This window comes from Serinus canaria, chromosome 4A (assembly GCF_022539315.1).
Source record: "Serinus canaria isolate serCan28SL12 chromosome 4A, serCan2020, whole genome shotgun sequence".
In the NCBI taxonomy this organism is placed as follows: domain Eukaryota; kingdom Metazoa; phylum Chordata; class Aves; order Passeriformes; family Fringillidae; genus Serinus; species Serinus canaria.
In genome coordinates, this window is record NC_066318.1 from 16,720,379 (window position 1) to 16,825,433 (window position 105,055).

At 47.3% G+C, this 105,055-nt stretch overlaps 2 protein-coding genes across 4 annotated transcripts; both read right to left on the minus strand.

Annotated features, from left to right (window-relative positions):
- Positions 1–26,266: 26,266 nt before the first annotated feature.
- AMOT (angiomotin) lies at positions 26,267–78,098 on the minus strand. 3 transcript variants are annotated; one of them, XM_018914270.3, is made up of 13 exons: positions 77,981–78,098; positions 61,298–61,463; positions 58,981–59,899; positions 52,013–52,466; positions 50,466–50,610; positions 49,043–49,135; positions 46,368–46,513; positions 36,736–36,885; positions 35,047–35,237; positions 33,081–33,203; positions 32,217–32,449; positions 31,218–31,442; positions 26,267–30,242 (listed from the first exon to the last, which is right to left on the minus strand). In XM_018914270.3, exons 3-13 carry the CDS (start codon positions 59,850–59,852, stop codon positions 30,142–30,144), a joined length of 2,733 nt encoding a protein of 910 aa, XP_018769815.1. In that variant the 5' UTR covers positions 59,853–59,899; positions 61,298–61,463; positions 77,981–78,098; the 3' UTR covers positions 26,267–30,141. The 3 variants fall into 3 exon arrangements, with proteins under 3 accessions (XP_018769815.1, XP_009088551.1, XP_018769816.1); XM_009090303.4 differs by lacking the exon at positions 77,981–78,098 and adding an exon at positions 74,625–75,227; XM_018914271.3 differs by lacking the exon at positions 77,981–78,098 and adding an exon at positions 66,222–66,449.
- An 11,154-nt stretch (positions 78,099–89,252) lies between these two features.
- Positions 89,253–100,697, minus strand: PGK1 (phosphoglycerate kinase 1). The gene is made up of 11 exons (XM_009090302.2): positions 100,531–100,697; positions 97,963–98,013; positions 96,947–97,102; positions 96,709–96,853; positions 94,580–94,683; positions 93,738–93,857; positions 92,999–93,113; positions 92,524–92,703; positions 91,797–91,974; positions 91,524–91,622; positions 89,253–89,727 (listed from the first exon to the last, which is right to left on the minus strand). The coding sequence occupies exons 1-11, from the start codon at positions 100,593–100,595 to the stop codon at positions 89,687–89,689; spliced, it is 1,254 nt and encodes a 417-aa protein (XP_009088550.1). The 5' UTR covers positions 100,596–100,697; the 3' UTR covers positions 89,253–89,686.
- Positions 100,698–105,055: the final 4,358 nt, after the last annotated feature.

A 105,055-nucleotide genomic window follows, 5' to 3' on the forward strand; every position in this document is an offset into this window, starting at 1 on the left:
GGGCCCAAAGGTGCTTTTCAAGATTTCCAAGCTCCTGACCTTCCTATTTCAGCAGGGTTTAGCATTGCACTCACATACACACCCATATAGAAGATTTAATCATTTTTTCCTGGTACTCAGGCAGCTGCACTATTCTGGGAATGGCTTTATTGCAGCATTCAGGGGCAAATTAGTCTTGCCAATAATTGCTGAGTGATAAGTGTGTTGTGTTTTCTCCTCCTGGATGTTTCCATCTCTCCCTCCCCTGTATTTAAGCTCAGAGCAGCACTTCTCACTTGCTGTGACTCTTGTGTGGCACTGCCAAGGGAGATGGACACCCAGGCTCTCTTCCCAAATGGGATTCTGCCAGATTAAAGGATCCCAGGACTTGGGATTTGCTTGCTCTGAGAAGAGCCTGGTGCCACCTGTCGGAGCCCAGGACATCCCTCTGGCTGCTCTGGAGGACTCCAGACCCTGGCAGGGGGCTCAGAGACCTTGGCACAGAGTGAAAACCACCTGTGCCTTTGACTTTAGCCCTTGGAAACAATTCCCAACTCTGTGTGAGGAGTTACAGACCACAAGGGTTTGAGTAGAATGACAGTGAATTTGTCACAGGGTGAAAAAGTGGAATTTTGGGGATTTAGAATGGGGGTTCAAGAGGCAAGGTGGAGAAATCTGGGTGTGTCCTGTCCTCCTTCTCCTTCTCCTTCTCCTTCTCCTTCTCCTTCTCCTTCTCCTTCTCCTTCTCCTTTCTCCTTCTCCTTCTTCTTCTTCTCCCCCATCTTCTGCTGGGATGGATGCACTTCTGGATTGGTTTAGAGCAGAGACAGACTGTCTAACAGAGGTGACTGGTATTGAAAAATTATTGTAAATAAAGCACAGATAGTTCTTGGTATAAAAAGCCAACAGCACCCCAAGGACAGGGGCTGTGCCACAACCCGACCTGCTGGACAGATCTCAGCAGGGCAGAGACAGAATGGAACAGAAAAGGGAAAATAAACAGCCTTGAAAAGCAGAACCCACGCATCTCGACCCTTCCCATCGCTCCTAACAGCCCAATAACTTCCAAAAAGGACGTCAGTGCTTCCTGGAGCAGAGCTGGAGCTGTGTTTCTGTGTCATCTTCCCTGGTAATTGTCACTTGTTCGGGCCTGTGGTGGCTTGGCAGCCAGGACGGGTAGGCAATAATGTAGCAGGTGATTAATTATGCTGCTTTATAAACTCTCCATCTTATCTACAAGCAGATCTTTCCTCTGACAAGGAGCCTGTGCACAGGCACAGGCAGCTACAAGGTGTTATTAATTGTAGCACACGGCTGTTTACAGAGATACAGCCCCGCTCCCCCCTCCAGAGGGATCAAACGAGACCTCGCCCAGAAACGGGGCTGAAAAATGGACCCAAAATGAAATTCTTCACCACGATGCTATTTTTAAGCCAGAATTGCATTTGCACTCTACAGGCACATCAGCCCCGCAGCAGGGGCGTTAGATTAAACTGCAACATTTAAATAAATGACACTTTAAAAATGCCCTGGAGCCAGGCAGCTCCCGGAGAGGTGATGTCTGCAGGGAGGGAGCAGGGCTGGGGTGGGGTGGGGGCATCTCTGCTGCTCCTGCTCTGCCCAGCCCAGCTCCCAGAGCCCCCCCAGCCTGGCCAAAGCCTCTCCTGCCCCTCTGCTGAATTTGTGGGGACTCCCATGAAGGGAGGGATGGTGAATCTGACTCCATGTTCTCAGAAGGCTGATTTATTATTTTATGGTACTATTTCCTATTAAAGAATACTACACTAAAGAATGCAGAAAGGATACTTACAGAATGCTAAAAGGATAATAATGAAAACTCGTGAGTAAAAAGATAATAATGAAAGGTAAAAAGATAAATAAATAAAAACATAATAATGAAAACTCTTTCCAGGGTCCTGACACAGCCTGGCCCTGACTGGCCAAAGAGTGAAAACAGCTCCCAGCAGAATGCAATGGAACAATCACCTGTGGGTGAACAATCTCCAAACACATTCCACATGGGCACAGCACAGGAGAAGCAAATGAGATCAGAATTGTTTTCCTTTTCTCTGAGGCCTCTCAGCTTCCCAGGAGAAAAATCCTGGGCGAAGGGATTTTCCAGAGAGTGTGACTGTGACACCCCTGAGCACTGCCCAGGTAACCCTGGCAGGTCACAGAGCACCTGGAAGGGTTGGAAATTCACTTTGAGGTGACCATGGCTCAGCCTGTGCCTCTGGTCAGAAATGGCCCAGCCCAGGAGCTGGCACAGCCCCCTCGGGGCCATTCCCAACCCACTGCCATCATTTTCCCAACATGAATCCACCTGGGGTTTGACTTCTGCTCTCTTCCACCTGCTGGGTCTTGCACAGGCTCAGAAATTTGGCTGAAATACAGGAGAGTCCTCGAGACTCAGAGAACATAACACTGATAAACTTCTTTGTTCTCATTAGCATTTTCCCAAGCCATGTTTTGTCCTCTCTGGCAGGACAAGTGTCCCCATTTCCCCAAAACACCCAGGCTGCCCTCAGCCCAGCCTCCCCTCCTCGAGCTGTTGTGACAACACAGACACCCATTTTTACAGAACAGCTCACCCTTACTGATGTCAAATGTTGTTAAAATAATCTTCTTAGAAAGCTGCTTGATTTATGGTTACTTTTTACTGCTGGGCTTTTTTTTTTTTTTCTTTTTAAGAAAATCAATCCTTTTGTACTTTCCCCTTTGAAAAATTCCTCCACTAAATTTCCTCCTCTGAACTGCTCTGACAGAAATCACTTCCCTGCCCTTCCTGCTTTTTAAGAAATGGGAAAATCAGAGGCAATAAATGACAAACCCCTGACTCTCACAGACAGAAATGGGATGGTTCTGAATAACAAACATTATTTATAGTTATCACTATTTCCTAGTTTGTTCCTGTGTTTCAGCCATGCCTCCCGAGCTGTGCTGCATCTCTGGGGTGGCATTTTTGTCCTTTTTTCTCATGTTATTGGCAGTGACACAGGATGACATCCTCATGATGGTGTGGCAGCTCAAATCCCTGTGTTTACTGGAGTGCTCCAGGGGCTGCTGAAGAATTCCCTGGCTGGGGGATCAGGCAGGTGGAGAACTGGGATCTCCAGCTGCTCCAGGGGCTGCAGGGTGGTGACTCAGTGCCTGCAGCAGGCTGTGAGAGTTCCATGACCTCTGTCCCTGCAGGAGCCAGCACTCCCAGCCCGGCTGCTGCACGTGAGGAGCAGCCCTCGATCCTTTCACGCAGAAGTTCACAGCAGGACACTTTTATTTTTGGACATGGCAATGAGTGAAAGTTTGGCAGAAGGAGGCAGGGTTTGGATGGAGGAAATCAGACAGGGCTCCACCCCACGTCTCTCCAGCTTGGGGAATTGGGGGTTTGAGCACTGTGTTTTCTTTGCACGCAGCAGAGCTTTGGGACTGGAGCCCCAAAGGACACATTGGTGAAAAGAACACTTAGGAGGCTTTTGGGAGAGCCATATTTATTCCAAATCCCCCTCTAACATGTCACTGGGAAGGGACACCAAGTGACCCCTCCTGGAGGGACACCAAGGACCCCTCTCTGTCCCTCCCAGCTCACACCAAGCATGAGGTCACCCCAAAGCCCACCAACAAAACAGCCCTGCAGGAAAAGATTGCAGAACCCCAATCATGCCAGGAGCTCTGCTGTCATCTCTGCATCCATCAGATGCACCTTGTAGGAGGGGAGAAGGCCTGAGATTAGATTGCACTGCAATCTTCAAGAAAAACTGCTTTTTGATGACAAAAGTGATGAATTGCTGTCTGTTTTGGGAAGATCACATCCATGTGTGGCACTCAGAGCTGTTCAGTGCTCTGAGGCTGAGGGTGATGAATCAGTGGAGTGGGGCCTGGAACTCATCCAAGGGAGGAAAAACATCTCTATTTTATATATTTATCTATATATACACCCACATACCTCCACACATGGGTGTCTTGGGTCTGAAACCCATTTTCTGCTGCCCAAAGAGCTGGGCTGTTTGCCATTAAACAGCCCAAGATTTCACCCACTGCTGCTCACACCTTTGACTGCACCCAGGACAGGATGTTCTGAGGATGAGGAGGGAAGTTAATGATGCCCCATATAATGAGGTTTCATTAATTAACTCTTTATCCCAGTGACACATTTTTCCCCAGTCTGGGACTGGTCCAGGCTGGACAGGGCTTGGAGCCACCTGGTCTGGTGCCATGTGCCCATGGCAGGGGCTTGGAACACCAGGGGCTTTAAGGCCCTTTGTGATTCTGTGATTCTATCACTCTGTAATTGTATGATTTCACAAAATAATACAATTGCAGAGTATAAAACAGGTATAAAACACACAACCCCTTCCCCAGGCAGCGCTGTGGTTCAGACAATAATGGAGAAGGAATTGCCAATCTATTAAAAGAAATCTGCTTTTAAAGATAAACCCAGCTCACTTTGCTATTTCCAAGGGGACTCTTTTATTCCCAAGGCACCAGCTGAAAACTGCTTGGAGGGAGGCTGGGGGGAAGCAGGGGAGATCATTCCTCCTCTGCCCCTGCCCTGGGGAGCTGCTCCCTGGCCTGGGAGGAAAAGCTGCTGCTCTGGCATCTGCCAAAGCCTGGTTTAGCAGGGTTCAGTGCTGCTCCTCATTTATGGTGGCAAGTCCAGGAGTGGCTCTGGCCACGTGGGAAGGGGTCAGGACGTGCAAAATCTCCTCCAGCATTGCTGCAAGAGGTTGTAAAATACTTGTAGCACCTGCAAGCCTGAGATCTGACACCACACCAGCTTTTCTCTTCCCCAAACAGAGGAAAACAACATTTAAAACACTCAGAGCCTGCTAAGGTCTGCTGTCAGAGCCAAATGTCAGGTTTCTAAACATCTTTGCAATGGCTTTGAGAGTTGCCTGGAAGTTTGGGGTTTTTTGGAGCCTGTCTGTGATCCCTTGGACAGAAGTGATCAGGAACATCTCCTGGGGGCACGCTGCAGCCCCACTGGTGGAGGAACCTCCTTCTCTGAACAGCATCCTACAGTGGTTTGTGCTTGGAGGGACCTTAAAGCTCATCTTGTTCCACCCCTGCCATGGCATGGTGTGGAACACTGTCCCAGGCTGCTCCAAGCCCTGTCCAGCCTGGCCTGGGACACTGCCAGGGGTGGGACAGCCATTCCCTGCCCTGCACCAGGAAATTCAGAGCCTTTGGAATGCAGTAAACCTGGGTACAGGCTGTCTGCAGAAGACAGAGGTTTGGGTGGATAATTTATAAAGGATGGTAATAAAACAGACTGCACAGTTTAGATCTTAATAAAACTGTGATGCCTTTTGTCTGATTTTATGGACAAACTTTATTAACTTAGTACCTTTGCACCAGAGAGGTCTGACTGGTTTCTTATGGCTGAGAGCTCGCCTGAGCAGCAGAAGAAAATCAGAAACCTGCAGTACCCAACAGCAGGAGATCACCAACCCACCCTCCCTGCAAATCCACCCTCCTCAGGTGGGTCAGGGCTGGGAGGGAGCTGCAGGAGAGGGAGAATCACAGAATTATGGAATGGCTTGGATTGGGATGGAGCTGTAGGAGAAGGGGAACCACAGAATTGTGGAATGGCTTGTGTTGGGATGGAGCTGCAGGAGTGGGGGAACCACAGAATTATAGAATGGTTTGGGTTGGGATGGAGCTGTAGGAGAGGGGGAGTCACAGAATTATGGAATGAGTTGGGCTGGGAGGCACCTTCAAGACCATCCTGTTCTACCCCTGCCATGGGCAGGGACACCTTCCACTGTCCCAGGCTGCTCCAAGCCCTGTCCAGCCTGGCCTTGGGCACTGCCAAGGATCCAGGGGCAGCCCCAGCTGCTCTGGAGGAGCCTCTGGCCTGGAGCCACCCCAGCTGGCAGCCAGGGTTGGCAGCACTCAGGGACAGCTGGTGCCTGGGAGCACCAGGAATTAGGAATGGTTTGCTAACAAATCTCATTCCCAGGCACAATCAGCAGTGCTCAAGCACCCATCCCCAGCCTCCCCCACAGCTCACACTGCAGAGGGGTACCAGAAATGTGGGGGTGGGTCCTGGCTGCGTGCTTGTGACAGAGGGATGTCCCTGCTGGAGGGTTCATGGGGATGGGCGTGGGATGAGACCCTGGCAGCCCTTGGGGACACCCCAAAACCAGCTCTGCTTGCCCTCCCTGTCCCAGCTCCTCCCTCCAAGGAACAAAGTCCAGTGAGAGCAACAGGTCCCAGTGCACTGCCCTTCCTCATCCCCGTTGGTTCATGGATTGTTTATCTGCTACTAATTATCCAAATGATTTCCATCTTCTCTAGGCCTGGGCCCAGCTCCCCTTGGTGAGTGACCCACCAGCCCTTTGTGCCTGCTTCATTAAGTTAATTTAGGTGGATTCCTGAGCTGCTGATTCTGACACTTGTGTGCAAGACTTTGCACCTCCACCATGGCCACGGGATGGGGGGAAATGGCCTTGGGGAGCTTCCCTACCAGAGATGGGGGGAATGGCCTTGGGATGGGGAAAATGGCCTTGGGATGGGGGAAATGGCCTTGGGATGGGGGAAATGGCCTTGGGGAGCTTCTCCTACCAGAGATGGGGGGAATGGCCTTGGGATGGGGAAAATGGCCTTGGGATGGGGAAAATGGCCTTGGGATGGGGGAAATGGCCTTGGGAAGGAGGAAATGGCCTTGGGGAGCTTCCCCACCAGGAACAGCCATGGGATTGATGGTGTTTTCCCTAGAGAGTTTCATCCCCACACATGACACAACCCTTACAGAGATCATCTGAGTGTGTTTCCTCTGCTCTTTCCTGCAGGCAGGACAATGCCAGCAGACATGGGAGGGTGGTGGGCTTTGACTGGGATCCAACCCCATCCCAAGGCATCCACACTGCTGAAGGGCACAGCCAACATCCTCCTCCCTTGTACTCCAGGGTTAAAAAAAGGGGGGGAAGAAGGGAAGAGAGAGCAGCAGCATTCTCGTTTTGTTGCCATAGCAGCCTCCTGGATTATTTAGACTGATAGCATTTGTAAAAATTCAACAAAGGGTAAAGGATCACTTGGAAATGGGAGCAGATGTAACAGTGCGTGCCATATGCCGCTGGGAAAAAAATCCCTTGGCAAAGGCAGCATCATCAGAACGAGAGCCTAACCCACATTGTGCCATGGAAAATGTCACTTTCTCTAGATTACAGGGTAGGGTACGAGGCAGAGAAAATTCTGTTCACAGGGATAATTGCTGAAAGGCGTCCCCAGCCCAGAGCCGCGGGGAGCGGGGTTCGCCTCCCCTGCAGCCCTGATCAGCCTCCATGGGACACAAAGGAAAGGTTGTTAACATTAAAAATTAATTAACCCTCGCACACAGCCTAATGGCAGTCACTCCTGAGAAAGCCTGCTGCACAAGGGGGGAATTGCCAGGGGCTCTGTGAGGAGCAGAGCCCGTGGAAAGGCGCTGCCTTTGCAGCCTGAGCTCTGCTGCAGCAGCCCTGCAACGCTGACGGAGCCTCTCGGGGCTCCAGATCAAACCCAGGAGCTGCTCAAGGCTCCAGAACACCTGGAGGTGCTCAGGGCACCTACCCTGAGCAGGGGTCAGGGCAAAAGCCCCCAGCTCCAGAGAGGGAGCTGGTGAGGAGTGGGAGGCTGTGGGTCAGGGGGAGCTGCTCCCCAGCATCAGCCTTATCCCACTGCTCCTGGAAAGCACAGCCAGAGCTCCTCATGAACCCAGCTAGCACCAGAGTCCTGCCAGAAAGGCCCTGAGGGATGAAGAGAGGCCAGCACATCCAGGATGTGGATGGATGAGGGAGGACAGGGCTCGGAGCAAGCTGGGATAGCGGAAAGTGTCCCACAGAGGGATGGAATGAGATGAGTTTCAAGGTTCTTCCCAGCCCAAACTATTCTGTGATTCTCTGGTAACACTTGGGAAGGATGAAGCCTGGCAGGGGAAAGCTCAGGTCTCACCCCCAGAACTCTTCTCTAGAGCTCCCTACAGTGGGAGGCAGATTGGCAAGAGCTCCCATTGCCACTCACCCGGGACTGCATGGGGCTTAAAAGGCTCTTATTTGTCAGATCCTCATGAGAGGGGTTATTAAATGCCCAGACCTTCCTACAGCAGCCTGGGCATCCATCCTGGCCATGCCCCCTTGCTTGCTTCTGCTGCTGCAATTTTAAAATAAATAAATAAATCAGAATGGCCACATAATTATAGGAAATGGAGACACACATTAGGCTGGAGCAGCAGGGAATAATTATTTGCTGTCCTTCAGCAGCCCAAAGCCCAAAGACAGGAGGGGAGGGGAGGCTTGCTGTGGGTAGGAGCTCCGTGTTGCCCACCCTGGCACTGGCACAGGACCAAGCTCTGGCAGCCAGGAAGGGGAAGCAGGCACCAGGGATGGTGTTGGGCACAACCAGGAGAGCCAAAAGCACGTGGAGAAGGGAGGGAAGGACACGGCCAGAGGCACAGCAGGGGTGGGGAGGGGGAATGGAGCAGAAATATTGCAAAGTGGAGCACACAGAGCCCCTGAGCCATCCCGAGCAGGGAGCCCCCAGCCCAAGGGCAGCGAGACACAGGGACCAGCCCCACAGCTCCTGGGTGCCCGTGGGGGTGGGACATCACCACAGCCAGCCTTGGGGCCAGAAAAAAATCACCTCATCTGCAATTTGCAAGGAAAAAAGTTGCTTTATTACATTACCAGCCTGTGGAAAATGTATATCCTGTTCCTCTCCAGAGGAGAGAGACACATAAAATTTGGGCTGGTTTTGACAAGATACCTTCAGTGAGTGTAAATCACTCATGGGTTGATTAACTCCTCTTCTTAGGCAATTCTGCAAGTTAAATGACAAAGCTTCCTCTCCTCCTGAAGGCTTTTACTGAACTTGTAATGAATCCAGGTACACTAATGTCTTTCTTTTTTATTATTATTACTCTTCCAGAGCCCAGGCAGCATGGCAGTGTTTCTGCCTGGGAGCTGTTTGTCATTGCACAGGACACCACTCGCTGTTTACCTTGATTTCTCCTCAAATACCAGCAAATTAAAAACAAAAAAGAAAAAAAAACAAAAAAAAAAAAAGGGAAGAGAATTTTGTCAACCATGACAAATGATGCCATTTTTTGATGCGTATGCAAAACAGCCAATGAGGCATTTGCTGATGCTCTTCCATTTACAACACAAAAGGGATGGGATGCTGGATGTGGCCTCTGGGAGCAGCACAGGAGGGAGGGGTGGATGGGGTTGTCAGAACCAAAATATGAATAGAATACTGTAAATCCCCAGAAAATTCCCTCAGAAATTCCCCAGTCTGGCCACAGACAGTTTGTATCTGTGAGAGCAGTGGCAAAGCAATCCCTCAGGGCTGGGAGCCAGGCAGCCCCTGCCCATGGGATCTTCATCTCCTGGCCCTGTCACGGCTTCTCCCTGCTGAGGTGCTGAGGCACTGAGATGAAGGGTTCAGGTTTTCAGGCTGCTCAGGAACTGTTTTAATTCAAAGCAAAATTATGTCAAAGAGCAATTTTGTGCTTGGTGAAGCTCAGAGACACCTCCCAAGTCGTGTCTGAGGGAGCACTGAGCACCCCGGGTGGCTCCTGTGGCATTGGTGACCACCCTGGTGGCTGGGGGAGTTTTGTTCCCCTCGTGACTGGAGGAGGAGGATGAACATCCCTGTTCCTGGCTCTGCACTCCTTCATCCCCACTGGAGGAGGAGGATGAACATCCCTGTTCCTGGCTCTGCACTCCTTCATCCCCACTGGAGGAGGAGGATGAACATCCCTGTTCCTGGCTCTGCACTCCTTCATCCCCACTGCTGCACCAGGGCTCTCCCCTGGGAAGCTGCCTCCAGGGTGGAGGAACTCATTTCATCTCTCGGCCTCACCTGCAGCATTCTGGCTGGGAAACCACCGCGGCACAACAAAAACCATCTTGATGTGTGAGCTCTGCTCATGTCTCAAAGTCTGCAGTGTAAAATAGAATCGTTTTTAAGCCCACTTGCAGCAACATTTCTCTCGTGCAGGGCAAAGAGCTGGGGCTGGGGCTGCTCCCCTGCTCCTCCTCCCTGCAGAAATTCAGACAAAAGAGGGAAAAACATCCTGCAGCTTCCTACACCCGGCTCAGGCAGAGCAGGGGTGTGCTGTTAACACAAAGGAGCAATCCTGTCAGCTGCTGGAATGTTTCCTTGGATTGACAAATAATAAATACTGGTTTCTCTGGGCTCTAATAAGAGCAGGGACTGCGGTGAGGAGGGATGGATGAGCACCACCCCGACAAGGGCAGCTCCTCAGCGAGGCTGCCAAAGCCTCTCACTCCGCATGCAGAAAGTCCAAGTATCTCTGTGATGAGTTTGATAAATGATGGAATACATCCTCAAAAATAAACTCTGTCAAGGAAAGCTGATAGCAATAAAGGAGTTATGAGAGGAGAGGAAATTTGCCATTCAGAGAGAGATAACCTTGCAAATACTCCGTATTCCTGCCACAGAGAGAACGGAGCCGACACGCTCCCTGCTCTCCCGCCTATCCCGAGGAATCCGAGCTTTTCCACAAGCTGTGAAAAGGATCGTGCTTTATCTGCTCCTTCCCAGGTTCAGCTGAGGTTTCAGCAGGAGCTTGCTGAACCATCAGTGCCTGCAATTAACACTTGCAACTATTTTTAAGCGGGATCTGGGCTGGGTGTTGGAGAGCCCCCGGAGAGAGGCTGAGGCTCAGGCGCTGCTGCGGGAGGAGCATCACCCTGACCCCGCAGCTGCTCCCTCCCTTCCCTCCCCACAGTGCTCGTGGAAACCTCCAACCTCAGCCCAACCCTTGGGGGACCCTGCTGGGGACCCTCCGTGTGGTCTCACTCCCTGCTGGGAGCACGGCCAAGCGCTGCTGCCCCTGAACCTCATCACCAAACACAGCTTGGGAAGTCCAGAGGGTGGGAAATTGCCCCAAATAAGCTTCCAGTGTTTTTTGGGCGGCGAGGCAGCCAGCCTGGAAGGAAGGGGCTGGAGCCTGAGGGCTGGGGTGGGAGAAGGCTCTGGGCTGTGCAGAGCCGAGCTCTCCTAGCAGGGAGTTTGTGGGCAGGATTGCTGAGGGAGGCGGGGAGAAACTGTCCCAGGGTGAGATGCTGGGTGATTTTGTAGCAGAACAAGCCCAGTGTGGCTTCAGGGAGCTCTCCAGCTTTACTCCAGGTCCCCCAGCCAGGACATGCTGCCCACTGGTCTGGCAGACCCTTTCCCTAAGCAGGAACAACAGCAGGACCTGGAAGCTGTGGATTGTTAAATCTGGAAGTGAAAACACCACCCGAGGCCATCCCTGGGACACCCCAAGGTGCCATGGGGCTGATGGTGAGCACAAAACCAGAGGTGATGTCCAGTGCTGCACCCAGGCTGAGCATGTGAAGAACATTTTATTATCCAGTTCCTGCAGTGACCCAAGTGTAGATGGCAGGTCACGGGGATCACTCACAGCCACAGCAATGACATTTTTTGCCTCTTTCTTTCTTTTTGCAGGCTCTGCAGAGCCAGCGAGCACTCACCCTGCCCCAAAGGGCACTTGCTGCAAATCCACAGGCCTAGCAGGAATAAGTAAAAAAGCTTTCAACCCAGTTTTCTTTTTGGTATAAACCCAAGAGAAGCTCCACTGTGAGTGGAAGGAGGCAGGATGGGAGGCATGGAATGGGAGGAAGGTCTCAGAGCTGCCATGGGCATCACTGTCCCACAAGAAAGCTGCAGGCACCACCTCCAACTAATTTAATTTGGGGAGGGAAGGGGCTATATTTGTATTTGTGGCAGTATTTCACACCCCTTTGGTGGCAAGAAGGGGCTCCCTCTCCTCCCTCAGCAGCCTCATTCCCTGGCAGCCTCAATCCAATGATTCTCCTTTTTAATCTGCCTGGGAGAAGGGGGATAATTAGTAACGAAGCACACGTGCTAGGAACATGCAATTATAACCATTGGGTTATAATTTATGTCTTATCCTTCTGTGCAAAGTAATTAATATAGTAAAAGATTATTTATACCTAAGTGAGTAGAAGGCAAAGTGAGCTTTGCTCAGCAGTGGACCCAGCTGAACAGCCTTGCTCAAAAGTTGCTGGGGGCTGGAAACCCAGGGAGAGGCAGAGAAGTTCCTGAAGGAAGAGGAACTTTTTGGGAAAGCCTCCTCTTCTGGGCACCTTACAGTGGAGGAGAAGAGAGACCTGGATCTGCCTTTCCTGTGCTCCCACTGCAGCTCCTCTGTGGGGTGGGTCTGACCCTGCTGAGGTTTTGGGCTTTATTTTGGGATTGAGATTTACTAAAGAACAGTTCAGAGTCTTTGTTCCCCAGCCAGTAGCCAGCTTTCCTTGTTTTCTGGCCACGAGCCTGGAGCAAGCAAGGCGAGGGCTGGCCCATCCAGCAGGGAGGGGACAGCAGGGACAGCAGGGACAGGGGGTCCCAGCCAGCCACCAGTGCCACTGGGAAAGGAAACTGGGGCCAGCTCTGAAGGCAGTCATGCCCCTGCAGCAGTCTGAGCCAGTAAGCAGGGACTGATTTGTGATTTGTTTCTGAGGATGCCCAAGCAGTCAGGGCCTTGCACTTTGATGAGCTTCTCCCCTCAGCCCTGGCTTGCAGCTGGTCCCCACCAGCATCAGTTCAACATTTTTATTAAAAACCACTGCAAACTCCTGCCAGGTCACAGCAATAGGGAACCATTCGCCCTCAGAGTCCCAGGGAAAGCTGGAACATGCCCAGGGAGCCCTGGGATGAGTTTCCCTGCCCTGTCCCTGCTGCCTCTGGAGCTCCAAGCCCCAGGGGCAGAGGGTGCAGGCAGCAGGGGTGAACAAAGCCCCTCCCCTGGCAGGAGCCCCTCTGCCCAGGCTCAGAGGCAGATTCTGTGTGCCTTGGCTCTGTTTCCATGGCAATTTGCTTGGGAGCACCACTGCAGAGGGAGCATCCCCAGGGGATGGGAGCAGAATGGGCTGCAGGGCTGGGCACAGGGCTGGGTGGTGCTGCTGGGGCACTTGGGCATGGAGAATGTGGGGAAGGAGCAGGCCCTTGGACTTCCACTTCAGTTCTTTACTTCCATTCAACTTCCAAACCGCTGCTTTTCCCCTGTGCTGGTGGGATTTACAGCCCCCTGGCCACCCCACTCCCACCCAGCTGCTCTCTCCTGTGCCCCACCTGGCCGTGGAGGAGCTGTTTCAGCCAGTAAGTCCCAAAATAAAGGAGCAAACGCTGCTCCAGCCCATGACAGGGACAAACCAGCCAGGCAGGAGAGTGAGGACATTGGCTTGGCCACCAAACCAGCTGAGGGGGTTCACCACTGTCATAACCCATGCCTGTGCAAGGCAAAACCTGGATGCCAAATCAAGGAGTGGCAGGAAGCAAAGCTCAGCAGCAGAACCAGGCTTCAGAGCCAGCAGAGCACCCAGCAGTGATGCAGTTGTGAGGACAGAGCTGAACTGCCCTCAGGTGAACTCCCTCAGCCCAGGGGTGGTGGGTGTAAGAGCCTGGATGAGGGATGTGGGACTCCAGGGGCTCCCAAAATGCAGTTTATTGTACCCAAGAGTCACAGCAGTCCAGGGCTGTGGGTGACAGAGCTGTGCCCACAGCTGTCAGCTCCAGCTGCAGGCAGGCCTGGAGACCCTGAGTTTGGGTTACAATGCATTCTATACTTTTCTTTGCTGAGCATCCTAATACAGTAGAACCAATCTATACCTTAACTTTCACCTATAGCCTGTCATAACTACTCTAATTCCCACATTCATGGCACTGCTCTCCAGTCACTCACAGTCAGTACATCACAGTTTAAGCCAGAAGTTGTTTTTCAGTTTTCTTGCAGTGGAAAATTCAGAGACCTTTTTTCCACTTGCCACATCGGCAGGCTTGTCTGCCTGTGCTCTCTTCCTGCTTGGTGAAAACATCTTCTTGTCTGGGGTGGGTTTATCCTTTGCTCTAAGCCATAAAACCCCTCTAACTAACACACCCTTTGCCTCCCTGGTTATCCAGTCAAACTGGCTCAGCAATTCTTTTCTTCTATATCAAAACTTGCTTCCAACTCTACTCATCTTCAGACTCTACATTTAAAAATCTTTCTGCCAAGCACACATATCTGTGAGACTTCCTTGTCAACCTTTCATCCTTCCCCATCTGGGGTTTAGCCGGGTTTGGGAAGGGCTGGAGGTTTGGGAGTGGCTCAGGTGCTCCTGTCCTGCCCTCCAGCAGCTCCAGCTGCTTCCTGACCCCCCAGGCCCCTCTGGCACAGGGGTTCTGCCAGCCCAGGTGGGATAAAGGAGAGAAGGGGGACCCAGGGCTGTGCTGAGGCAGCTGGATCTGCCCTGGGGCATCAGGGGAGGCTCCCATGCAGGCAGCAGGTCCCTCGTGGCCTGGCTGTGCAGGAGCCTCTCCAGCCATGGGATGCTGCTGCTGGAGCCACCCCTGGGCAGGAGTCAGAGCCTGAGCCCTGCTTTCTGCTGCTGGACCAGGGCTGAGCATTTCACCCCAGAGAAAAACCAGGTGTGAGAAAGCAAAGCATAACTCGGGCAGGAGGCTGAGGAGCAGATAGGCTTTGCTTTCTTTTTTTCTGTCCCAGCTTCCAGAGCAATTTGCAGGAACCCTTTGACAGTCATTCTCCCTGCAAGAGAAATTGGCATTTTTACAGATGATTAAAGGATTATTGCTCTTAGACAGTGCTGTAGACACACCGGTGGTGTGGGGTAGTGCAGATCAACAGCCCTGTCCATCTGGCTGTGGCTCTACCTTGGCTTGACCAGCCCTGGGGTGGGACACTGGGCTGATGATGATGAGGGTGAGCATCATCACCTCCTGGAACAGCACTTGCCCCTCAGCTTTGTCCCTCTCTGCAGCTCATCAGCACCATGGTGGCCCTCAGTTTGTGCCCTTGGCACCAAGTCCTCACACACAGAGCTCACCTGGGGCCCTCGTGCTTCTCCTGAAGGTCACTGCCATGACCCAGGGGGATTTCTTCTCCCTCCAGGCCTCCTGAAACCCACGAAGCTCATTCAGCAGGGAGAGGTGAGCATTAAGGCTGTGCCAAACACCAGCAGAGAGTATTTTGAATTCTTTCCAGCCCTGTAAAGATGGGGGGCTCAGCAGCAGGCTCTCGGGGCCCTGGCTGCTGCTGGCCTTTGCTGCTCTGGGGTGCCCTGGGATTTGCAGAGACACAGCCACCCTCAGCAAGGAAGGATGAGGCACTGAAAGCCACCCAGCTCTGGACAGTGCCTCTGCTCAGCTGCTGCCCTGGCTCCAGTGCCTCTCAGCAGTTCTGGTGGCCACGGGAGGTTCTTGTCAGCAGATGCTCCTCTCTGCTGCTTCCAGAAATGTGCTGTAAAGCACTGTAATGAAAAATGGATAGAGAGAGGCCTCCAAACACAGCTCTGCCAGCAAACACCTGCTCTGGGGTTCCTTCCTGCAGCCTCTGTTCAGAGGAGGCACGAGAGGCAGAGAGCATCAGCCCCTTGAAGGTCCCTCCAGTGCCCCAGGAGCAGACCTGGGCTGGGTTCTGCTGCTTTACAGAGCAGCCCATCTCAGACAGGGCTTGGTACCCAGCCACAGCCTCTGCTCCTGCATCCTCTGCTCTGACCAACACATCCCTGTGCCCAAACATCCAGAAAACACCAGGAAGGGAAGGATTTGGGACCACAGCCCCGGCTGGGAGCGCTGCTGGCACGGTGCCCTTGCAGCACTGCTGTTTGTCCTCCTGCCAGAGGCACCGAGAGCCTCCAGGAGGATTCTCCAAGGCCAGTGGCTGCAGATGGGAGGGCAAAAGCCAAGCAGCACTCAGAGCTGACAGCTCTGCATCTGGCTCCTGCTCTGAAGGAAGTAATTAACAGGAATAATCACCCAGGAGCAGCAGCACACCCGGGAGGGGAGCAGGGTTCGTCATGGCTGGGCAGGGGTGGTACCACCCTCTCCAGGGGCAGAGCAGCCAAAGGCAGATTAGTGCAAAACACACAGAACAGGAGAGAAAAGGAGGTTCCAGACAGAGCCTGGGGAGTTTCCCTCCATACCAGGCACCAGGCAGATTTTTCAGAAGAGATTAAATAATTCAGTGGTGGCCTGGCAGGGAAGCAGCACCATCACATTCTGAATCTTTCGTCTTGCAGAGCAGGGATCAACTGCCCCAGCTCCTGATGAGTGGGATAAGGGACACAAAAAGCTCTCCTCTGGGATTGCTGCCTGTCCCCATCACTGGGACCCCTGAGAGGGAGCAGGGCCAGACCTGGCACTGGTACCTCCTGTCCCATGGGCTCTGCAGCACGGGGGCACCTCCCACTGCACCAGCCTTGCTGTGTGGTCCCAAAACTCCTCCTCACCTGTCTGCCACCTGCAACACCCACTAGGGAGCAGAAAAATCCTAATAAAATTAAATGAAACCACTCAAAGCATTCCTGGGAGCTTGCAGGCACCCCTCTTCCTTGCACCCCCAGTAGGGTGTGCTCCCCAAATGCCACCCCGTGGGGGGACAGCATCAGGCAGGTACCAGCAGCAGGATCCAGGATCCTGAGTGGGGACGTGGAGCCTCTGGAGGCCCAGTGGGGAGTAGCAGCCACTCTGCCTCCTCAGCCTTGCCAGCAGACCTGCAGATCGATGTTAAAGGCATTTAAGGTTTAATTTTTTATGGTGTCTGACAGTTTATTTCTTAATTAAAGCTGTGCCCGTGTGGGAATAGCTGGAGCTGTTGCTCCTGTGGCTGCAGGAGCCGGCAGATGCTCGTGGTTGTGTTTCACCCACAGGTTTGGGAGAAGGAGCAGGATGGCCTCTGGGGCACAGCCCTTTCCTGGTTATTTCAATAAAAATGCTCAGGATGCCATCTGAGCTTCCTAAGAAAGAAGAACTGAAGAAACTCCTCCAGGTTCCATCACCTCCAAGATACCAGACACAAGTCACTAAAACCCATCCTTACAAATCCTTACAAATGACATTACACACACTGCAGCCCTGCAGTTGCCTTTCTAGTGCTTCTGGGGCAAAGGAGGATGAAAAATGCTGCCCATTTCTGGGAAAGAGGAACAGAAAAGCTCCTGGTTGGGGTGCCCAGCACAAGGCAGTGGGCACTGCTGGAGCAGCCACCCCTTGCTTTGCCTTTCACACCAGCCCTGCTCTCAGCCAGTCGCTAAAACCTGGCATGAAAGAGACTTAATTACGTTAGCAAATGGCTCCCAGGAAATAATTAACTCTTTTATGGGAGTGACCTCATTAGGCACCATTAAACCGGGCAGAAAAGGAGCCATCTGGTGCCTCTGACATCACTGCTCCAGCCGGGGCTGGGATGCGGCCACGTCCGCCTGCTCCTCCCGGGGTCACCCAGGGGTGATTTTCCTGTCCCCACAGCCCGATCCCAACACACGGGCCCGCATCTGTGCCGAAGGACACCCGGGTGGCAGCACAGGCACAGGACAGCCCGTGCCAGGGGAGCCCAGGAGCAGTTCCTGGTGCGGGAGATGCGAGTCCTGCACGGACCTGCAGCACAGCAGTGAAGGTGGAGGAACGCAGATCCTGAAATCCTGAAGGAGTCAAGGCTGGGAACACATCTAAATCAATAACCAGGCAGCGCAGCACAAATGGAGATAATTAATTACCTCTTACTGCATTATTTATTATTGCAGGGATTTATCATTTTCTATCATGATTCATTATTTTCTGCTTGCTCCCTTCTGCAGCTCCTCATCCCTGGTGCTGAGTCAACTCCAGCCCTGGGCAAATGTCTCAGCAGGGAAAAGCAGCCCGGCAAATCTGCTTGCTGTCCAGCATGCCTGCAGCTCCTCCTGCTCCTGAGGCAGGGAAAATGAGCAGCTCCTTTGGCTGGATGTGCTGCACCCTTGTCACTGTTAGGTCGGACGTGACGTCCACACGTGACCAGGGTGCAAGAAGAAAAATGTATTTTATTCTGTGTGTTCTCCAGCTTATATACTCTTAACAAAGCATGATCTTAAATCATCAGCTACATCACAATAACTTATTGTATTCATTGGTGCAAAGCAATTAATGCCAATATAATTGGCAGAAGTTCTACAAAAAGTTTGAAAAGCACATATACACATCTACTGAGGCACGCAGTCTGGCTTACAGACATTTTCATGTGTCTTTTCTAATCTGTCTCCATGCTGACAGCCTTGTCTTCTTCCTTGCTGTGGATACACCTAAAAATCATCAACTGTTACTTCTATTAACTCAGCTTTGCTTGCAGGCCAGCTGTCAGGGCCCTCCATGCACCCTCACTGCCCATGGCTCTGGTGGGGGTGGGAAGAGGGGCTGCACCCAGGGCAGGAAGAGCCCAGGCACCTTCCCCACAAAATCTGAATTTGTGGAAAAGTTGTTGAAACTGAAGGACAGTCGGTGCTGGTTTTCTTAGCTTTTACAGAGATGGGGTAACTGAGAGGCATTTTAAAAGATTTTATTTTAATTCTCCAAACCTAACAAAAAGCTCACACAACCTTATACATCTATGTACAAACACTAAAATAAAATGTAATAACTTTAAAAAAACCCATAAAATAAAAATAACATTTTTTTTATAAAATTAAAAGAAAACCAAATTTCAACAAATTTTGAAATAGAACATTGCAAAAAACCTAAATATTTTAAAAATTAAAACTATAAAAATACATTATAGCAAAACCACATAAAGAAAACATAAATACAATTAATATTAAAATAATAACATTATACAACAAAAAATAATGAACTAAAACATTTATAAAATATTATAACCAAAAAATAAGTTAACTTCTTATGGAATGGCATCGAGTTTTACATTTCTTGTGTCTCACTATTCATCGAGGCTCAGAATAAAATCTTTTAACACACCTCTCAGTTGCCCCATCTCTGTAAAAGCTGAGAAAAGCAAGAGGTGGGGATGGGATGGGATGGGATGGGATGGGATGGGATGGGATGGGATGGGATGGGATGGGATGGGATGGGATGGGATGGGATGGGATGGGATGGGATGGGATGGGATGGGATGAGATGGGATGGGATGGGATGGGATGGGATGGGATGGGGCAGTGGGGTGGGATGGGGCACTGGGATGAGCCAGGGCAGTGGGATGAGCCAGGGCTGGTGCTTGGCTGGAGGCAGGATGAGGGAGGAGGCAGCAGCCAGAGCAAACCCTGGGCCTTGGTGCCCCTGCCCAGCTCCCCCAGCATTCCAGGAGCCCTCAGGTGGAAATTAAGCAGTGCCTAAGTGTGAGCATGAGGAAACACAGCTGGAAAGTGACTCCTGTTTCTCCCCACGTCCCATCAGTGAGGCTGCAGTATGTGATTGTGTTTTAGCAGAGAAAGCAGCAATATTTGCCCTTTTAGCTGCCCGGCACTGCAGTGAGCAGCCCCAGGCTGGGAGCTCTCCTTTGAGCACAGTAAATTCCATTTACTGCACCCATCGCCGGGGATGGGTGAGATCTGCAGTTTCCCGCTGGAAGCTGCTCCAGTCTCAGGTTCCACAGGACCCCGCTGGTCCCTGTCCCCCACGGCCCCACAGGTGGGGTTGGCCAAATCTGGGGTGCCCTGTGCTCAGCCCTCTTTGGCACCCACGGCAGCAAGGCAGCCTGCAAAGTCCGCCTTGCCTGCCAGTCTCTCTGCACTTAAAAATACACTTTATAGTTTGGTTACAATGCGAAAATCCTTTCTAGCCAGCTGGGAATAAACTGGGTGACTCGATTGTTTTTTTCCAGGTGTGTTGGTCCCCCGTGAGACGAAGGAGCTGATGTCAGGGCTGGTGGCTCGTCCTGCTTGTTGCTCCCAAAGCCCCGTGTCGGGAGCAGGGACAGAGCCCCGGGGAGCCAGCAGGGAGCAGGACACGAAGGATGCTGACAAATGACAAGGGGCTCAGAGCATCGGTCCTGCAGGCGGCAGGAGCCGGGTTGGCTCCGCGCTCCCTGCGAGCTGCGGGAGGAGGCTCGGCAGGGCTGAGAGCGATTGCCATCTAGAGGTTTTGGGGAAAGCGGTGCCCTGACCCTACAGACACAGCCCGAGCCGTCAGCACCGGCCCGGGTGACACGGGGGTGCTCCACCCGGAGGGTGACACGGGGATGCTCCGGGACCGGGGGTGGCCGTGATGTCCCCGGAGCCCCCCGGCCCTGCCCGGCGGCGCTGGGATGGCTGCGCCCGGCCAGAGCACGGAGGAAAAGCTGATGGTGATTGGGATAGAGACATGGCATGGTAAAGGGTGGAAGGGGACCTTGAAGATCATCTAGTACGAAGCCCCCCTGCCATGGCAGGGACATCTTCCACCATGCCAGGGTGCTCCAAGCCCTGTCCAGCCTGGCCTTGGACACGTCAGGGATCCAGGGGCAGCCACAGCTGCTCTGGGCACCTGTGCCAGGGCCTGCCCACCCTCACTGGATGATTTTCTTCCTAACATCTAAGCTAAATTTCTCCTCTTTAATTTTTACCCATGCCTCGTTGTCCTGTCACTGCAGGACGATGGGGCCCCAGAGGCTGCCTGGAGAAAGGACAAGCTGTCATGGGCCAGGAGATGTGGGCACAGCCTGGGGCACCCACAGGGCTGTTCTGTGCCCATTCCCAGGCCGTGGGCACCTGCCTACTTCTGACCTCTCTGCCCAGGGATGGCTGTGGGCTCTGCCTCGTGAGATGGTGAAGTGCAGAGCTACTCCCAAAAGGATCAGCTGACAAAGATGGGGCCCCCAGATCCATATAACTCAGTATTGCATTGCTCATAAAGGGTTTTTTGTGGCACAGTGGCAAAACTCATCTGTCCTCTCGCAGTGTGTGCAGCCTCCCTCCTCAGGTTCTGATGTGCTCAGCAAGAGCCGGGTGCAGGGTGGGTTTGATTTGATTTTATTTTTTTGTAAGTTAATGACATTTGAGGCTTCCCTGCTCCTCGGTGTCCCCACAGAGCCTTTCCCGCCTCCTCCAGAGCAGCGTTTTTCAGCTGTGGAACCAAGGGGGCACCGGCTGCTTTCAGGAGCACGGATGAATTTAATAAAGGTCTGGGCCACTCTGTGAAACCGCGGGGCTGGTTCCCTTATCGCTCCCTTATCGCTCCCTTATCGCTCCCTCATCTCTCCATCATCACTCCCTTATCGCTCCCCCATCGCTCCCTCATCGTTCCCTTATCGCTCCCTCATGGCTCCCTCATCGCTCCCTCATCGATCTGTTTGTCTGCGGGGCCGGGGCTGTCCAAGAGCCGCTGTTTGGGTGAGAAATGGGATTTGCCTCTCTCCTCCTGCTCTCTGAAGCATGAAATGCTCATTTTTTAAAAAAGCACGGATGTCTGGGAGAGTCAGTTCCTTTATGTTCCATGCTGTGCTGAGCTGCGCGTGGAAATGTTCCCAAAAACCCAAATCCTGCTGTTAAACTTCTGTGTTTTGCTTGAAACTCTCGAGGAAAATTGCTGCTTCCCAAAATCCCGCTCTTGCCTCCCTTCGTGTTCAAAAACGAAAGTGAGAAAGGTGCATTTGGCACAGGCTGCAGCCCTGCCCCGTGGCTGGGGGCTCAGGGTGACCCGTCCTGGCTCACTCGGGTCTCCCTGAAGGGCTGCACTCTGGAAAATGGGATTTTGTTTTAGCCAGTCCAGTGCCTGAGGGCTGGGTGGTGCCCTAACTACCCTAACTCAACTGAGAAATTTAGGCTTTTAGAGAATAATTAAAATCTCTTAGCAATACATGTGTTTTTAGAATCCATTAGCAAAGGGAGGATTTTATGCACGTTTCTATCAAAGTAAACCATGGTTGAAATGTGCTGTTCCTCTTTTCTGTGTCCTGCTGGGTACTGAGTTCTCTTTGGTAGCACATCCTTACCTGTCAGTCCCTTGCCCAGGCAGAGCTGAGTCAGACCTCAGCTCACAAGTGTTTAGAGTTGTCCCCAGTGTCCCTGCCCTGCCGAGGAGGACCAGGAGCACATTTTGTGTGGCTGCAGTGGGGGCTGCAGGGAGCATCACTCTGCTGGTGATGCCTCGTGGCACCAGCACCCCAAGCCCCTGGTTTAGAATTATCACAATTAAATACATATGTTAGCACCAAAATATAAATCTAGTTTGCTCAGCCACTCCATAAAGGCTTTGTTTTCCCATCCAGCCATGGAGTATCTTTTTTTTTTTTTTTTCTGAGACTCAGCAGCAGGATTTGAGTGTTAAACCACCAAAACACCACCGTGAGGGGAGCTGGCACAGCTGCTTATCCTCACTTGAAATGGAACAGAAATCTAGGTTTCATTATCACCACGGGCTGTGGGAAGGGTTAAATTTGGATTTTTGTGATGTGGGGTGTCACTCATCAGCCTTGGTTGGGCTGTGAGAGGGGGAGAGCAGCCCCTGCCCACTGTGTCTGTGCAGGCAAAACTGTTTCACTCTTTGAGCAGGTCAAACTGAGTTTGATTTGCAGCACATGGCTGTGCCAGCTGGGCATCTCCAACTCCTGGTGTTTATTTTCTCAGCTTTAACCTCCATTTTCTCCTCACAAGTTGTTCACAGTTGCCACTAATGCAATTACTTGAATTTCAATTGATATGAGGAAGAAATTCTCCCCTGTGAGGGTGGGCAGGCCCTGGCACAGGGTGCCCAGAGCAGCTGGGGCTGCCCCTGGATCCCTGGCAGTGCCCAAGGCCAGGCTGGACAGGGCTGGGAGCTGCCTGGGGCAGTGGGAGGTGTCCCTGCCATGGCAGGGGGATTTGGAACATTGATTCCTTCTAACCCAAACCATTCTGTGAGTTTATGATTTGGGCACCAGTAGAAGTTTCAGGTTCTCCTTCCAAGGACTTTTCCCATCAGAAATTGTTTAGAGAGTGCAGGATTCTGGCTTGTCCAGACTTTGGGGTTTTAAGTGCTGAAGAGTTCCAGGAATGTCACTTCCTGGCAGCAGGGACAGCAATTTCTGCCCCACTACACATCCCATCTCTGAGCCAGGCAAGCCCCACACTGGGATGGCTGAGAGGGCACCAGAGGCTGAGAAAAGAGGGAAAACAGAAGGATTGGGAATTAATTAGAAACAGTTTTCTCCTTTAATGTTCTGCAATTACTTTGAGGTCAGGAGAATTATTAGTAATATTAATGGCTGTATTTCCAGAGAACTAAAGTTAATAGTACCCTAATTGGGCTGTACCGTCCAGCACTAATTGCTGAGGGCCACCAGGCAGCTCATTAAGTCTTCCAGCCCTTCTCCCTTGGCAAACCTCATTTCTCCTGAGCCCACATCCCAGGTAATGTGGCTGCAGAGGGTTAAAGTGTGGGGATAAGCACACCAGACCAAGGAGGCAGAGGCTCTCAAGGACTCTGCCTCTGCTTTCAGCCTTCCAGCCATGCCAGTGACATCTCAGGCCTCCTGCCTTTGGTTTGTGTCCTCAGCTGGGCAGGGAGAGCTGTTTGCTGCTGGAGGTGGGCCCAAGTGCAGATGGTTTGGCTCTGAACAGGCTGGGATCTTGTTCCAAGCCCCTCTGCCCTGGGCAGGGACACCTCCCACCATCCCACTGCTCCAAGCCCCATCCAACCCAGCCCTGGGCACTGCCAGGGACCCAGGGGCAGCCACAGCTGCTCTGGGCACCCTGTGCCAGGGCCTGCCCACCCTCACAGGGGAGAATTTCTTCCCAATATCCAATCTAAACCTACCCTCTGTCACTTTGAAGCCATTTCCCTGGGTTCTATCACCACATTCCCTGCTCCAAAGTCTCTCTCCAGCTCTTTTGGTCTCTTTTAGGTACTGGAGGGCTGGGTGCTGCAGCAGGGAAGTGCTGGTGGTTCCCACAGGAGGACAGGACAAGGATTTTCCTCCTGCCAAAGGGGATGGATATGCAGACAGGGATATTGTGGCTGTGAATGAGCATGACCCTGGCCTCATCCTGTCCTTTGGGGTGACCAGCAAAGGAAGAGCCACCAAATTACACTCAAAATACTGAAATAAAGAACTGAAAAGCTGCAGACAGGAGGGGTTCTTTCTTATTTTTGAGTTCTGAAATACAGCAACAGGAAACACAAGGGTAGAGACACAAGGAAGTTCCCAACCCGCCCATTTATGTTTGAAAAAAAATGGCAAGGGAGGAAAAGAAAATTTCATCAGGTACAATTAGGTTCTCAAAATTACCAGTTTTTATAAATTGCATGTATTTGTGTGTGTGTGTGTGTGTGTGTGTATATAAAAGCCTTATATTTAAAAGATTATTGCTCCTCCTGGCAAGGCATCCATGACAATTTTCCTCTCCCGTTTACCTCCAGAGTACAAAGTGAAGATTATCTCATTCCAACGTCACTCTATATAAATAGCACTGTAAAAGCACCTTTACAGGGCCAGTGTTTTGCTGCCATTTTATATTATTCTTCCTTAGAGAATTCAGATAAATGCTCCAAAATACATAAAACGCTCCAATTTTGCCTTGGGGAGCAGGAAGGGGAGGCACAGAGCTGTCGCTGGGAAAGGTCCTGTGGCATTATGGAATTTTGCTTTTCTCTGGAGGTGTTTAACAGCAATAACAGGCAAGGCTTTACAATAAATAGAATAATGCAGCCCTTGGGAATGTGCTGTACTCACTGTGCACTGTTTCAGCTTCTAACTACCTCCTCCCACCCATGGGGCTGGCGTGGAATCAGCCACTACACTTAGTGAGGATTTGGAGCAAAGGAGCTTTTTCACCTAAAGGCTGGAGCCAACTGAGGTGGGGGGGGGAAACCCCAACCAACCAAACCAAAACCACCCAGCCTTTTCATTTTTATTCCCTTTTAAGCCCCAGCTCTTGGCAGGCTGAGTAGCAGATAATGGGATGGAAGGAGGTGCCTTTCCCTTGCAGGTGTTCAGCAGATGCAGCAGCAGAACAGGGATGGCCTCTGGGAGGTGTTTAAGTCCAAGTGGGCTGGTCAGCAGCAAAGGTGAGGGCACGTGGAATCCCAGTGAAATCCCAAATCCTCCCTGCATGGCTCCTGGCTGCTCCCCACAGAGCAGGGGTTGGATCTTTGCTGTGAAATGCCCAACTCCTCCTCTCACACCCCTGTGCAGATGGGCCACACTTGTGTTATTGAATAAAGCAGCTATTAGCCAGCTCCTGGAGCTGGGGGGGTTTGTCTGGCCAGGTTGGGGTTTTTTTGGTGGTTGTTGTTGGCTGGTGTTTTTTTGTTTTCTTTGGTTTGGGTTTTTTGTGGTTTTTTTTTTCAGTTTGATTTGGTTTTTGTTTGTTTGTTTTTCGTTTTTGTTTTGAGGGTTTTTTTGGGGGGGTTTTATGTCTTCTTGTTTCTGCTCTGGCACACCAGAGAGATTTATAGAAACAACATCAAAAGGCCTGAGAGTGGAGGGGATGGATGTGCTGAGCTGACCACTGGCCCCAGGATTTGTCAGGCTGGTATTTATTACAGCAGGGGAGGTGACAGCTATGTTAAGATCAAACTCAAAAGTCAACAGTGAAATTGCATCAAGGCTGGCCACTTTCAAGCAGCTTCCCAGTAATCCCTGCTCCCTCCCTCCGACAGCACCAGAGAGGGGAGAGATAAATGAGGAGGGAGCAAAATGCACCAAGAATACAAGAACAAAAAGCACAAGGGTCTAGTGCAGGCTGTGATGTGGAAAAGACTCCCAGGGCTGAAGGCTGCTCGTGTGCTGATGCCCTCAGATGTCTGGGAAAGGGACCAGGCATCAAAGGAGAGGTGGCTGTCACCGCAGCTCAAAGTGCTGCTAATCTGCTGTTAAAAGGTGGGAGCTGGGGCAGCTGCAGGGCCGGCCGGAGGGAAAAATAAACCGGGATGCTTAAGGGAAGAGACTGGAATGACAATTAGATTATCCTGTAAAATCTCCGATTAGGAGCTGAAAACCCAAAGACAGAGGCCAAGCAGTAGTGAGGAGGAGGGAAGGTGAGGATTGGTTTTGATTTGTATTCCATAAGCTTCTCATACCAAACAAATTTACTGCAAAACAAGAAAATCAGTGGAAAAAAGCGGAAAACACAGGGTCCATTCTTTAAAAGTACACAGATACACAACATTTACAAGACTTCTTAGTGCATATTTACACTGACCATTTTGTTTTCTTTCTAGAATTAAAGCTGCCATAAACCTTCAAAGACTTAAGGGCTGTTTCAACAGCTGAATTACAAAACAGCCCAGTCACAAATTACAAAATAAACTTGGATGGTTTAAATAAAGGGGAAAAAAAAATAAACCACGTGACTCACTTCAATATAGATTTGTATAGGAAAGGTCATTCTCTTGACACACTGTCTATGGTTGTGAAATGGTAAGCTTTAGTATTTTAATTCATGCTTTGATATTTTGGGTCCCAAAGAGAAGCAGCTGAGTGGGCCCCTGTTGGACCACAACCCTGCTGGGAGGGAAACTGCTCAAAGCCGTTTGCTCCCCAAAACCCTGCAAGATGATGGTGGTGGAAACCAAACTCTGAAACCAACTTAGAAGAAGATCTTTTTGAAAAGAAATGTATTTTCTTCATAAATACAGTACAATTACATTTTACAATGTCTTTTTACTTCCTAGACATAAAACCACTAACTTTTACAAAAGAGTTCCTATACAAATACATGAAAAGAGACCCTCCCCCCTCCCCAGCCCCTGGCAGGGAGCACAGCCAGGGCAGCAGGTGAATCCAGGACAAGCTGGGCCAGCCCTGGCGAGGGGAAGCTCAGCTACCCCGGGCTGCTCCTGCCCTGGGCACTCCGAGTTTGGGTTTGTCTGGGGTGAATTTGGGTTTGTCTGGGGTGCAGAGCCTGGGTCCAGGGGTGTCACACGTGTCCCACACACTGCTGGCCCCTGGAGCAGGAGCTGGCCTTGGAAATGGGCCTGGCATAAAACTCTGTGAGCCACCCCCCAGCTCAGGCAGCCCCAAAAACCAAAGCAAAGGCCATGCTCAGCTTCCAGCACAGCCCACACGGGCAGAACTTCAGCCCCAGCACACGTGGTGACCTCAGTGTCCCCCTGCAGACCCCTGACACATCCCCTTGAGTCCCCAGACACTAAATCCCTGCTCTAACCCCCCAGGAGCTGCCAGGTAGGAGCTGTTTAATTTAATAACCACATTGGGCCAGGTGGAACAAAAGTCTCTGGATCTCAGGCAGTTCCCCAGCAGTGAAACCACAAAGGAACTGCCCAAGGGAAGGACTTGGGAGTTTGGCCTTTCTGTAAGCAGTGAAAGGAAAGAGGAAAAATAACTAAACTTCATTTGCTTGTTTTGCTCTACAAAGAATATGTGGCTTTCTTTATAAAAGCTACAATTCTGCATCTAATACCCGAGTTTAAGAAAAACTCTTAGTCTAAAATTTTGGTTTGCAAAGGTCGTTGCAGTCATTGTTAAAACCAGTTTCTACTAGAAATCAGCTCTACAGAAGGCAAAGGAACTAGGTGTGCAGTTTGTCTCCTTAAAGAAGCTTCCATTTTAAAAACAAAATAAAAATCTGTACAGAGACTGAAGATTATAGTACACATCTTCCTCAAAGCAAGCAGCTCGTTTACATTCACATCAGGATGGCTCTGAGGAAGCTCCAGGGGAGAATACATTCCTGATGGCTCCCAGTTTGTCAGCACAGGAAAACAACCTCCAGCTTCCAAAGCAAAGTTTTGGGGTTCTGCTTTTTTGGAAGAAACTGAAATTACAAAATAGGGCAAAGAGCCCGACCTAAGCAGTGTGAAACTGCATCATCTTCCAAAATTACTCCAATGGGTAAGGAACTGCCAAGGCTCCTGCAATCCTGATGGTTCAGGCTGTCAGAGACAGCCTGGCTTCCATTTCTGAAAGAGACAGTTGCTGTATTTTATTCACAAAAAGCTACTGTGTCCTTTTTGATTTGTAAAAACAAAATGCAGTGGCCCTCCATTTGAAAACAGTGAGCTGCAGGGAGGATAAACCAATTATTTTCACCTGAACAGCCAATACTGATTGGGGAAAATCAGTTTTCTGAAAGAGGTTTTATCTGTAAAAGATCCAAATTTTCCCAGACATTTTAGAATTTATGTGAATCAAGTGAGTTGTAACTGTTTATTTAGAGCCCTACAGTCATAAAACTTCTTTCCAGATGCTGAAATGTATTTGTAAGGATGGAATATTACTTTTCCTGACTCTAAAGGAAAAGCATTCAAACAGTTCTCCCCCCCACCCTCACCCTCAATGGCATTTGATTTCCCTTGCTCATTTTCAGCCAAACTCACAAAATATAATATAGATACTTATACTGGAATGGCAAAAGGTGAACACCTCGAGCTAATGAGAAAAGCTGCTTTTTCAACAACTGTGGAGGAGGAAGAGAAATCAAATCATCCAGGGTGGGCATTACTTCATAAAGTGGGATGGAATTAAACCAAGAAAAATAAAAGCAAGACATTCTCAGGGATGAGAATGAAGTGGTGGTGGAGAGAGTGCCTGGAGAAGAGTGGGGAATGGCTCAGAGGGAAGGGAAGTCTGCAACTGTCTGGACAGACATTGTGCCACAGGACAGGCAGAGCCTGGCAGTGCCTGGCTGATGGAAGGGCTTTGTGCCTGGCCACAGCATCTCCAGCCCACCCTTGGCCACCTCTGCCTTCTGCAGGACTGGGAATATGGCCTGAAGGTCCCTAACCAGCAGCAAAGCTGCCAGAGATGGTGGGAAGTGCTTTCCTTGGATTTGAAGTGATTATTGTCAGAAGGAAAGCTCAGGGCTGAGCTTTAGGCACAGCTGTGCAGAGAGAGGCACCTCCTCTCCCCTCCCACTGTGGAACTCCTGGGATCCCTGGTGGTCTGGTGAGGCCATTTCATTTAAACACCACAGCAGTAGGGTCAAACAGGAATGAAAGACATTCACTAACTCTGTGATAATGAATTGCTGGATTTCCTTATTTCTGGGGTGAAATGATCTGTAATGAAAATTTTGCTACTCTAATGCTGCACAGAAAGCTGAAACTAGCCAGGTTCCCAGTGTGTGACCACTGGCTAATGAAATATTTTAATTTTCAAGTACAAAAAAAGAGTAGGTTTTAACAGAAATTAATATTGAAGTGTTTTAATAAAATGCAAAGACAGTAACAAAAAAATACTCATGTATTTCTATTGGTCTTAATACCTCCTTAGAGTTTCTGTATCCAAAGCACTGCTGCATCTGTGCTATTTCCCAAAAATCTGGAAGTGAACCTCATGACTTAAATATGTAACTTTTTTCTGTAATGCCTCTGGGACTTTCTTTAAACTGCTCTCTCCACTCAGATGAATTAAAGAAGTATTATGAAAGGAGAGAATCTGCCATCTGAACCTTTGCACGGAGCTTCTCTTTAAAGCTCTACCTCTGAGGCTTTGCTGTGTGAAAAAGAATCCAGTCTCTCCAGAAAGGAGGATATACAAAGTTGAAGGGTATTTGAAAAGTCTGCTACAGAGAAAGATCTCCACAGATGCAGTGGATTAAGTTGTTACATCTATAACAGGGCTTCCCACTTGAGCTATGGTAAATTTGAAGTAGTTTCACTAAAGCCAATGGAATTATGATGTCAGAAATCTGATCTAACAGATCAAGGCTGGGCCTGTAAATTCTCCTTATTAATTTATGTCAAACATCAATGCAATATATTATTTACTATCCACTGTAAAAATTATTGAAAAAGTACTTAAGTATAAAAGTGTGGCAAATCTCATAAAAGGAACTACAAATATGAAATGTGACATTAATCACCAGAGTAGTTTTTTTTAATAACAAAATAATTAAAAAAGGAAATTTGGGAAGTAAAAAAAAATGTTACCACACTGAAAATGAACATCTTTTCAGCCTATGAACATGAAACACCAACTCTGAGTTCTTACACTGAGAGGAAAGAGGAAGTGAAAGGGAAATGTCCCTTGATCACAGCTCAGATTTGTCAAAGCTCCCCAGAACACCTGTGTTCCAACACCATTAAGTGATGCTCACAACCATGTTCCTGGTTCTGACCATTTTAAGGCCATTAAGCTCACCTCACTACATTCAAGCTAGACATGTATCAGCACCTGGGAGAGCAGGTACTTCTGCTTAAGAGACTTTAAAAACACTGAAATGAAATATCAGATGTAGTGCACCTAAGGTCTTGGTTTTTTCTCCAGATGTTACCAGGTCCAGTATTTAAAAAATAAAGGGGGAAACTTTCAAAGAACAAGTGTTACGGGTTTTTTATAATTTAGAACAAATTATAAATTAACCTGTCCAAACTTTTGAGACATAATATACAAGAGCAAACAGCTGAGTGTTCTTTTATTACTCAGGTACTACATTTTTTTTTTTCCCAATAAAAACGTCTTTTAAAATTTTCTTGCTACTGTTATCCCAGCTCAGATCCTGGTACAGCCTTTCAGATGAGGTATTCTACCATCTCTCCATCTGGGAGGTCCTGCCCCACAGTCTGAACAGGGGCTTTTCTTTCAAGAGTGCTGGAGTGGAAGAGTGGCCCATCTATGTGATGAGGAAAAACAAGAGACAATTAAAGGTGTAACTTCAATGAGGTTAGAAATATGACATTAACATTTTAAGTCATCTTGTATCATTGGCCAAAGACAGCCAATAACTTATTTAGTTTTAAAAAATTCAATTCCCACGTATGCAGCCAGACAAATAAAGCTATTTTATCAAATTCCCTTTGGGTACCTCCCACTGATACACAAATCCACACAAAACTGGAGTGACTGCATGTAAACCAATGCAGTCAGGGTGGATTTTCATCACCAGACCTGTTCTCCCTCAATACCCATTAAACAGCACAGCATGGGCAGGAGGCAGAGCCCAGCCAAACACTCTCTGCCATGAAGAACAACAGCATTGTAATGTGTCTGTAAGGAGAAGAGGCAAGGTTGTGTAATCTGCATTGATTTGGCAGAGTGGGCTGGAAAATGAGCAGCTCCTGCCAGCTGGGAGCTCTGTGGGAAGCAAATTCAGCTCCTGGGACAGTCACTGTCAACTGGATCTCCAAGGCTGAAGTTGCTCCTGTGACTGGGATGGTACCAAGACAGCTTTATTGTGATAGCTCTCTCTCCTCCTTCTCCCTCCCCCTCTCTGAGTCCACCTGGCTTTCGATGCCCCCTCAATGCAACAGCCAGTTTGAACAGCCCATTTTCATGTGTTTAAACCCCACATCCTACTCACACCTGACTTCAGAGCAGACACTGACTCAGAGACTGCCCAGGGATTTGCATCTCCCTGTTCTCAAGTCTCAAATCTTGCTGCACCTCCCTGCCCAGCGTGCCCACGCTTATGCTGCCACTCCTCAAGCTTTTCTTTTGTTCCTTCAGAGTGTTTGAGACCACTCAATCACACTTGTCCTCACAAAAACTAACCCCAGTTTGCCTGGAGGGAGGAAGGGACATCAGGCTGCCCCAGAGATGGTGAGTGGGTGGCAGGGTGCCCCCTGGCACTGGGACTGAGCTCTGTTACCTGTTTTCTCTGCACTGTAGCTCAGGTTGGTGCTGGGGAGTCGTGCTGGGGTGGGAGCTGCAGGGGCAGGAGCAGCTTTGCCCTGCTCACTGCCCCTGTCTGTCTGGGTGCTGCAGTCTCTGCTGCCTGTCTTGGAGTGGGCTGACAGCAGTGGTGTGGAGGGCAGGACAGGAGAGGGGGTGGAGGGGATGGATTCAGAGCGATATTCTGTTCCCAGCAGAACACCTGTGTGGGAAAAAGGAAGGAAATGTCACAGTCGCAGAAAACTAACTGGTATCAGCTCTGCACTGATTGCTCCAGGAGCTGCAAAGTGCTCCCTCTCTCAAGAGGCAGCACTGGTTTGCCTTTGCACAGCACCTTCCTCCCCTGGGTGCTGAAGTACCTGAGCAATAGCAGTGTCCCTGTTGCTGCTTGCAACATGGTGGGCACTAATCTGCACTCTCTGAAATCACCTGCAACAGGTCCTCATTTACATTTCAGGAGTTTTTACTCTCAGTTCTGGGCCTAACTTCTCCCAGGGTAAAAAAAAAAAAATCACCTGGGATTTGCTTTGTTACAACTCCATTTGTCAGAACAATGCTGTTGAGCCATTCCAGATGGGAGTCATGTTGGTGAAGGCACAACACTACAGGACAGAAATCCTGACTAAAATCTCTGCTCCAATTCAAGGAGACTTTACACCATCATCTAGCTGTAACACCCAGCTGAAAGCAAGTGCTTGGGAACCCTGGAATCTGTATCCCAGACATCCCTAAAGTCAGATGGCAAGTTGGGAATAAAGGCTTACATATTTAATGGCAGAGCCTGAGTATCAGAAGGCACTAATTCCCAGAAGTGATTAAAATAAGCAGCTATTTCAAATGTCTCCCATCTTACAGCCAGCTTTACTGCAGGCCAGGCCAGCTGCTCTCTCTGTCCAACACACCCTCCTCTGCTGTTCCTGCCTCCCCTCCAAGCACTGGCTCTGAATCAGAACTGCCACTGGTATCTGGAAATTACCCAGGCTGCCCTTCCAGCTCTTGTCCTCTCTCTTCTCCTCCAGGATGGGGGTGCTGCTCAGGGTTGAGGAGTGGGACAGCAAGCCTGAGCCAGCGTTGGAGATGGACATGAGGGACTTGGCAGGTCTCATGGAGGAGAGCTGCTCTGTCTTGCCAGGCTCCTTGCGGGAGCGCTGCTGCAGCACTTTGATCATGGCATCCTTCTCGATGATCTGGGCGTGCAGGGTCTTGATCCTTTGGGGCAGAGAAAAAGAACAGCTTGAGTGTCTCCATCTCCCTGGACTAAGGCCTCAGTGTCCCCATGGCTGTGATTAGGGCTCCCTAGGCACTTGGAGAGGTGAAGTGAGGATGCCAGGAGACTGTCCTGGGCACTGGCTGCTCTCTGGCCCACAGAGCACATCATGTGAGAGAGTGGGACACACCCAATCCCTTCTGGCTACTGCAAACTGCTCTAAACAGCCACGGAAGGAGCTCTGAAACAAACCTGAGAATAATGGGCAGGACATGAGACCAACAGAAAGAATGAACACACTTTGAGGAGTCTGCACTGGGGGCCTAACCCCAGGGAAAACAGCTCTGTGAGCCTGTTAAAGGGTGGCTGGAGCCTGGGGTCTGATGAAGATGCCCTGAAGAGAGAAGAGGAACAACGATGCAAAAAATCTAAGACTTTTTTGCATTAGCCCTCAGTATCAAGACAGGTTTTGGATTGCTGTGTTTATACTTCCTTGGCCAAATGAGTGTCTGGCATTTGACATGGCTGCTGCTGGTGACGACACAAGAATTTCTGGTTCTGAGGCGTCTACCCAGGCAGTTCATCTCAAATCCCTGTCCCAAGGAAGCCAGACAGGACCAAAGTGCACTTCACCTTCCCTCCATGTCGAGACATCTCCTGTTGGCCAGCAGGATCTCCTCCTCCTCCTTCTGGATGCGAGCTTCCAGGGAGGTGTCGTAGCTGGGGTTGGGCGAGTGGCTGATCACCGTGGTGTCCCTGGAACAAGGGACACAGCACATGAAGGACCTGCTAAGTTTGCTGCTTTCCCCCCAGCAGCACAAAAGTACTGCTCAAATGGAACAAACAAGGATATCCACTTTTTTGTTTTGGGTTTGAGCTGGCTCAGTGTCTTTCAAAAATCCAACTCCTAATTTCATTTGTGACCTAGTGAAAAGGGATTACAAAAACATGGAGATCATTACAACAACAACCTCCTGTCCATTTTGGGACAGTGACTCACCTAAACTGAGTCACTGCACTACTCTAAAGTGATCAAGGAGGCAATCCAAGGACACAAGGAGGGGAAAGGAACACCAGGCACTTTTCTTCAACTTGAGATTAAAAGCCTTTTCCCTTCCCCTTCCAACTGGGGATGTGAATACCAAAGGGAACAAGGCATGGAAGTTTCTTAAGCAATCCTAAGCAGCTTGGTCCAAAAAATCTGGAGTAAGGTGAAAAGAGTTTCAGACTGATTCCATAGAAGGCCTAATGTTAACACTGTGATAGTTGGTCAGTCCACTAACCAAATAATGAGTATTTCATACTACTTGTGAATGTGGCAGGGCATGAGAAGATCAGTCACCAAAGAAACCCAACCTGACCCAGTTCCTGCCTGGGCTCTAAAGCATCCTTCCTGCAACCTCAGCTTCCCAGGGGATGCCAGCTTCCACTGTTAAAGGAAAGGGAAAGAAATCTGGACAGTGTCGATGAGGCTGCCACTGGAATTAGTGGAATCTAGATGGAAATGGAAAAGCAGAGGCTCTTTCCTGACTGGACAACATCCTTGTTCATTTAGTGAAACCTGAGCAGGCCTAACACAGCCCCTCCCAGTCCATGATAAACAATAGACCAGGCCCCAACTTATCAGCCCACGCTGAAAATATAACATGGCCTGTAAGCACAAGCAGCAGCTGGAGCCTTTAGGGAATCTCTGGGGAGGTGGAAAACAGTGCACAAGAAGCATCAATACCCTAAAATAACAGCTTCCTTCTGGAGCAAGATAAGATAAGTCTTTAAACACTAACACAGCAGATCTGCAGCTTCACCCCTGTAATTCCAGTGTGATCTTAGAAGCTGGGAAGCCAGTTGTGATAACATCCCTATCTGGACTTGGCTCATGAAACAATCTACAATAAAATCTGCTGTCCAGAACCATGAACTAGTGAGCACTGAAATTACATGCAAGCAAGGCCTAATGCTAAGGAGTTGCACTCCAGTAACATTTCTTGTTTACCAACCAGCTGAGGCACTTGGGCCTATTCACAGCCATAATAAGTGTTTCTGTACAGTTGTCTTGGAATGGGAGCTTGTTACCAAATTTCAGACACCCTTCCCACCCCCACAAGCAGTGCTTTCCATAGACAGCAGAATGTTTTGAGCAGAATTTCCTAGTAGATGCTTCTGGTTAGTAACCAGACAATACCACAAAGTAATTTGCAAAAACATTCTGGAGAACAAGGAAGCCATTCAGGGTGAATGATGTGAATCACCAAGCTCACCCCATCTCACATGACTTCAGCAAGGACTGATTCCTGTTTTAAAAATAAAAAAACCCCAAGCCTCTTTCTCCTTTGAATCAACAGCATCTAGGAATGGCTCAGAACAATTCTGAGTCTGGAAAATGGATCCTGCATGTGGAGGAATCTTCCCCTGGAAAAGCATTTCTAATTGCTGGCAATTGCACAGCTCCCAGGAAGAGCAGCCAAGCTCCACTTGCTTGCAGAGTTCTGAGGAGCTGTTCAGACCACAGGAGGATGGCATGACAACATTCCTGGGTGGGAAATATGACATTCAACTGGAAAAAGAAAATAATCCCAACCCTGTGAAAAGTCCCATTTACCTTTGAGCAGCCACAGTCGCAGCTGCATCCAAAGCAAACTGTCTCATCACACTTTCCTCCAGGTATTTCTGTTCCCACTTGGTCATGTCAGCTTCCAGAGCAAGGATCCTCTCCTCCTTCTCACGCAGGAGCTCCATCAGTGCTGTGGCATTGTACTCAGAGACATTGGCAGCCTGAGATGTGCCCTGACGCTGATCCCCAGGAGCAAAGAACAAACCAAACAAAAACAGCAGTCTCAGATGCAGCTGTAAGGCTCAGGGTTGGCTGCTTTGCTTTTTGTCACTGGTTTGACACAAGAACCCCCCAGAGGGAAATGCAGTGGCTTTATGCTGTGTTGGGCAGGCTAACAAGAAAATACCTGAGATGCAAAATGCTCCTCCCAAGGCCTTTTTTCCCCAAAGTATCTTTTTTTCCAAAGATTTATATTTGGGCCTTCCCAAAGTCTCAAATATGCATCTCAGAGCTGGACTGTGCTATAGAGGTGTGATGTGCACAGCCCTTCCATAAAGTCTGGTGTAACACAGACTGACTCCCAAGTGTTCAACAAGGCACTGACTGGTATCATCCCTTCAAAAAAATACATCCAAAATATTTTAAAGCATTTGATTACTAAATTAATATGATCAGTGCACAGCTGGGGACTGAAATAATTCAGTTCTAAAGCAAGATTTGGAAGGCAGGCAGTGTTCCCTTTTAAAGTAAGGAAGCATGGAATTTGCTCAGATAATAGTTCAATTAATAAAACCTGCAGTTTTATATGGAAGTCTCATGTGGGATTAGCAAGACATTTGACTTTAAAAATAAAATAAATAGTTTAAAGGAATAGGAATAGGGCAGACTAACTATTATATGCTGAGCTCAGAATTTTTAACCATGAGAGGAAAGCAATTCTTTGTGTTGACTAGGGCTCGATGTAAAAAGTTGTGGGGTTTTGAGTACTTGGTCTTCCAAAAATGTAACAGAAAAGTTTAGCAAATTACTGTAACTCCTACTAAAACCTATGCAAACCCCCAATATTTAAATATCTATGCAGAGATGGAAGTTAGGGGATAAAAGTAAGATGAAAATAAATGTGATTTAGAACACAGGCCTGCATCCTATTTCCAGTAAAATTCAGACACCTGACAATTCATCTGTATTTAAGATAAGCTGAAGTTAATGCAGTTCTTAACACATCTGCACAATCTACTTCTCATTCATTCTTTTCACTGAAAAAGACTAATAATAATATTGCAATACAGTCTATGTGAAACTCCCATCTATTTCCACCAACTGCATTTATAGAATTGGCTTTGCTAGTTTAGTCTTGTGTGCTTTTTTAAATTCAAAAGGTTTTTGAAGGGCCTCTTTCCAGGTCAGTTGTTAATGAATTTTATGTAAAATCACAAACTGTGAACAAGAATTTTTAAATAATTTCAAATAACATAACCATGGTATTTAAAGGTACAGCAGCATGTAGCCATGAGGCTGTTTCTGATCTTGCCACAGGATGGATCCCCTATTGCTCCTTATCTAAATTCTCTGGTTGAAACAGAATTAAATCAGGTAAAAGCAATACAATAGCCAGGAAATCCATGAATCTAACTAGTGAAAAAGAAGGTTTTTAAGAACACAAGATAAAAGATGCAGTCCCTTTCTGCTGGGTGTGGGGCAGGGTGCAATCCAGGAGCCCAGCAGGGCCAGGGGTACCTGCTGCATGCGCAGAGATTCCAGCTCCCTCTCCAGCCGGGTGCGCAGCCGGTGCTCCAGCTGCTCCCTCTTCTCACACGCTGCCTGCAGCTGAACCAAGGCCTGCTGCATCTTCTCCACCTTCTCAACATAGACCTGCTTCTTTTTCAGCTGAAACAAAGCAAGAAAAGGCAGCATAAACAATGGGAATGAGCGAGTGAACTTCGGGCTTTGCCAGCAGCCGGGAAGAAAATGTCCCGGTGACTTCCAGCACCTGAAGGGAGCCCACAGGAAAGATGGAGAGAGACAGGACAAGGGGGGATGGCTTCACATGGCCAGAGCACAGGCTCAGGGGGGATATTGGGAGGAATTCTCCCCTCTGAGGGTTTGAGGTCCTGGCACAGGGTGCCCAGAGCAGCTGGGGCTGCCCCTGGATCCCTGAAGTGTCCAAGGCCAGGCTGGAGATGACTTGGAGCATGTTGGGACGGTGGAAGGTGCCCCTGTGGCAGAGGGTTGGAATTGGATGATCCTGAAGGTCCCTTCCAGCCCAAACCATACCATGAGTCATGACAGATACCATGCTGTCAGTGGGCCCTGGCCTCCTGCCCTGGCCTGGCCACTCAGGACGTCACAGCTCTGTCCCAGCTCTGCTTTCCTGCTGGGTGGTTTTGTCCTTCCTGTCCTCAGTGACCCCATGGTAACGATGGGGAAACAGAAGAAATTATCTGTGGCAAATGTCTGAGAGCAGCAATGGACTAGAAAGGGCACCAGGGACTGAAACAGAGTTTGAGTGACTTGACACACGTTTCCAAGGTAACTGCAGCAGTGTTTAGAGCTGATCCCCAAGTTGGGAACACTCTCAGTGTATTGAAAATTGCTGGCAGCATTTTTACAAGATTAAGCAGAAACTGAATCAAAATTTCTAGCATCCTATTGCTTTCCAATCCCAATAAAATAATAGGATCAAAGCACACAGCAGCCATGGCCCAGGCTCTCCCCATGCCAGGTTTATCCAGATTTATCCCAGCAGTCTGGACATTCTTCTTGGCCTGAGAGGTCCTGCTCTGTTCCTGCCACTGCCCTTCCATCCTCCTCCACTGTTCATCCTGCAAACCAAGCTGCCACCCTGCCTCACAAGAAGCAAGAAAAAATACCACACTGAGCCCCCCAGTAACTGTCTTAGCAAGGTTAATCCACAGTTCAAGCAGAATAAAAATGAACTAAAATATGACTTAAAAATAAAATAAAATAAAACATATCCAGGGCCCAGCTCTATTCAAATATAAGAAACTGCACACCTGTGGGCATTATTTTCTGTTTAGGAAAAGATTAACAATTGCAATTAGCTGGCTCTGTACAGCAAATCTGGGGCAGTGCTTTTGTAGCTCTGATTGTCATAAACCCTGAAATACAAAAATAGCAGGAAGAAGGCAACTTTTCCCAACAGTCAGAGCCAAAGCTCTAGACAAGAACCACAATGCAAAACACAGACGCCCTTATGTGAGTTCAAAGAGCTGCTCTACAGCCTGATGGAAGAAAAGTCCACTGAGGGATATTAAAGACAAAAGACACCACTTTTGGCTCAGGAAGTCCTTCTTGGAAGCGGAAAGTATTCTGGGAAAGCATCAGGGCTGGCTGGCCCCATGCTGACAGTGCTCCCTAGGAATCTGCTCTCAGCTTCAGCACACACAGGATACTTTGATCTAACAACATGAGCTGTTCTTACATCACACCTTTGCTCCAAAAAGGTCTTATCGTGTGTTTCTTAAAAAATTTCCCCTTTTCTCACTCCTGTTCCTTCAGGCAATGCAAAGAGCAGAGACAGAAAAATCTCCCAACAATATTAAATTCAGACATAGTATCCTTTTCTTCTCTCCATAAAGTCAGCAGGCATCTAATCTCACAGCATGAATGTTGCTGCCTTAGAGGATTTTCCCCAAACGAGAATTTTATAATAAAAGTTACAATAAACAGTGAGCAATCCAGCCAAAGGACTTGCCACCAGTGCATGTACAGTAGAAAGGTATTTTTATTCTTTGATTGCTCAAGATTTCAAGCTTGTTTGGAATGGGAGGGATGAGAACATTTAAATGTAACTTAATAGTCCACTGCTGCTCTGCAGAAAATCAATAAATGTCTTATTCTTAATAAAGCTTTTTATTCCAGATCATAGTACTTGATAACACCAATTGAAAGTTTGTCAGACTCCACTGAAGTGTGGATTAATGCACCAGTTTTAAACTTAGATTAACAGCAGCTCAAAGTAGCCAAAAGTGAAAAATATAGGGTCAGCAGCAGAACCCAGAAATGGAGAGCACTCAGTATCTTGGGTTTTGACCTGGACAAGGGTGAGGAACAACTTGATAAACTCACTAGCAGTGAAATACCATACATTGAGCTGAAAAATAATCTCTTCAAAACCCGCTCTCCTCCCTCTCTCTTCTTTATAAAAGAAGCTAAGGATGAGGTGATGGACATTGGGTCTCATTACCTCCTCCAAAGCATTTCAATTCCTGAGCAGTTTTTTAACACACAGGTACAATCCTGCATGAGCAGCCACCGACAAGGTTTTACAGTTTCGCAATTAACAAACCTGAGTATGCACATGTGTGGATTAACACTCTGGCCTGCATTCAAAGAATACCAAGAGCCCAGCCAAAAAGCAGAATTAGGACACAGAAATTCCACTGAAACATCCACTTTGAACGTTCTCCCATCAGCCAAACCTGCAGGTGAAAAGTTGCAACACAAGCTGTTGCCCAAGCTCCCAGCACTGCCTGCACACGCCTGACTCGGGCACCAGCCCCAGTGTACAGGCACAGCTTGTTCAGTGGCTTTGCAGAAAGACAACATTTGTCTTTTTTTTTTCCTCCCTTCACAAGATGCACTTCATCTTCCAGCATCAGGAAGAATTAGGAATGTTGGAAGATTTAGGGCTGTTGTGTGTGTTCTTTTCGACAGCTTAAAACTGGAATTAATTCACAAATTCTTCAAATAATTTTCAGGGGTTTGGAACCCAGGTGTTAAGTAAGCTTTAAAGGCATGGGATGTGCTCCAGACAACTCAACTTTCCTAATGTCTTTTGTCAGAATTATCATTTCTCTATAAAATAATCTCATTTCATGCACTTGCTGCCCTCAGTTAAGTCACTGCATATTCTGGCACTCTTGTTCATTTCCAGCTCTCCCATTCTGCTACTGCAAGTATTTGTGAGAAAAATTTTCTTTTCTGTGAACCAGGATTCTCCAGAAGTGCTAGAAGGGAAATCTAAATTTATACATTTTTGGTTTTCACCTCTCTGACCAGATCTAAGTCTCACTGTAAAGAGGATCAGGAATGATTCTTCTAAGCACAGAGTGATTTCATTACCAGAAATCAAGAGTATGATCTTGTTTTCCTAAGACAGGAATTGGAAACAATTTCCTGAGTATTGCCAAGGTGCTGAAGACATAACTAAGATGGGAAGAAGGAAAAAAGGCAGCGAGCTGAGGCTTGTTCTTGGTCATTTGCCACGGATTCCCCACCCTCCCTCTCCCAGCAAAGAACCAAAATTGGCTGCTCAGTGCCAAGGGCCACAGCAGCATCTACCAGGGCAGGGATGGCATCAAAGGACACAGGAATTCTCTCCTCTGCATCAGGCCTTGCAGAGAACACGTGCTCTAGATAAGAGTTCATTCCTGAAGCTTTACAAGGATGCAGTCACACCCTTTGGGATGTAATTTTAAATAAATTTGACAAGATAGTAATTTTCCTTTTGATGGTACAGCATTTAACTAAGAAGCAAGCTCATGTTCTCTTAATGTATCGTAACTGCTTTGCCTCCAAGGGTGCTCTGAAAATGCAGAGCATTTTGCTAATGAGAATATTTTAACACCTATTTATGATGTCAGATCTCAAATAACCTCAGTGCATGTCTGGAAGCACAGCAGGATGACTGTATCCACTCCCAGCATTTCCTACAGCACAATTTCAATAATGTCCTTATCATCTCCAGGTCAATCTCTGACTGCTTTGGAAAATGTCCTAACCAAGCATCAGAGGTCAGGCTGTAATTCTAACTAAACCAGTGTAAACAGGAGCAGCCACTCTCCAGCTGCCATTTACTACAAAGTTTATGTAAATTTTGCAACAGGACTCAGGACAAGAAAAATAAAGATGGCCATAACTGACCTGGGTTCTGCAGAAATCCAGGGCACAAAGAGCAAAGCAATGCAGGGAATATCACTGAAAGAGTCCCTGGCTGCCTGGTCAAGTATTTCCAGCTTCATTTAACTTCCCCTCTCCCTTGGCATGTCCTTGCATGGTCTAAAATCAAGGGCCAAAGACAAGTTTTCCTCTGAGAAACAGGGGATATGTGATTATTACTACAATTGCCCAGCAGAAAGGGAATTAACAACATTCTAAAAGCCAAACAAATCCTGTTCCTCTTTATTTAGGCTTTGACAAACCATGCAATGCCTTTCAGGGATCCCAGGTCCTTGCAGAAGGAAGGCTCTGAGGAGGGCACAGAGGTTCATGGAAAGGGAGCAGGGGCACACAGGAATGAGGAATTTTTAGTCAAGGCACAAGGCACAAAGGAGGCTGTAACATCCTCCAACTGGAGCTGCCTGTGCAGGACAAACACAGCCCTGGACACAGCAGGTGAGGGGGAAGGATCTTCTCTGAGGAAAGAGATTCATTGCTTCCAGATGAGTTACTCAGCAAAGAATTTTTTTTTTTTTTCTGGGGAAGAAGAGAAGACTTCCTGCACTGATTCAGAATTCTCCCAGGCATTTTGTCAAACCCAGCCATTACCCTCTTCATCTTGGACAGCTCCTATTTCAGCAAATTGGTAACACTCATCAGCATCTGCCTGTCTCCCACCCACTATTTCTGATGTCTTCAAAGTCCTTTGTTTAATATATTCAGGGTGTTTTCATAACATTCTGGGTTTATCCTAAAGCTGAATCCATTCAGATGCAGCTGAAAATGTGTTTCCCCACAAGAATTTGCCTGCTATGGCAGAAATGTAGTTAAAAAAAAAAAAAAAAGCCAGCAAGCACGTTTACATCACCTCACCCTCTTGCAGTTGGAATATATTCCTCTAGGATGCCTTTGAACCCTCAGTTTGTTTGAATTCAGGCCCAACAAGGCGCCAGTGGCCTCAGACAGAATTCCTGCTGAAACAATCTGGTAACACTATCCCGTGCTAGGGAGCAGCGCTTGTGGCATGGCAGTGTCACAATGTCGTCGCCCCGCTTGTTTGTGTTAAAATAAAGTTCTGACTCTCAAAGCCACCACTGGAAAATCACTAACAGGCAGAACATGTGAGACAGTGACATGCAATAAAAAGGCAGTTCTGTCACAAGAATGCAGCTCATTAGAGGGAAGCAGTTACAGGGAAAACAGGGAGGTTTCTCTCCTTGGCACCCAATCCATCCAGGAGTGACAAGCCATCCAAAACTTGTCCCTTTTAGAAGCAACTCTTTCCTGAAAGGAGTATTAGGTAGCTCTCAGTCTATGTGAAACAAATCTGTAGAGACCAGGAATATCTTTTTATAGACCCAGGGAAGTGACTGGAAAAAAACTAGAGCAGGCATCAAGCAGACAGTTCTCCTTTGGGTCTCCTCCCTACAAGCCAAGGCTCTGCTCTGAAAGTATCTCAGGCACAGCATAAAGAGTAGATGTCACTGGGAAATGTATTTTTGCATTTCCCCCCAGAGAGAACCCTCAGTGTTATCAGAAATAGAGCATTTGTTCTCTCCACAACAGCACAGTGAGAGATGAACACATTATCTCAGCTGGTCTCTGCTACATTTGGAATTGTGATGGCTGAAGGATCTTAGAACGCCTAAGCACAAGCAATTTTAGAAAAGATATTCCATTCAAACTTGTCCCCTGCCTTATCCCCCAGTTTCTACCCATTAGAGAGATGGTCTGACTCCTCTTCTCACTGCAAGGTGTGTGTGCGTGTGTGTGGATGGCAAAGAGCAGATGTTTTTATCTTCCTGGTGCTTGTCATTATTCTTCAAAGCTGTCTCCTTGAGGCACTTGGTAAAAAAGTGATTTGTAAAGCAGTGGAGCAAAGGAGTACAAGTTAATCTTGTAAAAACCCACACTTAAAAAACCCACAAACTTTTCTTAAGTTGAAGTGTGGTCTTCCATGGTATCAATTAAATAGGATAAGCAGAAATGACCAAGTTTGAGGGGAAAAAAAAAAGTAAAACCAGTAGCACTTGTAGCCTCTGCACTCAGCAGTTGTGGTTAGATAAAGTATTTGGCACCAAACTCCCTCCTGCAACATTCCAAGTCTGGTAAGGACTGGCAGCAAGTCAGCATTTACTCAGAGTCAGGTGGGTCAGGATGGTCCTTTCTGCAAAGCCAGCAGTTCTGGCCCTGGCCCAAAGCAAAGCCCAGCTCAACTGCTCCATCTGCTCCAGGCTGTCAAGGTGGATGTGAGCAGATGGGGTTAAATCCTGTGGGAGCAGCCACAACCCTACTGCCATCCCACCTGAGACCCTGACAGCAACCCATGCTCCAAAATGAGAATTTTTCATTGCTTTAGCTCTAAATATTATCACTGTTTCTGACTGTGATGTACATTTTTAAGCCAAAATTCATTTTACCTCAAATATGTTCAAATTATTTCAAATGTATTACATGTAATGAAAATAATCTGAAGTTTTGATTTCAGAAACCACAGACCAATACTTCACTGGAAACCATTTTAATAAGCTGCTGATTTATGCAAAACTGTGGAACATTTACTAAAGGCAAGAACAAAAAAGGGCAGTGAAAATAGGGGTTAATAACTGTGTATCTTTAGGGAGAGTAGAGAAGCAGTAAAGTTTAAATACTGTATATAAAACATATATACATACTTAACAATTCTGTTCGTAGACACATTTAAGTTTGCTTTAAATATTTATGATCACTCACCCTATTTTGCACTTTGCAGAAACAAACCCCACACTATCAAAAACTTAAATGGCAGCTTGTTCTAAATTTGAAGAGCCATTTCACCCCTGCTAACAGGAGAAGCATTCTGTCACTGTCTACTTTTGCATCCAACTGCTTCACACTGTACTTCAGTATCTCCAAGATCATTCCTTTCTCCATCACATTTAACATCCCATGATCTATTTCACTCTAACTTGGATGTTAAAATCCAGCATATATAAAAACCCTCAAAGCTCCACAGGTGTAGACAAGTGTCTACATTTCACAGATTTTGTCCAGACTGGCAATTCAAGCCAAGGGTTCTGAAAAGAACCTAAAGCTCCAATTCCAATGCAACATTTAAAATCAGTTGCAGTCATATATGGCTTATAGCTCTCCCTAGAATGGAAATATTAATTTATAAAGGATCTGGTGCACACAAGGCAAGGTTACTTTGCTTAATAGGAAGTCAAAATGGAAAGGGTAAAAAGAAAAGCTGAAAACTTACATTACAGGAGGCAACAACTGAAACATGCATCCCCCCCCTCAGGCCCTGAGCCAGAGTAGCTGCCAAACCTGAGCCTAAGAAACTCCACCCTCTGCTGCAGGACCAGTTTGGAAATTCCTGACACTTACAGGGACTAGTACTCAGATTAACCTGGCCAGAATAAAGAAATAATCCACTAATTGTTCATATTTCTTGGCCACTGAATGCCACTAACTCAGAATGGTGTTCCCAGCCCCTTCTAAAGGTGCCCTGAGCTCTGAGCAGCTCCTTGGCTGCCTTTGGGAATTACCAAACAGCCTGGGGATTGGAGAACTTTCCACAGTTCAACACTAATGAGGCCACAAATACTGTAATCCTAAGTATTTCATTAAAAAGTGATTCGGGAAACCTGCAGAAGTGACTCTTTCCCATTTGTTTCCCCTTATTCTCTCTCACCTCTAGGAAAAAGCAGAGTTAATTCCTGCTCCCTCACTGAGACGCTTCCATATTTATCTACAGCAGGAAGGGTGGCACTTCCTGCACACCCTGGGATTCGAGCAAAGGTTGGATGCATGTGACCAAGCCCTCATGCAGATCATTTCACCCTGGATCAGCCTGTGTGTGCTTTTTAAGCTATCATGCAATTTAGCCCAGAGTGACTTACCTATTTCACTATTCTAGCCAAGCAGAAATGCTTTGCCACAGCACTGAACTCAATTCTTCTAGTGGAACAAGAGCAGTCTTTAGTCTTTTGAAAATAAAACACACAATTATTATTACGCCTCAAGGCTTCAACTTTAGTGGGAAGGAGCCAAAAAGAGTGCCTACACAGAGGTTCAACCCAGCCAAGTGCTGTGTGTGCTGGCCCAGCTGATCAGAGCACCTCACCCACATTGACTCCAAGCATCTTTCAGGGAAACCACAAAGATGTTCCATGTCCTTGGAGTTAGTGACCCACCAGACTTTTAAATAAGGAGCTGAAATTTGAATGAAAGCCAGAGAGCTCCAGTACATTGCAGAATCCATGAGAGAATAGTTTGAGAGAGCCATGTCAGATTTAAATTACCCTATAACCTAATGCTCCCTGTCCCCTGAGTGAGTGCAAACCAGCCATGGCAGGCTAGAAGAGGTTATGACAGCAGGTAAACCCACAAGAACATCCTGAATGAGCAGAGCAGGTCCAGGGGAGATCCAGAGGGACTGAGGAAAGGCTTCCATGAAGAGATTAAAAGAAGGGCAAAAAATAAGGAAAACAGGGAGAGACATAGGAAGATTCAGGGGAGGGCTATTGAGGCAAATTCAGAGCTCAGAGAAGAGCAGGCTAAAACTCAGAAATGAGCTTCACCTATACCTGGGAGAGGAGGATATTCACTTAGTATTTGATCATTTCTCCTCTGTTGGCACAATGGGATCCTGAAGGGAGAGAGAACTAAAAGCAGACAAGGGGGAGGGTTTGAGGAATGTCTCTGAAAGCAGCAAAATTCAGGTGGACATAGGCACAGTGCCCAGCTGAGGGTGACGCTGAGCGCTGGTAGCCAGGGAGATGGCAGGGTTGGAGAACAAATCTGCAGTGAGGAAGTGTGCTTGGTCAGGAGATTTCCTCCTGAGACTCTCCATGGAGGAAGAGTAGGAGTAAAGGAAGCAGAGGCTGGAGTGGGAAATGGGGCCTTTGAGAGGAGAGCAGAAGGCAGGAGGAAAGGACGGACACTCTGACGCAGAAGGGACAAAGGTGAGAGCCATGAGTGGCAGGGACAAGGCTACAAAAGAAACTGCTTGAAAGCTGCCCAGCTAAGCAGCTCAAATGTATTATTCCTTCTTGGGAGGAAAGGGAGAGAAAACAACTAAGGTCATGCCCAGCTTATTACAAATGCTGGGCACTCACAGTGATCTGCACTATCCCCACACCTGACAAAGGGACAAGCCACATTCATCTGATATTACTTTAAAGTCCATCCAGATCTGAATTTCTGCCAAGTTTAGCAGGTTTCCAGGGCTGAGATTCCACTTCCAGCCCACTTTTACCAGTTGAAACAAAAAGAAAACAAAATATGGCTGCTTAGACAAAAGCATTTCCAAGGAAATAGAGATTTGTGGCTTATCTGTTTAGCTAGTCAACACACAGCTAAGCCGATAGAAACAGCTTTGAAGAAAGCAGATTTCCTTCTAACTTCCACAAGACAAACTCATTCCCACAGCCACTTTTGCTGGAACACAAGCTACCCTGACTCCTCTTTCTCAGCATGCTTACCTCCTCCTCCAGTTTCACCACCTTGGCCTGAGCGTTGTTCAGGGCCTGGTCTCGGATCTCGATGTGTCTCCGCTGGTCCTCGTTGGTGGAGCGGGCAGCAGCCAGCTCTATTTCCAGTTTCTCCTTTTCCCTCTGTGTTTCCTTGTCTGTGGATAAAAAAGTGATAGCTATCAATGCACAGCACTTGTCTCTACCCAGTTTTCAGGAGCCTTTCATTCCAGAGGTGAAGGGAACATTGCACTGGGACTTCTCAGAAGAAAGAGAATGCAAATCTAGTGCTAAGAGGGAAAAGAAAAGGATATGGCTTTCAAGGAAGAGAAGGACCTGTAATCCTGTAAAACAAGTATGGTACCTTCAAGCAGCAATGTGCCACAAAGATAGTGAGAAGGAACAGAAGGTGCATCGCTCAGTACAGTTACTCAGGTAATTTGCTGTGATTATGCAGATGGTTAGTGAAACTTGGCACCTCCTCACCTCTGAGCTTTCAGCAGTGGAAAACAAACTGAGTAATTTTAATATATCAGGCTGGGGAGAGAGATAGCAGACTAGTGTCTGCTGAAAAACTGTTTCCTGAAAAACTTGTGTTCCTTTTTTCCACACTGACCCCCCAAACTGGTAGGGGATTCTGTCCTGTCTCAGAGGACCGCCCCCCCCCCCCCCGCCCAGCATTATCTTCAGAGGAGTCAGCAAACAAATCAGCAGTGAGAACTCCTCAGTCTTCTTCTATGGCCTGTAAAATTGACCCCCTGGGCCAGAAGTGAGGCACATACATCTGTTCTGTCCCTTCCCAGAGCAGACCTGCCACTCCAAACACAGCAGCTCATCCTTTTCTGCTGCTCTCCAGGAAGAGCTGGAGCAGCAATGCTGAGTGTTGCAGGAACAGGGCACTGCCTTCATAAAAACACAGATAGGATAAAAATAATTGGAGACTGGAGAAATTATCGCAAAGGGTGTAAGGCAAAGCCACAACACAGAGCTGATGTCCTCTGTGTATGTTGCCATTCCCAGCTCAAGCCAACCAGCTCCAAAGATAACATTAACCCACTTGCTGCATACACAACCACAGAATACTCCCCGGAGTGATCTACACCCAGCACTGATGACACCAGAGAAACTGCATTCCAGAAACCAATATCCCACGACAAAGGAATGAGGACAAGGAGTGGAAGGCTTGAAAAACAGGAACGAGGTGCTGGGTGTTAGGACAGACTGCATATGGAGCACACAGGCCCATTTGTGCAAGCATGTGCATAACTATATTTACAGGACCACAATTACTCCCTTTCTTCTGCCAGCAAAGAGCCAGGAGCAAAGCTTTAGCAACACAGAGTAGCTAAAGATTCCCTTCTGCCAGGGAATCAACACAGCCCACACACAGGTTGCAAAACAAACCTGTCCACCAACAGCACCCAGAGCTCTGCAGAGCAAACCCAGAGCCAGCCCAGGACATAAGGACAAATGTCATCACATGATTTTTTTTTTTTTTTTTTCTCCCATCTTTTCCCAGCATTTCTCCTCCACCCAGGAATGAGCTGCTGCCAGTGTGAGCACATTACACTGAGCTGCATTGAGACAGGGTGGCATTGTGCCAGCAGGTATCAGTCAGTGCTACCAGGCTGTTTGTTAATCTGGAAATGCTTGCAGAGAGGCTTTTGGAGTTTTTGTTGCACACTTTTTTTTCCAAATGAGAACTGCTTCACTTGACAAGTGCCTGCAGCACCCCTAGAAATGCTGGGACTGATTAAATGCAGGACTGTGGCTTCCATGTTCATCCAAAAGGAGAGGTCCCACAGCTTATTTCTGGGTGCACCTATGAACCTCAATGTCTACCCAGCAGGAGAGACTGAACTCCCAGACTTCCCAGTACCACCAGGAGTTTGGAATTCACTCCCTGACAGCCATTTGCTTGTGAGGCAAACCACAAGAAATAAGCTAAAGATGACACAAGAGAGGGACAGCAGAATCTGTCAGGGTAGTTGCAACGTCTATTACACCACAGAGAAAAACTCTGTTTTGCAATTTTATTGCACTACCTTTTTATATAACAATTGGAGAAAAGTGAGCATTGTCAGAAGGGTGGAGCATGCTGTGGGATGAGAGAAAAGTTGGCCCGACGCCGTCAGCCTCAAGACATTTCAGAGCAAAGGAAAAGCAGCATTTCACACCCGTCATTTTGGTTTGCCTTGTGATAAATCCACTGCTGTGGACAGAATTCCTGACCCTCACCCAGCCCAGCAGACTGCAGGAGTGTTCATCCCCTTTATTTTTGCTCAACAGGATAGGGCAGTGGTAAATTAAAGAGGAAGGAGATAGGAGACCTAGCAGGCTCCTCTCCTACTGGCTGTAACTCATGCCAGGACTCCTGTTGGCCTGGGGAAGGCTTCATTTCAAAGCTTTCAAGGAATAAAATAGATGGATAAAATATGTAAATTATGGGGTAAACACTAATTTTACGGTTTAACTGAAAATACCTTTGCTCCAATATTTCTAATAAATCCCATCAGATGGACTTTAGATACTGACAGAAAAGGGATTCTTGGATCCCTCCTCCTTTCTCCACTGCCTGCTTTGGCTGCCACTGCCCTGGTTTCTGTGCTGCTCATTAACCTGCTACACTGTCCTCCCTCCCAGGTGACTGGAGCTTTCCACTGACCCACAAAGGCTGTGAAACTCACTTTGTGCAAAGAGCTGGGAGATGGTTTTCCGATTGTCTTCAGACCCCTCAAACTCCTTCTCTGCCAGCTGCTTGTTGGCTGTCTCCATGCGTTCTGCAAAACAATTCAATAAAAGCAAAAGAAAGAATTAACAACTTTCAAGCGTTAAGTTACATCTGCTCAGGACATTCCTGATGCTGGGGGAATGGATCTGCTGATTCTACAGCTAATTTCTATCAGAAACTGGCACTCGCCCTTGAAATGTTTTTAATTATGTCCTTAAGGAAATACACTCAATGAGACAAAACACGTTAAAGGTCCAAAGAAATTATTTTAAACATCTATAACACAGAAGTTTATTTTTTCAATTTATACTTTTATTTTTTCCACACAAATCCCACCATGCAATTAAAAGATCTCTTATAACTCTCCACTAAATCTTAACAGGAGATTAAATTACTGTTGTCCAATTACCTGACTTGAGGGAATAGTGTAAAACCCTAAAAACAGCTTAACAGCTCTACTGCTCCAAGCTGCTAAAAACTTGTATCAGTCTGTGAAAATTAGAATGAAATGTTTATGCTGTGTTTTATTATGAATAAGATTATTTCATGCAGGTCTTTGTGGACAGTACTGGGAAATGTATGGCTTTACTCCCTGGATGCAAAACAACTTCTGGGAATCTTAGTAATAGACATGAGGCAGTGAGAGCATGCAGGACAATCAGAAAGCTCTCTTAAAAATATTAAACTTACAGTTTAAACAACTGTTTGTGCACCTTCAAAAGTGTCAAATTGCAGATGATTTCCACCTTCCAAATTAATGCTTAAACTTTTCCCCCCAGTAAGGTCAAATACCACTCAACAGCACTCTGCTGCCAGCCATGGGGCTGCCTCAGCCTCTTAGCAAGAACCAGACACCAATAACATCTCACTCTGGAAAAGGAAGGGAGATCCAAAAAACCAGATGCCTACACTGATAAGGAATGACAAGACCTTCAGGAAGAACAGACACTCTGCAGTTTGTATGTCAGTGCAAAAAGGGTCACTGGACAGGAAATAAAGTGAACGTGCCTGGTGTGGGATTAGGCAGTCAGCAAAACCTCTTTCCATTTGTGTAAACTGAACAAATTGTACAAATTGTCTCTAGGATATAAGACATGAGAGAATTCCAGGCCTGCATCTGGTTTATGGTATTTGGCTTATCACATGTTTCTTGTCAATGAGAAACAGGCTGGAAATGAAAGACTGCAGCCCTCTCCTTAACCTGTCTCTTCCATTCCTCCAGCAAGTGCTTAAAATCTCTGACTACTGACTGCACCTGAGTATCCTGTCATATTCCAGTCGTGTCAGACACTGAATTCTGCAGCAAAACCCTGTCCTGCCAAGTAAGCATAACAATAAAAACCCCCAGCACTGAAGAACAGAAGCTTTATTTCATTTACCTCTTAGATCCCTGTTGAAATCATGAAGCCTACGAATTTCTCCTTCCAGTTTGTTTCTCATGGCTTTTTCCAGGGCATCCCGCTTAGAGGATGATTTCTCCAGGTTTTTGTAGGCCTCTGAAACTTGCTGAATTTCTGTTTCCAGCTGCAGTGGAAGTGAAAACAAGCACTTACTATTTTCCACTAACAAATTTCATTGTCTCAGACAGGAGATTACTTTGTCTCAAGTGTTCTTTATTGAGGAAAACCTACACTCATACACTAAGTAAAAGAAACTCTCAGCTCCATGATGAATCCCTCTATAGAAAGAATACCAGTGGCTGAATAATTTTGCAATGAAATATGCTTTTTCCTTCTTTTTGGGATATGCTTTATCCTTCAGTGTAAAGCTTCTCTGATCATCCAGAGCAGGAGATTCTCTCCTAACTCTCCTTGCTATGGAAGTGTGGATCCAGACCACAGCAAACCACATCAGCACTGTCTACAGCAACTGATCAACAGGGAGGTGGAGGGAAGTGCATTTATATCCTTCTGTCATTATCAGGAAGCTGTCAAACAATTCTCTCAAGTATTTCCTGGCCAGAAACATTCCAAAAAAATACAACCAAACGAACATATGTTCCTGGTAAGAGGTAACATGGGGAATAATGAGTGTGGAAAGCCACACTGGTCACCTGAACTCAAGGACAAGCAGCCACACATTTTTCTGGCCCCAAACACAGCCCAGTGCAAAGAGCACAGCAAGGCCCACAAAGTCCTAAATTGCTAAGTAGCATCAGCCTTTCCACAGCTGCAAGGAAAAAGCAAAGCTGACCTGCTGCCCAGCTTTAAACCATTGATGATCAAGAAGTTATTTCTGTGAGGCAGCATGAAAATACCTCCACACATGCACATTAATGATGGGTCTCACTGGGATATTTCCTTTTAAATGTCTTAGCATCATTTATTCTGTTTGTTCCATAAAGCCAAATGCAGCAAATAGCTGGGTCCAAATCAAGACATTAAGTTTTCATGGAAATTGTGTGGTGTTGAGAGAGGGACAAAAGGAGTGTTAGTCCTAGTCCTGCAGTCCAAATGTCTTTAGTGTAGCCATAGCAGCACTACTTGCCCTGCACACTGTGGTGCCAACCAGTTTTGTAGCAATGTCCCCTGTGCCTCCTTCAGTGGCTGTGGTCCCATGCCACTCCAAGCAGGCCCTTCCTGCAGCTCTGAAGTCTTTTTGGGAAAATGAAATTGCTGCTATCCTGGACAAGCCTTAACTTAGCCAAGCAAGCCAAACAGTCAGCCTCTTCAGCAGCTGAGGAGGATGTGCTTTTGAGCATGGTCAATGAACAGTTAGCAGAAAACCGAAGGCTTTGATTCCATCTTCTGCCAAAGTTAAGCTGATGTCCAAAGGCACAGGACACAGACTAATCAATCTGCACACAAAAGACTCTAAAGCACATCATCAATCCCTTCAGCAGAGGAATCCAACACTTGCAGGTTAAATGATTCAATTAGGGACTAGACCAGAGACAGGAGAATGCCTGAATTGCACAAGCACCCACCTTCTGCAGCCGGGCCACTTTCTCATAGCACCCATCCAGCTCCTGCCGTAGGGACCGGTTCTCCTCGGACAGGATTTCCACCATTTGCTGGGCCCTGGACACGATGGCAAAAGGATCCACTTGCACCTGCTGGTAGGGGGAAGGGATCTGCTGGGCCCGGGGCATCACGGAGTAGGAGTCGCCTTGCTGCTGCTGCGGGCCCAGGAAGGGCTGGCATAGTCGGTACAGATCCCCCTGCTGGACTGGGTTGGACAAGAAAGGCTGCTGGGGCCGTGGCAGAACGCCAGGATCTGCCTGGCTGGGAGTCAGAGGTTGCTGGTGCTGGGAAGGGGACAGCCTAGAGGGTGGTGGAGACTGGAGCAAAGTCAAAGATCCCAGGGATGTCAAGGAAGAAGTTGGGCTGTGGTGGTGAGGTGGTCTCTGTTGTAACTGCAGCTGCACATCTGGGTTCTGCCTGGAAAACACAGAGCACAGGCTCCATCATAGTCATGCAGAGGAAGGTGCACAAACCAGGGACAAGGTGTGTAGCCCCTGTAGCACAGGTCTTCCCATACAAAAGACTCAAGTGAGGCTTTCTTCCATTTTAGAAGTCTATTTTTTAAAAGCATTTCAAAATCAAATCTTTAGCAGAAAATTTATTCTAAGGGCACTAAGATGTTTTCTAGAAACTAATTCTTTACAGAAGTACTAAGAGAAAGTGCATCAACAACTACTGGCCAAAATTATTTTTGCAACTTTTCTCCACACTTTGTGGATAAAACTGTTGAACTAAGGACTGCTAGGAAGAGGCTCTTTTGGTCTGGCCTTAAATGTGCCATCTGTCATCGAGAAAACAATTTTCTTCTGCAAGCCAGGACAGAGAGTTGAAAGCATTGGCTAAGCTTGATGCTACTATTCCAGCATCACTGATCTGAGCTTTCTGAAATATCAATCAATAAGCTGCAGCCTGGTTAAATGAGACAATTAAAGGATTTGAAAACCAGCCTAAGAATCAGAAGCAGCATTTCATTCCAATCTGCCCTGTCCTATGCAGTAGATGTGTTTCCTGCTCCTAACAGTAACCTCTGCAGGCTATCAGAGACACATCTAACAATCTATAACATGCCTGAGTCCACCACAGAACTAAATCCAAGCTATACCCTCTCACATTTCCCAGGCTCTGGAGATCCCCAGCTCAACTCCTGCTGCATTAGCCAAGTAAGAAATCTCCCTGAGAAGACTGTGTGGATTTATCATGCTTGGATGACCTCAGGAGGCAGGATTTGCTTTCTCCTCCAAAAACATTCAACCTTTCACTTCTCTGGATGTTCTTTATTCTAACAGTTGAAGTCCCTCCCTCTTCATGCTGCAGCCAGTCTCTTCTTGAGCATGGAGCTCAGGCCAGAGCAGACCCAGCCTGGAAGCTCAGCATGTCCTGCTGCTCTGACAAAATTCCCACCCTTTGGGATGCACTTCAGCCCTGCAGCTGGAAAAGCACACACTGTTGTTCCACCTGGCCAGAGCTGCTACAGAATACCCCTGTGCTCCCAGGAGGGACTCCTGCCCTGCAGAGGATGGACAAGGCAGCTCACAGCATTCCCACAGCTCCAGGAGCCTTGGAGGAACTGACAGCAGTGAGCAGGAAGCTGAGCTGGGAGCTCAAGGGTTACACACAACACCTCTGAGCCCAAGTGCAAACACTCAGCACCATCCTTCCTGCTCTCCAAGAAAGAAGGAATCACTCCTTGCACCCACCGCTCACATCTGGCAGCAGCACAGGGGAGTTCAGCAGCTCTCAGCCCAGCACAGGGTTCACTATTTCAGCATCATGCCCCTCATGTCTCATTGCCCTGCTTTCCTGCAGAGAAACCTCCAAGCTCCCGCTCAAATTCCTTAATGGGGAAACAAATCTAGCCTTTGTTAACTAAGAAAAAACAAAGAATCACTGCTCCAGCTACTGTTTTTCTCCTTCTCACATTCAGGTGACTGTGGTCCCTGCCAGCAGCATCATTTCAGGAGCTGTATTTCCTCAGAAATGATCATTTGCAGCATGAGGATTTCAGGGGTCATGCAGAAGAGTGATGTGCAATTAATTTCCTCAAGAATGTTCAGTTTAGTAGCAGCAATTTGGTTCTTCTCCTCCCAGGGGGGCAGCTCTACTTATTGTTGCACTGATTTCATTAACTTCATTTGCCAGTCCTCATAATGAAGGATGAGGCAAAACCACCACAGGCCATGCTCAAGGTCACCTGGTTTGTCTCAGGTGGTTTCCAGCTGCTTTCTTAGCCCAGTTGTGTGCAGTTAAAACTTTGCATCCTCACAAACCACTCATCTCCCTGAGTTTATTCTTTACCTATCACCACAGCTCTGCTTTGATGTTGTAATCAATTAGGGAATAACCTTGCTGTGACATTTCATCTGTGATGACCCACAGAGTTAGATCAAAAAGAAATACATTGCCAGTCTGCCTCATGGGTGCAAAAAAAAACCAATTTTCAACCTACAAAACACTCTTTTCCAGTCTGAAAACAACCTGGAGCAGTTACTCAGGGAGACTGGTGTCAGTGAGTTAATCTTAAAAACCTCCTGAGGATGATTTAGATGCCAATGTTAACATTTTGAGCTATTTGACTAAAAACATCTTGTTATTCTGTCACCAGAGGCCCAGTGGCAGAACCTTGCCATCCTAAGCACCAATGAGATGAACAAAATGATGGCCAAAGAAAAACAACAGCAGCACTTTGATTCTGAAGGGCCAGTGGCACTGACATGCCTTGTAATGATCCTTTCTTTTTAAACCTATTGTAAAGAACAACTCTAGGAAATCGTGGCTGAGTATTTCTAAACAGGATACATTTCCAAGAATTCCAGCATCTTGGCACTCACATCCAAAGCCTCTCATAGTCTTGAAATTATACCAATCTTGTGGGCTCAAGCTAGAACATGAGAGCTTGGAGCCTCTAGTTCTGTGGCATTACCAACAGCATTAGGGCTTCCAAAATGTCACAAATGCATTTATATTCCCAGCAGAATGAGACACCACAGCTGGGTTAATACATCCTAAAAATTATATTTTAAAAATATCATCTTTAAAAAAATTGTATTTAAAAATCCTAGTAACTTCACAGTGACACCAGACTTTTTAAGATTTGGTATGCAAACTTTTACACACACATTCAAAGAACTTTTTGGCATTCCCACTGCTTACAATTTTGTCTTATAAAATACTTACATATATTTTGTGGGTAAAAAATACCTGGCTGTGGGATTTCTTCATATTAACAAGAGAAATGAAGAATTTATTTCTCTGGTAAAGCAATTTTGGGTAGAGTGAGTCAGAAAGGTAAACAAACACAATTTGGATTTTTCAATATTTTTTATGCTACACTGCAAAATGTAAAGGTAAAAATGACTATTGGTGTCACTTAACAGTATTGCTGATAAAATGGTAGCAGAAAATTCCCTCCATGAGAGAATGAGTCCTCAGGTAACCCTGCAATAGCAATCACAATTTTATCTGAACCAACCACTTCAGAAAAAATGCAGACTCTCAAAACACGTACACAACAAAATTACACAACCTCCTTCCATTTGCCTCAGTGTCACAGAGACCTGAATAAACCAAATGCAGGGGGAAAACAAAACTCAGAGCAATTACCCCCACAAGTGTTTGGGTTTGAAAGCATAACTTTGAGGGCCACTTCTCTGTGCACCACGCAGGAATTTCTGCTCTCTGGCACGGAGCAGAGCAACTCCACAGGGGCCAAGTACAAACGTGGATTTATGGCTCTGCAACCACCAGGGTGAGCTGAGCTCTTGGGGCAGGAAGGCAGAGCCAGGGAGCGAGGGCAGCTCTGCAGCCATGGGGTGCTCAGGCTGCCAGGACACAGGGTCACACACAAGGTTTGTGACCCCGCACAGCAGCACGGTGGGGAGGCCCAGGAACGAAGGGACCAGGAAAGGTCTCTGGCTCGTTAGGGTTTTTCCTAATGCTTTCCCAGCTTCTCCTGCCTGTTTCATGTTCAAGAAGCTCCAGTTCCCCTCCTGCACAAACCAGGAAATGCTGCCCGGGGGAGGGAGCAGGCTCCACTCCATTACACAGCCGAAATCAAACCCAGGAATTTTAGTTCTGCTGCCCAGTCACACCTGATTAGCCCCCACTTTGATGCTGCTCAGGGGAACGCAGTGCACACAGTGATTTACTAATTATGGGACAAATTCTGCAGACCTCCCTCTCAAAAACTTTCTGTGAAGTTCGATGGGATTAATCACCCCAGCAGGAGCTCAGTCACTTGGGCTCCAGACAGAGGATGGCGCTTGAATCAGAGAGACAAGGAACTTCCTCTGCACCCAAACCTGCACCAGACAGGGGCTTTTTCTGCACCCAAACCTGCACCAGACAGGGACTTTTTCTGCACCCAAATAGGCATCAGACAGGGGCTTTTTCTGCACCCAAATAGGCATCAGACAGGGGCTTTTTCTGCACCCAAACCTGCACCAGACAGGAGCTTCCTCTGCACCCAAAAAGGCATCAGACAGTAGCTTCCTCTGGACCTAGAAATGCACCAGACAGGGCCTTCCTCTGCACTTAAAAATGCATCAGACAGGGCCTTCCTCTGCACCCAAAGCTGCTCCAGCTCTCACTGTGCTGCCACAGGAGCCCTTGCAGCCCCAGGACACAGAGGCCAAGGCATCCATGCTCTGCTCTTATACTGGAGGGTTTTCACTACCAATGCTCAAGTGCAGCTGAAGTATTAGGGAGAGAACCCAACTCTGGAGCTTCACATGTGGCCAGCCCTCTTCTAAACTTTCTGTAAAATTTCCAAACAACAGCAGAGATGCCTCCGGCATGCCCGGTATTTACATTAAACCAACATCATTACCAACATACACTGTTCCCAAACTTACACCGCCCAGGAGCAGGTGAGGCAAACTGTTTGCAGACTGGTTTAAACTTACCACACAGCCCATTCCTTTCCCAGACTGGGGAGGGTGAAGCATGAGAATGCTGTGAATTCCCCAATGTTTATCTTGCTCAACGAGTTTTATTTAACTGCATCATTAGGTCACCCTCAAATTCCCCCGAACAATGAGGGGAAAAACCCGCAGAAAAGGGTGTGGCTTCGGGAGCAGAGAGAAGGGGCTTTGTTTCCCTGACGCACAGTTCAAAAAATGCACACATTTACCAATCCAAATGAATCCCGAGAAAGGCCGAGCCTCGGTGCAGGAAAACTGGAGACTGCAAGGACGCTCCTGGTGAGAGGCAAAAGCTCTCCCCGGAGCCGTTTGCCTTTAAAATCCCCACACCATCACCCAGCTGCACCTTTAGCAACACAGAAGGTTTCTTGTCTAAATGACAGTTTCTCTTACAGCATGTGGGAGAGGGAGGGGAATAGAGGACTCCCTGCCTTCCTTTGCTACACTGCTCTATAATTTATGGATTAGTCTTGCAATTGTTCTACTGGTCCAGCATTTGCCTGCAAAGGAAACCTCTCCTCTGTGCAGCTATTTAGGTTAAAAAGTAACCTCATTAGATTCCCAGTGCTTTGAAGACAAATTTCAGTTGCTTCCCCTACTGGAAACCTTGCCAGCTGAACCTTTCTCCTCCCCCTCCTTCCCCCCACCATGTTCTTTCAAAGCAGCCAGGATCCATCCAATACAGACAAAAATCACCCTGTCTAGAGGAGCTGACTGTTGGCGTGTTTTCAAATACCTCTCCCTTGAACAGCAAGCAGGCTACATCTCACTGCATATAACGTAAGGAGTATTTCTGATGCAGCAGAACCACTGAGGAGCTGTTTCCCTGTCCCGTGTGCACAGAGGTTCGAGGCCTTTGAATTTGCAAAAACATTTGCAACGAGCTTCTACAATCATTACCCCCCCTAAACCCTTTACTTCCCCTTTTCCTGGCCTCTTTATTATTTATTTAGCCAGATCAAAGGGCCTTTTCATCAGGCTTGTATGCTGCTGAAGTCATTTCAGATCACAAACAATGGTGGACAAACTCTGAAAATAGCTCCTCATAGGGCTAGGAAGGTTCTGAGCAGATTCAAATTCCCTAAAGCTCAGACTCTGCTCCCAAATACCGCCTGGTTTCTTCATGCTCCCCTCAAAATGTGCAAACACAAATTCACAGAGACCTCTCAATTTACATCCTCCCGTTGCTCCTTTGAATTACCCTTTTAGCTTCAAAATGAGGCCAAAAATCGTTACACCAGATCCCACCTGGTGTCAGGCTGAGATGAGATGGTATGGGAACAGGTAAAGTGAAGCTGGGGTTTTAGCCCACCTTAATAAAACTTCATCTTCCCACACGGACATCAGTGTTTGGCTCAAGCCAAATCCAGCTCCTTATCTAGAGGGAACCAGAACAGGCTGAGATTTCAAATGATGGAAGAAAAATGAGCTAAAGCTGAACAACCAAGCCTGGGATGAGGCACAAAGCATATTCCATTTTCCTCTCCTACACTTCAGGCCACTGAAAATAAAATTCTAAAAACTCTACAGGACGCTCATAGGTGATTTTTGCTACCTGCACCATAATTGCTTTCATTCACTTTCACCTTTCCTACATGATACAGTTTGAAGAAAAACCTTTTTCTGGAGGATGTAATTAAAGAACAACTTAAGTCTTGCAATAAATAACTGCAAGTTTCTACAATGAATCACACCATAACTTTGGCTTTTGTAGCAAAGCTTTTGTGAGATTCTGGAGCCTCAGCATTGAACTTCCCCATACCATAAAAACAAGTTGGCTTGTTTTGGATCTTTTTGTTTTGTTTTTTTGTAAAAAAGCTTGGTGCCTCTCTAGTCAGCTACTGAAGCAGGTAACAGTCCTACTAGACAGTCTGCAGCTGAACACAACATGTCATCTCACATGGGGTCTTTGCTGAAGGAAAACCTGCCTCAGGAGTGAGGGTGATGGACTGAGTTTTATGTTGTCATTCTCTACGTGGCTGTCACAGGACTTGTTTTAAGGTCTCTCTTACCTGACTGAGCCATACTCAGGAGGATGCTGATACCTCATCATAGGCCCATCAGATCTTCCCTGCTGGCTCATGCGATGGTCACTATAGAAATGCCCCGAGTCCTGAGGCTTGCAGTTCATAGACGGGGTGGACACGTTTTTGTAAGGGTACTCTGGGGGAGGCCCCCGCTGCTCCATTCCTTTGATGCTGGGCTGGGAAGGGGGCTGCACCGAGTTCTTGTAGAACTCATTGGAGCCAGAATTTTTGTAAGGGTCGCTGGACTGCTGGGGAGAGAGCGGGGACAGCGGGGAGAGCGGCGCGCTGGTGACGGGCGCGTGGGCCTTGACCCCGCTGGTGGCCAGGGACAGCTGCATCAGCCGCTCGCTCAGGGAGCGCACGTGGCCCTGCTTGAGGTCCTTCAGTCCCTCGTCCTGGTGCACCTTCCCCGGGCTCACCCGCTGCACCGTGGGCCGCCCCTCAGTCCTCATCTTCTGGTTGGTGACACCCGTGACGTAGAAGGCGGCCCCGACGCTGGCGTGCGGCTGGCCCCGGAAATACTGCGACTGCACCTTGGCCTCCTCGTAGGTCGGGAGGTCCTCGCTGTTCTGGAGCCGCGGCGAGAGCTGCTTCTCCATGATGCTGTTGTCCACCTGTATCTCCTGGCCCTGGGGCTCCTGGCGGGCAGCATGAGTCACGAGCTGGTGGTCCTGGGAGCTCAGCCCTTCGTTCTGAGAGGCCGGGCTGCCGGTGCTGCTGAAAGGGGGGGCATTGCCTGTGGCTTGCTGGTGTAAGGCCAGAAGGTTGCGGTTGTCATTTGGGTTCCCGTATCGGAGCTGCTCCTGCAGCAGGCGCTGTAAAACTGTCGTAGCTGCTTGCTCTTCTGAATTCCTCATCTCAAAGTGTGGTGCCTTTTGGGTGGAATGTAAAAGCTGCCCTTGACCTAAGGAAAGGAGACACGGTTATTAGCGCCTGAGTGGATAGACGGAGAGACATTCAGAAGCGATGGCTTGAAATACAGAAAAAAGCAGGTTAGATTACCAAAGGTTCCCATAACAATGGGGGTCATCAAGGCCCGTGGAGACCTAAGAAGGACGTGCATGCCCGGGGGGCAAAGCCTCAGAAAGGTGATGAAAGGTGACTTGAAAGTTTATAGGCAAATCAATCCACTGCAAGCTGTAGGGATGCGTGCCAAATACCTCAGACAGCATCTCGGGCGAAAAGGAGACGTGGAATTCGCAGGATGATGGTTAAAATGCCTGAAACCTGTTTGCTTTATACTTGGAGTTACCAACAGTGAAATACACTTCCCATATTTGTAGGCAGACAAGGATAGAAGTGTGAAAACAGCAACTTGTCACTTTTAAGGGAAAGAGAAAAAAAAACAAAAAAGAGGCCCATTGAGATAGCATACGGTTCAAAAGAAGTAAAGAAATCTCTCGGCTTGGATAAAGCAATTAATGAATACCTAGTTAGCCAGCAGGTTTTCAGAGTTATGAAATGCCCAGAGTGAGATCAGCACCTCTTCTCCCCGCTGCAGAAAACCCCAGGCACGGTGCAAGTGAGGACTCGGGAACTTCCTGCTGTACAAAGGCAACCAAATCCTCACACATCTAAATACCCTCAGCGGAATGCATGCAAATGCAAGGGGAGGAAAAAGAGTTGTCTGATCTAAGGAACAGAAAAAGACCTCTGAGTGGCAGGAAAAAACACTGCGTCCCAATGAGAGAAACACAAAGCCAATGTCAGGCACATCCTAAGTACAGATTAAACCAGTGACCAACAGCAATTCCATTTTGCTCGGTCTCCCAGTGGAGTCAGGAGTGTGTCATGGAAACTCAGGCCCATTGGCCTTGCCTGAGTTGAAATATCAAAAATTAATGATACCTTTGAGACATGTAACTGAAAGCAGAGCTACTTTTGAGCTAGAACAGCTCAGAACAGAGAGTAAGCCTCACTCACTGGCCAAGCTGCAGCTCTGCCCTGACAGCAGAACACGTGTTGGTGTTTTAGCATTTTCTTTTGTGACCTTTTTTCTGTATTACACTGTCCCTTAGGAGAAGGTAACTCGTTCCCAACAGTTTGTTCTGTGGCAGAACCGGGATGCCTGAAGGGTTTGCTTTGTGCTGCATCTCCACAACCGCCTCGTTTGCTCCCTCAGACCGGCCAACCCCTGCAAGACAAGGACTCCCACTGGGCACACAAAAGCCTTCTGCAAATCTTAATGAAGAGAAAGTTAAAATCCACCTCATTCCAGGCTGCCCACCACAGCAGGAATTCAGGCCCTGTTAGCTGACCTGGAATGTGAGTCCTTTGAAATGCTGTTTGAAGTGGCACATACCTTTGTCCTTCACTTGGAGTTCCCTGGTGAGGAGGAGCAGTTCTGCCACATGGGGGGACACACTCAGCCTTCCTCCTGCAAACCCAAGATCTCCACTCAGAGATGGCTTCAGGCTCCTCTTCAGCAGGCCGGATCACTTGATACTCTCCTCACTCCCAAAATAATTCTGAGGAAAGCATTGAAAACATCATTTTAATCAGCAGATGAGACCCTCAAATTAATAAACCTTGGCCCATATTTCAGATTTTCCTTTTGTAGCTTCTTGTTTTCTCCCAGAGCCCAACAATTTTGATCCCTTTAGGATGAATGAACCCCCGTGTCCCCAGCAATCTACTCCAGCTGCTGCTTTAATCATGGCCATTTCTGCTCCAAGATTAAATGTTGCCAAGTAATGCTTTGTCCCATCTGTGCCTCCAAGTGAAACAGTGATTAAAACCCGCTAATTCTTTAACTCCATTGTTTTATTTTTTGCTCAGAATGAAAGCTGCAGCACAGATGAGGATGCCCTGTGCTTATGGATCCTTTGCCAGTGGTGCTGAGTATTTCAAACTGTGTCAGCAGAAATCCTCTGCTGGACGGTGACACTGTGAAATGCTTGATAAACTTCAACACACTGTGCCTCAGAAAGGACTGTGAGAATGATCAGTTTGTGAATATTAGCTTCATTTTACAGACTGGGAAAGTCAGGGGAAAAAAAGGACACTGACAAGAGCTAATGCCAGAAATACATTGCAGAGCACAGCTCTAATTCCCAAAACACTCTTTAATTACGTTACTTTTTTCCTTCAGAATATGAAGGAGTAAAGAAACTTTAACCATTGAGAGGAGAAGCAGGAGAATACAGAACAATGTGTATTTAGGCATGTTACAAGAAGCAGTTACTGAAGGTGTCCTAAAGAAAAAGACAAGCAATGCAAAAGATGTGGAATATATTTGTGCACTCAGTGTGTTCATACTTTAAGGAAAGGCAATGAAAACAGAACCAGCAAAACTAAAAATATTCATTGATATGTATAGTTTAGCTTAATTTCCTGGAATGTTGCAAAAAATAAAGTGAACAGATGTAGTGAAGGAATGCAGACGTGGATACTTCTGTCTCTGACTTATTACAGCACAAATCCACACCCAACAAAAACTATCTCAGATCTGCAAGTTAAATACTTGAGGTGTCAACAGCAATTTCAAGGCACATGAACAATATCTAAGGAGAGAACAAGGCAGTGTTGTGTGGTGTGGTACTTCAAGATGGTGGTTGAAAAAAGCAGCTAATGTCAAATTCTTAACTGGTGACTTAGCTCGAGAGGGATATATTGAAAACAGCTGCCAGCAAATATGCAGTAAGAACCTTTAAACCAGGCATTAAAGATAGCAGATAACTAGAGCAATTTCTAGCCTCTTTTCCCAGTGTTGCACAACAGAAGTTAAGGATTCCTCATCCCCCTCACACCAGAATCATCACTGACTCTTTCTTTTTATAATTTTTTTTAAACCAAGCTGCCCTGAGCAACCCTTTTTATTAGAGTATAAAAAGGCTTTTATTATGCAATATGATGCTGCCTTTCCACCCAAAGATTTCTTTTGTCTCAACTGGAAAAATCTAAGGAGGTGAGGGGGGGGGGATTGTTTATTTTTTTAATACAAAGATACAATCCAGCTTGAGATTCTGCCTCTCTGCCTTAAAGAATTTTTTTCAACAGACAAATCCAATCTGTGCATGTTTAACTCCTTCAAATGGCTCCAGGAACCATTTCACACGCAGAGCTTCACTCCTCAGCACTACCAGCTCATTCTGCTGAGCTGATGGAGGGAGGGCACAGTTCACACTGAAAACATTTGCTGGAACTGAATACTACTAATTTTAGTGTGGGTGTAAACTAGAAATCAACCTGGAAACCCAAAGCAAAAGGTGGGCTGAGATACAATATGAAGATATTCTGGCCAACAAATCCACTTTCTTTAAATACCAACTGGTAGCCTATTTTTTTCCAGTTTTATCCCATTATTTTTAATTAACAAAGAAAATCTTGTGCAACTAACTTGGGTGGCAGCATTCCTGGAATCTGCTTTCTGAGCAGGCTGGAAACTCCTGGCAGAGCCAGTGAGTTAACTTTTCTATTAACAAAACACAAAAATGAACAGTACAATTGGTGCTGAAGCCCATGTGTTATTTATTTGGAAGCCAAACTCTATTTTTTTGTCAGGCTCTTCCAGCAATTTCGGTTTTCTCTGTGCCAGAGGAGCAAATCAGTGAGATGCACTGGAAAAGTTATGATAGAGCTGGAAGGAAATTGGGAAGAATCTGTAGATACTTTAAAGAGACGTATTTGGGGGTTTAGCCTACATCTATTATGACTGATAGGGCTGAAATCAGACTGCCAACAACTCTGCCAAACTGTATGGATGGGATGGTGCACTCTCCATAGCCACAAAGCCTAGAAACACCTTTTCCAGGGGAAAAATCAGGTTTAGATCAAATCTCATCCAAGCAACCATGGTGAGATTTCCCAGGCTGAATCAATTTTGCAATTTGCTCCCAAGCATTGCAGCTTTATCATCCTACACCTCATTTTAAACTCTGGTCTGAAATTACTGCAGGTAATTTGAGGGAAAAGCTCTGGAGGAAACATCACAACCTAGAACTGGTAGAACTAAAGAATTGCAAATAATGCTTCACTATGCTGAGATCAAGAATGGACAGAAAATGGAGGTAATGTAGGTACTATTTAAGGAAGAAAAGCCTCATGTTTGCAGGGCATTGTGTAAAAACCCAGTAGCTGAGGCTTCTGACTTAAACATCATGTAATTATGCACAGGAACCTTGCCAGTCCCTCGTGAGGAAGGAAGATTAATGAAGAATTTAAAATGATAATACTGCCAGGCTGTAGGGAACCAAAGCAGCACATTTCTGTACAGCATGCAAATATTTTCCAGCATTATAAAAATAAACAAGCTTAGACAAGTGAGCGACTCACCACTGTTTGATGAGTGGCTCTAATGCTATAGCTCAATTAACCTGCATGGAGCAATAATAACCTCACAAGCAAAGAGAAGCATCTTTCTGTAGCTTGTGAAACGAAGAGGAATGCAAGAGTCCCTGTGAGGACAGCCTGTGCATACTTGCCCAGAATTACTGCTTAGCCAAGGAGCTAATTAGCTTACACATCAGGTGGGATGGGAACAGGTTCACCACCTCGTCAGGGCTGCACTACAGTTAGGCACTTTCAGTTTTACTCCTAAGTTTTGTGTCAGTCACACCTGAAACAATCCAGTGTCAGACTTCAATCTCCAGCAGCAAATTCTGTAAAGCAATTCTGTGGTTTCTTAAAGGATGTGCTCGTGATACTGCCCATCCTGGCTGGCAGCAGGGGATGGGGAGCTACCAGGCAGATGAAGTTTTCGGCTGGTTTTTAGGTGCTGGGCTTTCTTCAGACAGACCTGCACTCTGTAATAGAGGAGGGGACAGGAAACAGGGTGGAAAGGGCCAGCTGTGAGGTCCCTGGGCAATACTCCCATGCTGAGTCACCCCTGGGTAATGGAAACCCTCTGCTGCTCCATGGCCCATGCAAAGCCCAGCAGGCTGATCCCTGATCCTGCAGAAATCACTCAACCTGTGTCGTTGGAAGGGTGGCTGTTCTGCACAAAGGCTCACTGTGGAGTGGCTGGGAGCATCAGGGACTCAGAGGCAAGGTCCCAAATTATTTAATGAACACTGGAGGTTATCACTGAATGCTCTTTGCTTCCTTCCAGTCCTACCCAAAAGTAGGAGGAGGAGAAGGGAGAGAATACACACCAGGCTGGTCCTGGAGAATAAAGATTCCCAGCGTCTGGCGCCAACACCCAGACCTGCAAGGCAGCACTCAACAAGTCCCAGCGTTGTGAGATCATTTTAGCACCTGCTCCTAACCAGAAGGAGGTTCCAGACTCCAACCATAAACACCTCCCCAGCTCCCATTCAACCCTCCTGGCCCTGCCTGCCTCCATCTGCTGCCCCTGGCTCAGGTGATCCCGGAGGGTGGCACCCAGCAGGTGCATGGAGTGCTGCCAGCATTACTCATCTTCATTCCAGAAGGGCAGAGTCACCGGGCAAACAAGAAAAACTTCCTTCTTTTAACGAAAAACAAGAACAATGTCACCCGCAGGGGGGCAAATAAGATGCATACCCATTGTATTAGATCATCCTGCTACAGCAAGGGAAGGCCAGGAGGACAACCAAAGACTGGTCCCGGTTTTAACAACTCTCCCAGCCAAACTGAGTCCACCTGAGCAAGGATTAGACTGTCCCTAATCCTGACCCTCAAACACTCACTGGCACCAGGCACAGGGAAGCCTGGCAGGCCTAAACAAAAGGCAGCAAGTTGCTTGGCCTGGCTGGAGATAAATAAGTCAAGACATCACCATGGGAAGATCCCCACTAAATTACATCTCAAAGGAAAAAACTGACAAGACCTTACTTGACCTTTGAATTACTGCTCCCCTCACTAAAAAGTATCAATTTCTTCACAGGGAAGTTCCTATAATCTTCACCAACATAATTTAGGCTTTATATTACAAAGGAAAAAAAGAATAAAGACTTACAAAGCCCAGTATAAATAGGAATGTGTAGTGGCTTTTAAGCACTTTGAAAAGAATGCTTTAGGATTTCAAGTTCCTCCCTAAAATTTTAAAAGTGACAGGAGCAGGACAATTTATTCTGCATATACCAGTCTGATAGGAAAACCAGCTGTTTTTATTGAGACTATTTCTACATGAAGACACCACACCACTCAATTAAACAGTTATGCAGCACTACCTAACTGCTCACACATCTGCAGAGTCACAACCCTTTAGGGGCAGGTACTGCCATTTCTGCATAATTAATGAAACACATACTCCAGCACAGGCAACGGAAACTCTGCTACCAACTCCAAAAAGACCAAGATCTCACCTTTTAGATGTCTTTTTGCTAAAACCAGCTCAAGCTCACGCAGCTTCAGCCACACCAGGTCTCATTTCAGAGGGCTGCCTCCCAGCACAGAGCAAGCAAGATTCATCTGCCTCAAACTTCAGCGATTTCCAGTTATTATTCCTGCAGAACTGGGGAATTGCTGCAAGCCCAAGCTGCAGTTTGAATTCAACATCAAGCTTTGTTTTGTGTTTTGAGAATGCTCCACTTCTGGCTGCTGCTGGCACTCAGGCAGCGCCCTGCTTCTGTCGTCAGCAGCCCCTGTCCCACAACTATCCCAACTATGCCTCAGCACCAGTTTCATTGCATTGTGTGGTTTCTCCATTCCTTCCCTGATTTAGTCCAGGCCTCTCCTCGGGGCTCTCAGATAATGAAAACCATGTGAGAGTAAAATGTAATCTTCAAACACGCAAACCAGTTTCATGTGCATTATCAGAAGGGAGCAAAATGTTGACAGTGCATCATTTGTCCCTACAGATAGGATCAGACTCTTTTAATTGCTGCTGAGATTAAAAAAAAAAAAAAAAGATTGGAATCAGCATCTACGTTAAAAATAAAGTCAAAATTCAAAGCTAAAAGCTTAAGCAGCCCTGAGAACAATGGAAAAATGATCCTCAAAGAGATATATCCATTTTGTGCCACCTTAAGGTAGTTTTTCCTCATATGTCAGTTGTGACATCCTGAAAATTTATATCATAAGTTGACACAAATTAAAAAAAAGGTAGGTGGAGGAGGATGCAGAGAAGAAAACAACCACTATGGCCTAACTTTAGCATGGAATTTTCTGGCTTTTTCTAGCAATACCACAATTTAAACTATTTTAAGCCTCCATATGGAGGAGCTCTTCTTATTCCAGAATGCTGTTTCATAGAATCCAGAAAGCAGGCAGGAATGCCCCTCCTTTGGTCTCAGGTCTCTACTTTTTGTTTCCTTTAGAAAAAGAAACAGCTAAAATAAAGGTAAATTGCCAGTTATCAGCCAGAGATGCTGTGGCCCAAGGAAGGGCACAAACCCAGTGCAGTACTGGGACAGCCCAACACCACTGAGAGATCTCAGTGGGTGCCATGGGTTAAAAATATGAATTAAAACTAAAACCCTTCAGAAGATCCAGCCCACTGCATTTTTAGACAGCAAGGATGTTATAAAAGTGGTTTTGGTGTTGTTCTTTTATCATAACCACGTGGGCTTTTCATGTGCACCTTGTAAAAAAACCTTTAATTACCTATAAGATGATTAATTGAGCCTCACCACCACACTGGGAGGAAGATATTACTCCATTCATTTTAGCACAGCGGTGACTGGCTAAGTCTTGGCCTATACTGATGGGTTTTGTTGCCACAAATATGTCACTCAGGGAATTGATTTCTTTCAATGTGAGTGTTCCAGCAACCACTCTAAAACAGATGCAGTTACAGTAGGAAATAATTGGGTTTAGGTGTATTGCTTAGGAAACCTCGTGTAAACCACACCAGCATGACTTCTGCCTTGCTAACAGAAACTTCTTCACTGCTAGGAAGATTTTCTGCAGTAACAGCAAGCACAGATCCTGCCTAAATGGATCAGGGATGTTGGCACCCCAGGACTTGTGCAAGCAGAAGGCAGAGGAACCCTCTGAGTGTTTTCTACAGCTGGAGAAGATAGTTCTGCAAAGGATCCTCAGCAGCTGCAGAAAAACAGTTAAAGATTCAGAGCCCTAATGAACAAAATGAACTTTACTGAGTGAACAGAAAGCAGAGGTAACACACAGCTCCTGCAGCACAAATCCAAGGAGATTAACCTTCCCTGCTGCCCCTGAGAGCTCAGTCAATGCCAGCAGGGCTTGTGCAGGAAACACACTCAGCGCTCCCCTGCCTGAGGAATGCAGTGCCAGAGCCTCTCCAGGCAGGAAAAGCTGCTGTCCTGGGCTCCCAAGGGAACACATCCTGCAGTTTGCCTCCCCCTGCACCACCCTGGGCCCTGACCTCCATCCCAGCCTTTTGAGACTGCTCCATGGAAGCTCCTTTCAACCCCCCTGAGCAGCAGGGCATGGGGCCAGCAGTGTCCCACACACAGTTCCTATTGCCATCCCTGCTCCCCCAAATCAGAAATCCACTGGGCTTTCAGCACATGCTAAATCCACTCTATCCCCAGCAGTGCTAAGCTTTTTTCATAACTTTTTCTTTTCTAAAGAAGATCCAAGTGCTCCACACCCAATCCCAACTCGATGAGAGCAAAAGCTGCTCTTTCTCATGTAACTTTGGAGTGTTCTTTTGTGCCTGCTCTCCCCAGATCCCTGATCTTACCCAAAGGAAGGGTGGAACAGGCTATGTAACGGCTGTTGGTCTCTTCAACCTTACTCATTTACAGTAAAAAGTGTTCCAAATTTGTTTTTACCCAACACAAAAATCAGCACTCAGCTGTGATGACTCCAGAAAATTCCAGATTACCACCTCCTTGTGCACCTCCACAGGCTATCCCAGGATCCCAGACTGGTCTGGGTTGGAAGGAACATTAAAACCCATCTCATTCCAACCCCCCCAGCACAGGCAGGGATGCCATCTCACACTGGTTTTAAGTTCTGACCCTCCAAAAATACAGAGGAGGTTTCAGCTTTGTTTCTTTTCCAAAAGACAATGGGAAAACAAGGAAGATATATTTTCCCAAGCCCCACAACAAAACAGGCTAGCCCCAGTATGAAGCAATCAAATTTGTTTCAGCTGAACACAGAACCACCCAAATTAGAACAGCAGGAAAAGTCCACCAAACCCTGATGGGAACAAAGTCACTGAAATGTGGAATTACTTTCCTTGAGGGTTACAGTAAATAATCCTAATATATTAAGTAATTCTTTCAAAAAACAAGTTGTGTAGAGACACAAAACATTTTAAAGAAAATATTACCGTGACACAACTCTTAGACAAGGTCTTACAAATACTAATTAACTCATTAAACAAAATCTTAAACTGCCTTAATTCATAAACATCCATATAAGAGAACTGTTCAACAACATCTTGGTCTACAATTGGACACTGTAAGTGCTTTGCTAATACAAATAAGCCTTTAAAAACCAATTTTATTGGATCAGCAAACTTCTTTGTCATTTACACAAAGTCTGGTTCTATACTGTGACCAATACTGATGAGCCTTAGCCCAACAGTGGTTACCAAGGAAAATGACCAAAGACCTCTCCAAACTCCCAAAGAATTTCAAATATTTAGTATTAAAAAAAAAAAAAAAGTTATTTTAAGCTGAGACACAACCAAACTAGACAAGAGTCATTCTCAGAGAGGACGAGAAAGTAAAAAAGCAGCAAGTCTGAATGGCAGCATTTATCTCTGAAGCCCTTCTGCAGGACCAAGAATGCAGAGTGCCTGCCAGGACCAGAGGAGACACTCAGCTCTTGGGAACAGGAGGGAGCCCTCACTTCTCCAGGGCCAGCCAAGCCCTGTGGGAGCTGCCCAGGACAAGCAGGACACATCCAACAACCACCAGCAGGGACCCACAGCTCCATCCCAGGGAGACTCCACCACACGTTCCTCCTGCACCTAGGCTGAGCTTCTCACACAAACCTCTCCACTCTACTAAGACAGGATTTTAAAGCTTTGAGGCGTTTGTTTCCACAGGTCTTTGAATTCGGCTCTCAGGGGGGTTTTTTAATTCATATTTCATTTTCTATTCCTATTCACTTCTCATGCACCGAGCTCCTGCTGACATCAAATGCCTGGTTTGCCCTGAATGGCCATTTATACACAGGTATGTTTTAAATCTATTCTTACTTTTAAAATTACATCCAAGTGTCCACGTAAACACAAATTCCATCAACCACAAAAAATTCCTTTCACTTACAGGCATAGTAGGCAAGTAAGAAAAGACTATATTGCATGTTTAAAAAATTATTGCTCCTAGGAACAACTTCACACTACTTTCCCCCAAAGCTGTTGGATCTTTTTCCTGTCCTCAAGACAACATTTCAAGGCTACTCTGGAGAGCCAGGTAATATGCAAGATTTGGATATTTGCTGACCTTAGAGTTCTCCATACAGCCCATTACTTTCACATGGACACAGTTGCAGTATCAGATCTGTCCAAAGCATGGACCAAATGCTTTTGGAAAGGCTGGAGGTATGGCCATGGAGGCTGCAGCATGAAGTTCTTCCTGTGGCCAGCACTGCATTCCAGAGCTGCTTGGGAATACACTCTGTCTTGTATAAAAGGGTTTAACAACTCCTGCAGCCAGACTGGATTCACAGGTAGGTGCCTGCTCTTTCATAAAAGACAGTGATTTAAGTCTGCAATTTGATGCTGCTGCCACATATGGGGCACATGAAGAGAGAAGATCAGGTACCAGGGAAGTGGAAGCCTAACCTAGAAAGAACCTACTCATCAGAAAGTAAGAAAAGCAAAGAATTCCTGAAAGGAATGAGCTTAGAGAAATGGGTTGTGGCCCAGATTCAACACAGTGGACTAAATCACTTTGACAAATCCACTAGTGCTTCCAGCAAGTGTATAACCCCAGCAACAGGCAGCTTGGAACACTTCTATGAGGAACCAAGTCCTCTCTTGTATTTCAGTGGACAGAAGAGGAGAAAGAGAGCCTGGACCTTATTGCCAATCCCCAAGAATGGCTGTTCTCACACTTTTATAAACACTTGGTCTCCATGGAAGGGGGATACCTAGCAGCAAACACTGGCAACCAAGGACATTCCACTCCCACTATATCGTCCACAATAGCAAGAAGAAGAAAAAAATCCATAAGGCTGCTTTGAACCCTTTGAGAGGACTTCTTCAAAAGTGAGTGTCTGAAAATACCTTGAAATGTGGGAATGTGCAACAACAGCCAGATAGAAGGAAACAGGCATCTTACTTTATTCTGAAAGCATTTACACTTCAGCCCAAAGTGGGAACATCCATTAATCCAAGAATTTTTTGCCAAGAACAAGGTCATCATTTTCCTTTTAATTCACAACAGAGCCCAGCACACAACATATTCTGCACCAAACAGAGAATCTCATCATTTACAGGTGTTTGGAGCCAGGCTTTAGTTTAATGCATACTCTGAACTTGTAAGAACTTTATTATACTGTGTTTTGTCTTCCCTGCAGGTCAGAGCTCTGCAGCTCTTTAAAAGCTGCTAGCAAGAATGAAACAAAAAGTGCACAAGGAGTTCTGCCCCACAAGGGGGGTATAAACAGACAAATTCTTTCACTTCCAGAAGTATTTGTACATTAACACACTCTTGGACTGTTGATAATTCTAAAATTGAAGACCTATTCCTGTGTATACATTACTACAACAATCTAAACCAAGCTCATATTTTACTCCACATTAAGAAAATTAAGCTTTAATGAGCTCAAATTTTCCCTGAGCTGTTTGCTCATTGCAGTGACAGTAAGCCCCAGCCATGGAGCAAGGCATCATTGTGCTGAGCCCTAGGAAGAATTAAATGGTGCAAGTTGTTCTATCAAAATAATCACCAAAAAAAAAAAAAATTAAATCACACTCAACTGGAAACAAAAGGAAGGGCTAAAAGTGGGAGAAGCATTTATGCTCTGAGAACTTGGGGGTTGCAAATTCTCAATTTCACTGTCATGATTAGGAAAATGTGGCAGCAAAGCAATGCAACCTTATTTCTAAATAAACAAAAAGATTGGTCAGTCTGCTGATGCAAGACAGACTAAAGAGAACAAGAGAACTATTAAATTATCTCCACTTCTGGGATTCTGGCTATTCTTTTGCAAAGTGAATGGCTTATGCTAATCAGGATGCATCTGAAATGCATCATTCAAGCCTTCTTGTGCAAATACAGTTCTTATTTATCCCAAAAGATCCCCACCAGCTGGCAATGTTTGCATACAATGTTAAACCCAACCTCAAGAGCCCATGCATTATGAGTCATTTTACACTTAAAAACATTAGTTCCCTTCAGAGTTCTCCAAGACCGTGTATCCCACGAGAAGAATTTTAGTGGAATTCAGCAATAATACACTATGTTACCATCCAACTTCCTCCAGCACAAAGAAGTTACAAGTTTTCTGTTGTTCGGTGGGTTTGTTTTTTTTCCCCCTCCTAACAGTGCTTTTCCTCCAGAACATCTTTGGGGAAGGAACAAAAGGATTTGCACCAATCCCTTCTACATGAATCAAATATTTATGCTATACCCTCTTGAAGCACTTTCATCTAGTAACCTATGGAATGTGATCTCCTGACCTCAACACTCAGGCACGTCTAAATCAGCTGCCCTTTGAGCTGTATTAGAGGCCACTGAGAATTTTTATACATTTGTATCAGGCATATGAAAACCCTGTGGCCCAGCTGTGGCATTCTCTGCCACAAAGCATTAGTCCAAAGTGTGCTCTGGGAAAGGGGAATGCTTTGCTTGTCCCACATTTATGGCACAATCTCATGTTGTGTGTCACAGGAGCAGGCAGGATGATGAGCCACACCATCAGCACATTAACCAGCCAGCACAATTTAAATTCAAGTGTCATGGCAAACTCCAAGATCACATCCCACCACATGGCCACTCTGCCTCCAGCCCCCTCCCCAGGGCAGTCAGCACTGCCTGCAAAATACCTGCAGAATCCAGAAGGCAAAGCACTTGTGGGATGAGCAGGCACCCATTCCCTCCATCTGGAAATCCAACCCTTTCCTCAAGAAAAATAAATCATTCTACATTGTCTTTCTGGCTCCCAGGAATCTTTGAAGGATGGGGTTATATTGCAAATAAGTGTCCTGGAAATAAAAGAGAGGGAGACCAGGTGTCCCAGATGAACCTGCAACTTCAACTACGGCACAAATTTTTCCAGGGTCAGCTCGTGACCCTGCTCCCTCGAGGAGCAGTCACTGAGGTAACCCTGGTGAAAGTCTGACCCAGAGATTTAACAGGGTCATGGGCCTGATGGGAGGGTTCATGTTTTCACAGCAGCCCTGAAAAGCCGAGGTGATGCTGCCCATGGCTCACACGGGAGCAGCACGAGGGTGTAGGGAAAGCTCGAGAACACAGCTCCTGTGTTCCTAACCTGACGTGGTAGAAAAGGCTCAGTGCCCTGAAACAGTCAAGCAGAAAAACGTGAGACAGCAAGCCAAAACCAAGACCCTGTCCTCTGCCCCAGGAGGGATCCTGGCCAGTCACTTGCCCCAGTCCCCTTGCAAGGTGCCCCAGTGGCTGCTACACCTCAGCAGAGACTGAGGCACCCCCAGGTCTCCGAGGGTCCAGCAGCTCAGAGCACGCTGCCTTGCTGCCCCACCTATTCCACCTTCTTTTCCCACACAAATCCCTCCAGGGAAGAGGAAGGAAAAAAAAAAAAACCTTAAAAAAGAAAGAGGAACAGGGAGCAGGACAGACCAATATGTAGCATTTCCTGTATCATCCACAGGAAAAACCCATGCAGCAGGGAAGAGCTCAATGTCAAGGTTGGTTTCACCACATGAACAGGCAGTTCCTCCTGCTGGGGGATGCTGTGTGATTCCACAGGGAACAATACAATCTTCCCTGACACAAGGAGTCCCACTAGCAGCCACACAAAATTCCGCAGGTCCTTCCCTTGCAGAAATGCCTGCTAGCAAAGAAGGAAGGAGGAATGTGGGTACAGAGTTGGGGGAGAAGGAAAATGAGACATTCAGTGTGTTATTATCACTTGTAAACCAGGACACACTCAGCACTTGGCCCCTACAGAAAGGAGTATTCTGCAAAATATGTTTCCCTGCACAGAGACTGGGCCTCCATCCAGTTATTATGTGCACATGTCCCTGCTGCGTTTTCAGTCTTACTTCGGGAAGAAAAAAATCTCAAAACAAAGAAAACATCCCCTCATATTCACTGTGCACAGTGCCAAGCGTGCTCCTGACCATGTTCAATAATCTGTTAAGGAGTGCTAATTATGGGTGCAACACTTTTGCACCTTGTGACACAGCAGTAAAGCACTTAATGTAAAACAAATTCCAGTGTGAAACAAGAAATCAGCCGATGGTGGCAGCCCTGTTTGCACGTGTGATACAGAAATGCATGTAGATGCTCCTCTGCACAGCACGACCAGCAAAGACAATCTCAACACGTGGATTACAAGCACAATGACTGCAATTATTTTCTCAAAAGAAAAGAGCACCACAAGAAACGGCTGCTTTCAAACACAGCCTGACACAAACCCACTTCAGCGACTTCCACCGAGTTTTACTCAATCCAATTACACACAAGTACATCACTATTCGTTTTGGCAATTTACTACCAATGGTGAAATAGGTGGATGAGCATATTTTGTTCTTTTATGCCTTTTGCAAGATAAAAAGCAAACTTTACAGGAGAGAGAAGAGATGGACAAAAGCTGACAGAGAAGAGAGCTAGTCTAACTCCCAGGTTAAGGCCGGAGAAAGAATGCAGAGTCTCTTGCAGCATGAGCACATCTCTTACCTACTGATCTGCTGAAGACAAAAGGGTTTTCTTCTTTTCAGAAACTGGACACTTGTAGCTCGTTGGGTCAGTCACACAAAGCTTCCCTGCTGCCAAAGGTATTCTTTTTCCCCTCGGGTTTTTGTTGTTGTTGTTTGGTTTTTTTACCCCAGAGAGTAAAGGGCAGAACAGTGGATTCAGCAGGGGCAAAGGGTGGAATTCGAGATTTAACGGGCTGGAGAACTGCAGAGCTCTCTCCAAAAGATGCTGTATTTCAAGGCGCTTTCATTTGCAAATCCTTCTTCATCCTCAGTGTCAATAAAACCGGAGGATGGGGAGCAAACTTTTTTTAACCGCAGAAGTAAACCGGACTCCACAGTACGGGGAATGTGATACGAACTGGATTTATAGCTCGACTTTTTCTTTTATTAAAAATAAATATACTTTCAGAACAGGCAATCGAGCTGGAAGCGGGGGTAAAAAAAAAAATCCCAGAGTCAGCCAGGACCTGCCCGCGGTCGCTGGGAGGAGGATAGCGGTACCTCGAGAGAGGCAGAATAAACACAAAGAGGGGAAAGTCCGCGTCCCGGCGGTGGCAGCTCGGCTGTCAGTGGCAGCGCCGCCCGGGGCAGTGGCAGCGCCCGCGGCCCCGGCAGCGAAGGGCGGCCCGCGGCATCGCGCCCGGGCGGGCTCGGCTGCGCTCGCTGCTTCTCCGGTTACCTGTGCGCGGCGGCGGAGCGGCGGCGGAGCGGCACCGGGCGGGCTGGGCGGCACGGAGCGCGGCGGAGCGGCGGCACGGGCGGCTGGGCTCCCTCCTCCGCCTCCTTCCGCTGCTGTGGGCGCGGGCGGCCCGCGGGAGCGCTGGGCCGGGGCGGGCAGGAAGCGCCACCGCCCCCGGGCCCGCCCCGCCCGCGGCACCGCCCCCGCTCCGCTCCGCTCCGCCTGCCCGCCGCTATTGTGTGCGGACACACGGACACACGGACCGGCCCCAGCCGCGGGGAGCAGCGCTGCGGATCCTGGCCCCGCGCACGCACCCCAACAACCCCACCTGTGCCCGGAGCGGTGTCCAAACGCTCCTGGAGCTCTGGCAGTCTTGGGGCTGTGCCCTTTCTCTGGGGAGCCTGGGCAGTGCCAGCACCCACCGGGGCAAGAACCTTTCCCGAATACCCAACCTAAGCCTCCCTGACGCAGCTCCAGCCGCTCCCTTGGCTCCTGCCCATGCTCACAGAGATCGGAGCTGCCCCTCCACTGCGCCTCGGGAGGATGTTGAAGACACAACGAGGTGTCCTCCAGGCTGAACTCACCAAGTGACCTCAGCCACTCCTCATAAGAGTTTCCATCTAGACCTTTCCCCATCCTCATAGCCTCCTTTGTACACTCTTCTAAAAGCTTAATTTCTTTTTTAGACTATGGTGCCTAAAACGGCTCAAAACATTCGAGGTGAGAAGACTCCAGTGCAGAGCACAGCACAGCAGGACAATCCCCTCCCTGGCCTGGCTGGTGGTGCTGTGCCCAGTGTCCCCCAGGACAGCCCTGGTCCCTCTGCAGGAGGTGCCACCTGGGCAACTGTGGAAGGACCGACAGGAGTCAGCCCCACCAAACCAACCTGCCAAGCCCCTGGACTGAAATGGGTTTATTGCAATGTACACCAGCCCAGGACTCACCCCCATTTTTGCTGGCCAAATGCTGAAAATAAATGAAAACGAGGCAAGGACTGATCATGCCTAACTGCATATAGACAGGGTGTTAAAGAAGATCCCTGTATATAGTGTTCTACTTAAAACCAAAATGTACATCATGTGATCTTCCAAAGCTTAGGCTATCCTTATAGGCAATATCCACAGACCTCTACTACTCTGCCACAGCTGGAAATAATGGTCACTGTGGAAAGATGAGACTGAAGGCACTTCAGTTCTTACCAAACACAATTCTGATTTTGCTGTGTTTCAGCATTTTATCACAAGATAAAAGATGGTGGCCACTCAGAGGTGGCATTTGCTGAAGGCTTTAGTGCCTGGAATCAGAGTGTGGAATTTCAACTCCTAAAACAGTTTATCTTTAAACATTCCACAACCTTTATAGCAAAGCATGGACTCACCACCTTTGTGCATGTGACCCCATTCAAAAGCCTGTAAAAGGATCCCAAAATGCTGCTAAAAAGAAATACTTAGGACAGTTTTGTTTTGGAAGATCTAACAGAGGATTAGTAATGGCAGTAACACAGTCAGCTCTGCAGTCTTTGCAGGAGAGAGGCAAAGTTCTTGTTCTGAAAAGGGCTAAGCAACACTAACTTCTCCTCAGCCCATCCCTGTAATCAGGGCAAAGCCCCAGTCTAAAAAAGGCTGAGAGATAACAAACTGGTCCTTCTGTAGGGACTTATTTGTGTACAAACAATCTACCCTGCCTTTCTCACAATCCACCTCCTCCTCCAGCTTTTGCATAGGGAGCATTGGAATCCTCCCCCAGCGAGGCCATTCCTGTCCTGAACTCCAGAGGAGGACAATCTCCCAGGGACAGCTTCCACTTGGCTCCTGGTCCTTACCTTGTAATTTCAAAAAAAAGAGCGAAACAGAAAACTGAATGCAGCTGTCACGGTGTGTCCACAGCTGATTTAATGCATAAAGGCCTGATCATGCAAATATGAAGCCCACTAAGCAGTACCAGTTTGGCAAGGTTTGAGGCTAAGATGCCACCAGTTTCCAAAAAAACCCCTGAAAGTGCAAAAACTGGCCACATGTCAAATCCTTGCACTGTGAAATTTGGCCTTCATGTGAGGAAAGAAGGCATGATTCAGCCATTTACCTTTTAATCACTCTGAGCAAATCAGTCCTTTTCGACATTCCCAAATGTTAGCGTTGAAAAGAAAGACTTGGCCAAAAATTCAGGAAGTCAAATTACAGAAATCCCAAATGCAGCATCTATAAACATCTATTTTTTTCCCCCCCTCATAACCAACATTCATTCACTGGAATGTTTTAATGGAAGAAATGCAGAAACACATGTAAACAGCTCATTAACATCCCATAACCTTACAGTTTGAAACGCCAAAGGAAAAAAAACAGGCAGTGGAGAAGCAGCTACTGAAGGCAGCGTTTGCTGGATGCGGTGGGGCAGCGTTGTAAGGGAAATTAGCACAGCTAGAGCGAAGGAAAGAGTTATAAACTGTGCTTCAGTCACACATCCTGTCTCCCTCCCACATGCTCAAAGAAAATATGGGAGTAAAGAGAGGAGGCAGAGTCATCAGGAAAGCACAAGCATTGCTTCATGCAAGCGCTGGGGAGCAGCGAGCCTTGCCCGAGGCGTGTTAACCTCGGCTCCTCTGCTGCCTATTCGAGGAGCACTGCTCGTGTTCAACCCACACAACTGGAGATACCAACCTTATCGGGACTGCAAAAGAACAAAGCTGCATGAAATCCAAACTCTCTTCCTTGAAGCACTCTCCCCCTGTATCCTCCCTTCACCCAGCTCCCCGCCCAGGCCGGTGCTCAGGAGCTCCAGCACACATCTGAACGGCTGCCAGCGGAGGAAGCGAGCAGTTTCCATACACACATCACGCCACAATGTGGGAATTCAGGAAACAACACAAGAAAGGGGTTCCTAATAACTGTTCCAGCGTGCTCGGGCCAATTTATGCAATCACACAAAGGTCACGGTGGTTGTGCTAAAAAGCACAAAAGATAAGCGCTACAACGGCAACTAATTCAAAGTAGGAGAATAAATCTCGGGCTTAGGAAAACCTGGAGTTGCTCCACCTACAATTTTTTAAGAGGTTGTCCTTCACATTCTTTAAAATTCCTCCATCTTAAAGTTCCTCCCTCCAGGAATGGCTGTAACTCAGGCGCCCTTTGTCCGCAGCAGCTGGAGCTCAGGAAGCTGCTGATATTATCCCTCCTGTACAGACACAGCTCAGCTCAGCTCAGCATCCACTCAGCACACTGCACAGGGCCCTGAATTCATTTCCCTGCATCTCTGATCTCGGGCCAGCCTAACAGAGCTTTTCTTCTTGCACATAAAAATAAAGTGTTAGCAGGGCTCAGAAGTGGCATTTAGCTCTTGGGGCCAGACAGAACGTCCCCGCCAAAGTGAGGGGCTCTTTGTCTATAAAATACATTATTGGGCAAAATAATGACCCTACAGTAAACAGACAGTAATACAAAGAAACAGGAAAAAAACTAAGAAGAGGAACTGAGGACGTTTGCCAGGAATGTGAGCAGGAGCAGGGAGCAGGAATTTCTGAAAAGGGAGAGTGTATTTCTTGTCATAGAAGACAAAGTAGAATGCCAGAATGATTTGGGTTAGAAGGGACCTTAAAGCTCATCTCATTCCACCTCCTGCCTTGGGCAGGAACACCTTCCACCATCCCAGGTTGCCCCAAGCCCTGTCCAACCTGGCCTTGGACACTTGCAGGTGTGTTTGACAGATACTCATCGAATAAAAGGAAGTGAGTGAACCAAGACCACATGTTTGGGAACACAGATCAAACCAAGACTAAAAGATTTCAAAGCCTCATAAAAATCACACAAGAAATGTCTGGAGAAAGCACCAAGGTACCAGAAGGTTGAGTGGTTGGTCCAAAGTCAGGCTGGGAGTTCAGTCTGCACTTGCAGAGGCCCTGCCTTGCTGCCCACATGTACAGTGAGCTCAAACAGTAGTACATGCAGTACTACAGCTTGTGCTGCTCTTTCACCACCTGATTTTAGCACCCAGCACCTTCAGGCTGGCCATGGCTGTCTTTGAGTCATTTGCAGAGGATTTGGTGTTGCTGCTACATTCAGCCCTGAGCTGTAACAAGGCCTGGAAGGCACCCTCAGGTCCTGGGTTGGGTATGGCTGGAGAGCAACTACAATTTCTGAATGGAAAGGGAATCAGACAGATGAGAGACTGAGGCATGAACTACATGAGTAGTTCAAGATGGCAAGAACAGCTATTCACAGATCAAGAGCACCAGAAATTACCACCATCAAACTTGACATGCGTGGAATTGCTAGAAAAAATTCTATTCTCAAAACACACGAGCAGGAACAGTTACACACTACTTATTCCTCTGGCCTTCAATTAGGAACTGCTGTGTCTTTCTATACAAGTGTATTATTTTACCAATTCTACACAATAAAACTTTGATGACCACATAACTTCTGGGACGGCAGTAACTGATACAGAAACCTCTGCAAAGCCAACTTCATGTCCTGTCTCTACTTTGATTTACACTGTAACACAGCCCCAGCTCATCTAAGATTTTTCATGCTGCTTCGTGTGAAGAGCTTTAAAAGTCTGTCAGTCTGGGAGGTGCCTCTAATGGATTGTAACTCAAGTGCAGCGTGGTTCCTGGGGTGAAGAAAAGGCCTGCAAGGAAGGGGGAGAAAAGGAACAGCTTACCACAGTGAAATGTAATATAGAGGTCAGCAGTGACATGTCACCCGTGAGGTGATTGATCAGGTACCACCTGTAAGGAGAATTATTCTAACTGCTGAACCTTGGCCCCTCTCTGTGCAGAACTGCAGAAGAGAGCTGTGTATCCAGGAGAGTGGTAAACAACTGCCAACTATGGAAAAACAAATGTTGCAGCTTTGCCCTAAACACATTCACACCTCAGGGCCCGGCAGTTAAATGTAGTTTGGGCAGAATTAGGTTAGTCTGGACAAAGTGATTTCCTTACAAAACACTGTTCTTCTCCCTAAGATGGACCTGTAAGCCTTTAGCTGATGTCTATTATATGTTAACAACTTTAATGTAGGCAAGTTGACCACACCCTTGCTTCTCTGCACTCTTACCTCTCAAGTCCCTTTAAAAAGAGATGAGTCTTTAAAATCTGCTGGAATTCATTGAAAGATTCCCTCAACTTCCAGTGTATTTGGACCAGAGTGAACTGTAAAAGCAAGGCATGGAGGCACTGAACTTCAGCTCAGTATTTGTTTGCTCTCAAGGACTAAAGATTGTGTGAAATTACAAGTGAACAAGATGTACAGCAGGTTCTGCAGCAAAAACCAGACTTGCTAATCCTGATATTTCAATGACCATAAAGCCTAAGAGGGGACAACCATGGCTGATTTGATACCAAAAAAACCAACCTCTTCAAAGCCTCCAGGCCTTAAAATGGTGCAGCTGTACTGATAAATACCACAGGGATGGGGGACAGGGAGTGCCCTTTGATTTAAAGCTCTTGCAACTCATTTTTAATGCTGATATCAGAAGCAGACTCAAAAGTGAAAAATGAGAGAGGTCCAGCCAACAGCAACCTCTGTCTGGGAGCAACCTTGCAGTGCCTGGGAAGGGTAAAGGCATGGTCTCAGTGAAACACTGAGTGTCATGTGCATGCAGGAGTTCTGATAATTGCAGGAGCAGAACCATCTTCCCCTGCTACAGAGAAGCTGTACGGTAACCAGCTTGTTCTGAACATGAAATTGAAAAAGAGAAATGAAAGGAGAAAAAAATGCTAGGTACAAAAAACGTATTGAAATAAAATAGTTGAATTTCTCTTAAATAACTTCTTAAAAAGTGCCAATTAGAATTTTTATGAATACACAGATATGCTCCTAAAAGCAGTCTTTTCCCTGTAGTAAGCTACAAAAGACTGATAATTAGAGAGAGCAAGATATCAAGTTACAGGTAATTGATTAACATTTCATTTTCATGTAAATGAAAAACTAAAAATAGAATTATGGAAAAAAGTCTGATTAGATTTTCAATCATTTTCAAAAGCTGCTGCCACATTCTGGAAGAGCACCAGCACTCTCTGCTGGTGATCTTTGTTCAACAGTTATCAAGAGAAAAATGAGGGATGAAAGTGCATTATGTTCTTGATATGAAATGCCATTTTTGTTTTAAATTGATGATTAATTAGGTCCCTAACAATTTAGCAAACAGCAACTCTAGGAGCTAGTTATGCTTTTGGAAACAACACAGTCATTACTAAGAACTGCATTTACTCTGGGCAATCATCACTCACTGGAATAAATTTCACTGTCTCAAATAAACATCTGATGTAAATGCTTCTCTCAGCAGAAAGCACTTCTGTGGTGCTGCCACACAAAGACAAGCTGGTGTGAGAATTCCCATAATGCCAAATCCCTTGGCTCCACCCTGACTTTCCATCAATTTTTGGGCTATGCCAAGACAAACAGCTCTCCTTAAAAAAGTCCTAGCCCAGCTCCAACACCTTCCCCAGCCGGAGCCACAGTGGGAATGCTGCTGTGTTTTCATCAAAGCAAACCTGCTCCCAGCCCTGTCTCTGTTCCACCCTTTGCCAGGAAGCTGGAAAAGCTTTGATTCTCTCTCCCCAGGATGCACCCAAGCCATTTCTCCTGGGCTGCCTCGCACACCTGAGACAGAGCTTGCACAGGGACAAAGAGGCAGCAAAAACAAACCCCAAGCCAAGCACCTCAGTGCCAGCTGTCCCAGCTCCCAAACCGTGCTCAGAGCAGGCACCAGGAAGAAGGGTTAAAAACTGGCAAATTGAATCCATGTGCAGCTTGTGGAAGTGTGGGAAACAAAAGAGACAATGTTAAGGACAGAGTATTCATTAGCAAAGGGCTCGAGTTTCTTGGCTTCTGCCATCTGCTTCCCAAAGGCCATTTTTCAAGGTAGCTTTTTGTTCTTCAGTTTTGAATGTAGCTGTGGAAAGACATCCCACTCCTTCTTAGCCAATGTACTAAAGCTCAGTGCACGTTCAATGGCTTAAAATATTTTTGTCTTTTTAATTCCCTGGGGACAAGAAGGGAATGCAATGTCGGAGGTAGGGTTTTTCTCTTGGGATTTGGATCAAATTTTTACCTGACACAGCTGACCCAAAAACTTCAGACACCTCCATAAATATTCATTTACTCTGTGGTATTAAATACATAAAGAAATCCTGTGTTCACAAAAAAAATACACAAGACTTCACAATGCTGTATATATCTGTATATTATGTGTAGTGAGATACACAGCCCTTTTGATTGTTTTCCTTTTTTGAAGTAAAAATTGGGAAGAACAGCTCCTGAATTAAACAGCTCAGAGCCCTAAAAAGAACACACTCTGTGGTAAAAATAAGTGACTTTTAACATAGCTGTAAGTCAAAGTCAGGAATAATTGTTCTAATGCATTCTGCTCTTGACAGATCTCAAATTTAGAAGAGCTTCACATTTGCCCAGAGTCCCAAGGAACTTTTTAAGCATTCAGGGATCACTGACACTTGGCAGAGTGGGACAGAGTGACAGCCAAATGCCAAGCACAGCTCTGAAACACTGCATGAGGACCAGACATTCCTGCCTAAGGGGCAGAGCAAGTTTCCCACTGCAGAGAAGGACAAGAGTTTTCAAACCTGAAGTTTTCTACTCTCCAAGGAATTTAATATCGTGCACATGACAGGATCCAGCCAGAGACAAGTGATCTACAAGGGATGGGAAGATGCTCAAAGCCTTGAGAAACTGAGCACCTATAGGACATTAACATGATTACTTTTTTAATATTATTAACTATACATGCCAGGCTGCTCTTAAATATTTTCTTCCCACATTCCTACCCACAGCTTTACCTTTGTGTCATAGGAATTCTGTATTCAGCTCTGCCCCTTGATCATTAATGCAGACTCCTGAGCTTCAGACTTCAAAGCAAGGCAGGATTAAGAGTCACAGGACTGGGACAGCATCAAACCCTCCCTGTGCAGGAACCTCCACCTTGTGTTCGACTCCACAAACACCTCCTGGGTGTCAGGACTGGGAAATCCAGGGATTTACATGGAGCTTCCCACAGGTGAAGTTAATCAGGGAGCCCAACAGTGCCTCATCTCCTTCCAAACACTGGTAAATGAAAGGAAATGGAAATTTCTCCTGGGGTTAGGCAAAGAAAGATGTGAGTGCTCTACAAATGTGCAAGGGAAGAAACCAAAGGCTTCATTGTAGAAATGCACTTTTCCAGGAAAGCTCTTCTCCCTCTCCTCAGCAGCACACGAGAATGTTCTTCATCATCACCCACAACCCTGGTGGTGGTTTAGTCTTCATTCCTGACTTTTTTATTTTTCCCCCTCATCCTCCCTCATTCTGCTGCTCAAAATGTCTGCACTCCCAGTTTCCTCATCTCTGCAGGTCCTCCCATGCCATGTGCAGCACATCCCAGCACCACCAGCATTACTGGGAGCTCCAGCCATGCCTCACTACTCAGAGCTTCCAGCAATGAGACTGACCTACAGTCAACACATCACAAATGAAGAAATTACAGCACAGATATATCAAGATACAGGTCTGTCCAAGACCCTGAGGAACTTTGGGACTCATTTCAATGTAACTTGCAGTCAGCAACCCTTGGAGTTACATTTGAAAATTGCACCAACTGGGCCAAGATTAAGCCCCACCAGGCTTAGGCAGAAAGGAAGCTTTATTTGTAGCTGCTCTCATATCACCAACTTACAAGGAAATTACACAACACCAGACCAACACAGGTGCAGTTCCTTTAGTGGTAAAAAAGCTGCTAGAGATCACCAGACTCAGGAATTTTCATGACTACGTGGTTGACACCTGCTCTGAGTTAGACATGGCAATGCTACAATGGGAGAAGCTGTTGTAGACACTCACTGCCCCAATCAGCCTCATGATCCCTCATGAACACTGGGCTGAATTGATAGTAGATGGTGTTCAGAGCAGAGATTTACTTGCTGAGAAGGTGAACTGCAAAGCCAAACTCAGAAATTTCTATGCCTAACAAGAAAGTTGCAATTAGGTCATTGCAGAGAGCTGGGTAAGCCCAGATCAGAGTGAAAACATTCCCACAGAATTACTCAGACATGACAGCAGGTACTTGGAATGAGAACAAGGACTTCATCCACATAGTCCTGCTGCTGAATTATGTGGATAAACAGTGATCCTGATGGAGCCAGCCCCCAGCAGGACAGCAGGTGTCGGGACACACAGACCCAGTTTAGCACAAGCAAACTAAATTCCCAAACAGAAAAGCCCATGTCCAACATTTGAAATTTGACAAAGAGTTCAGAGCAAGTGTCAGGTGAGAATTCTATTAAGGATGTGGATCCAAACCGCAACCTTCTTTTGTGTCTTCTGGACTCCAGTCTGAGCAATGCTTCTTATTTCTGAACCCTATTTCTGCTAAAATACTCCATCAGTTCGATGCCCAACCCTGCTCAGCTCAGGCTGGACATTTTGGTGAACACAAGACCTTTATTCAAATGTCAAGGAACTTCGGTAGAACACTCTCCAAGCTGCTTTTGGTCACTGAGACTCCCTCCCTTGGATCCTGCACATGGAATTACCTGTCTAGGGGCACACAGGTCAGGAGAGGGGAGATTTGTGGGTTAATGGGATCCTGTTCTGATCAGGGAGATTAGGTTACAAGGCCGTGCCTTGTAACACACTGCCTTCTTCAGTGTGGCACTTCAGTTTACAACTGGTTATTTCTTCTAATTAGATTGTACTTTTAATTATTTATGGCCTGTATTATCTGCAGAAGCTACCCAAAACCTAAGCCTTAATAAGGATAATTGGAATAATCATATTTTCCCTCTTTTGTAAAGCACCTTGAGCCTTACTGATGAGAAATGCTAGGATGTGATTAGATACTTAATGAGAAAACATCATTAGAAAGTGATAGAAAGAATAAAAATGAAAAATGAACTAAAATGGAATTTTCTATTTTATACTGCATTTGGGCTGAATTAAGAATCATTTATCAGAGGCGATGCTGAAAATTTTAACCTGAAAACTGAGTGGAGATCTTCTTTATGCATGTTATGATGGGAGAGTGCAGGTGAGGATGCCGGAGTCGGGGTGTGGATGTTGTGAGAAGTCTGAACAGCCCCCAGGAGCCTGAAATATGCAAGTGCTGGGCTCTCCCACCTGCTGCAGCCAGCCCTTGGCTGGTGCCAGCACCAAGAAAAGCAGTGGGTGTTCGACATGCCCCCAGCTCCTCTATCCACCACAGCTCCCCCACACTGAAGATTTGGCTTTCCAGCCCTCACCGTGCCCAAAAAGTACCCGGGAATTGAGGCAGAAGGGGTTTGAGCTGCTTAGACCATGTGGCAGAAGTCAGGGTGAGTATTTAGGGCCCTGCCTGACTCAGTCTGTGAATGAAATCCACAATGACCGTACACCCCGGCCGAACCAAGGCATGGATGCAAAGCTTTTAACCCTTTGGGGATTATCACCCTCCAAATTTGCTCTCCCGGAGACCAAAGCCAGGAGGATTCGGAGACGTTCCTGTTAAATTCAGAGCTGGGGCAGGTGCGGGAGGAGAAGGGCAGAGCAGGGACCATCCCTGGCGGCTGGGGCATAGCCTGCGGGAAACAAAGCATCCCCGGCACCACCCGGACCTGACAGCGGAGCCGGCAGGGGCCGGACAGAGGAGCAGGGACGGCTCCCACAGCCCCAGCAGCCCCCGAGCCTCGCCGCCTCCCCGCGCCCAGCCTCCCCCAGAGCCACCAACAGCGCGGGCTGAGCCCCAGCACAGCCCCACACCGCCGGGGGAAGGAAGAGATGCCCGTGAGGGCAGCGGGAACACCCGGCTGCCCTGCCCCGCCTCGGGGGGGCCCGTCCCGGGCAGTGCTTGAGGGGACAGCGCCGGCCTTTCCCCGCGCCGGCCGCCGGCCTCGCCCCGCGGCCGCGCCCTCACCCGCGCAGCGCCCTTACCCCGCGGGCGCCGGGCCCCGCGGCCGCCCGCACATCCATCCCGGGCCGCTCCCCGCGGGCCGCCGCAGCCGGCACGGCGCTGGGCCACGCCGGGGAGCTGCGGCAAGGGCCCCCCGCCGATGCCGTGGGGAACTTTCAGCAGGCGGCTGCAACTACGGCGCCCGGCATCCCCCGGCGGGCCGGCGAGCGGTGCCGGCCGGGAGCTGTAGTTCCGCACGGGCGGGGGAGCCGCCGGGCTCCTGCGGGCAGCGCCCCTCGGCCGAGGGGAATCACGGCACTGGCGGGGCTGGAAAAGCTCTCCGAGAGCAGCGAGCCCGGCCTCTGAGCGATCCCGACCTTGTCAGCCAGCCCAGAGCGCTGGGTGCCCCGTCAGTCCTTCCCTGGACACCTCCAGGGATGAGGAGCTCACCACCGCCCTGGGCAGCGCCTTCCAATGTTTAACAACCTTTTCCGTGACGAAATTCTTCCCAATATCCAACCTGAACCTCCCCTGTCCTATCACTGGTTGCCTGGGAGCAGACTCCAGCTGTCCCCTCCTGTCAGGAGCTGTGCAGAGCCACAAGGTCCCCCCTGAGCCTCCTTTTCTCCAGCCTGAGCCCCTTCCCAGCTCCCTCAGCTGCTCCTGGGGCTCTGGCACCTTCCCAGCTCCATTCCCTGCCCTGGACATGCTCCAGACCCTCCATGTCCTTTCTGAAGTGAAAGGCCCAGAAGTGAACCCAGCACTGGCCTCAGCAGTGCCCACTCAGGGGACAGTCACTGTCCTGGTCCTGCTGGCCACACCATGGCTAGGACAGGCCAGGTGCCATTGGCCTCTTGCCCACCTGGGCACACCTGCTGTTGACCAGCACCTCCAGGGCTTTTCCCACCAGGCACTTTCCAGCCCCTCTGCCCCAGCCTAGAGCGTTCCATGGGGTTGGTATAGCCAAAGGATTTAAGTTCTTTACTTTTTATTTCACCTGGCTCTTAGTATCAGCCCCCTAAACCTGTTGTATCTATTAACTCCATCACATAATGAGCTTTCTGCAACAGCTTTGCTTCTAAAATTTCTTCCACTATGTTTCTGACAGGGACCGTTCCTTGGCCCAGAAACTCTCAACAAAAGCAATAAAAATGTAAAAGCCAACCTATCAAAGAAGTATGAGCAGGCAAAACTTAAAGACCCTGGAAAGTCAGTCAGTGAAATACTCAGCTGCTGGCCATCAAGGGTTCAGCTACTATGGTCTTATGGCCCATTTCTATTTACAATTTATTTTTATTTAAAGCTGATTATCTCTCTGGCCCTGCTGTGCCATGTTTCCTGTGTTGAACACAGTACAGTACACAAAACAAGCCATATGGAAACAAAAGAATATTTTAGAAATGGGAGTAGGAAGCATCCAAATTCAGGTAGAAAAATGGTTTTAAGCAGAGACATCTGTGTGTACAGAGCATTATTACTGCTTGCTGTATTTAATCACAGATAGCTTTGTTTTGTTGCTTTTGATGGAGAGAGGAAAAAGCCAGCAGAGATTGGGCCACACACCAACCTTCCACTGTAAACACCCAGAAAGGAGGGCTGGAGGAAAGTCTGTTATTGCTCCATGGGAGTCCAGCAGCACAGGGGCACAAGAGTGACACAAAAACGGGCTGTGCTGTCACAAGGTCTTGTTTGCCAGAGCCAGACAACCAGGATCTGTTACAAGACATGGTGGAATGTTTGTTTTTGTAGTAGTGGATTTCCAAAATCCACTGTCTTTTTGTGGCTGACAAGCCCCCTCCTTTCTTTGCCTCATTCCTGCAGCTGTCGGAGGTCTGCACCCTGCCTGGAAAACATGAGCACAGCACAGCAAAAATGTGCATCCTTCATGTGCCATCAGACAATGCTTGGGAGAGTTACAAAGCAGGGGAGGAAGAGGAGAAGGAGACCACAGCGCTGCAATAATTTGCATTATTTCTACTTTCTTTGCAATAGTCACTTTTTAGCTTTACACTGTTACAGCTATGTATTTCATAGCAGCTTTACCACTCTTCAGCAATTATTGAGTTTTAATTCACACCCCCTCATGACCAGGTAAAATTTGGCAGTGTGTCTCTGTTCTAACACATACTACCAAAACAAAATGAAAGTATTTCATTTATAGAAATGAACTGAAAAGCAGAATCTGTGCTGTGACCTGTTGCTTACCTCAGGGATTGCCTCCATGGTTCATCCTTAATGCTCTGTGCTGTGCAGAACCTCCTGGGAGACCACTGCTGGGATTTCACTGGGAATCAGACCAGGCCCTGGCTGCCCCACACCACTCACTCTTCCTGGATCCAGCAGGAAGATCCAGCAGTTCAGTTGGAGCAGTGCCTCTCCTCAGAGCAGAGCTGTGACTGCTGCCATAACCCAAAGCTGAGGCCAGGCTGAGGCTGGACAAGTCCCAGGTTTGGTTTTGTGCTCACATTTGGGCCCTGCAGTGAGCACAGGAGCCAGCACAGGGCAGCCCATGTGGAAATCCAGCTCCAGGCTCTGGAAACACCTTGCTGGGCCTTCACTGACAGTACCTGCAGTGCTGCCACGTGCTGAATCCACACACAAACCTCAGTGTCCAACTGTGCAGTCTCACCATGCTACTTGCAGTGCTTTTAGGACAACAAACTGGAACAGAGGCACATTGCAATTCTGTTTGTCAGGGACTTTGTTTTTACCTCAGTCTTCAAAATTCTCCCTCTATTAACATTAAATACAGTAGTTGCCCACTATGAGGCAAGTTCTCTAGATGACAAGCAGCTGAACTTGCATTTTTACTTGACTTGCACATTGAAAATTTCATCTTACTTTATTATGAGAGGCACTGAAGTTTTAACATAACAGCTCATCTGTGGCAATTTACTGTCTTACCAGCCAAGTTCACTTTGATGATGACTGGGTGCTTATAGAACCACTGGACAAACAAAAAAAGAGATTTGGAAATATTATAATTAGAGCAAATAGGAAAAATAGCTCAGATCCCAGCTGCTGGAAGACACTTTAATGCAGACCATTCTAAAAATCTGAAATAAGGACAACATACAATTGGGAGCACTTGAAATATGTTTATTCAGCAGCTATTACAACCAACCTCCAAAAAACTGGAGTCCCCTCTGGTTTCTGAACCGTGTCAAGTGATGAAAATGCCTTTAGGATGGAAGCTGGACAGTGCACTCCTTTCTGAGATATACATCTAACAGGGATTAATCTCTTTGAAAAGGCAAAATATAAATATATACACTCTAAATTCACAACAACAGCTTCAACTCACTACGTTAATTCAAGTGGGGTAACAGTGGACAAACCCACATCATGTAAACTGCAGTCAGGAAAATCTCTGCTCTCTGCTGCTCCCTCCTGCTCCCAGGTCCCGTTCTGGTTTACATTCTGGGATCTGCCTCTGGCAGAGCTGGAAGATGGAAGCGCTGAAGTGCTGATCTCAGGGGCTGTGCACGGGACCGGGCCTGGGGCTCTGCTCTCTACACGTTGCTCAAGGCATCCACACCAGGGAGAACCTTACCTGGGGGCAGAGAAAACACAGCAGCAGGGGTAAGGACCTCTCTGTGCTCAAACAACTTGGCAACATTCAAAGAGATGGAATGTTAAAAAGTGAATCAGGAATTATAGGTTGAAAATGGAAGAGTTTGGCTCCATGCTGACCACAGTGATTCCATGGGCCTGCTCCACACAGTGAATCCACCCAGAGCACAGCTGCACTCAGATGTCAGTAGATTCCTAACACAGCCCAGCTATCAACTCTCAATTAACAGTCATGGTACATTTCTGTCCAAGTCTCTGCTAGGGCCAGATCCAAACACCCAACATCCTTCTCCATTAAATTTGATGGCAAACAGATTTTTGATTGGATTTAGGGAGTTGCTGCATACTTTTCTAAAACCCTAGTGGCATGTAAATAGAATTCTGGGGAGTGTGGTGGAAATTTTGAGAATGAATTAAGAGAAAAAGCCTCCTATGAGTCTCAGGTCTTTAAATAACTAAAACACTCGGGTTGAGACATTTACATGTCTCATTCCAACTGATGGAATCAAAGAATATTTTCAACTTTTTGAGTACCAGGGCCTAAATTAATCAAGTACAACGTTTTCTAAAGCATTTTAAGCTTTTTGTCCTACTTTAATAATGAACAGACACCACTCTGGTTCTGCCTTTCCTCAGAAAAACAACCTTCTAATGCTCAAAGCTGTGCAGCAGGACTGAATTGTAACACTGTTCACAACTCACTAGTTTGCTGAGTTTTCAGGGATTTTTCCCCTTTCTTCATCTTCAGAAGCTTTTCTAATTAGCCAGACTTCCGTTACATTTAAAAGATCACACACACAAACCCATATTTTGGGCCAAAACTTAGACAAGTTTGTGCTTTTGAATACACAGCGTTTCCTTCGAGCCATCTGCATTCTTTCCCTTCCCCATCACTCCCTAGGCAACAGAAACAAAAGCTCTGTCTCCCATCTTACTCCTGCAAACAGCAGCTGCAAGGCCGTTTATTGAAGTTTCTCCTCTCCAGAGGAGTTGACAGCACTGGATAATTTACACACACTGGGAAACGGCAAATTACCAGAGGAAATGAAAAGTCGTTTAGAGAACAATGGAACTCGTTACAAGAATCCCTTCAAGCCTCACCATTTTGAATTCCAAGTACCCTCGTGCAGGTCTGTCGGTGAGCACTAGAGGGCTCCCCAAAACCAAGGGAATTCCAAACAGGAAGAAGAGACTCTTGGCAAGAATTCCAGACTATTCTGATGAGGCTTCCCTATCAGAAATCAGGCATTTTCAACAGGCTGGTTGGCATGTCCTGAGGGATCAGTGATAAAATCCAGCCCACTCTTATTTTCTATCCCAGTATTTTTGCTTTCTGGGAGAAGCACACTGTGCTGTCTACAGGAATATTCCATTTTTCTTCCTCTCTTCCTCTGTGAGGGCTACAGAATAGGAGAAGAGGAGCTTGCAGCTCCAAAGCTTCATGTAACTAACTCCACATGGTGGCACAGGAAAGACATTCCTCTGTGTCCTGGTTTGATAAGGAAGTGAGTTTTTTGGGAGCTTGTGGTCAAATTAATTAGTGCTGAGATGTGAATATGGGTATTTGGTGTGGCTACTGAAGACATGGATATGTTTTTGAGAATACAGGGGGTTAAAAGTAGAGAACTTTTAGGGGAATGTTTTTTTTGTTTTGGTTGGTTAAAGAGGTCAGCGTCAAACCATGACACTGTTATTGTGCTTTCCTGATAAATGATAATGGTAAAGCACCCAGAACTCCACATTTACTCAAACAAATGAAGATAAAAGAGGATTTACCCTCTAGCAGCTCCAGACTGGCACCACCTCCTGTGCTGACATGGCTGACTTTATCCTCAGTGTTCCACTTAGCACAGCAAGTAGCTGTATCTCCACCACCTGTAGCACAAACAGAATCCATCAGACACACAAGAAATTCAGATTCAACTGAAGGCCCAAGCTGAAGGACAGAGGAGAACTTGAGGAAAATAATTTGACCAGTATTTTTATCACACTGCTGGCCATCATAAGCTTCCTCCACGCATTTAGAAACAGAAGAACACAACTACTTACCAATAATGGTGATGGAGCCTTTCCCAGTCACTTCTACCACTTTGTCCATCAGGGCTTTGGTTCCTTTGGCAAACTTGTCCCACTCAAAGACTCCCACTGGACCGTTCCACACGATTTGCTTGGCCCTTCCCACAACTTCAACAAACTTCTTCACACTCTCAGGACCACAGTCCAGGCCCTAAGGGAAGTGAGAGAAGTCACTCACTGCTGGCCCCCAGCTCAAATCACCCATGCCCAGCCGAAGCTTCCCCCTCACCCCAGACATGAAACAAGAATTTCTCTCTATTCACAGACAGATTTGTCAGCAGCTGCTGCAGGAGGGTGGAGTCTGGGGGTGTATTTATCTTCCTAACACTTCTTAATCTTCCAGTAAGTCAATTTTAAATCAACGACAAATTCTTGAAGCCTTAGTTAGAAAACTTTGCTAACCCTACTTAAATTCTAGTCAAATAAAAGGGATTTCCACTGCATTCAGATCTGCATGTTGGGAGAGGAATTTTTTTTTTGCTGTTTTAATCCAAATCTCACAGAAGCTACTTTAGACTTAAAAAATCAGAACAAACAACAGGGCTTCAATTTCATTAAACCAACAAACTCCATACAGCTTTGACTGCCCTCAGGAACATTTGCCAAGGCTCACAATTACTCTTTCTACTCCTTTAAGAGGAGTCCCACCCACCCTATTCCTTACTGCTCCCCTGTCAGTCCCTTTCCCATTCAAACCTACCATCCAGCCAGCAGGAATGCCTGAAGCCACTGTGGCCTCCCCTGTCTGTGCATTCTCATCAAATTTGTCAGCAGTGATGAAGTCAACAGGCAGAGTGATCTTCACACCATTCTTCTCTGCCTTGGCCATCAGGTCCTTGACAATTTTTGATCCCTCTTCATCAAACAGAGAGTTGCCAATCTGAAGGAAACATTTGGGAAAAGTAAGAGAGGTGTTCATTTAGCTCCTGGTCATGACAGAAGAGAACATCAGCATCCAAACTGCTCAGACAGCAATTCTGGAAAGATTGTTTTCTTAAAGCACATGGAGAGACATAGCAGCAATCTCAGTTTTGCACAGAGATTGTCAAGTAATTTCTCAGTGCTCCCTCCTCTTGCAGAGAGCAAAGAGAGCCAGTGCTCAATCCAAGAACATGTAAGGGACATTCAGACCACATTCCCCACTAGGAGCAGACACAGAATTGTTCTTCTCGTACCTCCATGTTGTTGAGCACTTTGAGGAAGGTGAATGCCATTCCACCACCAATGATCATCTCATTGACCTTATCCAGCATGTTACTGATCAGCTGGATCTTATCCTGAACTTTGGCTCTGTAAGAGAGAAAAGGAAAAACAATGAATAATGAATATTGTGACTTTGGTATGTCAAAGCTGTTCTAGAGAATGATCCAACAAAAGAATTATTGGGAATGGGCAAAAGAGAGAATTTTTAAAGTTAACAAGCCAGCATTAAATTCAACTTACTAGAGCATTATTCAGCCCTCTGTTTCTTCTTTTCTATTTAAATATAAACCTCATTTAGCCCTTTAGAGCCTGATTTCCCCTGACTGCTCAGCAGAGCCCATGCAGCCCCAGCAGGGCCCGTTGCATAACGAGAGGTCGTGTCAATTTACAGGGTGCTGAGCCTGAGCACTCCTGTACCCTGAACTGGGGGAAAAGGTCACTGACAATGTCTGGGCCATCTCTAACTGCTCTCCTTGCTCATCTGGGCAAAAAACTGCTGGGGACTGTCTCGATTTAGGGAATGACAATGAACAGCCAGATTGTATCATCACAGGAGCAGATCAGTTAGCTCCTCTCTAATCCACATCTCACATCTCAGGAGTCAGCTACAAAACTGAACTGCAGGTACACTAGAAAGGAAAGCACTTGCTTAAACAACATGCCATTTGTTAGGGCAGTTAGAGAAATAGTCACAATGTTTTTGAGTCTTACCCTCCAAGAATTGCCAAAAATGGTCTCTCTGGACTCTCTAGGGCCTTGGCAAAATAATCCAGTTCTTTCTTCATCAGGAAGCCAGCAGCCTTCTGAGGCAGATTGACACCTACCATGGAGCTGCAGAAATAAAGCAAAAAGTGAGGAAAGGAAAAATTTCCTTTTCCTGTGAGACATGGAGGTGTAGAAACACCCCCATGTCTCACAGCATTACAAAGCCAGCTCTTCAGTCAGCTGCAGCAATGAGAACAGCTACCACCTGCATGAAAACACACACAGGGGCTTTGTTTTCCTAGTTTGATAAGACAGCTGTGCATGCTTCATTTCTGACATTGGTTTTGCATAGAAATATTGGTCTGCAAGACATTTATCATCTCAACTAGTGATCCAACAAACCAGAGGACAAGTAAGAATAGCCAAGAGCAGGGATTTCTTCTTTCAAGAGGACAACTACAGTCTATCTGCAAGTACACATATCCAAACACACTCCATGAAATAGTAACTTTGGAGCGATGAATCTTTTGGAAAAGAGGGCTGCTGTGATTGCAGGACAGTTTATACAAGCTCTAAACAAGTAATCATTAGATGTTCAAAGTCTAAAAAAAGTCAATTCAAGTCTTAAGATCTTGTTTCAGCTTTCTCCTGTACCCCAAGACAACCTGAAAGAGCATACACTGAGGACAACTACCTCCAGTAAATACACTACTGAGGAACAAACACAGCACAGTGATAGTGGGATAAGCCCAAAAGGAAGTTACAACTCCTCAGGGGCAGTATTTGATGTGTTTCCACAGCAGACATTGTTCTGTAGTTCTGCCTGTGGAAGGGAAATGGGTACCCACCTGTGAGCTCGGTGTGCAGTGCCAAAGGCATCATTGACATAGACATCTCCCAGTTTGGAAAGAGAGGCTCTGAAAGCCTCCACTTTTGCAGGCTCAGCTTTGATCTAGAAAGAGAAAGGACAAGTTTGTGTCCTGAGAGTTTGACTCTGAATCTGAGCTCAAAGTCAGCTATTTGACTAAAACCCAAAGCAAAGGTCAGTTTGAGGAACTCATCAGTTCATCTGGTGGGTGTCTTCATTTGCTTTTTCCCAGTCCAGCAGAAGCAACAAAAAAGCTTAAATTATTTAAATTCCACTTTAAACTCTCCATGACTGCTACTGCTGAGGCCTGTTCACACTTCTGAACTGCAGCAGCAAAAACCTTTCCGTCCCTCTCCAAGAGACTTCCAGTGTTGTGCGGTGAACCCAGGTAGCACAGGAAGGGTGTGGAGAGACAAGGCACTGCTGAGATCAGGCTAAACAAATTCATGCTCACTCACTGAACAAAGCAAGCACAATCTCCAAGAGACACAAGTAAAAGGTTGAAGGACTGATTTAGCAACTGCACTGAAAATTAACCAATGAACAGTCTGATAAAAGGCCTGCACACTATAACAGGCCACAGTGAAAGCAGCCAGTGCTGGAAATGCAGATAAGTGTAGCATGTAGTGGGTAAAACCAGGTGTATTTCTGTTAAGAGACTCCTCCAAGCATCCTACTAAATCCTCCCAGCATGGCTTATGCAGTTCAGCTCTCCCTCCCAGCATGAGGAGACAGCAGAGCCCACTAGGGCAGCAGGTGACTGCTCAGAGGTAGCTGGCAGCCACTTGCTGCAGAGGAGCAGCCCAGACTGGAGTCAGGCCAGCCCCTCTCCAAGGGCTCTCCTTGGCTCTCCTCAGTCAGCTCAGCACCCCACGGGAGGCCTCTGCCAGCACTCAGATGTGACACCACAGGGACAACAGCAGAAGGCACTCCAAGAGATGGCAGCAGGGTTCAGCACAGCTTTGGGGACCCTTTTTAGCAGAGCCTGAGCAGGAGACAATGCAATGGACCACAGAGATTCTAGAACAATGCTGCCAACTGCTCCTTCACTCAGCAAACTGCCTGGCTGCACAGAGGCTAAGTGCTGCAGTTGGAACCAGTACCATCTGTGAGCAGAACACAAGGGGCTCTGACAGAAGGAACCACTACCACTGCATCTACTTTGGAAAAACACAGTTTAAGCACCAGTCAGCAACCTGCAATCCTGTACTGCATCACTGTTTCCATAGCACTGACTTTCACCTCTGTCAGGAGAGGCAGCTCTGACACTGGCACCAGTCCCCTGATGTGCTGAGTGCAGTGTGTGCTTCCATAGGCACATACCCAGCTAAATCAACTGGGAATTACAGAAACACACAAAACCAAGGGACTCTCTCCCAGAGAAAATTAAATTCTTGCCCCATTCTTCTCCCTGCCACTATACATGCAATGGCACATAGTTCTAGCAGGGAATAATTCCAGATTTGCTCAATTTCCCCCTTCCACCTGCACAGGCTCACCAACTCTGTGCTGTGTTCCTAAGCTGCAGGAGTCCTGCGTCAGCCCATAAAGGGCAGCACTCCATGTCAGCATTCCCTCCAAGCACTGGATCTCTGTAAGCCAGCGGGGTCACCATCGCTAAGAAAAGCAGCTGTCTGGAGCAAGCACTCTGCTGACCTTCAGCAAAATGTCAGAGGTGCAAGGCAGCCTGCTTCTAGAGAACTGCTCTGAAGAGCAGACAGGCTTACAGGAGGGTTTGATAATCCCTGTGCTGCAGAAATATTAGGCACTTAACCCAAAAAAGAAGCATCATTCTTATGGGCCAGGTGGCAACAAACTGTCTCCAAATTGGTTTTCATTCTAGCATCCAATACTGAAGCCTAACAAGCAGCACAGCTCTCTCTCATTTTTTGACAGCCATCTATAGCCTTTCACTTGAGCTGTTTCATCTTGGAAATTCACTGTATTTCACTCAAAGCTTTTGCACAACAGTGGGACACACTGAACTAAAGATCTCTGCCATGCTGTTAAGAGCAGGTTCACAATCAGTGCTTTAGAGAGGCTGCTGGCTCCTTGTCAGTCTGCAGCAAAGAGCAGGTAAGACCAGAGCAGGCACACATGAAGTTTCACCTTGTTCCCTGAAGCATCCTTGCCTTTGCCTTCCTCTTCAACGTGGAACCGGAGGTTCTCCAGCAGGATGACTGAGCCAGCAGCAGGATTGGCACAGGCATTCTCCACCTCAGCACCAACACAATCCTTCAGGAACAAGACCTCCCTGCAAACACAAGACACACACTGTAACCTCACCAGTGTCCTGGTCCCTTGGCAGGGAAGGCCTGGTGCACACCAGGCTGCTTCTCCATTTTACCTGCCCAAGAGTGCCTTCAGCTCCACAGCTACTGGGGCCAGGGAGAACTTGTCAGGCATGGGGACACCATCCGGGCGACCCAGGTGACTCATGAGAACCACGGACTTGGCCCCATGGTCCAAGCAGTGCTTGATGGTAGGAACAGCTGCCTTGATTCTGTAACAGCACAAAGAACCAATTAATAAGCACTCAATTAGAGTTTACCAGGCAAGCACATTAGTACCACTTACACATGAGCCCTGGGAGCTGTCCCTCAAAAATGACAAAAGAAACAGAGCACAAGAACTGGACAGAACAATTTCTTAAGAAAACATCAACAAAACTCTCCATCCCAGCCTGTTTGCATACATTTCACTGTTACCTTCCAAGCAACGTAGGACATGAAATTAAAATGCATTTTGTAATCTAAATTCTGCTAATTGCTCAGCTAAGAAATCCCAGGACACACCTGAACACTACCAGGCTCCCTGGGTTACTCTGGGATCCTGCACCAGTAGAGAAATTATGAACAGTGAGAACACTGTGGTGAGCAAAGCTTGCACCTCCTGCAAGTGGCAGAGCAGCAGGGCAAGACATCTGGTATCACTGTTTCCAAACTCCAAGGTTTTGTGTGCTGCACTTTAGCAATTATTCTAACAAAAATAGTTACCACAGCCCCAGGGTAAGCAAGAGGCACAGAGACCTCTGGATAGTAAGAGAGACAACTTTCAGACACAACCTAAGGGATGTGGCTGTGAAATGGCCAGGGACAATTTAAAAAGTTTAAGTTAATCTCTAAAATAACAGATTTTTTTTCCATATGCTTTTCACAGCAGTGAGTATCAGCCTTGTATTTAAGTGTAGTTTGCTAGCAACTGCAGAGGGTTTAATTAAAAATTGTTGGACTTTCTCTGACACCTTTAATATTCTGGTATGAGCAATAACAGTTTAATCATGGTAATGTTCCAGGTACTGGGGTGAAGTCAGACACACAGCAGACTTTGGGGCCTCCATTTGGGATGGAAATTACAGCTCACCTCTGATTGTTGGTTATTTTGTGATCCTTCATTGGAACATTGAAGTCAACCCTAAAAAAAAAAATCAGAAGCAAAATTAAATATTCAACAAATTTATTTTATTACTTATTTATTTAATTTTAAATATTCAACAAATGAGTGAGGGAACCTGCCAGTAAAGGTGCTGGCTAGAAAAGCAGTGTTACAGTTAGAGTTAGGTGTTCACCTCTGCCCTGTTGACAAGTTCTGGTCTGAAATCAATGTGTTCTAAGCCATTTCTGCTTGTGATAACACCACAGATGGAGAACCACCACTGCTAGAATAACTCAGGAAAGCTGGGCCAGCAACACATCCTAATGCTCAAGACCAGAGCAGCAGTAATGCTGAGCAGGAAATCAACCCAGACAGAACTTTTCATATTTAAGCAAGATCATTTCAGATCCCCAACGAGAAACATCCAAAAGAAAGGGAATGAACAACAACTAGTGACCTTGTGTCCTCAAATAACGTTTCAGAAATACTTGGCTGGACTACTGCGACCAATAGGCAGTTCAAGGAAGCTTTAACTTCTGCCCCCTGCAGCTCTAATCTCCCTGCTGTGGCTTATCACATTCTCCCTGGAAGACCTGACTTGGATCCTGAGGTAACTTCCTGAGCCGTGCCAGCTGGAGGGCTGGCAGGGCGGAGTTTCAGCAGCCCGTTCTCCTGGCATCCCTCGTGCCCATGTGCAGGAAGCTGCGTTGCGTAACCGCGGAGGCACAAATTGCTCACTGAGCTACGGGAGGGAACACCCATGGCTGGAGCAGAGAGCAGACTGTGCATCCTTCATCCTTCTATACATTAAAAACATCACGTTCAGCAAGCTGTGAAACTGAATCCCCTGCAGCCCACTCAGCACGTGAAACAAATGGGAAGAAAAGACAAAAGCTGCCAGCAAAACAGGAGTAGCTGAGCAGAAAGAAATTGAACTGGCAGCCCCACAGCACAGGGGTCGAGTTCTAGAAGGGGCAAAGAAAAGCACCATTATCCTAAAAGGAGAGAATAAAAGGTCAGTTTGCTTTACAGAGCCATCAAAACTACAAAAGAAAGGTCCAGCTCAGCCTTCTTCCCCCCTGCAGACCACTGAAATCCGAGCTCCCCTGAGCCCTCTCTCCTCCCCATTCTCAACTTTTCCTGAAGCCCCGGCACTAGGACCCGAAGCGAAGTAGGATGTGAGTACACCAAAATTACCATGAACATGAGGAGAAAAAGAAGAGGTATCGATTTTAGTACTACTGAGAGCACGTGGTGGCTCGTTTCAGAGAGCGGAGATGCAGGCGGGACACAGGGAGCCTGGCAGCTCACCTGCTGTGTTTGGGTAGCCTCTCACGGAACAGCAAAAATAATTATTTAGCATTAATTAACGGAGATTTTGAGCGGGCAAACCCAGCCCATCACCTGCCAATGCACGGTTGCTCTCTGTAACATGGCTCAGAAACGGAAAAAAAAACAGTCAGATGACCAAAAAAACAGTCAGGTACAGACTTCTACAGAGAGAACTTTTGTTGTACCAGACTTAGAAAGTGCACGGAAATCCTGAGCAAGCTTCTTCAGTACCTGCTACATGGGCTGGTTTCTGATAATCAAATTAGGGAACTAGCTCAAAACGAGGTTGAAGAGACAAGGGGTAAAAAGAGCAAGTTGTCTGTCAGACTGCGAGTAAGAGCAGCTATATTCTTGCTATCCCTGCCTACTCACAGACCAGCTAACACACACACGGTAACCACGTTCTAGTGACCTTGAACAAACTACCCCATAATTAAAGCATTTCGAGCAGGACATATCACGATGTACCTTCGTGCCCTTATCTCCCAGGACTTGGCAACAATTTTAACATTACGCTTTCAGGCACTGATGCTTTATAAATAAGCAAAGACTGCCTATTTTAGTGTTTCAGAGCAGGATGTGATGAAAACCTGCGGTGACGCCCCACCCCTGGAAGTGTCCAGGGCCAGGCTAGAAGAGGTTTGGAGCAACTTGGTCTAGCAAAAGGTGTTCGTGTCCTTGGCAGGAGGATGGAAAGAGATGAGCTTTAAGCTCCCTCCCAACCCAGCCCATTCTATGATTCTGTGATTCGATTCCTGCTAAGAATTGAATTATCATTGGTATTTGGAGAGCTGAGCAGAGCTATATCTTCACTTTTTTATTACAATGCTTTTTGAATTTGTTTTAAGGAAAAAAAATTACAGGGAAATAAGCGTTTTTTGGGGTAGCTCTCTGGAATAAAAGCACGGCAGGCTGGCTGGATTTGCCCTGCAGCCTCCTGTGGCCGACACACGTGCGAGCGGGGCGATCCAGGGCGGCAGAGCCGGGCCGGGATTTACACCCTGCCCGGCCGCCACGGCCCCCGCAGGGGAGCCGGGCCGGCTCGGCGATGATGCAGGAGCCTCTCCAACACCCAGAAAGCGGAAAAAAAAAAAGAGAATAAAACCGCACAAATCGACATGTGCCAGGCTCGGGCAAAGGGCTGCTACCGGGGGGCACCGGCCCGGCCCCAGCGTGGAGCAGGGCGGCCCTCAGGCGACACACATTCCCCCCGCAACGCCTCACCTCATGACGACGCGCTTTCCCTTCACGTCCACCTTGTCCAGGGTGAGTTTGTTGGAGAGAGACATGTTTGCTGCCGGCCTCAATCACTATACTGCCGCTGAACCAGCTCCGCTTCGCCGCCTCCGCGTTCTGCCGCAGCGCCGCCCGCGCCGCCACCACCCAGCGCGCCTGGCTCCGCCCCTCCCATCAGCGATTGGTCCGTGCTGTCCTCTCTGTATTTCTATTGGTCAATCCCCCTGTCCGGCAGCCGACATCCCGCCTCTCGGGGGCGGGGCTGCGGCGCCAGCCCCGGTCACGTCCCACACGCAGCCGCCGCTCCCTGAGGGCGTCCGGAGAGCGCGGGGTCCTGTCCCCGAGCACGAAATGAACGGTTCCGCACCTTATCTGAGGGAAAATCACCCATAAAAGGTGTCTAAACGTGTGTCGGCTGGTGGGAATCCTTTAGATGAAGGGCAGGCACTTCACGGCTGAGCCATAGGCCTGGGGCAGGCCACGCGTCGGCTCTAAAGGACGAGACAAAACCTGGGATATTTTTAAGTGACCTACATAAATACTTCTCAAGACAAGTGGGGACAAAACAACTGTTTGAAGGGATACACCTTGCAGCAGCATGGTTTAGTAGAATCACGGAGTAGTTTGGGTTGGGAGGGACCTTGAATATAATTTCATTCCACCCCCTGCCCTGGACACGGACACCTTCCGCTATCCCAGGCTGCTCCAAGCCCCAGTGTCCAACCCAGCCTTGGGCACTGCCAGCGATCCACGGGCAGCCACAGCTGCTCTGGGCAGCCTGTGCCAGGGCCTGCCCACCCTCACAGGAAAGATTTTTTTTCCTAAAACCTAATCTCAACCCACTCTCTTTCAGTTTGAATCCATTCCCCCCTGTCCTGTCACTCCAGGCCCTTGTCAATAGTCATTCTCCCTCTTTCTAGTAGGCTCCCTTCAGGTAGTGGACAGCCACAAACTCTTCATTTTTCCAGGCTGAACAATCCCAGTTCTCTCAACCTTTCTTCATAGGTGTAGTATTCCATCCCTCTGATCATCTCGGTGCCTCGCTCTATGTCCGTCCTGTGCAGGGGACCCCAGAGCTGGAGGCAATGCTAACCCTGCCCTCTGTCAGGTCACAGCCATTCCCTGTTGTGTCACTCCATGCCTTCATAGCAGGTTCTGGGTGCAGCCAAAAATCACCTGCCCCAACATAGGTGCATCCTCTAACACAGTGCACTGGGCTGTGCATTGGGTGAGAATAGCACAGTGCAATGCACTGTACTGGGTGAAAAAGGAGCTCATGGTCTTTTGTCTTTTGCCCATAGGATAGGGGCAAAAGACAAAAGACCATGACAAAAGACAAATAACCCTGTTGCTGACAGGGTTATTTTTTTGCCACACTCACAAAAATGTACAGATACCGCTGAGAAAGTGGTGGTGACAAAATCAGTTCTCTGCTGACAGAATGGTGCTGGAGAGAGTCAAGAGAAGGGCAACAGAGCTGGGGAAGGGTGTGGAGAGTCAGTCCTATGAGGAGCAGCTGAGGGAGCTGGGAAAGGGGCTCAGCCTGGAGAAAAGGGGGATCAGGGTGGATCTTGTGGCTCTGCACAGCTCCTGGCAGGAGGGGACAGCCGAGGGGGTCGGGCTCTTCTCCCAGGGAATAGGGACTGGACCAGATGAAATGGCCTCCAGTTGTGCCATGGGACGGTCAGGCTGGACATCAGGAAGAATTTCTCATGGAAAAGGTTGTTAAACATTGCAATGGGCTGCCCAGAGAGGTGTAGAGTCACCATCCCTGGAGGTGTTCAAGGAAGGACTGGATGTGGCTCTCAGTGCTCATTGATAAGGCAGTGATCGGTCAAAGATCAGACCCAGTGGTGTCCGAGGTCTTTTCCAACCCAAAAGATTCTCTGATTCAACTGAGCGTGCACTGACAAGAAATGAAACACAAAGGTACCTGGAGAGCCAGACTAAGGCACTGCTCTCTCATGGTTGAAAACACCCAGCCTGAGGCAGAAGAGTGCGAGTCTCCTGCTGCAAGAGTCAGGAAAGCCTGGACGGGCCTCCAAGACATGTTAAAGGTATCTGTCCCAACAGCAATAAACACTGAAATACATAAGTGGGAACAAACTGACTGGTGACATGAAATCTCCTGTGAGGTGGTCTCCAGTTAGGATGGAGGAGAGCAGGAACATCCCTTTAGTTTGTCAGTGTGTGCCACTGTAGTTTATCTCATATTGCTGTAAATCTACAATCGAGGTGTTCAAATTAAATTAGGTGCAATAATGGTCTCAATGTTGACTGCAGAGTAAACCTGGGGGGTACCCAGGGTCCTTCCTGTGACATAGCAAATCAGACCTAACCTTGCAGTCACCAGTGGGGTCCTTGTAACCCAGAGCCCCTGGACAGTGCTTGCAGTGTCCTCTGTGGGCAGGGACATCTGGAAGTGTCACTGTGAATCCAGCCTGCACCAAGGCCTGAGAGTCAAATCCTAAAGTGGTCCTGAATCCAGCCTCCCCTCAGGAGCTGGGATCCCCTGCTCCAAGCACAGCTGGCCAGAGCCACTTCTACTTGCCAAGAAGCACAAGTGACAGCAGGTGAACAAACCTTAGAGGCACTCTGGTGAGGAGATAAGGGAGGACTTCTCTGGATCCACAGGAGCTGTAACTATTTAACTGTTCTGAAATTAATCCCTTTCTTTCTTCCTGTACTTCATGCTGTGCTGCTTTCCCCGAAGGCAAAGGTTAAATTCCTTGATGCTGACTCAGAAAGGAAAGCTCTTCCCAGCTGCAGCCCTCAGCCCTGCCTTCCCTGGGAAATGGGTTCATTCATTAGGACAAGGCTTTCATTTCAAAAGCTCTCCTGTCACCTCCTAGGGGTAAAAAAGTGTGAAGCAGGAATGTCACAGCGTGCGGTGGCACAAACACAGTGACCTGGGCACCCACAGCGATTTGGCAGAGTCGTGTGCCAGCTGAGGGTAAAGGGACAGCAGGACACTGGTGAATCCCCAGGTAGACAGGACACTGAGCAAGAAAGGACCAAGCAAGCCATTAATGAAAAAGTGCACCAAGAGGACTCTACTGAATAGAACCAGTTCCACCATATCCCATGGGTTAGGAGAGTATTGGATAAGAAGCCTGGAGCAATCTTGGTGCACTTACAAAGATCATTGTTCTGGCAGAAGTGCAGCTCATTCAGTGTTGTCTGGTTTTATCCTTGTTTGCTTTTTCTCCTTTTTTTTTTTTTTTTTTTTTTTTTTTTGTGTGTGTGTGAAGAACATGAGATAGAGGAAGAGGGAGGATGTCACATGAAAACTTGAGGTGGCAGAACACAATTACAGATGGGAAATGGCCCAGGCACGAGAATTTGTGTCTTATAAAAGGCGTTACAAAGAACAGGGAAGAAATACAGACACACATTCAAAGCTCACTTCCACGCTTGAGTCACCTCTCTGTCCTTCCATCCTGTTGTGAAATATTTAGAATATACTGCAAATATTTAAAGAAAAAAAGCCCATGCAAGCAGTTCAACCCCTGCACTTTTAAAAGCAAAGCCAGGAGGGCAAAGGGCTGGTAATGACAAACCCAAGGAGCTGGGGTTAGACCTGTGACCATCCTAGGAAGTCATTGCTAGGAATATGAAGCAGCAGCTGTACTTTAGACTTGCACATCCCTCTCCTGCGTGATCCCGCTTCGTTGATCCAGCAGGAACAGAACTGGGCAAGTTTAGGCAGACCAAAGGCTCTGGTGCTCTGGGTGTGTTTGTGAGACCAATAATCTGCATCTCCATCCGTGTCGTGTGACCCGGGCTGCAGAAACTTCCTGCTTTTGGAACCACCCACTGCAATTTAAACCTCCCCTTAAAAACAGGCTGCAGCACAAGGTCTGAGTGCTCTGTTCTCCTTGCAGGGGGAGATGTTCAATATCCAAGCACAGGGATTGTGTAGGAAAGATAAAAGAGCAACCAATCTGGAAAAACTGCCTGAAAAACAGGCACAGTGCTCAGAGAATAAGGGCAGACATCCGGCTGCTCCCTCACCTGGCCAGTGCCTGCAAACGTCATTCCCAACACCTGCAGGGACAAAGGGCTTTATGCTGTCCGTGCCTGAAATTGATTGAGGGGTTAATAAAAAAATGCTGAAGAATCCTCTGTGTCTCTTTTTCCTGCACCTAAGTTTGTGTGTGTGTACAGCTCTCCATTTCTCCTCAAAAAAATTATTTTAGAGATGTGTTTAATGGGATATAGACAAGCCAATCTTACCTGGTCAGCAGTTTTCCTTCGTGACCAAGCAGACATGGTACAAATTCACAGCTACTACTTAAATTGTCCAGTCAACTGGAAGGGAAAAAAACCCTCACAATGCCCATAGCACAGCTCTCTATCAAGGCAGATGCTGAATTTGGAATGAGAGTCTGACCTTAAGGGCTTGTCATACTGCTCTGCAGAGATGGGATCTAAAAATGTTACTTAAGAAGGAAAAAAAAAAAAAAAATAAAGAGCATCTTAAAAGATGATGTAGCCACCCTGAACTGAAAGC

What these genes read in the sequence shown, in the direction of transcription:
- AMOT (XM_018914270.3), bottom strand. Translation starts at nt 59,852, where the DNA reads ATGAGGAATTCAGAAGAGCAAGCAGCTACGACAGTTTTACAGCGCCTG. An exon ending in TTTCAACAGGGATCTAAGAG is followed by an intron (nt 49,136 to 50,465) that starts GTAAATGAAATA and finishes ATTGTTTTGCAG; the next exon opens with AACGCATGGAGACAGCCAAC. An exon ending in TGGTGAAACTGGAGGAGGAG is followed by an intron (nt 36,886 to 46,367) that starts GTAAGCATGCTG and finishes GCTTTGTTTCAG; the next exon opens with CTGAAAAAGAAGCAGGTCTA.
- PGK1 (XM_009090302.2), bottom strand. Translation starts at nt 100,595, where the DNA reads ATGTCTCTCTCCAACAAACTCACCCTGGACAAGGTGGACGTGAAGGGA. An exon ending in CTGAAGGCACTCTTGGGCAG is followed by an intron (nt 96,854 to 96,946) that starts GTAAAATGGAGA and finishes TTGTGTTTGCAG; the next exon opens with GGAGGTCTTGTTCCTGAAGG. An exon ending in AGGATGCTTCAGGGAACAAG is followed by an intron (nt 94,684 to 96,708) that starts GTGAAACTTCAT and finishes TTCTCTTTCTAG; the next exon opens with ATCAAAGCTGAGCCTGCAAA.